Genomic DNA, 108,946 nt, shown 5'->3' on the forward strand with positions numbered 1-108,946 from the left:
GGGCTCTCGTGGACATTTTTCATCACGTTGAAAAATCTTCACGAGTCGTCCCGTGTTTACCTGCCGTTAGCGAGTCTTCCCGGGTACCTGCCGTTAGCGCCAAGAGAGACGTCCTCGAGCTCCGACGTACCCGCTACGTTAATTCTCCGTTCTTACCGCGAGTTTGATTTTTTAAAAACTCAGGAGAGCTCTTGGAATGAACTCGTACCGTGGGACAGGGCTATTAGGACTTCAGCCTGAAAACTTGTCGGATAGCAGAGGGGGGAGGGGAGGTGCTGAATGTTTCTCCTGTGTTGTGTACAATTCCATCAGCACCGATGAGAGTGACATGTCCCTTTTTCCACCCACAGTGGGAAGAGTTTGTGCTCTTTGCCTGCCTCCTGGTTGCGGTCTGCATCATATTCTCCATCATGGCTTACCACTACACGTACGTGGACTCCGGAGAGTTGGCCAAGCCGGCCAAGGATGCAGAGGAGGAGATCGCTCCGTCACCACCGTACGCAGACGAACCCCTCGACGCAGTTTACAAGCAGACCAGCATGTAGACCGGGGGGGTTGACACCGACAATCACCCTGTCCCCAGTGCCATTCACGAGTCCGTCCCATTGTTCATCCGCTCTTGAGATCAGGTCTTCTCCAATGATTGGGTTCAGCATGATGCCAGGACGATTCTTATTTTAAAATGAAGTGGCTGAGGTTAGGGTTGGTGGGACGGTGTGGGGGGGTGGGGGGTTTGGGTGGGAGATGGTAGTGGCGAGGGTACATTGATAATGGGGTGGGGAATTTTAACAGAATAAGTTTAAACCACTCAGAGCTTAGTCATCACAGGACAGGAAGCACGTGATTCCACAGGAAGGGAGTTCATTGCCAGGACAACAGATTTTTACCATGGATTTTATTGGAGCCAAGGAGGATGAGGGGACGTGTAATGGTGGCACACATGACAGAGACTTGCTTGGATGGATTACCATGGCCTTATTTTCCTTCGCAGAGAGTTAATTCACCGTACAGGAGAGATTTAGTTTTACTGTCAATCAGGGAAGCAAAATGAAAGAGTTAGATAGAGTTCTTCAAGATATGGGGAGAAGGCAGGAACGGGGTACTGATTGTGGATGATCGGCCATGATCACAGTGAATGGCGGTGCTGGCTCAAAGGGCCGAATGTCCTCCTCCTACACCTATTGTCTATTGTCTATTGAAAGACCTTTTCCCCCAGAATATGATGGGATCGTGGAACGCTCTGTGTGAAACGCTGCAGAGAGGAAGATTTTCTAATGCTTGCACTTGAAGGGTTGTATGCTCTGACACTGGTTTTAAGATAAAAGGGTGGCAGATGGAGAGAAGAGGAGTGAAGTGTGAAGCCAGAGGCGTGGGTGACAAAATGGCGCAGCAGCAGAACTGCTTCAGAGACCCAGGTTCGATCCTGACTACGGGTGCTGTCTGTACGGAGTTTGTACTTTCTCCCAATGACCACGTGGGGTCTTCTCCGGGCGCTCCAGTTTCCACCCACACTCCAAAGACGTGCAAGTTTGCAGGTTAATTGGCATCTGCAAAATTTTCCCCTAGAGGGTATAATGGAACAAGTGTACGGGGTGATTGTTGGTCGGCACGGACTCAGTGGGCCAAAGGGCCTATTTCCACGCTGAAGGCAGGGGTAGTGGGAGAAATAGGTGTACGTCAGGAGTAGGGGGACTTAGGAAAGAGAGTGGAGGAAGGTGGGGGCATTACTTAAAATTGGAGACAATACCATGAATCACTGACAGAGTTGCTGCCTTGCAGCACCGGAGACCCAGGTTTGATTCTAACTACGAGTGCTGTCTGTACAGAGTTTTGTACGTTCTCCCCGTGACCACGTAGGTTTTCTATGAGATCTTCGGTTTTCCAGCCACACTCCAAAGACGTAAAGGTATGTAGGTTAATTGGCTTGGTATTTTTTTTTAAATTGGAATCGTCCATAGAGTGTGTGGGATAGTGTTAGTGTGCAGGGATCGTCAGTCAGCATAGACTCAGTGGGCCAAAGGGCCGGTTTCCTTGCTGTATCTCTAAACTAAACTAAATATTGGCACTCACTCAATCAGATCTCTTGTTAGTCAGGGATAAATAGCGAGCAGATCTCAAAGGCCACCTCATCTTCAAGCAGTAGAATGGGATTTTCCATGTGTACGTGAGAAAGCAGATGGACTTCAGTTTAATACCTCATCTGAGTAATTGACTTATTCATCCGCACAGCACTACCTCCGTGTCTAAGTGAAGTAGGGTTTCGGACTAGTAGTAATATTAACAGAGTCACATCGAAACACCGGAAAGAACGACATAGAAATGAACAGACAACTGGAAATCTCAAAACCGTTGTTTGAAACAAAGCTGATTCCATTAAAGTGTCAAAAATCAATGCCGGCAAAGAGATGAAATAAAAATGCTGTGATGTTTTGTTTCAAAAACCATCATCTGTACTATTTCAACTATCGGAACAAAACGTATTTGACTTGCAGCAGAGGAGAATGGTGGGTAAGGTGGCGAAAGATTGTAGCGCTATGGGCGATCATTTATGTTCAAATTTAATTACGCAGACAGGAAGTGGTCAGGATGAGATTTTTAGTAATATACTAGACCAAGTGGGACCCGTTGGGTTCCCGTCCCCTCAAAGTGCGGGTGGGGGGGGGGGGGGGGGGGGGGGCTGCAGCGTCACACACACACTAACCACCCCCCACACACATTGGCAGGGGAGCGGGGGGGGGGGGGGGTGAGGGGGGGAGGGAGGAGTGAGGGGAAAAGGAGTGGGAGGGAGATGGAGGGGGGGTGAGAGGGGGGGAAAAGTAGGGAGGTGGAGAGAGATGGACGGTGGGGAGGGGGAGGGGGGGCAGGGGGGGGGGGGGAGGGGGGGGGGGGGGGCAGGGAGGGGGGGGGTGGGGGGGGGGGGGGGGAGAGGGGGGGCGAAGAGAGAGGGAGGGGGCAGAGAGAGAGAGGGAGGGGGTAGAGGAAGTGCCCCCTCTCCTATGCTCCGGCTCCTTCTCCCCTCCATCCCCTCCTCCCCCTCGCTCCACCCCCTCTCCCCCCTTCTCCTCTCTTTCTCTGCCCCGGGGAAGGGCTAGACGCAGCACCTACCCAAGTCATAGAGCACAAGTCTCCCCGTCAGGCGCTGGGCACGAGCTAGGCTGCAGCTGTCGTGGACCAGAGGGAAGCCCGGAGCGATTAGAGGATGGTGAAAAACAGCGGAGGGCCGGCCAATCGTGGCTTCCGCGAGGGTAATGCCCCTGTCCCACTTCGGAAACCTGAACGGAAACCTCTGGAGGCTTTGCGCCCCACCCAAGGTTTCCGTCCGGTTCCCTGAGGTTGCAGGTGGTTGCCGGAGGTTGCAGGTAGTGGAAGCAGGTAGGGAGACTGACAAAAACCTCCGGGAACCGCAAGGAAACCTTGGGTGGGGCACAAAGTCTCCAGAGGTTTCCGTTCAGGTTTCCTATGTGGGACAGGGGCATAAGCACACCTACCGCCGTGACAGTCGATCAAGCAGTGGAGACGGAGACGGAGAGGAGGTCGTCCCCTGTGACGGGCGTGACGGCACTTTTCAACAATTGTCCGTGCTGCAATAACGACCGCCGCCGCCATGTTGTTGAACTTCAAGAAGCCCAGCGGCGCGCACTGCACGACTTGATCACGTGTTCAACGGCTTAAATCCAGAGCCTGAGGGGTGGGGGGGGGGGGGGGGGGGGGGCAGCGACTGGGCCATGTAACTCGCAGCTCGTGGCTGCGCATTGAAATTTTGGCACAGCTGGCCGCGAGAAGCAAAGGCATTGTGACGTCATCCAGCTGGCATCAGCACGTTAGATTTTAAAAAAGATGTCAGATTGGTGAACAATTTTAGTAAGAAACTCGGGAAATAATGCATCAATATTCCAGACGAGGGGATTTTTGATATCATGAGATAAATCTCTACTGGAATATGTAAAAATATCACTGTTACTGCGTCGGGTTTTCGAGAAGATGCGAATCAAAGAACAAGTTTGAAAGCAAGATTTCGCACAAGCAAACATCCAAAGTTTTATGTTATAATAATAATAATAATAATAATAATAATAATAATATCTTTTATTGTCATTGCACATAAGCGCAACGAGATTTGGTATGCAGCTTCCATCCGATGTCATAACATAAATAACGAATAAAATTTAGATTTAGATATCCTGAGAACGTGGATTGTAAAAAGGACAGTAAAACAGTCAAAACAGTTCAAACTGACTAAAGTGCAGATGTGTCTGTGCGACGTGACCATCTGAGGGAGACAGTCCAGGCGGGGTGGGGGGCACTCAGCCGGGCCGGTTCAGAGCCGCTATAGCTCTGGGAATGAAGCTGTTTCTGAGTCTGGAGGTTCGGGCGTAGAAGGTCTTGAAACGTCTGCCGGAAGTAGTTCGAACAGTCCATTACAAGGGTGTGATGAGTCTTTATGGATGCTGACGGCCTTCCTGAGGCACCGTGTGTGGTAGATGCCCTCCAAGGCTGGTAGCTGTGTCCCAATGATCCTCTGCGCTCAGTGGACGACGCGCTGAAGAGCTCTCCTCTCCGCCTCCGTGCAGCTGAGATACCACACAGAGATGCCATACGTTAATATGCTCTCTGTGGTGCAGCAGTAGAACGTTGTCAGCAGCTGTTGGGGCAGACCAGTCTTTTCTAATGTCCTCAGGAAGAACAGTCGTTGCTGTGCCTTCTTGACCAGCGCAGCGGTGTTGGTGGACCATGTGAGGTCCTCTGAAATGTCAGTGCCCAGAAACTTAAAGCTGGACACTCTCTCCACACTTTCCCCGTAAATGGCAATTGGGGCGTATTCTCCATTATGTGACTTCCTGAAGTCAATAATCAGCTCCTTGGTCTTGGAGGTGTTTACTGACATCGTGCGCACCAGTCCGCCAGGTTCTGCACCTCCGCTCTGTATTTTGTTTCATCATACTAAGTGGGACCCGTTGGGTCAGGTTTCCAGAGGGCTTGTATGGACATTGTGGGCCAAATGGATTCATGGGGTGGCAGCTCAGTCACTCACGGCTGGTGGGCTGGCAGTTGACTCACAGCTATTCCTTGAAATTCCAATTCAAGCAGGGTGCAAGGCCACCAAATTCAAGTGCAGTTACTTACCACTTCAAGTAGGGTGCAAGGCCACCAAATTCAGGTGCAATTTCCTACCACTTCAAGCAGGGTGCAAGGCCACCGAATTCAGGTGCAGTTTCATACCACTTCAAGCAGGGTATCTGAACAAGGAGGAGGACACAAATGCAGGCTCAGACACAGGGCAGATCAGTCTTCAGAGTTTAATCGGTCCAAGTCGGTACACAGGTAAGCAAAACAGAGGCAACAGTACAATCTAGGAGCAGGCAAAAAACAGAATCGAAAAACAGGCAAAACCATTTCTATGGAACGAGGTGAACCAAGTAGCATACACGACGAAAATGAGAACTAAAACACAGGCTTAAAACAGACAGCAGGGGATAACGAGACACAGATGAAAGTTGAGCCAATATCACAGGGTTCTGATAGTGGACCTGAAACAAGAGGAGTGCGAGACACCAAAATGAATTCACTCTAAGCTAAAAAACAGAAACAGAAAGTCGATCAAACCCGAGACCTGACACAGGGTTCAAGGCCACCAAATTCAAGTGCAGTTTCATACCATTTCATGCAGGTTGCAAGGCCACCTCATTCAAATGCAGTTTCATACCATTTAGTAGCAGGGTGTAACCACCATAAAACCACTATGAAACCACACAAAATAATACAGGAACAGCACACTCACAGTTGAGTAGACATTCAGTGTGTTTAGTTGATTCACCTTGCAGAGACTGAGCCACACCCACACTTGCGGGTTTTATAATCCCTCCCCCCTCCAACCAGAAGAGGCGTGGCGTGTCGTTTTTTCCCCAGATAAATGGACTTCTTATTGTGGGGGGAAGGAGGTGACCTTACTTCTAGGTCCCTACCTGGTCGGTGAGGCAGCTTTTTCTCTGGGCTGCCCGTCGACCCGTCCTCGTGGCCTACCAGCGGGCTTGGAGTGCCGTTTCCTGGTGGGGACCGCCCAGCACCTCGGCTTCGGTGGCGGCACAGCGCTGGAGCACCATCGCGGAGCGGAGCGGGCGATGCCTTGCCTGGGTCGCCGCGCTGGATCGACGCGCTGGAGCTCCGGTGAGCTGGACCGCCGAGAGCAACACCTCCGGGCTGCGGGTCTGCGGAGCGGAGCGGGCGGCGCCGACATTAACATTGGGAGCCTGGGAGCTCCAACCTGGTGCGTCCTTGTCGGCTTCGGAAGTCGACAATCCCCTGCTAGGAAGTGGCCGTTCCAGGTGGCCCAGCCGCTGTGAGGGCTCTCCCGACGCCGGGGCAAGACCACCCGGCCAGAACGGCCAGGAACATCGGGCGTCCATTGGGCCTCCCTGACTTTTGGGAGAACTGGGGTTGGGGACTGGATTTTTGTAACCACTGTGGGGGGATGATTTTTCTGTGTGTAAGGTACTTTGTTAGTCTGTGTCCAAGATGGCTGTCAGAAGAGAGAGTGGATGCTGGCGCGCTTTAGCTGCCGCTGCTCTCTCTTCACATTGTGTTTTTTTATTTTTTTTGATTTTGTGTCTTTGGAGCGATTTCTATCTTTAATTTGTGTATTGATGATGTCCTTAGTATTTATTTTTCTCCGACTATATGGTTTTTTTTCTCTTCTGTTTAATCTTTGTAAGGTGACCTTGAGATTTGAAAGGCGCCCGAAAATAAAATGTATTATTATTATTATTCATGGCGTGATTGACAGGAGAGAAATTCTCAACATTTTTTAAACACTAATAACACTTTTATTTTTTATTGATGGCAAAAATTATCTACACCTGATGAGCAGAGGGCGAGTGAGTAAGATGGCCAAAAATCACAGCCATAAGTGGTAGCGTTTTATCTAAAACCAATATACAGAACACCAGGAACTGGTCAAGATCAGACTTTTAGTAATATAGACTAGACCAAGTGCGACCCATTGGGTCCCGGTCCCTCAACACGTAGTTACGAGGGGGCAGCCTGTGGAGTCACACACACACACACTAACCAACCTCTCACACATACACACTAACCACCCCCATTGATATCTATATTACTAAAAGTAAGATCTTGACCGCTTTTGACTCACTGCGATGTGATTTCCGAGAGAACGCTGCCACTTACGGCTGTCATTTTTGGCCACCTAGCTCAGAGCCCCCCTCTGCCAGACTGGACCAGAGGATTTTTCCCATCAATTAAAAATCTCTCTGCTGCCCCTGCTGGTGGGAGGGGGGAGGGACTATAAAACCCGGAAGTGGTGTGCCTCACTCAGTCTCTGCAAGATGGAGGAAGCGAGAACGTCACGTCTCTCTGAGCTCTGAATAACACTGAACACATGTCTACTCAACTGTGAGTGCACTTGATGTGGTTTGAAAATGAAAATATGGTTGATTTGAAGTAAAAAGGCAACGCAAATGGTTGTTTGGGGGTTTTGGGTTGAAGTAAAAAGGCACTGCAAATGGTTGTTTGGGGGGGGTTTAAGTTGAAGTAAAAAGGCACTGCAAATGGTTGTTTGGGGGGTTTGGGTTGAAGTAAAGAGGCACTACAAATGGTTGTTTGGGAGTTTGGGTTGAAGTAAAAAGACACTGCAAATGGTTGTTTTGGGGGGTTTGGGTTGAAGTCAAAAGGCACTGCAAATGGTTGTTTAGGGGTTTGGGGTTGAAGTAAAAAGGCACTGCAAATGGTTGCTTGTCTAAACTTGACAACTTCCTGCTTGCACTATATCGATTTTAGATAAAACGCAACCAATTATGGTTGTGATTTTTGGCCATCTTACTCAGTCCCCCTCCGCAGAGTATTCTTCCATTATTATTCCAGAGTATTATCAATGAAAAATAAAAGTGTTATTACTGTTTAAAAAAATGTTGAGAATCTCACTCCTGTCAATCACACCATGAAGGCCACACCTTTTCCGGTGGGAGGGGGAGGGAAAAACCCGGAAGTGTGGGTGTGGCTCAGCCTCTGCATGATGGGGGAGGGAAAGATCTCAACTCTGTCTGAGCTGTGAATCAACAGAACACACTGAATGTCTACTGAACTGTGAGTGTGATGTTTTGTGTGGTTTTATGGTGGTTTCACCGCTTGAAATGGTATTAAACTGCATTTGAATGTGGTGGCCTTGTACCCTGCATGAAATGGTATGAAACTGCATTTGAATGTGGTGTCGTTGCACCCTGCTTGAAGTGGTATGAAACTGCACTTGAATTTGGTGGCCTTGCACCCTGCTTGAAGTGGTTGGAAACTGCACCTGAATTCGGTGGCCTTGCAACCTGCTCGAAGTTGTAAGAAACTGCACTTCAATTTGGTGGACTTGCACCCTGCTTGAAATGGTAGGAAAATGGATTTGAATTTGGTGGCCTTGCACTCTGCTTGAAAAGCAATTTCAAGGAATAGCCGTGAGTCAACTGCCAGCCCACCAGCCGTGAGTGAGTGCCAGCACATCAGGCTTGAGGGACTGAGCTGCCACCCCAAGAATCCATTTGGCCCACAATGTCCATACTAGCTCTCTGGAGACTAGTCCCTGCAGCCAACAACACCTATACCAGCGCTCCAGAAGCCCCCCCCCCCCCCCCCCCCCCCCCCCACTGGCCACCAATATTGTAATTGGTGGAAAGGTGGAATATTGCATCAGGGAACCAGCCCTCCCACTCAGTCTAGTTATATTATTATTATTAATTCACTCATTTTACCCCATGCACTGCACTATCCATTCACACATAGCCCCAATTCGCAGGCATGGAGGGGGAGACGGAGGCACAGAGAGGGAGATGGAGGAGTGGATTTTTGAAATCATAAGGTAAATTTCTACCAGAATATGTAAAAATGTCACTGTTATTGTAACATCAGCAGCTGGGCAGTGGTCAAATTTAAAAAAAAGGTCAGATTGGTCAACAATTTTAATTAAAAAGTCAGGGAAATAATTGAACACATTTACAGAGGATTTCTAAAATCACAAGGAAAATTTCAACTGAAATACGTAAAAAATTTCCGTTGCAGCATCTGGTTTTTGAGGAGATGCGTTTCAAACGCGAAATGACACACACACACACACAGAGTTTTAATATATACTAGACCAAGTGCAGACCCGTAGGGTCTGTTCCCCCAAAGCGCCGTTGCGCCGTCACACATACACACACTAAGCAACCCCGCACACACACTAACTACTCCCCCCCTTGATATTATATTAATATTATTAATTTGCACCTTTTACCCCATAACCACCCTATCCACTAACACATAGCCCCCAACTCGCAGGCACATCTAGAAAGGGAGGAGGGTGGGGGGAGGGTAGAGAGTTATGGCAGAGAGAGAAGGGCAGAAACAGAGAGATGGGGGTGGAGGAGAGGGAGGGTGGTTGAGGGGGGGAGAGAGAGAGGGAGAGAGGGGGGCTGAGGGGGGAGGGGAGAGGAGGGGAAGGGGAGGAGTGGAAGTGAGGGGGAGTGGTGGGGGGAGGGAGGGGAAGAGGGGAGAGTGGAGGGGAAGGGGGTAGGAGAGGGGAGGACAAAGCGGTGAGGGGGTGGAGGGGAGGGGAAGGGGGGGTTTAGAGGAGGGAGGTGGTGTGGGGGGGGTGGTGGAGGGGAGGGAGGGTGGTGGAAGTGAGAGAGGAAGGGGAAGGGAGAGAGATGAGGGGGGGAGAGAGAGAGCGGAGAGAGAGAGAGACGGGGGAGAGAGAGAGAGAGAGGGGAGAGGGAGGAGGGGAGAGAGAGAGAGGAGTGGGGCCCGAGTGAGGCCCGGAGCAATCTGAGGACCAAAGATCCTATAGCGAGCTATCGGCTCTTTGCTGAGGACTGCCAGAAGCAGCGGAAGGCCGGCCGATCGTGGCTTCCGCGAGGGGAAGCTCATCCACCAGCGTTACAGACGATCGGGCCGGGGAGACGGAGAGGAGGTCGTCCCCTGTGATGGGTGGAGAGAGAGAGGGGGGGGAGAGAGAGGTAGGCGATGGGGAGGAGGGGGGGGGGGGGGGGGGGGGGGGGGGGGAGCCAGGGGGGGGGGGGGGAGTGAGTGGGCTATGAAAAGCGAGAGAGAGAGAAAAGTGGCCTGACTCTCTGGAAACCCTCAGCTGGAGTGAGTGGGCGGGGGAGGGGCATGGCTTTACCAGCTCTGGCCGCAAGGAGAAACTTCTTCAGCGCGTGAGCGCCGGTGACCTCGGGATCTTTCTCGTTCTTTCTGCGCCTTTTGAAGAACGGGGGGTGGAGGGGTAACGTAACTCGTGGAAAACTGCGCAAGCATGTTGACAGCAGCTGCATTAATCCAGAGCGCCGGGGGGAGGCGGGGCCACGAGCGAGGTGGGCCATGAGCAAAGGCATTGTGAGGTCAGCAGCTGGGCAGCCGTTATATTTTTTTAAATGTCAGTTTGGTGATAGATTTTAGTAAATAACCGGTGAAATAATTAACCAAATTTACAGAAGAGTGAATTTTTGAAATCATAAGGTAAATTTCTAACAGAATATGCAAAAATTTCACCGTTATTGTTACATCAGCAGCTGGTCAGATTTTTTTAAAAAAAGGTCAACAACTTTAATAAAAAAGTTGGGGAAATAATTGACCAAATTTACAGAGGAGTGGATTTCTAAAATCACAAGGAAAATCTCTACTGAAATATGTAAAAAATATCCCCGTTTCGGCACCTGGTTTTTGAGGAGATGCATTTCAAAGGCAAAATGACACACTCACGTACACACACACACACACACAAGCACACACGCACGCACGCACGCACGCATGCACGCACGCACACACACACACACACACACACACACACACACACACACACACACACACACACACACACACACACACACACACACACAGAGTTTTAAATTATATATGATATGATATGATGATAGATGGGCCAAATGCAGGCAGGTGGGACTAGTGTTGCTGGGACATGTTGGCTGGTGTGGGCAACTTGTGCCGAAGGGCCTGTTTCCACGCTGTATGACTATGACTTGACTTATAGGCAATAGGTGCAGGAATAGGCCATTCAGCCCTTTCGAGCTAGCACCGCCATTCAATGTGATCATGGTTGATCATCCACAATCAGTACTATACTGATACTAAACTATACAATGATGAATCGGCGTACAGGATGGAGGTGGAGCTGCTCACAGGTTGGTGCAAATCCCACAACCTCATTCTTAACGTGGGAAAAACTAAGGAGATGGTGGTTGACTTCAGGAGGGCGGGGAAACAACACCATACACCTCTGCACATCGACGGAGCTGATGTGGAAAGGGTCAGCAGCATGAAGTTCCTAGGACTACATCTGTCTGATGACCTGACGTCCACGGCCAACACCACAGCTCTGGTCAAGAGAGCCCAGCAGCGACTTCACCCTCTCCGAAGACTACGTAAAGCAGGTCTCCCCACTACACACCTACGAACTTTTTATAGGGGGACTGTCGAGAGCACACTGACCTACGGCATCACTTCCTGGTTCGGGAGCTGCAAGGCGTACGAACGGCACCAACTGGACAGGATAGTGAAGACCGCAAGCAGGATTATTGGTGCTCCACTCCCCTTCCTGCTGGACATATACAGGAAGAGATGTATCAACAGAGCCATCTCCATCATCAAAGACCCTTACCACCCATCGCATGACATTTTCTCCATCCTCCCATCTGGGAAGAGGTACAGGAGCATTAGCTGCAAAACCAGCAGGATGCTCCTCAGCTTCTTCCCACAGGCTATAAGACTGTTAAATGGACTTTGCCCCCTGCCAAGTATCGCGCACAAACCCCCACACACACTGCAGCAGAGCCACTGTTGTGCCGCTGCCGGTCGGAACGGCTGTTGAATGTTTAGTAGAGTGTTAAATTTGTTCATGATACATGTATTTTTTATTTCTATTTATTTTTTCATGCACACTGAATGGACACTGGTTGAGCAACGTTTTTTTGTTTCCTCTGGGTATGCGAATACTCAGGAAATTACAATAAAGATATACAATACTCTCTGTATAGTCAGCCACTCAGCCCCCAGGTGCTGCTGCCATACCAGTGTCATTTTGCACCTGGGGTCTCTGAAGCTATAATGCAGCACCGCTGCGTCACTTTGTCACCCACGCCTCTGGCTTCACATTTCTCTCCTCTTCTCTCCATATATGACACCCTTTTGTCTTCTTTTCATCTCATGCCTTCGTCTACCCACCTGCTGATCGTCCACCCACCTCAACTGTATCCACATATCACTCGCCAAGCGTTGTCACATGACCACCTCTTTTCAAGCTTTCTCCCCCTCCCCCTTGTGACGGTCAGTCTGAAGAAGGGTCCCGTCCCAAAACATCGCCTGTTCATTTCCCTCCACAGTTGCTGCCCGACCCGCTGAGTTCCTCCAGCACTTTTTGTGTTTTGCTCGAGATTCCGGCACCTGTCTCCCCACTTTACAACATGTTGATTGTACAGGCGTTTTGGACGGACCGTAAAAGCGGGATTGACCCGGAATAAAGGAAGGCTGTGGACTGAAGGTGACATTTGTGACACCGAAGGAGACCATTCGGCCCATTGAGACCATGCTAGCTATTATTGAGCTGAAGTCGCCCTCCAGTTCTTGGTCAACCAGTGTCAGAGCGTACAACCCGTCAAGTGCAAGCAATAGAAAATCTTCCTCTCCGCAGCGTTTCACACAGAGCGTTCCACAATCCCATCATATTCTGTGGGAAAAGGTCTTTCAATAGACAATAGACAATAGGTGCAGGAGGAGGACATTCGGCCCTTCGATCCAGCAACGCCATTCACTGTGATCATGGCCGATCATCTACAATCAGTACCCCGTTTCTGCCTTCTCCCCTGACTCCGCTATCTTCAAGAACTCTATCTAACTCTTTCATTTTGCTTCCCTGATTGACAGTAAAACTAAATCTCTCATGTACGGTGAATTAACTCTCTGTGAAGGAAAATAGGGCCATGGTAATTCATCCAAGCAAGTCTCTGTCATGTGTGCCACCATTACACGTCCCCTCATCCTCCTTGGCTCCAATAAAATCCATGGCAAAAATCTGTTGTCCTGGCAACGAACTCCCTTCCTGTGGAATCACGTGCTTCCTGTCCTGTGATGACTAAGCTCTGAGTGCTTTTCTCCCCCACCCCCCCCCCCCCCCCTCCCTTCCCCCCCACCACACACCGTCCCACCAACCCTAACCTCAGCCACTTCATTTTAATATAAGAATCGTCTTGGCATCATCCAGGAGGCTGGCAAAGAGCACAAACTCTTCCCACTGTGGGTGGGAAAAGGGACATCGTCACTATCATCGGCGCTGATGGAATTGTACACGACGCAGGAGAAACATTCAGCACCTCCCCCCCTCTGTTATCCGACAGGTTTTCAGGCTGAAGTACGAGTTCATTCCAAGAGCTCTCCTGAGTTTTAAATAAATCAAACTTGTTGCAAGCACGGAGAATGAACGTAGCGGGTACGTCGGAGCTCGGGGACATCTCTTAGCGCTAACGGCAGGTACCCGGGAAGACTCGCTAACGGAAGGTAAACACGGGAAGACTCGTGAAGATTTTTCAACGTGAAGAGCCCCGAGTACCGATGGGTGGCCATTACCGTAAATCTCCGAGTTCGAATCAGGGCAAACTCAGGAGAACTCTTGGAATGAACTCGTACCGTGGGACAGGGGTTTAAGACTTCAGAGATACAGTGCGGAAACAGGCCCTTCGGCCCATCAAGTCCGCACCGAGCAACGATCACCCCGACACTATCCTACACACCAGGGACAATTAACAATCTTTCAGAAACCAACCAACCTACAAACCCGCACGTTCTTGGAGAGTGGGATTAAACCGGAGCACCCGGAGAAAACCGCACGCGGTCACAGGGAGAACGCATAAACTCCGTTCTAATAGGAACCTGAGGGGTAATGTTTTTACTCAAAGGGGTGGTGGAACGATCTGCCGGAGGAGGTAGTGGTGTATAAGATCATGAGAGGAATAGATCGGGTAGGTAGGCCAAACGCAGGCAGGCTGGTGGGACTAGTGTAGATGGGGCATGTTGGACGTTGTGGGAAAGTTGGGCCGAATGGTCTGTTTCCACGCTGTATGACTCTATGATGATGATTCCACAAACTTACACACACAAACACACACCGTAGAAAATAGACACAAGAATTCCAGATGCTGGTTTACAAAAAAATGGCATAGAGAGCTGAAGTAACCGTGCATCAGACAGCATCTCTGGAGGCCATGGATAGGCAACATCTATACACACGCATAGACACACAGACACACACATACTCCTACACACACAGACACATACACATGTACACACACATAGACACACACACACACACACATAGACATACACAGAGACATACAAACACTCCTACACACACAGGCACATACACATGTACACACACACACGCAGACACATACACATGTACACACACACACACACACATACACACACTCCTACACACACACACAGACAGATACACATAGACACACAACTCCCTGGTCCACATGCTGGTCTGCTTGTAAACTGCGTTGACAACCTGTCTGGCTGGAGTTTTTACGGACATTTTCAACATCTCACTTCTGAGGTCTGAGGTTCCCACCTGCTTTAAAAGGGGATCAATTATACCAGTGCCCAAGTAGAGCTGGGTGACGTGCCTCAATGACTATCGACCAGTGGCACTAACGCCTGTGGTGATGAAGTGCTTTGAGAGGCTGATCATGGCGCAAATCAACTCCTACCTCGACAAAAACCTGGACCCACTGCAGTTCGCTTACCGCCACAACAGATCAACGGTGGATGGGATCTCACTGGCTCTCCACTCCGCTCTGGACCACTTGGACAACAAAAACTCATATGTCAGGCTGTTATTCATTGACTACAGCTCGGCGTTTAATACCATCATCCCCTCCAAGCTGGTTACCAAGCTCTCAGATCTGGGTCTCTGCGCATCCCTCTGCAATTGGATCCTCGACTTCCTCATTCACAGACCATAGTCTGTCCATATTGGTGGAAATGTGTCATCCACGATAACAATCAGCACAGGAGCACCTCAAGGCTGCGTGTCAGCCCCCTGCTGTACTCACTCTATACTCAGGGCTGCGTAGCCGGACATAGTGCGAACTCCATCATCAAGTTCGCCGAAGACACCACGGTTGTGGGACGAATCGCTGATGGTGACGAGTCAGAGTATAGAAGTGAGATCGATCGATTGACCAAATAGAAACATACAAATTAGGTGCAGCAGTAGGCCATTCGGCCCTTCGAGCCTGCACCGCCATTCAATATGTTCATGGCTGATCATCCAACTCAGTATCCCGTACCTGCCTTCTCTCCATACCCTCTGATCCACTTAACCACAAGGGCCACATCTAACTCCCTCTTAAATATAGCCAATGAACTGGCCTCGACTACCCTCTGTGGCAGAGAGTTCCAGAGATTCACCACTCTCTGTGTGAAAAATGTTCTTTACATCTCGGTTTTAAAGGATTCCCCCCTTATCCTTAAGCTGTGACCCCTTGTCCTGGACTTCCCCAACATCGGGAACAATCTTCCTGCATCTACCTTGTCCAACCCCTTAAGAATTTTGTAAGTTTCTATAAGATCCCCTCTCAATCTCCTAAATTCTAGAGAGTATAAACCAAGTCTATCCAGTCTTTCTTCATAAGACAGTCCTGACATCCCAGGAATCAGTCTGGTGAACCTTCTCTGCACTCCCTCTATGGCAATAATGTCCTTCCTCAGATTTGGAGACCAAAACTGTACACAATATTCCAGGTATGGTCTCACCAAGACCCTGTACAACTGCAGTAGAACCTCCCTGCTCCTATACTCAAATCCTTTTGCTATGAAAGCTAACATACCATTCGCTTTCTTCAGTGCCTGCTGCACCTGCATGCCTCCTTTCAATGACTGGTGTACCATGACACCCAGGTCTCGCTGCATCTCCCCTTTTCCTAATCGGCCACCATTTAGATAATAGTCTGCTTTCCTGTTTTTGCCACCAAAATGGATAACCTCACATTTATCCACATTATACTGCATCTGCCAAACATTTGCCCACTCACCCAGCCTATTCAAGTCACCTTGCAGTCTCCTAGCATCCTCCTCACAGCTAACACTGCCCCCCAGCTTAGTGTCATCCGCAAACTTGGAGATATTGCCTTCAATTCCCTCATCCAGATCATTAATATATATTGTAAAAAGCTGGGGTCCCTGCAGTGAGCCTTGCGGTACCCCACTAGTCACTGCCTGCCATTGTGAAAAGGACATGTTTACTCCTACTCTTTGCTTCCTGTTTACCAGACAGTTCTCTATCCACATCAATACTGAACCCCCAATGCCGTGTGCTTTAAGTTTGTATACTAATCTCTTATGTGGGACCTTGTCGAAAGCCTTCTGGAAGTCCAGATACACCACATCCACTGGTTCTCCCCTATCCACGCTACTAGTTACATCCTCGAAAAATTCTATAAGATTCGTCAGACATGATTTACCTTTCGTAAATCCATGCTGACTTTGTCCAATGATTTCACCACTTTCCAAATGTGCTGCTATCCCATCTTTAATAACTGACTCTAGCAGTTTCCCCACTAACGATGTTAGACTAACTGGTCTGTAATTCCCCGCTTTCTCTCTCCTTAAAAAGTGGGGTTACGTTTGCTACCCGCCAATCCTCAGGAACTACTCCAGAATCTAAAGAGTTTTGAAAGATTAACACTAATGCATCCACTATTTCTGGAGCTACTTCCTTAAGTACTCTGGGATGCAGCCTATCTGGCCCTGGGGATTTATCGGCCTTTAATCCATTCAATTTACCCAACACCACTTCCTGACTAACCTGGATTTCACTCAGTTCCTCCATCTCATTTGACCCCCGGTCCCCTGCTATTTCCGGCAGATCATTTATGTCTTCCTTAGTGAAGACGGAACCAAAGACGTTATTCAATTGGTCCACCATATCCTTGTTCCCCATGATCAACTCACCTGTTTCTGACTGCAAGGGACCTACATTTGTTTTAACTAATCTCTTTCTTTTCACATATCTATAAAAACTTTTGCAGTCAGTTTTTATGTTCCCTGCCAGTTTTCTTTCATAATCTATTTTTCCTTTCCTAATTAAGCCCTTTGTCCTCCTCTGCTGGTCTCTGAATTTCTCCCAGTCCTCCGGTATGCTGCTTATTCTGGCTAGTTTGTACGCATCATCCTTCGCTTTGATACTATCCCTGATTTCCCTTGTTATCCACTGATGCACTACCTTCCCTGATTTATTCTTTTGCCAAACTGGGATGAACAATTTTTGTAGTTCATCCAAGCAGTCTTTAAATGTCTTCCATTGCATATCCACCGTCAACCCCTTTAGAATCAATTGCCAGTCAATCTTGGCCAATTCACGTCTCATACCCTCAAAGTTACCTTTCTTTAAGTTCAGAACCATTGTCTCTGAATTAACAATGTCACTCTCCATCCTAATGAAGAACTCAACCATATTATGGTCACTCTTGCCCAAGGGGGCACGTACAACAAGATTGCTAACTAACCCTTCCTCATTACTCAATACCCAGTCTAAAATAGCCTGCTCTCTCGGTGGTTCCTCTACATGTTGATTTAGATAACTATCCCGCATACATTCCAAGAAATCCTCTTCCTCAGCACCCCTGCCAATTTGATTCACCCAATCTATATGTAGATTGAAGTCACCCATTATAACTGATTTGCCTTTGTTGCACGCATTTCTAATTTCCTGTTTCATACCATCTGCAACTTCACTACTACTGTTAGGTGGCCTGTACACAACACCCACCAGCGTTTTCTGCCCCTTAGTGTTTCGCAGCTCTACCCATACCGATTCCACATCCTCCAAACTAATGTCCTTCCTTTCCATTGCGTTAATCTCCTCTCTAATCAGCAACGCTACCCCACCTCCTTTTCCTTTCTCTCTATCCCTCCTGAATATTGAATATCCCTGGATGTTCAGCTCCCAGCCTTGGTCACCCTGGAGCCATGTCTCTGTGATCCCAACTATATCATAATCATTAATGGCTATCTGCACATTCAACTCATCCACCTTATTACGAACACTCCTTGTATTGAGACACAAAGCCTTCAGGCTTGTTATTACAACTCTCTTACCCCTTATACAATTATGTTGAAAAGTGGCCCTTTTTGATTTTTGCCCTGGTTTTGTCTGCCTGCCACTTTTACTTTTCACCTTGCTACCTATTGCTTCTACCCTCATTTTACACCCCCCTGCCTCTCTGCTCTTGTACCCATCACCCTGCCATGGTGGACTTTGGAAGGGGTAGGATGGGGACCCACAGTCCCGTTTATATCAACGGGTCGATGGTAGAAAGGGACAAGAGCTTCAATTCCTGGGCGTGCACATCTCTGAAGATCTCTCCTGGTCCAAGAACACTGATGCAATTATAAAGAAAGCACATCAGCGCATCTACTTCCTGAGAAGATTACGGAGAGTCGGTTTGTCAAGGAGGACTCTCTCGAACTTCTACAGGTGCACAGTAGAGAGCATGCTGACCGGTTGCATCGTGGCTTGGTTCGGCAACCTGAGCATCCAGGAGCAGAAAAGGCTGCAAAAAGTCGTAACCACTGCCCAGTCCATCATCGGCTCTGACCTCCCTACCATCGAGGGGATCTATCGCAGGTGCTGCCTCAAAAAGGCTGCCAACATCATCAAGGCATCACACCATCCTGGCCACACACTCATCTCTCCGCTGCCATCAGGTGGAAGGTACAGGAGCCTGAAATCTGCAACATCCAGGCTCAGGAACAGCTTCTTCCCCACAGCCATCAGACTATTAAACACAACTTCAAACAAACCATGAACTATGTCAGCCTATTGCAGTTTATCTGTTTATTTATGTGTGTATATATATATTCTTTGGTATATGGACACACTGATCTGATCTGATCTGTATTTATGTCTAAAATATTCCGTCGTGCTGCAGCAAAGCAAAGCAAGAATTTCATTGTCCTATCTGGGACACATGACAAAAAACTCTCTTGACTTGACTTGACTTGAGGGATTTGTTTGGATACAGTGGTGACGGAGCGATCTCCTCCTCTGCATCCTTGGCCGGCTTGGCCAACTCTCCGGAATCCACGTAGGTGTAGTGGTAAGCCATGATGGAGAATATGATGCAGACCACAAGCAGCAGGCAGGCAAAGAGCACAAACTCTTCCCACTGTGGGTGGAAAAAGGGACATGTCAATATCATCGGCACTACACGCGCAGGAGAAACAATCATAGAAACATAGAAAATAGGTGCAGGAGTAGGCCATTCGGCCCTTCGAGCCTGCACCGCCATTCAATATGATCATGGCTGATCGTCCAACTCAGTATCCTGTACCTGCCTTCTCTCCATACCCCCTGATCCCTTTAGCCACAAGGGCCACATCTAACTCCCTCTTAAATATAGCCAATGAACTGGCCTCAACTACCTTCCGTGGCAGAGAATTCCAGAGATTCACTACTCTCTGTGTGAAAAATGTTTTCCTCATCTCGGTCCTAAAAGATTTCCCCCTTATCCTTAAACTGTGTGACCCCTTGTTCTGGACTTCCCCAACATCGGGAACAATCTTCCTGCATCTAGCCTGTCCAACCCTTTAAGAATTTTGTAATTTTCAACACCTCCCCCCCCCCCCCCCCCCCGTTATCCAACGAGTTTTCAGGCTGAAGTCCTAAGACTTTAGGCTTCAGACTTTAGAGATACAGTGCGGAAACAGGCCCTTCGGCCCATCAAGTCCGCGCCGAGCAACGATTACCCCTGACACTATCCGACACACCAGGGACAATTAATAATCTTTCAGAAACCAATTAACCTACAAACCCGCACGTCCTTGGGGTGTGGGAGTAAACCGGAGCACCCGGAGAAAACCCCACGCGGTCACAGGGAGAACGCACAAACTGCGTCCTAATAGGAACCCGAGAGGTAACGTTTTTACACAAAGGGGTGGTGGAACGAGCTGCCGGAGGAGGTAGCGGTGTATAAGATCATGAGAGGAATAGATCGGGTAGGTGGGCCAAACGCAGGCAGGCTGGTGGGACTAGTGTAGATGGGGCATGTTGGTCGGTGTCGCAAGTTGGGCTGAAGGGTCTGTTTCCACTCTGTATGAATCTATGACGATGATTCCACAAACTTACACACACAAATACACACCGTAAAAAATAGACACAAGGAATTCCAGATGCTGGTTTACAAAAAGTGGCATGGAGCGCTGAAGTAACAGCGCATCAGACAGCATCTCGGGAGGCCACGGATAGGGAACTTCTCATGTAGGGACGTTTCTTCAGACATTGACACACTCACACTCAGACACACACACACATAGACACACTCAGACACATACACACACACATACACAAAGACACACACATACACACAGACACAAACACAAAAACACACACACATACAAACACTCCTACAAACACACACACAGCCAGATACACATAGACACACCTACATACACACTCCTACACACACTCTCCTACACACACACAGGCATACACACACTCCTGCACACACACATACGCATAGTCACATAGAGATACACACACTCCTACACACACAGGCACACGCACACACACACACACAGACACACACACTCCTACACAGACACACACACACACATTCCTACACATTCCTACGCACACAGTCGCACGCACTCACACAGACACACGCACTCACACACACAGACACACACACACACACACACACACACACACTCCTACACAGACGCACAGACTCTCCATTCTCTTCCATTGAAATGGTACACAAAGCAAGGTGTCAATTTAACACAAATCAGTGCCAGCTAATTTCCACAGGCTACCACAGATAAAGGATTGGCAGATGATGCTGTTGCAATCTGGTACCTGCTCCAAGAACGCAGACTTGGCCACGATAACCACAATGATGTTCCCGAAAGCCACAGTCAGGAGCCAGCCAGACTGAAGCACAGCTTTCATGTTTATAGGAGCCTGAAACAACAAAAGTAGAAGCAATTTAATTTAGTTTGAGTTTAGTTTATTGTCATGTGTACCTTTTGTTGCGTGCTACCCAGTCAGTGGAAAGACAACACATGATTACAATCGGGCCGTCCACAGTGTACAGATCCACGATAAAGGGAATAATGTGAATAACATTGAGTGCGAGATGAAGTCGAGTAAAGTCCAATCAAACATTGGGCGCCATGTTATAGAAAAGATGTTGTCAAGCCAGAAAGGGTACAGAGAAGATTTCCAAGGATGTTGCCAGGACTAGAGGGACTGAGCTATCGGGAGAGGTTGAGTAGGCTGGGACTCCGCTCCTTGGAGCGCAGGAATCTTATTGAGGTGTATAAAATCATGAGAGGAATAGATCGGTTAGATGGACAGAGTCTCTTGCCCAGAGTAGGTGAATCGAGGAGCAGAGGACATAGGCTTAAGGTGAAGGGGAAAAGATTTAATCGGAATCTGGGGGGTAACTTTTTCACACAAAGGGAGGTGGGTGTATGGAACAAGCTGCCAGAGGAGGTAGTTGAGGCTGGGACTATCCCAACGTTTAAGAAACAGTTAGACAGGTACATGGACAGGACAGGTTTGGAGGGATATGGGCCAAGCGCGGGCTGGTGGGACTAGTGTCGCTGGGACATTGTTGGCTGGCATGGGCACGTTGGGCTAAAGGGCCTGTTTCCACACTGCATCACTCTATGACCCTAACTCAGCGAGCCGGGCTGTAGAAAAGGAACAGGTGATGTTTCGGATCGAGACCCTTCCTCAGACTTTTCAGATTTCCTCAGTGCTTCTGAATCTGCTTCCACCCTCCACTCCCATCACCGCCCCCCCTCTCCCTCCCCCCCCCCCCCCCCCCCCCCCCACCCCACACACCCTCCCAGTCCTGGGCTCCCGATAACAATTCACTCTTTACCACACAATCCAGTTTCCTTTGCCTATTATGCTCTCTGTTGCATGGAGCCAGAACGTGCAATGAATTGTTCCTGAATCTGTGACATTTGTGACAGGAGTTTTGACTGGATCCCATTCTGACCAGAAGCCACTTAAGATACCTGGTCCACGTTGGATGTAACAGGCACTGGACAGCCAAGGGATTTTGGATGTCTCTCCACAGAAATCTGTCATTCTATCCACACAATTATTAGGGTTGAGTGAAGCAATTCTGGGAAGTTTTTAGCTTGAAGTAAGAAACATAAGGAGCAGGATCGAAGGGTCGAACGACCTACTCCTGCACCTATTTTCTATGTTTCTATGTTTCTTAAAGTTTGCAATAGTACCTGCCTCGGTCTGAATGAAATCCACCATTGCCGATATGAATATTTGTCTACTCAAAGTTCAAGTTGGGTCTCCATGTGGATGGCAGAGGAAGCCCGTACCTGAGAGTAGGAAAACTCCATCCCAGTAAGTGCGAACATCACTTCTCCAGCAGCCATCAGCACGTACTGCGGAATTTGCCACGCGATGTGGATTGTATTCGCTCTGATGTCTTCAGTCTTCCAGATCTTCAACCTGCGTTCTTCGGGCTGAGGATCGAAGAAAATAGCGGGTTAATGTCGTTCCCCAAATTGATGGATCCAAGATGGCGCCCGACCCCGGCGACTATTTGCGTGCTAGCCATAGAAAGTGGCCACGGTGGCGCAGCGGTGGAGTTGCTGCCTTACAGCGTGTGCAGCGCCAGAGACCCGGGTTCGATCCCGACTACGGGTGCTTGTCTGTACGGAGTTTGTACGTTCTCCCCGTGACCCGCGTGGGTTTTCCCCGGGCGCTCCGGTTTCCTCCCACATCCCAAAGACGTACAGGTTTGTAGGTTAATTGGCTTGGTGTAAATGTAAAAATTGTCCCTAGTGTGTGTTGGGTTGTGTTAATGTGCGGGGATCGCTGGTCAGCCCGATCCGGCGGGCCTGTTTCCGCGCTGTATCTCTAAACAAAACTAAACTGATCTACAATCACATATAACAATCGCTCCACACTCTTAAATATCTACTCCTACAGCAACATTCCATTCCCTTATCATGTATCTGTACACTGTAAGCGGCTCGATTGTAATCATTTACAATCTTTCACTGAATGGTTAGCACACAACAAAAGCTTTTTACTGTTCCTCGGTACACGTGGCTATAAACTGAACTGAACTGAACACAGAGATCATGTGCGGAAATGCAGAGGATGCCAATGGTCTTCAGATCCCTTTCAACAAATTGCTGTTTTTTTTTCCTTTTTCCTTCCCCCCACAATATGTAATATGTAAAAGAATATGTGATTCTGTTCCATTCTGTTTGTTGTTTGTGTTGTTTGTCTTTTTGCACAAAGTCCCGCGAGCATTGCCACTTTTCATTTCACTGCACATCTCGTATGTGTATGTGATGAATAAACTTGACTCGACTTGAACATGGGTCCTAGAAGAAGATCTGGAGGTACCTTCTAGTCAGTCACACAGCATGGAAACAGTCTCTTCAGCCCACTTGCCCACGCCGACCAACGTCCCGTCCCATCTATACTATTCCCATCCGCCTGCGCTTGGCCCATAACCCTTTGAACCTATCCAATCCATGTATCTGTCCAAATGTCTCTTAAATATTGTTATATTAGTATCTGCCTCAACTACCTCCTCCCACGGCTCGTTCTGTACACCCAACATGGGGTGGCAGGGTGGCGCTGCGGTATAGTTGATGCTGTCTTACAGTGCCACAGACCCGGGTTCGATCCTGACTACGGGTGCTGTCAGTACGGAGTCTGTACGTTCTCCCCGTGACCTGCGTGGGTTTGCCCCGGGTTCCTTCCACACTCCAAAGACTTGCAGGTTTGTAGGTTAATTGTGCTGGTAAAATTGAAAATTGTCCTTAGTGTGTGTAAGGGAGCACTAGTGTATCGCTGGACGGCGTGGACCCGGTGTGCCGAAGGGCCTGTTTCCACGCTGAGTCTCCAAACTAAACTGACCAGTAGCTGGGCATTTCCCAAGGATGGGATCACAGATCATCAGGATTTTCCTGTATATCCCATGTACCAGTGGGGGGGAGGGGGGAGGCACTTACTACCACGTATGTAATGATGGTGTACACCGCTCCAAAGTCCAACAGTCCCAAATCCACAGGGTACTCGATCGCACCATCTTCACACGTTCCCTGGTAGCTGTAGGAACAGCAACAGATTAGGACGAGGAGCAAGGAATCTGCAGCTGCCTGGGGTATCTTCACTAGATATGTAGGAAGGAACTGCAGATGCAGGTTTAAACCAAAGATAGACACAAAATGCTGGAATAGCTCGGTGGGACAGGCAGCATCCCTGGAGAGAAGAAATGGGTGACATTTCGGGTCGAGACCTTTTCGGGCGGGTCGACACCCTCAGTCTGAACAAGGGTCTTGACCCGGAACGTCACCCATTCCTTCTCTCCAGAGATGCTGCCTGTCCCACTGAGTTACTCCAGCATCTTGTGTCTCTTACATTTTTACTTTAGTTTACTTTAGAGATACAATGTGGAATGTACATGCTCATAAGTTGTTTTCTCTGGAATGTCAGAGGCTGAGGGTGACTTGATCGAAGCGTACGGTCTTACGTTCTACGAGCAGAATTGGCCATTCGGCCCATCAAGGCTACTCCATCCTTCAATCACGGCTGATCTACCTTTCCCTCTCAACCCTATTCTCTTGCCTTCTCCCCATAACCCCTGATACCTGTACTAATCAGGTGAAGCCGCGGTCTGCAGAGCTCCGGCTGGCGCAGTGTCCGCAGCCTGGGATCCCTCGTGGGGGGACCCGGGGAAAGAAGCTCCGAATGCTGACCCGCGGCCAACTTCTACCGCGGGCGCGGCAGGGACTTACCATCACCCCTGGAGAGGAGCTTCGACCGCCGGCCCTGCGGTCTGCGGTGCTTCCGGCCGCGGCGCGGCGGGAACATTAAATCTTCGACCGCCGGCCTGCGGCCTACACCATCCTGAAGCCGCGGTCTCCAGTGGGGAAGAGCCGACTCTGGACTTGCCTGGACTTACCTTGTCTGAACGTCTGGACTCCCGCAGCGACAGCTGTGCTGCGTTGAGGTCCCGACCACGGGGGGAAATGGAGGAGGACTGGCCAAATTTTGTGCCTTCCACCACAGTGATGAATGCTGTGTTGGTTGTTTGTGTTAAATTTTGATTGTGTATTGGGTGTTCTTTATCATTGTACCGCTGCCGGCAAATTAATTTCACTTGCACTTTATGTGCAATGTGACGAATAAAACCGTATTGTATTGTATTGTATTGACTTGACTTGTCATTCTCCGCCTTAAAATTATCCAGTGACTTGGCCTCCACAGCCGTTTGCGGCAATGATTATGTCCACAGATTCACCACTAATGAAATTCACCCTCATCTCCTTCCTAAAGGTACCTCCTTTTATTCTGAGGCTGTGTCCTCTGGCCCTAGACTCTCTCACTAGTGGAAACATACTTTCCACATACACTCTATCCAAGCCTTTCACTATTTGCTAAGTTTCAATGAGGTCCCCGCTCATATTTCTAAACTCCAGCGAGTATAGGCCCAGTGCCTTCAAATGCTCATCAAAGAAAATAGGTGCAGGAGGAGGCCATTTGGCCCTTGGAGCCAGCACTGCCATTCATTGTGATCATCCACAATCAATAACCCGTGCCTGCCTTCTCCCCATATCCCTTGATTCCGCTAGCCCCTAGAGCTCTATCTAACTCTCTTTTAAATTCATCCAGTGAATTGGCCTCTACTGCCTTCTGTGGCAGGGAATTCCATAAATTCACAACTCTCTGGGTGAAAAAGTTTTTTCTCGTCACAGTTTGAAATGTCTTCCCCTGTTTCTTAGTCTTTTTCTTATTCCCCCTTTATCATATTCATCATTCTCGGGATCATTGTTGTAAAAAGGCCCATTAGCCCACCGGGTCCGCGCCGCCCGGCGTGATCGCTGGATGGAGCAGACTCGGTGGGCTAATGGCCCCGTACACAAGTGCTATCCTGCACACTAGGGACAATTTACAGAAGCCAATTAACCTACAAACCTGTACGTCTTTGGAGTGTGGGAGGAAACCGGAGCACCTACGCGGTCACAGGAAGTACATACAAAATCTATATGGACAGTACCCATAGTCAGGATTTACTAGTGCTGGCCTGAAGTGTCGAATGGCCTACTCCTGCACCTATTTTCCATGTTTCTATCTTCCCTCCAGAGATGCTGCCTGTCCCACAGAGTTTCTCTGGCGTTTTGTGTCAATCTCCACTTACTGTCCTCGGGTGACGATTTTGTACGTGGAGCTGCCGTAGTTTGCATCCACCATGCCGATTTCCTCACCGCCAAGCGTGAAGTTCAGGTCTCTGCTGTAGGCATTCACGAACCTGCGGGAAGAAGCCAGGCCTTGCGTCGGACGTGGAACGATGGGTTTGCCGGCTGGTAACAGACGGAGGGGGTTAGCGGGGAACTGTCCTACCTCAGGGTGGCCTTGCCCTTCTGTGGCTTGGACTTCTCGTCTTCCAACTGGGGGTAAAGGCAAGACAGTTACCATAGAAACATAGAAAAATAGGTGCAGGAGTAGGCCATTCGGCCCTTTGAGCTAGCACCGCCATTCAATATGATCATGGCTAATCATCTAAAATCTATACCCCGTTCCTGCTTTTTCCCCATATCCCTTGATTCCGTTAGCCCTAAGAGTGGTAGCTGTGTGGAATGAGCTTCCAGTGAAGGTGGTGGAGGCAGGTTCGTTTTTATCATTTAAAAATAAATTGGATAGTTATATGGATGGGAAGGGAATGGAGGGTTATGGTCTGAGCGCCGCAGGTATATGGGACTAGGGGAGATTATGTGTTCGGCACGGACTAGAAGGGTCGAGATGGCCTGTTTCCGTGCTGTAATTGTTATATGGTTATATGGTTAAGAGCTAAATCTAACTCCCTCTTGAATACATCCAGTGAATTGGCCTCCACTGCCTTCTGTGGCAGAAAATTCCACAGATTCTCAACTCTCTGGGTGAAAAATATTTCCTCATATCAGTCCTAAATGGTCAACCCCTTATTCTTAAACTGTGTGACCCCTGGTTCTGGACTCCCCCAAACTTGGTGAACATTTGTCCTGCATCTAGCCTGTCCAATCCTTTAAGAATTTTATATGTTTCTAGAAGATCTCCTCTCATCCTTCTAAATTCCAATGAATACAAGTCCAGTTGACCCAGGAAGTCAGGAAGACGCCTGCAATGATATTCATGGTGAAAACAGACTCAAAGTGCTGGAGTAACTCAGCAGGTCAGGCAATATGTCTGGAGGGCAGGAATTGGTGACATTTCAGGCCGAGATCCTCCTTCAGACCTCAAACGTCACCTCAAGATTCAAGAGAGTTTATTGTCATGTGTCCCAGATAGGACAATGAAATTCTTGCTTTGCTTCAGCACAACAGAATATAGAAGGCATGAATACAGAACAGATCAGTGTGTCCATATGCCATTATATAAATATATACACACATGAATAAATAAAACAGATAAAGTGCAAATAAACAGATAATGGGCTATTAATGTTCAGAGTTTTGTTTGAGTTAAGTTCAATAGCCTGATGGCTGTGGGGAAGTAGCTATTCCTGAACCTGGTCGTTGCAGTCTTCAGGCTCCTGTACCTTCTACCTGAAGGTAGTGGGGAGATGAGTGTGTGGCCCGGATGGTGTGGGTCCTTGATGATGCTGCCAGCCTTTTTGAGGCAGCGACTGTGATAGATCCCCACGATGGTAGGGAGGTCAGAGCCGATGATGGACTGGGCAGTGTTTACTACTTTCTGTAGTCTTTTCCGCTCCTGGGCGCTCAAGTTGCCGAACCAAGCCACGATGGAACCAGTCAGCATGCTATCTACCTATTCCTATTTCTCCAGACATGCTGCCTGACATGATCTAGTCAACAATTTCCTTGCACTCCGTCCCCTTTGATATTTCGTTTTCACACCTTACCCTTCCATATCTCTGTGTCTCCTTCTCCCCCGATTCTCAGTCTGAAGAAGAGTCTCGACCCAGAACGTCACCCATTCCTTCTCTCCGGAGATGCCGCCTGTCCCGCTGAGCGACTCCAGCATTTTGTGTCTGTCTACGGTGTAAACCAGCATCTGCCGTTCATTCCTCGCACATGGTGTTTATACTAAATGGGTTCCTTTCAAGGTCGCTGAGGCCCCGGCACTCTCTTGCTCACACACTCACACTGACTGTGCCTCGGACTCTCTCACAGAAAGGTGCTCACACTCTGCCTCTCACTCTCACACATATCAACTCTCCCGCCCTCCCCCCTCCCTCTCTCACACACACACACACGCACACGTACACACACACACAGTCACTCTTATACACACACACTCAGATTCTCTCTCAGACACATACCAACTCTCCCACCCTCCCTCACATACACACAGATGCTCTGTCTCTGCATGTGGACACTGACTACCCTCACAGACTATTTTTTCGTCTTTCCACCTCATACACACACTCTGATTCTCTCTCTCTCTCCCTGTCTCTCTTACACACACTGATGCTCTCTTATAGACACACTCTGACTCACTCATGGCTGATCGTCCCCTATCAATAACCCGTGCCTGCCCTCCCCATATCCCTTGATTCCAATAGCCCCTAGAGCTCTATCTAACTCTCTCTTAAATCCATCCAGTGACTTGGCCTCCACTGCCCTCTGTGGCAGGGAATTCCACAAATTCACAACTCTCTGGGTGAAAACGATTTTTCTCACCTCTAAGACTAAATGGCTTCCCCTTTATTCTAAGACTGTGACCCCTGGTTCTGGACTCGCCCAACATTGGGAACATTTTTCCTGCATCTGGCTTGTCCAATCCTTATATAATTTTATATGGTTCTATAAGATCCCCCTCATCCTTCTAAACTCCATTGAATATAAGCCTAGTTCCGAATAAATTTCAAGATCCTCCTTCAAGTCTACAAAGCCCTTAACGGGCTTGCCCCCATCTACATCAAAAGTCTGCTTACCCACCACACCACCTCCAGGACCCTCAGATCGGCCGACTTGGTGTTACTGAACATCCCGCGGTCTAGGCATAAGCTCAGGGGTGACCGCGCCTTTGCGGTTGCAGCTCCTAGACTGTGGAACAGCAACCCTCTTCCCATCAGAACTGCCCCCTCCATCGACTCTTTTAAGTCGAGAATTAAAACTCATCTTTACTCTCAAGCCTTTCTTGACGTCCTCTGAGGGAGGGCTATATGTATGTATTCATGTATGTACTTAATCTATGAGCTACTGTTGTATAACGTTAGTACCTCCACCAATGTAAAGCACTTTGGCCAACGAGAGTTGTTTTTCAAATGTGCTATAGAAATAAAAGTGACTTGACTTGTTTTTTCAATCTTTCCTCATATGACAGTCCCGCCATTGCAGGGATCAATCTCGTGAACTTACGCTGGACTGCCTCAATCACAAGGATGTCCTTCCTCAAATCAGGAGATCAAAACTCTTAGTCCGGAGAAGGGTCTCGACCGGAAACGTCACCTATTCCTTTTATCCAGAGATGCTGCCTGACCCTCTGAGTCAGTCCAGTTTTTTGTGAGTTTAAAGGGCCTGTCCCAATTGGCGATTTTTTTCGTCGACTGCCAGGATAATTGGCTGATGTAACAGGTCACCGAAAAAGTGTCGGCGTGACGACGTATGGACGCGCGGCGTCTCCTCAAGTGTCGCAACATTTTTTTTGTTGCCGCTGGATTTTGAAATGTTCAAAATCTTTCGATGACCCTGATACGTCAGTCAATGATGCCGGCAGTCGCCGAAAAAAATCGCCAAGTGGGACAGGACCTCAAAGGTTCCAGGCGATGGTTAATACCTACCAATCGGCATTGTAGGTTTGTGCTCTCGTTGTAGACCAGAATGCTGTAGGCATTGGCTTCACTGAGAGTTTGATGGCATATTGAGTTCCTGCCTTCATAGGTCAGTTCAAACATGAAGGATTGGTTGTTAGAATCAAGCTGCAACTTGATGTAATGATCTGGATCCTGTGACACAAAATAAATATTTTAGATGTTTTAAAAGCACAATGATATGATAAAATTTATATTTCCATAGAGATGTTAACATGGTAAAATATGGTGAGACAAATTGTAATCGGTCTCGTTGACCTTTCCTGCATTCTTTCTACAGTCACAGTCGCAACACGGAAACAGGCCCTTTGTCACCGAGTCCGCGCCGACCAGCGATCCCCGCACACCAACGCTCTCCTACACACACTACGGACAATTTACCTTTATACCAAGCCAATTAACCTACAAACCTGCATGTCTTTGGAGCGCGGGAGGAAAGCAGATGTTCCGGAGAAAACCCACGCAGGTCATGGGGAGAACGTGCAAACTCCAAACAGACAGCGCCGTAGTCAGGATCGAACCCGGTACGGGTCTTCGGCGCTCTAAGGCAGCAACTCTACCGCTGCACCACCATGCCGCCCATTTAAGAAACATTCGGACAGGTACATAGATAGGACAGGTTTAGAGGGATATGGGCCAAATGCAGGCAAGTGGGGCCGGTGTGGATGGGGCATGTTGGTCAGTGTGGGCAAGTTGGGCCGAAGGGCCTGTTTCCATGCTGTATGCCTCTATGCCTAGTCTTTCTTATTGTCATTCTTACAGCACCATTACAGGAAGGATGTGGAGGCTTTGGAAACAGTGCAGGTTTACCAGAATGCTGCATGGGGTGTCAAATTCATTTAAACTCATTTTAGATCACGGGCAAAATGCAACTTCATGTGCGCTGGATCGCACCGTGAACACAGTCCACTCCGGCACCGTGGACAGCTGCAGCCCGCTGTGGCATCGGGTTGGATCGGACCAATCATGGGCCGCGAGTTTGACACCCCTGGTTTAGAGGGTATTAACTATAAGGAGATGTTCCACAAACTTTGGAGTGTTTTCTCATGAATGACAGAGGTTGAAGGGAGACCTGATAGAAGAAAATGAAATAATGAGAAGCATAGATAGAGTAGACAGTCAGAATCTTTTTCTCCAAGTGTGGAAATCTCAAAGATTAGAGAGCATAGTTTTAAGACGAGACGGATAAAGTTTAAAGGAGATGTGTGAGGCGATTTTTTTCGTAGAGAGCGTTTTATGTCCTTGGAACTCAGCCTGGTGACTGGGGCATTTGAGAGGCTTTTAGATAGGCACATGGATATGCAGGGTATGGAGGGATATGGTTCACATGCAGGCAGAGGAGATTAGTTTAACTTGGCATCATGTTTAGCATGGACATTGTAGGCCAAAGGGTCTATTCTTGCACAGAACTATTCTGTTCTCTACGTTCCAATCTACCTCAAAGTGGCCATTGCGTCTGCACTTTCTCTGTAGCTGCAACTCTATTTTTTCGCACTGTTTATTTTTCTCTTTTGCATTACCTGACCTACTCTTGCCCATCTTGTCCAAACATTATGCCAAGTTAAAATAAACTTCCCTGGAATTTAGATGGATGAGAGGAGATCTTATAGAAACATATAAAATTCTTAAGGGATTAGACAGGCTGGAGGCAGGAAAAATGTTCACGATGTTGTGGGAGTCCAGAACCGGAGGTCACAGTTTACGAATAATGGGTAGGCCATTTAGGACTGAGATGAGGAAAAATGTTTTCATCCAGAGAGTTGTGAATCTGTGGAATTCTCTGCCACAGAAGGCAGTGGAGGATAATTCACTAGATGTTTTCAAGAGAGAGTTAGATATAGCTCTTAGGGCTAACGGAATCGAGGGATATGGGGAGAAAGCAGAAACGGGGTACTGATTCTGGATGATCAGCCATGATCATATTGCATGGAGGTAGACAAAAATGCTGGAGAAAGTTAGCAGGTGAGGCAGCATCTTTGGAGCAAAGAAATAGGTGACGTTTCGGGTCGAGACCCTTCTTCAGACTGATGTCGGGGAGGGAGGGGGGGCGGAAAAAAGAAAGAGGCAGAGACAGTAGGCTTGTGGGAGAGCCGGGGAGGGGTATGGGGAGGGGAAGGAGGGAGGGAGAAAGCAAGGACTAATTGAAATGAGAGCATCTGAAACTATCTGCATGGTGACAACTTGAATTGGTAGTAAGGAAGGCAAATGCAATGGCAGCATTTATTCTGAGGGGATTCGGATATAAAACAAGGGATATAATGCTGAGGCTTGGTCATGCGCTGGGTCAGAACGTATTTGGAGTATTGTGAGCAATTTTGGGCACCATATCTGAGGATGGATGTGCTGGGGTTGGAGAGGGTCCACAGGAGGTTTACAATAATGATTCCAGGAATGAAAGCGTTAACATACGACGAGCGTTTGACTGCACCTGGCCTGCACTCACTGGAGTTTAGAAGAATGAGGGGGGGGGCCTCATTGAAACTTATCCAATAGCGAAAGCCCTGGATGGAGTGAATGTGGAGAGGATGTTTCCACTAGCGGGAGAATCTAGGATTAGAGGCCATAGCCTTAGAATTAAAGGATGTTCCTTTAGGAAGGAGATGAGGAGAAATGTATTTAGTCAGAGGGTGGTGAATCTGTGGAATTCTTTGCCACAGAAGGCTGTGGAGGCCAAGTGGATATTTTTAAGGCAGAGATAGATAGATTCTTGATTAGTACAGGTGTCAGGGTTTATGGGGAGAAGGCAGGAGAATGGGGTTAAGAGGGAGATATAAATCAACCATGAATGAATGGCAGAGTAGACATGATGGGCCGAATGGCCTAATTCTGCTCCGAGAACTTTACCTGAGAGGGTGCCATGGTGGTTGGAAAGCCATCGTGACCTTGGAGCGAGATGCTAATATCTTTATCAGCCAGGTTTAGGAACTGAACGTAACTTTCTTTAACACCGGGTTCTGGCACCAGAGTGCTCTAGGAAACACAAAGATATAACCATATAACCATATAACAATTACAGCACGGAAACAGGCCATCTCCGCCCTACAAGTCCGTGCCGAACAACTTTTTTCCCTTAGTCCCACCTGCCTGCACTCATACCATAACCCTCCATTCTCTTCTCATCCATATGTCTATCCAATTTATTTTTAAATGATACCAACGAACCTGCCGTCACCACTTCCACTGGAAGCTCATTCCACACCGCTACCACTCTCTGAGTAAAGAAGTTCCCCCTCATGTTACCCCTAAACTTCTGTCCCTTAATTCTGAAGTCATGTCCTCTTGTTTGAATCTTCCCTATTCTCAAAGGGAAAAGCTTGTCCACATCAACTCTGTCTATCCCTCTCATCATTTTAAAGACCTCTATCAAGTCCCCCCTTAACCTTCTGCACTCCAGAGAATAAAGACCTAACTTATTCAACCTATGTCTTTAACTTAGTTGTTGAAACCCAGGCAACATTCTAGTAAATCTCCTCTGTACTCTCTCTATTTTGTTGACATCCTTCCTATAATTGGGCGACCAAAATTGTACACCATACTCCAGATTTGGTCTCACCAATGCCTTGTACAATTTTAACATTACATCCCAGCTTCTAAACTCAATGCTCTGATTTATAAAGGCTAGTATACCAAAAGCTTTCTTTACCACCCTATCTATATGACATTTCACCTTCAAGGAACTATGCACGGTTATTCCCAGATCCCTCTGTTCAACTGTATTCTTCAATTCCCTACCATTTACCATGTACGTCCTATTTTGATTTGTCCTGCCAAGGTGTAGCACCTCACATTTATCAGCATTAAACTCCACCTGCCATCTTTCAGCCCATTTTTCCAAATGGCCTAAATCACTCTGTAGACTTTGGAAATCCTCTTCATTATCCACAACATCCCCTATCTAGGTATCATCTGCATACTTACTAATCCAATTTACCACCCTTTCATCCAGATCATTGATGTACATGACAAACAACAAAGGACCCAACACAGATCCCTGAGGCACCCCACTAGTCACCTGCCTCCAACCCGACAAACAGCCATCCACCATTACCCTCTGGCTTCTCCCATTCTGCCACTGTTGAATCCATCTTGCTATTCCTGCATTTATACCCAACAGTTGAAACTTCTTAACCAACCTTCCATGAGGAACCTTGTCAAAGGCCTTACTAAAGTCCATATAAACAACATCCACTGCTTTACCCTCGTCAATTTCCCTAGTAACCTCTTCAAAATATTCAAGAAGATTAGTCAAACATGACCTTCCAGGCACAAATCCATGTTGACTGTTCCTAATCAGACCCTGTTTATCCAGATGCTTATATATATTATCTCTAAGCATCTTTTCCATTAATTTGCCCACCACTGAAGTCAAACTAACAGGTCTATAATTGCTAGGTTTACTCTTAGAACCCTTTTTAAACAATGGAACAACATGCGCAGTACGCCAATCCTCGGGGACTATTCCCGTTTCTAATGACATTTGAAATATTTCTGTCATAGCCCTGGCTATTTCTACATTAACTTCCCTCAATGTCCTAGGGAATATCCTGTCAGGACCTGGAGACTTATCCACTTTAATATTTTTCAAAAATGTCAGTACTTCTTTTACTTTGAAACTCATAGTATCCATAGCTACTCTACTCGTTTCCCTTACCTCACATAATTCAATATCCTTCTCCTTGGTGAATACCGAAGAAAAGAAATTGTTTAATATCTCCCCCATCTCTTTTGGCTCTGCAGATAGCTGCCCACTCTGTCTCTCCAATGGACCAATTTTATCCCTCGTTATCCTTTTGCTATTAATATAGCTGCAGAAACCCTTTGGATTTACTTTCACCTTACTTGCCAAAGCAACCTCATATCTTCTTTTAGCTTTTCTAATTTCTTTCTTAAGATTCTTTTTACATTCCTTATACTCCACAAGCACCTAATTTACTTCATGCTGCCTATAATTATTGTAGATCTCCCTCTTTTTCCGAACAAGATGTCCAATTTCCCTTGAAAACCAGGGCTCTTTCCAATTTTTACTGTTTCCTTTCAACCGAACAGGAACATAAAGATTCTGTACTCTTAAAATTTCCCCTTTAAATGTCCTCCATATCAACATATTTAATGTGTAGGAAGGAACTGCAGCTGCAATGTGAAAGAAGGAACTGCAGATGCTGTTTTAAACCGAAGGGGGACGGGCAGCATCTCTGGAGGGAAGGAATGGGTGACGTTTCGGGTCGAGATCCTTCTTCAGAGAGAGGAACTGCAGATGCTGGTTTAAACCAAAGATAGACACCAAATGCTGGAGTCACTCAGGCAGCATCTCTGGAGAGAGGGAATGCTGCCTGTCCCGCTGAGTTACTCCAGCATTTTGTGTCAGCATATTTAATGGCATTCTAGAGAGCAGCAATATGGACAGAAACTGGGAGAATATAGAATTAGCATGAATGGTTGATCAATGGTCAGCGTGGATAGAGTGCATGTTTTCCCCGGGCGCTCTGGTCTCCTCCCACATTCCAGAGATGTGCAGGTTTGTAGGCTAATTGAGCTTTGTAGAATTTAAATTGTCCCTAGTGTGTGTATGATAGTGTTAATGTGTGGGTCTCTGGCGCTGTTAGGCGATTTTGTCACCCCCCCCCCCCCCCCCAATAAAAGTTAGTTGTAAGTTGTAGAGAAAGTTGAGGGAAGAAAGATTTACAAGAATGATTCCAGGAATGAGTGGGTTATCATACGATGAGCGTTTGAGCTCGGGGCCTGTACTCGCTGGAGTTTAGAAGGTTGAGAGGAGACCTCATTGAATTCTGTGGAATTTTCTGCCTCTAAGGGCGGTGGAGGCTGGTTCTCTGGATACTTTCAAGAGAGAGCTAGATTGGGCTCTTAAAGATAGCGGAGTCAGGAGATATGGGGAGAATGCAGGAACGGAGTACTGATTGTGGATGATCAGCCACGATCACATTGAATGGAGGTGCTGGCTCGAAGGGCCAAATGGGCTACTCCTGCACCTATTGTCTATTGTCTATTGAAACTTACAGAATAATGAAAGGCCTGGATAGAGTGGATGTGGAGAGGATGTTTCCACTGGTGGGAGAGTCTAGGACCAGAGGTCATGGTCTTAGAATTAAAGGGTGCTCTCAGAAAGGAGGTGAGGAGTCAGAGGGTGGTGAATCTGTGGAGCTCATTGCCACAGAGGGCTGTGGAGGCCAAGTCAGTGGATCCTTTTAAGGCAGAAATAGACAAATTCTTGATTAGAACGGGTGTCAAGGGTTATGAGGAGAAGGCAGGAGAATGGGATTAGGAGGCAGAGATCAGCCATGATTAGGGTTGGCAACTTTCTCACTCCCAAATAAGGGACAAAAGGTCAAAATAAGGGACAAATTCCCGACGGCAATTCATTGACCGACTCGGCCGTGGCTGGGTGAATGATGAGTTGGCCCGGGTGCTGGACTGCACACAAAGCCCAGCCGGCGGGCCAGCTGAGGAGTTTTGGCCCGGGCGCGGGACTTTGCGCGCGACATAGCACACAAAGTCAGGCACCCCGTCCAACTCATGAACCGATGATCGGCCATGAGAAGGAGGGGTGGTGGTGGTGTTGGTGTCGGCGGTAAGCGAAGGTCCGAAGATCGGACAGCTAGCCGGGCTGCCGACCGATGGGGCCACGTGCGAGGCGCTGCTGCTGCTGCACTCCATGGGCTGCAGTACCTCAACACGGGTGAGGCGGGGCCGGACGCGGCGCTCCGATCCCGACAATCCCCTCGACCCGAGTAGTAGTAGTCAATTACGGGGCAAGGGCGGTCCCGTACGGGACAAACCAATTTAGCCCAATATACGGGATCTCCCGGCTAATACGGGACAGTTGACAACCCTACCCATGATTGAATCACGGTGTAGACTCGATGGGCTGAATGGCCTAATTCTACTCCTATTACCTATGAACTTGTGGACTCAGTGGGCCAAAGAGTCTGAATCCTTAAACAACACCATAAGAAGAAGATACGTTAAAAAATATATATCAAACGATAGCCTGAACAAAATCCAGAACGGTACATTGGGAATGTGCAGGAAGAATGTGCAAACTACACATTGGAGGAGCAGCTGAGGTCAGGCTTGTACCAGGAAACACTCAACAGCTCAGGCTGCATCTGCAGAAAGAGAAACAGGATTAGCATTTCAGGTCGAAGGCCCTTCGTGAGAGCTGGGAATGAGATGAAAGAAGCTCGAATGGGACGTAAAGAAAGGGAATTCAAGAGGTGCCATGGTGGTGCAGCGGTAGAGTTGCTGCCTTGCAGCGCTTGCAGCACCAGAGACCCGGGTTCGATCCTGTACACGGGTGCTGTCTGTACGGAGTTTGTGCCTTCTCCCCGTGACCGCGTGGGATTTCCCCGAGATCTTCTGTCTCCTCCCACACTCCAACAACGTATAAGTTTGTAGGTTAACTAGCTTGTTTTCAATGTAAAAAATTGTTCCTAGTGTGTGTAGGAAGGTGTAAATGTGCAGGGATCGCTGGTCGGTGCGGACTCGGTGGGCCGAATGGTCTGTTTCCGCGCTGTATCTCTAAAGTTTAAACTAAACTGAAATATTACTGATTGTACGCCTCGTTGTCATCTTCCCCACAGCTAACAATGAACCATTCTGCATTCCCTCGAGCTTCCCCTTTGATCTCTCCTTTTCACACCTTACCCTTCCACATCACTACGCCTCTTTCCCCCCTGACTCTCAGTCTGAAGAAGCGTCTCGACCCGAAACGTCACCCATCCCTTCTCTCCAGAGATGCTGCCTGACCCGCTGGGTTACTCCAGCTTTTTGTGTCTATCTTCGGTGAAGAAGGGGGAGAAGTCCCGAACAGGGTAAATCCCAGGGTGACCATAGCAATAGGCTGTAAACATGGTTCGATCGACACAAAATGCTGGAGTTACTCAGCGCATCCGTTAGGCAGCATCTGTGGAGAGAAGGAATAGGTGACGTTTTGGGTCAGAACACTTCTTCACACTGTAATCAGTCTGCAAACATAGTTATCTGGCTATTGAGTGAATGGGAGAAATTAGTGATGAAAATTTGGGTTAGTTTACTTTAGTTTAGCATAGTTTAGAGATATAGTTTGGAACCGGGCCCATCGGCCAGCGATAGCGACCAACCAGCGATAGCCACGTACACTATCCTACACACTAGGGACAATTTACAATTTTTACCTCAGCCAAATCAACCCTCAAACCTGTACGTCTTTAGAGAGTGGGAGGAAACCAGAGCTCCCGGAGAAAACCCACAGGGGTCACGGACGAGAACGTACAAACTCTGTACAGACGGACACCCATGGTCAGGATCGAACCCAGGTCTCTGGCGCTGTAAGGCAGCAACTCTACCGCTGCACCACCATTCCGGCCCATTAAAGAAGAGTCCAATGTGCCCAGATGAGGTGTTGCTCCTCAACGTTGTGTCGGTAACAAGGCAGGAGGCAAGGGAAGGAACGTGGTGGAGACTTAAAATGGAACATGGTCACCCCTGGCCTTTCATGCCACACGTTGAAGGGAGAGGTGTGGGAAGCGGAGGGGTGGGAGCGCGGGATTCGAACCTACCTGAACCTGGAGCTCCACAACGGCCGCGGCTATAAACGCCACGGAAGTCAGCAGCATGCCGACCGTCATCCTTCTGAGAGGCCTGGGGAACGGTGAGAGAGAGAGTGAGAGAAGAGAGGCGTGAGGCCTGTTTCACCAGGCCTTCAATTGGGGGAGAAAGTTAAAGCATGATCACGGGGGCTTAGACCGACACAAAGGGCTGGAGTAACTCAGCGCGTCAGGCAGCATCTATGGAGAACATGCACAGGTGACCTTTCGGGTTGGGATCCTTCTTCAGACTGATTCTAGTGGGAGGATGCTGGTTGGGGTGGGGGAGGGGGAGGTGGGGGTAAGAAATTGGTAAGCGCGATTGAAAACTCGGATCTGGCAACAGATGTTCTCAGGCAACATGGTTCCCCGCTAGGCCGATTGTCGGCTGGAGATGTGATATTCCCAAACCATAGATAGATAGATTCTTGATTAGTACAGGTGTCTGGCGTTACGGGGAGAAGCCAGGAAAATGGGGTTAGTAGGGAGAGATAAATCAGCCATGATTGAATGATGGCGTTGACATGAAGGGCCGAATGGCCTAATTCTTCTCCTATCGCTTCTGGCATCCCCTCTCTCCCCATCCCTCCCCATCCTAGTCGTTGGCATAGCTTCAAGGTCATCTTGTTGAGTCTCATTGTCTGTAACTTGCTTTCACCTAGCCCACGGCTAACAAAGGCCCGTTTCCTTTAATGACTCGTTGCTTTTTTGCATATCGTTCATTCATTTGGGGCGAAGGAATGGGTGACGTTTCGGGTTGAGACCCTTCTTCAGTCTGAAGAAGGGTCTCGACCCGAAACGTCGCCCATTCCTTCTCTCCAGCGATGCTGCCTGTCCCGCTGAGTGTCTATCTTTGACTTAAACCAACGTCTGCAGGTCCTTCTCTCACATTACACCTTCCCCCGTTTAACAGCCACATATTGTTAAGGTTAAAGCACGGAAATGGCTCTTGAAGGCGCAAATACTTACGTCACCTTAAGTTTACATTTCGCAAAGAGTGGATAAATCCCCATGTCAAAGATTGGAATAAAAGCGACTATCAAAATGGCGTTAATTGTCTGTGAAAAACAAAAAGACACAAAGCAATAATAATAATTAATGGGATTTAGTAACATTGTCTTGCATTCGTAGTCAGCCTAAAGGCCGGTTTTTTTCAGCGACTGCTGGCATCATTGGAACATAGAAACATAGAACATAGGTGCAGGAGGAGGCCATTCGGCCCTTCGAGCCAGCACCGCCATTCATTGTGATCATGGCTGATCGTCCCCAATCAATAACCCGTGCCTGCCTTCTCCCCATATCCCTTGATTCCACTAGCCTCTAGAGCTCGATCTAACTCTCCCTCAAATCCATCCAGTGACTTGGCCTCCACTGCCCTCTGTGGCATGGAATTCCACAAATTCATAACTCTGTGTGAAAAAAAATGTTCGCACCTCAGCCTTAAATGGCCTCCCCTTTATTCTAAGACTGTGGACCCTAGTTCTGGACTCGCCCAACATTGGGAACATTGGGAACATTTCTCCTGCATCTAGCTTGTCCAGGCCTTTTTATAATTTTTACTAGACTAAGTGGGACCCGTTGGATCCCATGTTCACACGGGAGGGCTGGTCCCCCTACGCAATATTCCACCTCTCCACTAATTCCAATATTGGTGGCCAGTGGGGGTGGAGGTTCTGGAGTGCTGGTATGGGTTCTTGGGGTGGCAGCTCAGTGCCTCAAGCCTGATCTGCTGGCAGCTCACTCACGGCTGGTGGGCTGGCAGTTGACTCATGACTATCCCCTGAAATTCCATTTCAAGCAGGGTGCAAGGCCACCAAATTCAAATCCATGTTCCTACCATTTCAAGCGGGGTGCAAGGCCACAAAATTCAAGTGCAGTTTCTTACCACTATGAGCAGGGTGCAAGGCCACTGAATTCAAATGCAGTTTCCAACCACTTCAAGCAGGGTGCAAGACCACCAAATTCAAGTGCAATTTCATACCACTTCAAGCTGGATCCAAGGCCACTGAATTCAAGTGCAGTTTCATACCACTTCAAGCAGGGTGCAAGGCCACCAAATTCAAATGTAGCTTCATACCATTTCATGCAGGGTGAAACCACCATAAAACCACACAAAACACAAAACCCACAGTTCAGTAGACATTCAGTGTGTTCGGTTGATTCACAGCTCAGACAGAGTCATGACCTCTCCCTCCCCCATCACACAGAGACTGAGCCACACCCACACTTCCGGGTTCTATGACCCCTCCCCCTCCCACCGGAAAAGGTGTGGCTTTCAGGACGTGATTCACAGGAGAGAGATTCTCACATTTTAAAAACACTAATAACACTTTTATTTTTCAATGATGGGAAGAATTCTCTGCACCTGCTCAGAGGAGGGGGGACTGAGTATGATGGCCAAAAATCACAGCCGTAAATGGTAGCGTTTTATCTAAAATCAATATACAGTGCAAACAGGAAATAAGTGCATTTGCAGTAGTGCCTTTTAACTTCAAGCGAAAGCACCCAAGCCGCCATTTGCAGGAAGTAGTGCCTTTCAACTTCAAGAAAAAGCACCGCCACCATTTGCAGTAAGTAGTGCCTTTCAACTTCAAGCCAAAGCACCCAAAGCCACCATTTGCAGTAAGTAGTGCCTTTCAATTTCACGCAAAGCACCCAAGCCACAATTTGCAGTTAATAGTGCCTTTCAATCCCAAGCCAAAGTACCCAAGCCAACATTTGCAGTAAGTAGTGCCTTTCAACCTCAAGCAAAAGCACCCAAGCCACCATTTGCAGTTAGTAGTGCCTTTCAAATTTAATCCAAAACTCCCAAGCCACCAGTTGCAGTAAGTAGTGCCTTTCAAATTTTAAACCAAAGCTCCCAAGCCACCAGTCGCAGCAAATAGTGCATTTCAACTTCAAGCCAAAGCACCCAAGCCACCATTTGCAATATGTAGTGCCTTTCAATTTCATGCCCCCATTTGCAGTAAGTAGTGTCTTTCAATTTCAATCAAAGCTCCCAAGCCACCATTTGCAGTAAATAGTGCATTTCAACTTCAAGCCAAAGCACCCAAGCCACCATTTGCAATATGTAGTGCCTTTCAATTTCATGCCACCATTTGCAGAAAGTAGTTCCTTTCAACTTCAAGCCAAAGCACCCGCCACCATTTACAATAAGAAGTGCCTTTCAACTTCAAGACAAAGCATCCAAGCCACCATTTGCAGTAAGAAGTGCCTTTCAACTTCAAGCCAAATCACCCAAGCCATCATTTGCAGTAAGTAGTGCCTTTCAACCTCATGCCAAAGCACCCAAGCCACCATTTGCAGTAAGTAATGCGTTTCAACCTCAAGCCAAATCACCTAAGCCATCATTTGCAGTAAGTAGTGCTTTTCAACTTCAAGCAAAACACCCAAGCCACCATTTCCAGTAAGTAGTGCCTTTCAACTTCAAGCCAAAGCACCCAAACAACCATTTGCAGGCAGTGCCTTTTTACTTCAAACCACATTAAGGGTACTCACATTTGTGTAGACATTTGTTCAGTATTATTCAGAGCTCAGAGAGACGTGACCCTTGGCTTCATCCATCTTTCAGAGAATGAGTGAGGCACACCACTTCCTGGTTTTATAGTCCCTCTCCCTCCCTCCAGCAGGGGCAGCAAAGAGAATGGTGATTAAAAAAAAATATATTAATATCTCTCTGATTTGTCATCGATGGGAAAAATTCTTCGCACCTATAAAGCGGAGGGGGGCTCTGAGCGAGGTGGCCAAAAATGACAGCCGTAGGTGGCGGCGTTCTGTCGGAAATCGCAGCACAGTGGGCCAAAAGCGGTCAAGATCAGAGATTTAGTAATATACTAGACTAAGTGGGACCCGTTGGGTCCCAGCATCACACAGGAGGGCTGGTCATCCAACGCAATATTCCACCTTTCCACCAATTCTAATATTGGTGGCCAGTTGGGGGGGGGGGGGGGGGGGGGGAGGGCTTTCTGGAGCGCTAGTATGGGTGTTGTGGGCTGAGGGGACTGGTTTCCAGAGGGCTAGTAAGAAAATTGTGCGCCAAATGGATTCTTGGGCTGGCGTCTCAGTCAATCAAGCCTGTTGTGCTGGCAACTCACTCGCACACGGCTGGTGGGCTGGTAGTTGACTCACGGCTAATCCTTGAAATTCTATTTCAAGCAGGGTATAAGGCCACCAAATTCAAGTGCAGTTTCTTACCACTTCTAGCAGGGTGCAAGGCCACCAAATTCAAGTGCAGTTTCATACCATTTGAAGTAGGGTGCAAAGCCACTAAAGACAGCGAGTCGTGACCTCTCCCTCCTCCATCTTGCAGAGACTGAGCCACACTCACATTTCCGGGTTTTATAACCCCCCCCCCCCCCCCCCCACCGGAAAAGGTGTGGCTTTCATGGAGTGATTGATAGGAGAGAGATTCTCAACTTTTTTAAAAAAACTAATAACACTTTTATTTTTCATTGATGGGAAGAATTCTCTGCACCTGCTCAGCGGAGGGGGACTGAGTAAGATGGCCAAAAATCACAGCCGTAAGTGGTAGCGTTTTATCTAAAATCAATATACAGTGCAAACAGGAAGTAAGTGCATTTACAGTAGTGCCTTTTAACTTCAAGCCAAAGCACCCAAGCCACCATTTGCAGTAAGTAGTGCATCTCAACGTCATACCACCATTTGCAGTAAGTGGTGCCTTTCAACTTCAAGCCAATGCACCCAAGCCACCATTTCCAGTAAGTAGTGCCTTTCAACTTCATGCCACCCACCATTTGCAGTAAGTGGTGTCTTTCAACTTCAAGCCACACCCAAGCCATCATTTGCAGGAAGTAGTGCCTTTCAACTTCAAAGCTCCCAAGCCACCATTTGCAGTAATAGTGCCTTTCAACTTCAAGCCAAAGCTCCCAAGCCACCATTTGCAGTAAGTAGTGCCTTTCAACTTCAAACCAAAGCTCCCAAGCCACCATTTGCAGTAAATAGTGCCTTTCAACTTCATGCCACCATTAGCAGTAAGTAGTGCCTTTCAACTTCAAGCCACAATTTGCAGTAAGTAGTGCCTTTCAACTTCAAGCCAATACCCAAGCCACCATTTGCAGTAAGTAGTGCCTTTCAACTTCAAGCCAAAGCAACTAAGCCACCATTTGCAGTAAGTAGTGCCTTTCAACTTCATGCCACCATTTGCAGTAAGTAGTGCCTTTCAATTTCAAGACACACCCAAGCCAAGCCAACACAGGGGGGGGGGAGGAGAGGGGGGGGTGAAGGAGGAGGGGTGTTGAGGGGATGGGGGGGAGGAGGGGGGGGGGTGAAGGAGGAGGGGGGTGTTGAGGGGGGGGGGGGGCCATCATTTGCAGTAAGTAGGGGGGGAAGGAGGAGGGGGGAAGGAGGGGGGGGCAGGAGGAGGGGGGGGGGGGGGGGGGCCACCAGGGTGCAGTAAGTAGAGGCTTTCTGCAAGGAGCAAGCATTAGCATGAACCATTTTAGAACCAATAGACTTTTTTTGCAAGCTTTAGAACCAATAGACATTTTTCTTTCAACAAATTTTTTTGTTTTTTTAGTATGTTTTGCAAAGTATGTTTTTCATGTTTGCAGTAAGTGTGTCTTTGTTTGCCAAGCCAAACAGGGGGGGAGGAGGGTGGGGGGGGGGTGGGGGGGGGGAGGGGGGGGGGGGAGGAGGAGGAGGAGGGGGGGTGAAACCGTTTCGGTCGCCTCCTCCATGGAGAGGCGACTTTTTCCAGGTCGCCTCCCCCGTGGCCTAACAACGAGGATCGGGCAGCCTTTCCCGGAGACGTGCCCGGGGCTTCAGCGGCGGGTGCAGCGTGGTCGATCGGCGTGGAGCGGGCGAGCCCTGGCTGGGGCTTGCTGGAGGGGAGCGCTCCGTTTCGCTGGACCGGGGCAGCCGGCAGCCTGAAGCCGCGGTCTGCAGAGCTCCAGCTGGCGCGTCGTCCGCAGCCCGGGATCCCTCGTGGGAGACCCGGGTGAAGAAGGAGCTTCCACCGCCGGCCCGCGGCCAACTTCTACCGCGGACCCGGCGTGGACTTACCATCACCCCTAGAGGGGAGCTTCGACCGCCGGCCCTGCGGTCTGCGGTGCTTCTGGCTGCGGCGGGGACTTTAAATCTTCGATTGCCGGCCTGCGGCCTACACCAACCTAAAGCCGCGGTCTCCGGTGGGGAAGATCCGATCCTGGACTGACTCTGGACTCTGGTCCTAACCACGGGGGGAAATGGAGGAGGACTGGACAAACTTTGTGCCTTCCACCATAGTGATGAATGCTGTGGTGGATGTTTGTGTTACATTTCTATTGTGTTTTGTGTGTTCTTTATCATTGTACCGCTGCTGACAAATTCATTTCACTTGCACTTTATGTGCAATGTGACGAATAAAACTGATTGTTGATTGTTGTTGATTGTTATTGTTGTTGTTGTTGAAGTGGTCTCACTGGAGCTCTATACAACTGCAGAAGAACCTCTTTACTCCTGTACTGAAATCCTCTTGTTATGACCTATCAGGTCACCGAAAGATTTGCCCGGAGATGAGTCGTGATGCTCGGTGTCTCCTCAAGTGTCGCAACATTTTTTTTGTCGCCGCTGGATTTTGAAATGTTCAAAATCGTTAGGCGACACTAATATGACGCCGGCAATCGCCGAAAAAAATCGGCAAGTGGGACAGGCCCTTAATGCTATTAGACACAGCACGACTTGAGTGTGAATGGTTAACGTTTTGCATTTAGCTGATATCGTGAATTGATCAAGATAGACACAAAAAGATGTGCATTCACCATATCTATGCCCCCTCATGATTTTATATATCTTAATAAGATCAGCTCTTAATTTCTAATACTCCAAGGAATAAAATCCTAGCCTGGCTAACCTCTCCCTATAACTCAGTCCCTCCAGTCCTGGCAACTTGTTTTCAATAGCAGGATGATCAAAGCTGTATCACGCTTTCTGTCTAAAGTCGAAAGAAACTGTAAAGAAAACGGTGGCGCAGCGGTAGAGCTACTGCCTTACAGCGCCAGAGAACCGGGTTCCATCCTGACTACGGGCTCCGTCTGTACGGAGTTTGTACGTTCTCCCCGTGACCCGCGTGGGTTTTCTCTGAGAGCTTCGGTTTTCTCCCACACTCCAAACGCGTACAGGTTTGCAGGCTAATTGGCTTGGTGTACATGTAAATTGTGCCTAGTACGTGTGGGGTAGTGTTAGTGCGCGGGGATCGCTGGTCGGCGCGGACTCGGTGGGCGGAAGGGCCTGTTACCGCACTGAACTAAAACAAAGCGGGCAGAATCTTAGTCCTTATCGCATATTTACGGCATAACAAACGGCATAAATCTCACTGACTATCAAAGAGGTTTGAAATGCATCCACGTTACCTGCATCTGATCAGGTTGTATAATGAATCCACCCTGAAATAAGAGTTCACAGCTTGTTAGTTCCACATAGTAACACATGTATGAGTGAGACATCTTCCGTTTTGTACGACAGGATGGATGCTCTATCAGAAGGTGACAATAGACAATAGACAATAGACAATAGGTGCAGGAGAAGGCCATTCGGCCCTTCGAGCCAGCACCGTCATTCAATGTGAACACGGCTGATCATCCCCAATCAGTACCCCGTTCCTGTCTACTCCCCATATCCCGACCGCTATTTTTAAGAGCCCTATCCATCTCCCGCTTGAAAGCATCCAGAGAACCGGCATCCACCGCCCTCTGAGGCAGAGAATTCCACAGACTCACAACTCTCTGTGAGAAAAAGTGTTTCCTCGTCTCCGTTCTAAATGGCTTACTCCTTATTCTTAAACTGTGGCCCCTGCTTCTGGACTCCCCCAACATCGGGAACACGTTTCCTGCCTCTAGCGTGTCCAAACCCTTAACAATCATATGTTTCACTGAGATTCTCTTCCCTGTCCGGGAGACCCGACCTTTTCCCTGTCGGGTCTCCATTGTCGTTGGGGCCTAGCACCATGGAGCGGCCTCCAACCTGAACGACCCGGGGGCTCGGGAGACTGCGGAGCTGCGGACTACTCACCATCGTGGGGCTGGCCGGCCTCGGAGCGTGGGGAGCGGTGGTGACTCGCTGCTGCGACTCGACTCCTGGGGCTCGGAGGCTCCAGCAACGCAGCCGCAGGTCCGGTGGACTGGGACATCGGGAGCTCGCGGGTCCGGGGGGAGAGACCGCTTCCCGGAGCTCCCGCAACGCGACTTCTCCAGCCCGTGTCGCGGGGTTGGAACGACCCGGAGCGGGGACGTACATCGCCCGGCGCGGCTTCATGGCCGTGGGACATTACAGCGCCCGCCGGGGGCTCCAACATTGTGACTTTTAGACCGGGAGCGGGGCCGTAAATCGCCCGGCACGGCCTAAAATGGCCGTGGGACTTATCATCGCTCGCCTGGGGCTTGGACATCGGGAAAGAAATGGAGAACAGGGGAGAGAAAAGACTTTGCCTTCCATCGCAGTGGGTTCACTGTGATGGATGTTTGTGTGAATTAAATTGTGTATATGTCTGTAGGAAATTGTCTTTGTTTGTATGGCTGTGGAAACGGAATTTCGTTTGAGCCTCACTGAGGCTCAAATGACAATAAATTGTATTGTATTGTATTCCCTCTCATCCTTCTAAACTCCAGAGTGTACAAGCCCAGCCGCTCCATTGTCTCAGCGTATGACAGTCCCGCCATCCCGGGAATTAACCTTGTAAACCTATGCTGCACTCCTTCAATCGCAAGAATGTCCTTCCTCAAATTAGGGGACCAAAACTACACACAATACTCCAGGTGTGGTCTCACTAGGGCTCTGTACAACTGCAGAAGGACCTCTTTGTTCCTATATTCAATTCCTCTTGTTATAAAGGCTAACATGCCATTCGCTTTCTTCACTGCCTGTTGTACCTGTATGCTTACTTTCATAGACTGCTGTACAAGAACCTCCAAATCCCGTTGTACCTCCCCTTTTCCCAACTTGACGCCATTTAGATAGTAATCTGCCTTCCTGTTTTTGCTACCAAAGTGGATAACCTCACATTTATCCGTGTTAAACTTCATCTGCCATGCATCTGCCCACTCCCCCAACCTGTCCAAGTCACCCTGCATTCTCATAGTATCCTCCTCACAGTTCACACTGCCAACCAGCTTTGTGTCATCTGCAAATTTGCTAATGTTACTTTGAATCCTTTCATCCAAATCATTGATGTACCTGTATATTGTAAATAGCTGCGGTCCCAGCACCGAGCCTTACGGTGCCCCACTAGTCACCGCCTGCCATTCTGAAAGGGGACCTGTTAATCCTTACATTTTGTTTCCTGTCTGCCAACCACTTCTCTATCCAATTCAGAGCACTCTACCCCCAATACCATGTGCCCTAATTTTGCCCACTAATCTCCTATGTGGGACCTTATCATATGCTTTCTGAAAGTCCAGGTACACTACATCCACTGGCTCTCCCTTGTCCATTTTCCTAGTTACATCTTCAGAAAATTCCAGAAGATTAGTCAAGCATGATTTCCCCTGTAAATCCATGCTGACTCGGACCGATCCTGTTACTCCTATCCAAATGTGCGGCTATCTCATCTTTTATAATTGACTCCAGCATCTTCCCCACCACCGATGTCAGGCTAACTGGTCTATAATTCCCTGTTTTCCCTCTCCAGCCTTTCTTAAAACGTGGGATAACATTAGCTACCCTCCAATCCTCAGGAACTGATCCTGAGTCTATAGAACATTGGAAAATTATCACCAATGCATCCATGATTTCTAGAGCCACTTCCTTAAGTACCCTGGGATGCAAACCAATCAGGTCCTGGGGATTTATCAGCCTTCAGTCCCATCAGTCTATCCAGCACCATTTCCTGCCTAATGTGGATTTCCTTCAGTTCCTCCGTCATCCCAGATCCTCTGGCCACAACTATAGCAGGAAGATTGTTTGTGTCCTCCTTAGTGAAGACAGATCCAAAGTACATGTTCAACTCATCTGCCATTTCCTTGTTCTCCATAATAAATTCACCTTTTTCAGTCTTCAAGGGTCCAACTTTAGTCTTAACTATTTTTTTCCTCTTCACATACCTAAAGAAGCTTTTACTATCCTGCTTTATATTCTTGGCTAGCTTACCTTCGTACCTCATCTTTTCTCCCCGTATTGTCTTTTTCGTTATCTTCTGTTGCTCTTTAACCATTACCCAATCCTCTTGCTTCCCGCTCATCTTTGCTACGTTGTACTTCTTCGCTTTAATTTTTATACTGTCCCTGACGTCCCTTGTCAGCCATGGTCGCCCCTTTCTCCCCTTGGAATCTTTCTTCCTCGTAGGAATGAACTGATCCTGCACCTTCTGTATTATTCCTAGAAATACCTGCCATTTTTGTTCCACTGTCATCCCTGCTAGTGCATCTTTCCAGTCAGCATTGGCCAGCTCCTCCCTCATGGCCCCATAGTCCCCTTTATTCAACTGCAACACTGACACCTCCGATCTTCCCTTCTCCCACTCCAATTGTAGATTAAACCTGACCATGTTATGGTCACTACCTCCTAATGGCTCATTAACCTCGAGGTCCTTTATCAAATCCGGTTCATTACATAACACTAGATCCAGAATTGCCTTCTCCCTGGTAGGCTCCAATACAAGCTGTTCGAAGAATCCATCACAAAGGCACTCTACAAAGTCCCTTTCTTGGGGTCCAGTACCAACCTGATTTTCCCAGTCTACCTGCATGTTGAAATCTCCCAAAAACAACCACAGCATTACCTTTGCTACATGCCAATTTTAACTCCTGATTCAACTTGCACCCTATGTCCAGGCTACTGTTTGGGGGCCTGTAGATTAGTCCCATTAGGGTATTTTTACCCTTACAATTCCTTAGTTCTATCAATACTGACTCCACATCTCCTGTTTCAATGTCACCCCTTGCAAGGGACTGAATTTCATTCCTCACCAACAGGGCAACCCCACCCCCTCTGCCCACCTGTCTGTTTTTTCGATAGGAGGTATACCCTTGAATATTCAGTTCCCAGCCCTGGCCCTCTTGCAGCCATGTCTCAGTAATTCCCACAACATCATACTTACCAGTTTCTAGCCTCAAGCGAGTCCACTTTATTCCTTATACTTCGCGCATTCATATACAGCACTTTGACCTCCGTATTCACTTCCCCCCTCGCACCTCTCTCAATTAGCCCTGACCTTACTTCTCGAGCTTTCCTTCCCATTAATTCGAGATGTAAGATGCTTACTTACAAAGTCACCATTCATTCCAGTGGCTTGTAGAGTCCATCGGGATCCCTGGCAACAACAAGTGCATACATTCATGTCATTGTAGGAGAAGTAGGCCATTCGGCCCATTGAGTCTACTCCGCCATTCAATCATGGCTGACCTATCTTTCTCCCTCAACCCCATTCTACGGACTTCTCCCCTGACACCCGTACTGATGACCAATCTGTCAATCTGCGCCTTAAAAATACTCAATGGTGTGGCCTCCACAGCCGTCCATGGCAATGAATTCCACAGATTCACCACCCTCTGATTGAAGAAATTCCTCATCTCCTTTCTAACACCGTGAGATGTTGGTTGATTGAAAAATACAGCATGGAAACGGGCCCTTCAGCCCATTGAGTCCAGGCTGAGCATCGATCACACGAGTACTAAGTCATCCCAGTTTCTCATCCACCCCCTACACACGAGGGACAATTTACAGAGGCCAATTAACCTACAAAGTCGTATTTGGGAAGTGGGATGCTTTGAGGGATCGTGCAAACTCCACACAGAGAGGAGCAAAGAATTGCCCGCTGGGGTCCCAACATGGGTGGTCCGAATGGTAAACCCAGCTCGCCCACCCCGGACTCCAAACCTCTCTCTTTCTCCTCTTTATTACTCTCTCCATCCCTCTCTCGCTCCCATTCTCCCTCTTTCCCTCCCTCACTCTTTCTCTCTCTCTCTTCCTCCCTCTCCCTCCCTCACCTTCCCTCCCTCTCCCACCCTCTCTCTCTCTCCCTCCCGGTTCCTCCCACCTTCCTTCTCTCCCTCCTCTTTTTCCCCCTCTCTCTCCCCATCTCTCTCTCTCTCTCCCTCTCTTTCATTACTCTTCATTTAACTCTTTCTAAAGTTACCGAACAACCTTTAGTTTTGATCACGACTTCCTGAACAAGTTTCTTACCATCTGGTCAAAAAGTGCCCAATACATTGGAAGAGGGAGATAAAGAAACAGAACTCGAGTGACCATCTTAATCTCCTTGATAACATGTCCCTGTGAGACAAAGAATTCTATCAAAAAAATACTTTATGTTTTATAAATGTTTTAGAAATGAAAAATAACATATCTTATGATTTATTTAAAAAATTCAATTAAATTACTGAAGGAAATTCAATAGAAGAGTTTCACGTAACTGGATATTTTTCCGTTGCCCAGTCAAGCCAATGTTCCCTTTTCGCATAGGTACTCAAACGATGTTTCCAGCGATTTCTGATTGCAAACTACAAGAAAGGACATTTATTTTAACCAATTTCACTGGTTAGAAGTTGATCCTGCATTTCAAGGCTTGAAATGAACCTGCACTTCAGACTGATTAGAAAGGTCCCGACCCAAAACGTTGCCTCTCCATGTTCTCCAAACCTTGTTGAGTTTACTTCAGTTTTATTTTTTGTAGTTTTATGCCCCTGTCCCACTTGGGGAAACTTGAACGGAAACCTTTGGAGACTTTGCGCCCCACCCAAGGTTACCGTGCGGTTCCCGGAGGTCCCCGGAGGTTTTTGTCAGTCTCCCTACCTGCTTCCACTACCTGCAACCTCCGGGAACCACCTGCAACCTCCGGGAACCGCACGGAAACCTTGGGTGGGGCGCAAAGTCTCCAGAGGTTTCCGTTCAGGTTTCCTATGTGGGACAGGGGCTTTAGAGGTAAAGAGCGGAAACAGTCCCTCTTGTCCATTGAATCTGCGCTGACCAGTGATCCCTGCAGATAAACACTGTCCTACACCAGAGAACATTTTTACAATTACACCAAGGCAATTAATCTACAAACCTGTATGACTTTGGAGTGTGGGAGGAAACCGAAGTTCTCGGAGAAAACCCACGCAGGTCACGGGGAGAACCTACAAGCTCTTAAAGATAGCGGAGTCAGGGGATATGGGGAGAAGGCAGGAACGGGGTACTGAATGCGGATGATCAGCCATGATCACAGTGAATGGCGATGCTGGCTCAAAGGGCCGAATGCCTTACTCCTGCACCTATTGTCTAAACTCCGTACAGACAGCACCCGTAGTCGGGAATGAACCCGGGTCTCTGCTGTTGGAATACAGCAACTCTACGCCACTGTGCTGCCCGATTAGATTTTGACCCTGCATTTCAAGACTTGAAATTAACCTGCTTTTCAGACTGATTAGAATGGTCCCAACCCGAAACGTTGCCTGTCCATGTTCTCCAGATGCTGCTGAACCTGCTGAGTTACTCCAACACTTTGTGTCCTTTTTTGTAAACCAGCATCTGTTGTTCCTTGTTTCTATATTAAATCCATGACCCACTGATCTACCAATCTCCAATATCACAACTCCTCCTAAATTTCAATACCTTTCTTTAAACCTCCCTTCCATTGACTCCATCTATACCTCACGCTGACTCAGCAAGACCAGCAGCGTAATCAAGGACGAGTCGCACCCTGGCCACTCCATCTTCTCCCCTCTAACATGAAGCAAAATGTATAGAAGTGTGAAAACGCACACCTCCAGGTTCAGGGACATCTGTCATTTACACTCCTTACCCTTCCATATCTCTGTGTCTCCCACTCCCCTGACTCTCAGTCTGAAGAAGGGTCTCGACCCGAAACATCACCCATTCCTTCTCTCTAGAGATGCTGCCTGTCCCGCTGAGTTATTTCAGCAATTTGTGTCTATCTAGAGTGTAAACCAGCATCTGCAGTTCCTTCCTACACAGGTTCTTCCCAGCTGTTATCAGACAACTGAACCATCCTACCAACAACTAGAGAGCAGTCCTGAGCCATTATCTACCTCATTGGTGACCCTCGGACTATCTTTGATCAGACTTTGCTGGTTTTACCTAGCACTGAACGTTATTCCCTTGTCATGTAGCTATACATTATAAATGGCTCGATTGTAATCATGTATTGTCTTTCCACTGACTGGTTAGCACGCAAGATAATCTTTTCACTGTACCTCAGTACAAGTGACAATAAACTAAACTCAGCTCAACTTCCAGCCTTAAGAAGACAATTACGAGACTGCAACTAAGGAAGTATCCAGAGTCCTGGATAACTGATCTGAAAACATGATTTTGAAGCTGGCTCAGACATTTACTTCATGTATTAACTAAAATCTAGGGAGAATACGGGCAACACAGTGCCGCAGCTGGTAGAGCCGCTGGCTGGCCTCGCCGCACCAGAGATCCTGACCTCAGGTTCTGTCTGTGTGGAGTTTGCACATTCTCACTGTGACCGTGTGGGTTTCCTCCGGGTGCCCCGGTTTGCTCCCACATAGAGTCATAGAGTGATACAGTGTGGAAACGGGCCCTTCGGCCCAACCTGCCCACACCGGCCAACAATGTCCCAGCTACACTAGTCCCACCTGCCTGCGCTTGGTCCATATCCCTTCAAACCTGTCCTATCCATGTACTGTCTAACTGTTTCTTAAATGTTCGGATAGTCCCAGACTCAACGACCTCGTCTGGCAGCTTGTTCCATACACCCACCGCCTTTTGGGTGAAAAAGCTACCCTTCAGATTCCTATTAAATCTTTTCCCCTTCACCTTGAACCTCAGATTCAGATTCCTATTAAATCTTTTCCCATTCACCTTGAACCTATGTCCTGTGGTCCTTAATTCCCCTACTCTGGGCAAGAGACTCTGTATATCTACACGATCTATTCCTCTCATGATTTTGTACATCTCTATGAGATCACCCCTCATCCTCCTGCGCTCCAAGGAATAGAGACCCAGCCTACTCAACCTCTCCCTATAGCTCACACCATCTAGTCCTGGCAACATCCTTGTAAATCTTCTCTGAACCCTTTCAAGCTTGACAATATCTTTCCTATAACATGGTGCCCAGAACTGAACACAATATTCTAACATGACCTCCCAACTTCTACACTCTATACTCTGACTGATGAAGGCCAATGTGCTGAAAGCCTTTTTGTCCACCTTATCTACCTGTGACTCGACCTTCAAGGAACCATGCACCTGTACTCCTAGATCCCTCTGCTCCACAACACTCCCCAGAGGCCTACCATAGATGTCCCAAAATGCAACAATTCACACTTCTCTGTATTAAATTCCATCAACCATTCCTCCGCCCACCTGGCCAATCGATCAAAATCCTGCTGCAATCTGTCACAACTATCTTCACTATTTGCAAAACCACTAACTTTTGTATCATCAGCAAACTTGCTAATCATGCCCTGTATGTTCTCATCCAAATCATTGATGTAGATAACAAACAGTAACGGGCCCAGCACCGAACCCTGAGGCACACCACCAGTCACAGGCCTCCAGTCCGAGAAGCAACGTTCCACCATCACCTTCTGCTTCCATCCATGGAGCCAATTTGCTATCCATTCAGCTATCTCTCCTTGAATCCCACACAATTTAACCTTCCAGAGCAGGTTCCATGCGGAACTTTGTCAAAGACGTGTGTGCTTGTTCATAGGTTGTAGGAGCAGATTTAGGCCATTCGGCCCATCAAGTCTACTCCGCCGTTCAATCATGTCTGATTTATCTCTCCCTCTCAACCCCATTCTAGGACAGTGCGTGTGTGTACGGGGTGACCGCTGGTCAGCACGGACTTGGTGGATTTTCCAGGAAACAGGTTCTTCCGTGTCCAAGTTTGCCCCAACCATTGAACATCCTGTACTCTAACACAACCCTATACACTAGTGACAATTTACAATCTTACCAAAGCCAAATAACTTACAAACCTGCACTGTATCTCTAAGGTCTAAAGTAAAGTCTAGAGAAAATAATAAACATGTCATTGAAAGAGCTAGCACTGACTTAACTGGTCACTGCCTTCCTCTGATGCTGAAGGAAGCTTGATGAGTGGGTCAGTTTCTACACACTTACCCCAATACACCTGGAGACACCGACCAATACGTTTCCTTGCGGTGGAAGGTTTTTGTACAAACCACTCCCAGATAGGAAGACGACTAAAGAAAAGGGCAAAATAATGCAATCAAGGCTCACATTTTCATGGCAATGTTTTGCCTGTTCTTTGTCTCCCTTATGAGACTCACCTTTCTTCTGCTTCCACACGGAAATGTGGAGCATCAGGAATATTTGTTCTACGCGGTGACAATCCTCCCCAAACACAAAGATCGCAGCGGCCAAGATTGGGCGGCACAGTGGCGCAGCGGTAGAGTTGCTGCCTTGCAGTGCCAGAGACACGGGTTCGATCCTGACCACGGGTACTGTCTATGCGGAGTTTGTTCGTTCTCCCCGTCACCTGCGTGGGTTTTTTCCGGGATCTCCGGTTTCCTCCCACACTTCAAAGACGTACAGGCTTGTAGGCTGATTGGCTTTGGGGAAAATTGGAAATTGTGTGTGCAGGATAGTGTTATTGTGCAGGGATCTCTCATAGACAAACTCAGGCCCAGGCCAATTTCAAGCATTGTATCTCTAAAAAGTAAAATAAACTGGACTAAGTGGGACCGGTTGGGTTCCACGTTCATACGGGAGGGCTGGTCCCCCAACGCAATATTCCACCTCTCCGCCAATTCCAATATTGGTGGCCAGTGGTGGGGGGGGGGGCTTTCTGGAGCGCTAGTATGGGTATTGTGGGCTGAAGGGACTGGTTTCCAGAGGGCTAATATGGACATTGTGGGCCAAATGGATTCTTGGGGTGGCAACTCAGTCATTCAAGCCTGGTGTGCTGGCAGATCACTCACAGCCGGTGGGCTAGCAGTTGACTCACGGCTATTCCGTGAAATTCCATTTCAAGCAGGGTGGAAGGCCACCAAATTCAAGTGCAGTTTCATACCACTTCAAGCAAGGTGCAAGGCCACCAAATTCAAGTGCAGTTTCATACCATTTCATGCAGGGTGAAATAACCATAAAACTACTACAAAACCACACAAAACACCACATAAACACCACACACAGTTCAGTAGACATTAAGTGTGTTTCACAGCTCAGACAGAGTCATGGCATCTCCCTCCCCCATCTTACAGAGACTGAGCCACACCTACACTTCCGGGTTTTCGAATCCCTCCCCCCACAACCGGAAGGGGCGTGACCTTCATTGCGTGATTGACAGGAGAGAGATTCTCAACATTTTTTTAAACACTAATAACACTTTTATTTTTCATTGATGGGCAGAATCCTCTGCACCTGATGAGCGGCAGTGGACTGAGTAAGATGGCCAAAAATCACAGCCGTAAGTGGTAGCGTTTTATCTAAAATCAATATACAGTGCAAACAGGAAGTTGTCAAGTTTCCACCAACAACAGCCATTTTTGCAGTGTTGCCTCTCAAAGCAGATACCGCCACCAACTACAGCCATTTCTGCAGCACAGCATTTCAAAGCAGTTACCACCACCAACTACAGCCATTTCTGCAGTGCAGCTTTTCAAAGCAGTAACCACCACCAATTACAGCCATTTTTGCAGTGCAGCATTTTAAAGCAATGTCATTTTCAAACCACATTAAGGGCACTCACAGTTGAGTAGACATGTGTTCAGTGTTATTCACGGCTCAGAGAGACGCGACCCTCTCGCTTCCTCCATCTTGCAGGTAACACAATCCAGGTAACACAATCCATACTGTAACATCAAACTTATGATTGTTAAATCCCACCCATCTTCCATAAAACGTGATGTGGCAAACCAAAAACCTTGCTTTGTGCCAACTATATGTGTTTCACTTATACAGAACAAAATCCTCAAATCTTTTAGGTGTTCTTGTAATTCTATTAGACCAGCGTCTATCTGTCTGTTGGATTTTGCATGTTATCTGAGATATCAGGCTCTGGTTGTTGTGGGATGTTGTGTTGTCACTGTGGATGAAAGGTTCGTCACTCTCTGAAGTTCTTTCAGAATTGACACCTGCGGTTGGAATAGGCAGAACTATCAGTGGCTCCTCGCTTGGTTGAACCATTTCTCTTTGCTGGGAGTCGGTGTGCTCATCACCTTTTGGCAAGTACGCTCTCATTTGATCTACATGACGACACACGACTCTTCCCTCACTCAACTTTATGTTGTACATGACTTTACTGATGACTTCACTGATCCTATCATTCCATAAAGCCAAGTAGGACCTAATGTGAGCTTCTTGACAATGACATGATCATTCACCTCAAAGACTCATTCCTTGCTTCCTCGATCTGCTGCCTGTTTCATTGAAGTTTGCTTCCTTCAGACAGCTTTGCTGAGATCGGGTCGAAGACTGTCAGGTTTAGTGCGGATCTTTTGTCTGAACATCATTTCACTGGGTGACTTTCCAGTCGTTTCTTGAGGTGTGACTCGGTACGTCAACAAGAACTTCTGGAGCGTTGGTTCCAGGTCTGATCCTTTTCCTTTCTTCACACCTGCTTTCACCGTTTGTACACCTCTTTCGGCTAGTCCGTTGCTGGACAGGTGTTTGGGTGATGTTTGAATGAGGCAGATGTTGTTGCAGCTGAGCAACCTGGCAAATTCCTCAGACACAAACTGCGTACCGTTGTCTGTGACCACCGTTTCCGGTAACCCATGAGTTGCAAACAACCGTCTCAGGGCAATCACTGTTGCTGCTGCTGTTGCATGTTTCACCCGAATGGTTTCAATCCATTTGCTGTGAGCATTGACCACAATCAGCAAATTCTCATTGTCAAGAGTTCAAGAGTTCAAGTGAGTTTATGCCATGTGTCCCTGATAGGACAATGAAATTCTAGCTTTGCTTCAGCACAACAGAACATAATAGGCATTGGCTACAAAACACATGAATAAATAAACTGATAAAGTGCAAATAACAAATAATGGGTTTTTAATGTTCAGAGTTTTGTCCGAGCCAGGTTTAATAGCCTGATGGCTGTGGGGAAGTAGCTATTCCTGAACCTGGTTGTTGCAGTCTTCAGGCTCCTGTACCTTCTACCTGAAGGTAGCAGGGAGATGAGTGTGTGGCCAGGATGGTGCGGGTCTTTGATGATATTGCCAGCCTTTTTGAGGCAGCGACTGCGATAAATCCCCTCAATGGAAGGAAGGTCAGAGCCGATGATGCACCTGTAGACGTTAGAGAGAGTCCTCCTTGACAAACCGACTCTCCGTAATCTTCTCAGGAAGTAGAGACGCTGATGAGCTTTCTTGATGATTGCATTAGTGTTCTCAGACCAGGAAAGATCTTCAGAGATGTGCACGCCCAGGAATTTGAAACTCGTGACCCTTTCAACCATCGACCCGTTGATATAAACGGGACTGTGGGTCCCCATCCTACTCCTTCCAAAGTCCACAATCAGTTCCTTGGTTTTGCTGGTGTTGAGGGCCCAGGTTATTGTGCTGGCACCATATGGACAGTCGCTCGATCTCTCTTCTATACTCTGCCTCATCCCCATCAGTGATACGCCCCACAACAGTGGTGTCGTCAGCGAACTTGATGATGGAGTTTGCACTATGACCGGCTATGCAATCATGGGTATAGAGTGAGTACAGCAGGGTGGCATAGTCACAGTGAACCCTACTCCGCGGTCTCTCAGGAAACTCCCATGGATGGATCTGGGCTGCAACAGGACTAGGTTGACTCTGCTGACAGCTTGGACAACTTCTCACTTGTTGTTCCAACTCTTTGTTGATTCCTGGCCACCTGTATAATCTTGCCAATGCCTTCATTTTCACGATGCAGGGTGCGTGCTATGAAGTTCTTCACGGATTCTAGTCCTCATCTCCAGATTATCTGGAATGACCACAGGATTATGTCATCCTCCGCTGACAGCTCTTCTTTCTTGCTGGCAAAGGGCTTCACTTCTTCTGAAAGATTCCTTGCACTTGGCCATCCTTCCATGATATGGCTCTTCACCTTTGAGAGAACTCTGACCTTCTTGCTAGCTCTCTTCACTTCCTGTGCATCAACAGGGCGTATATCCAGATCGGCGAGCAAGTTGATGCCTGCCTCTGGTGCTTCATCAAGCTCCGTGAGCTCAGGGTGACTCCATGAAGAGCCCTCTTCGTGGATCGGCAAGCACGACAACACATCGGCATTCTGGTGTTTCTTGCCTTCCCGATGGACTATCTTGGAACTGTCGGCAGACAAGATCATATGCCATCTTGCTACGCGAGCAGAGGCCATCGGGCTGGCAGGCTTGTGATCTCCAAGAAGTCCCATCAGCGACTCGTGATCAGTTACAATGGTGAAAGACCTCCCATGCAACTGTAAATGTGGAACTTCTTCAGTCCGAAGATTATGGATCAACCCTCCTTTTCATACTGTGCGTAGTTCACTTTATTGGGCTTGAGAGTGCTTGAGTCAAAAGCTATCGGACGTTCTTGTCCATCTGAGTCCACATGGCTTATCACAGCACCTAAGCCATAGGGGCTTGCATCCATTTGGAGCAAGATTGCTTTGGCTGGATCGTAATGCATCAGCACATTATCACTCTGCAGGAGACGCTTGGATCTCTGGAGCGCCTGCTCTTGCTCCTTTCCCCATTTGAACTTGGGATCAGGCTCGCTGCTTCTCCTCCCACTCTTTGAATCTGCTAATCTGTGCTCATCCTTCAGCATTAGAGTCAACGGTGCAATCTGCTGTGACTGTATAAACTTACTATAATACCCAAGTAATCCTAGGTATGTCTGGAGTTGGCTTTGGTTCACAGGCCGCTTGGTTTCCCGCACCGAATCAACTTTGTCTTGAAGAGGACAAAGACCATTCTTGTTCAGTCGATGTCCGAGATAGTCGACTGGCTTTTGCATCAGTGCACAGTTCTCCTTCTTCAGACGTAACCCACTGGTCTCTAGTCTTGACAGAACCGCTTCCAGGTTCCCGAGGTGCTCTTCGTCAGTATTTCCGCTAATGATGATATCATCAAGATACGGCTTCTACATGGGAGTATCTGCTTGCAGGCTCTACATTGTTCTCTGGAACATGGCTGGTGCACTGGATAGCCCAAAGGGTAACCTGGTGTACTCGAAGAGGCCTTTGTGCGTATTGATTGTGGCGAACTTCCGAGCTTCAGGGTCTAACTCTATCTGATGATAGGCATGGGAGAGGTCTAAGTTAGAGAACTTTTCTCCTCATTCTAGTCCCTGCAGGACATCCTCCAACGTTGGAAGTGGATACTGTTTCACTTTCAGCACCTTATTTGCTGTGAGCTTGTAATTTCCACAGACTCTCATGTTCCCATTAGGTTTCGGAACAGCTATGATCGGGCATGCGAAATCTGCTGTCTTCACCAGCTTGATAATGCCATCCTGCAGCAAGTCATCCAATGCGGCATTAATCTGCTTTCTAGCAGCATATGAAACAGGAGCTGCCTTGTAAAACTTTACCCCACTGTTTTCGTCTTGTGGATACACTTTGGCTTGGTATCCCTTCAGTACTCCATGGGTGCTGTTATGAAACAGTTTGGCATGTTTGTTGAGTACTGTGCTCATGGCATCTTCCAAACTGTGTATTCTACTCGGTGGACTTTGGCTAGGACTCTGTGTGCTCTGGCTGTCTAGATTTGACAGCAATCCAGGGTAGGGAGCGGAACTCGCTATCAAAACATGGGGGCCACCATTTTTTGGCGGCCCCGCGCGCATGCGCACACTCACACACACGCGCGAGGCTTCAGCGGCTCAATCCAGCGCTAAAAGGAAGCGGGCTTCACACTTCAGCAGTGTTTTGGAAACACTGACTGGAAGGCGTTTGCAGCCCAGGCCACCCTTGACTCTCACACGGACATTGATTCCTACACATCCTCTGTTCTGGACTTTATAAACTCCACCATCAATAGTGTCACCTCCCTCAAACAGGTGACCATATACCCGAATCAGAAGCCATGGATGAACAGCGAGGTCAGGCTACTGCTGAAAGCACGGGACACCGCTTTCAGGTCAGGCGATGCTCGAGCCTACATTTCATCCAGGGGTAACCTGAAGAGGGGCATCAGGAAGGCCAAGCACTGCCATAAGCTCAGGATTGAGGAGCACTTCAACAACAACTCCGACCCCCGACGCATGTGACAAGGCATCCAGGCCATCACGGACTACAGACCCTCCAACATCACCCCCACATCCAGCAACGCCTCCTTCCTTGAGGAGCTTAATCACTTCTATGGCCGCTTCGACAGGGACAATCTAGAGACAGCCATCAAGGCTGTGCTACCTGCCGATCACCAACCCCTCACACTCACCCCCTACGACGTGTACGTGGCACTGAGTAGGACTAATGCACGTAAGGCTGCTGGCCCTGACGGCATCCCCGGGCGCGTACTCAGGGCCTGTGCTGCGCAGCTGACAGACGTCTGGACTGACATCTTCAACCTGTCACTTGCCCAAGCAGTTGTCCCCACTTGCCTTAAAACCACCTCCATCGTGCCAGTGCCAAAACACTCCACTGCGGCAAGCCTCAACGACTTCCACCCAGTTGCACTTACCCCCATCATCACCAAGTGCTTCGAGAGGCTGGTCGTGGCACACCTCAAAAGTTGCCTACCCCCACACTGGATCCCTATCAGTTTGCCTACCGCAAGAACAGGAGTACGGAGGATGCCATCTCAACGGCACTTCACTCCGCCCTCTCCCACCTCGACAACAGAGACACTTACGTAAGAATGCTGTTCATCGATTACAGCTCAGCATTCAACACCATTATACCATCAAAACTGATCACCAAACTCGGTAACCTGGGCATCGACCCCTCCCTCTGCAACTAGATACTGGACTTTCTAACCGACAGACCCCAGTCTGTGAGGTTAGACAAGCACACCTCTTCAACCCTCACCCTGAACACCGGCGTTCCACAGGGCTGTGTGCTGAGCCCCCTCCTCTACTCCCTCTTCACCTATGACTGCACACCTGTACATGGTACTAACACCATCATCAAGTATGCAGATGATACAACGGTGATTGGCCTCATCAGCAACAACGATGAGTTGGCCTACAGGGAGGAGGTCCAGCACTTAGCAGCATGGTGCGCTGACAACAACCTGGCCCTTAACTCCAAGAAGACCAAGGAGCTCATTGTAGACTTCAGGAAGTCCAGAGGCGGCACGCACACCCCCATCCACATTAACGGGACGGAGGTGGAACGTGTTTCTAGCTTCAGGTTCCTGGGAGTCAACATCTCTGATGACCTCTCTTGGACCCACAATACTTCAACACTGGTCAAGAAGGCTCACCAGCGTCTCTTCTTCCTGAGGAGACTGAAGAAGGTCCATCTGTCTCCTCAGATCCTGGTGAACCTCTACCGCTGCACCATCGAGAGCATCCTTACCAACTGCCACAGTATGGTATGGCAACTGCTCTGTCTCCGACCAGAAGGCATTGCAGAGGGTGGTGAAAATTGCCCAACGCATCACCGGTTCCTCGCTCCCCTCCATTGAGTCTGTCCAAAGCAAGCGTTGTCTGCGGAGGGCGCTCAGCATCGCCAAGGACTGCTCTCACCCCAACCATGGACTGTTTACCCTCCTACTATCCGGGAGGCGCTACAGGTCTCTCCGTTGCCGAACCAGCAGATCCAGGAACAGCTTCTTCCCGGCGGCTGTCACTCTACTCAACAACGTACCTCGGTGACTGCCAATCACCACCCCCCCCCCCCGGACACTTATTATTATTTATTCAAATCATTTGCTATGTCGCTCTTCCAGGGAGATGCTAAATGCATTTTGTTGTCTCTGTACTGTACACTGACAATGACAATCAAAATTGAATCTGAATCTGAATCTAAAAGCGGAGATTTTTAAATCGGGATCACAAAAACTTGGGGGGGGATGTCCCTCCCCCACTTCTCAAAACATTGGGGGGGACGTGTGCCCCCCTCCCCCCCCCCCCCCCCCCCCCCCCGGGTTTTCCGCCCCTGATCCAGGGTACTTCCTCAACCAGTCTCTCCCCATTAGGCTTGCACCTTTCTTTACTACCACTAGGGTCAGCGTTTCTGGCTTCCTGTGAGGTTCGAGCTGTACCTGTACCGTTGCTTGTCTGTAAATGTCTATCTTCTCACCTGTGTAGGATTTCAGCGTGAGGCTACAGGGATCTAGTCTGGGGTCCTGACTGAGTTCTCTGAAGACTTCTTCTGGTACGATAGTCCATGGACTTCCAGTGTCAACTTCTAGTTGTACCTCCCTGCTGTTCACTATCACAATGGCTGTATACGGGTCAGAGTTCGTCAACTTGTTGATCGATTCACCTTCCAAGTGGCTCAGGTTCCCTCTGATGAATTTGAATCAGTCTCCTCCAAGTGGCTTGCTTTTTTCTGGAATCGTCTCCTCCTCTGCTGGTAAGCTCTAACAGCATCAGGCTGGCTTTTGGTGTGACCCATTCCCTAGCACCTGAAGCAATTACCATCTCGAAATTTACACGTCGTTGGCTCATGGCTGCCGCCACGTCCCCAGCACTCCTTGAAGGATTGAACCTTGTCTTTGGATGCCCTTGGTGGACTCCTTGTCTTCTTTGGTCCAGGCTCCTTCCTTTGTAGCTGAGGAACGGAGGTAAAATCATCTCGAGGACTTCCGATCTTCTTGATCTGCTCTACTTACATAGAAAACATAGAAAATAGGTGCAAGAGTAGGCCATTCGGCCCATTGAGCCTGCAGCGCCATTCAATACGATCATGGCTGATCATCCAACTCAGTATCCTGCACCTGCCTTCTCTCCATACCCACTGATCCCTTTAGCCACAAGGGCCACATCTAACTCCCTCTTAAATATAGCCAATGAACTACCTTCTGTGGGAGAGAATTCCAGAGATTCACCACTCTCTGTGTGAAAAATGTTTTCCTCATCGCGGTCCTAAAAGATTTCCCCCCCTTATCCTTAAACTGTGACCCCTTGTTCTGGACTTCCCCAACATCGGGAACAATCTTCCTGCATCTAGCCTGTCCAACCCCTTAAGACTTTTGTAAGTTTCTATAAGATCCCCCCTCAATCTTCTAAATTCTAGCTTCTTTTAGCAACCTCCATCGCTGTAGCAATATTGACTGCGTTCTCAAAGGTTAATTTTGCTGTACCCATCAGTTTTTGCTGGATGTTAATATCTGCACATCCTACCACCAAAGCCTCACGGGATGGCTTTGCTGGCTTCACGGGCTGCACCGCTTACCGATGTGTCCTTACGTTATCACCGGCGCTGGTCTACTCTAGGAGACTCGGCTTCTCGTTGTGGGTGGCGGTTGCCAGGCTTGGCCTTGGGCTGCACGGCACTGGTAAAGTATTTAAAGCAAGCGACCACTGTTGCTGCTCTGCGGGCTAGGCTTTCTGTTCCTGTTAACGGAAACGTCATCCTCGTCGCCAAATTGTTGTGTATTTGCGCTGGAATTGGACTTAAAATAAGACTCGGAACACACCTGTGGCGGTCCCTGGGGGGGTAGGCCACTCCTTGGATCATCCCCCTTGCCAATTGAGGGACAGGGGCGTTGGTCTGCCACGAGGTTTCCAGTCGACTCCCGAGGGGTAGAGATAAGGGTGTCGTGGTGTGTGTGCTCGAACTGTTGGAATTAAAAAGCTTCTTTTGAATCCGCCTGGCGTCCGGTCTTTTCCTGACCTTGACCAGGCCACTACACTGGTGACCCCACGTCGTTCATCACGCATCGTGATGGATAATAACGCTGTTGCGTTGAAGCTCCCAACGCTATGGACCAAAGAACCCGAAACCTGGTTCCAGCAGGCAGAGGCCCAGTTTGCTATCGTACGGCAGTTTCGGGCCTGCAGTTGGAGGACGTTGTCTGTGGTCCTGGGGGTACCACGCTGCTGTGCGATGTCTCCTCTGGAGTTCCCTGACCCATCGTCCCCATGGCCTGGCGGCGCAGGGTGTTTGAGGTGCTCCATGGACTTGCACATCCCTCCATCAGGGCGACAACGGCCCTGGTAGCCTCCCGCTTTATGTGGCACGGGCTGCGGAAGGAGGTTGGTCATTGGGCGCGCACTTGCATCCCGTGCCAGACCGCCAAGGTGCAACGACACGTGCACGCGCCATTGCAGGAGTTCACGTCAGAGCTGTGGTCGGCCATGGCACGCCTCCTGGGTGTTCGTCTGCACCACACGACAGCGTACCACCCGCAGTCGAACGGCCTAGTGGAGCGGTTTCACCGACCGCTTAAGGGTGCCCTAAGGGCGCGGCTCACTGACCCAGACTGGGTAGATGCTCTACCGTGGGTTTTGCTGGGGATACGCACCGCACCCAAGGAGGACTTGGCCTCCTCCTCCGCCAAGTTGGTGTATGGGTCTCCGTTAACGGTGCCTGGGGAGTTCATCCCGCCGGCACGTGGCCAGGTGGAGCAGCCTTCGGACGCTCTGCAACGTCTTCGGCAGACGGTGGGCAAGCTGGCGCCGGTGCCCATTTCTCGTCATGGGTCCTTCCGTCCGCACGTTCCCTCTGTTCTGGAGGACTGCCAGTTTGTTTTTCTGCGCAGGGATGCACATCAGACACCTCTACAGCGGCCCGTACGAAGGTCCCCTCCGGGTCTTGGAACAGGGCTCGTCGACGTTCGTCCTGGACATGGGGGGGTCGGCGTGAGACTGTTTCAGTTGCGCGGTTGAAGCCAGCACATATCGATATTGATCGGCCGGTGCTGGTAGCGCTGCCCCGTAAGCGAGGGCGGCCTCGGTCTAGGGTACCTCCTCCTCTGGCTGCATCGTCCCCTGGATTTGTTGATCGGGCGCCTGTTCCGGGGCCGAGCATTGTGTGCACCCGAGCTGGCCGCCGTGTACGCCCTCATGTCCGTTACGTACCTCGGGTACTTGGGGGGGGGGGGGGGGGGGGTCCTGTGGTGGTCCCTGGGGGATAGGCCACTCCTTGGATCATCCCCCTCGCCAATTGAGGGACAGGGGCGTTGGTCTGCCACGGGGTTTCCAGTCGACTCCCGAGGGGTAGAGATAAGGGTGTCGTGGTGTGTGTGCTCGAACTGTTGGAATTAAAAAGCTTCTTTTGAATCCGCCTGGCGTCCGGTCTTTTCCTGACCTTGACCAGGCCACTACACACCAGTATTTAACATGCTTGTCGTATTATAATCACCATCTTGAGTCTCTCTGCGCATGCGTACAATTGCACAAGTCGTTCAATTATACCATTCATATTCGCATACACAACAACACCTCTCATCCTTCTAAACTCCAGAGTGTACAAGCCCAGCCAGGGCTTGGATGGGCTGGGAACGTCCCCCCCTGTAGTGTAGGAGGCTGAGGGGTAGTTTAGTTTATCTTTGTTTAGACATACAATGTGGAAACAGGCCCTTCAGCCCATCGAGTCCGCGCCGACCCACGATCATCCATAGCAGACTATTATCTAAATGGTGGCCGATTTGGAAAGGGGGAGACGCAGCGAGACCTGGGTGTCATGGTACACCAGTCATTGAAGGTAGGCATGCAGGTGCAGCAGGCAGTAAAGAAAGCGAATGGTATGTTAGCTTTCATTGCAAAAGGATTTGAGTATAGGAGCAGGGAGGTTCTACTGCAGTTGTACAGGGTCTTGGTGAGACCACACCTGGAGTATTGCGTACAGTTTTTGGTCTCCAAATCTGAGGAAGGACATTATTGCCATAGAGGGAGTGCAGAGACGGTTCACCAGACTGATTCCTGGGATGTCAGGACTGTCTTATGAAGAAAGACTGGATACACTTGGTTTATACTCTCTAGAATTTAGGAGATTGAGAGGGGATCTTATAGAGTCTTACAAAATTCTTAAGGGGTTGGACAGGCTAGATGCAGGAAGATTGTTCCCGATGTTAGGGAAGTCCAGGACAAGGGGTCACAGCTTAAGGATAAAGAGGAAATCCTTTAAAACCGAGATGGGGAAAAACATTTTTCACACAGAGAGTGGTGAATCTCTGGAATTCTGCCACAGAGGTAGTTGAGGCCAGTTCATTGGCTATATTTAAGAGGGAGTTAGATGTGGCCCTTGTGGCTAAAGGGATCAGGGGGTATGGAGAGAAGGCAGGTACGGGATACTGAGTTGGATGATCAGCCATGATCATATTGAATGGCGGTGCAGGCTCGAAGGGCCGAATGGCCTACTCCTGCACCTAATTTCTATGTTTCTATGTTTCTATACCCTATCCTACACACTAGGGGGCCAATTAATCTGCAAACCTGCACGTCTTTGGAGTGTGGGAGGAAACCGGAGCACCCGGAGAAAACCTAAGTGGTTACAGGGAGAACATACAAACTCCATACAGACAGCACCTGTAGTCAGGATCGAACCTGGGTCTCTGGAGTTGTAAGGCAGCAACTCTACCGCACAGCGCCATTGTGCCTCCCATCTCATGGGGACATTTTCGTTCTGTTTGTTCTCAGCATTCCCCCCCGATGTCCCCCCCCCCCCCCCCCCCCCCCCCCCCCCCCCCCCCCCCCCCCACTCCTCATAGTTGAGGCAAAGCGCCCTGGTTCCGCGCTGTACAACTTTGTCACCACAAGAAATTGGCTTGTAATGACTTTGTAATGACAGGGAACTGCAGACGCAGGTTTATACCAAAGAAAGACACAAAGGGCTGGAGTAACCCGGCGGAATTTGTAATGATGTAAGCGCCCTTTATGGGGCGGATATTTGCATACTTTGGGTGTACAAGCAAAGAAATTCACCGTGAATTGTCAAATGTGACAATATAGTATTCAATTCATAAGGTCAGAAGAAATAGCAGCAGAATTAGGCCATTCGGCCCATCAAGTCCACTCCATCATTCAATCATGGCTGATCCATCTCTTCCTCCTCACCCCATTCCCCTGCCTTCTCCCCAAAACCCTTGATACTCCTACATCTCACCTCCTCCTCCTCCTCCTCCTCCTCCTAGGACCCTGTCACTTACTGTGACGTCCTGCTATGGTATTGATTCCCCCAAAATGGATTTGAGTATAGGAGCAGGGAGGTGCTACTGCAGTTGTACAGGGTCTTGGTGAGACCACACCTGGAGTATTGCATACAGTTTTGGTCTCCTAATCTGAGGAAAGACATTCTTGCCATAGAGGGAGTACAGCGAAGGTTCACCAGACTGATTCCTGGGATGTCAGGACTTTCATATGAAGAAAGACTGGATAGATTCGGTTTGTACTCGCTAGAATTTAGAAGATTGAGGGGGGATCTTATAGGACCGAGATGAGGAAAACTTTTTTCACACAGCGAGTGGTGAATCTCTGGAATTCTCTGCCGCAGAAGGTAGTTGAGGCCAGTTCATTGGCTATATTTAAGAGGGAGTTAGATGTGGCCTTGTGGCTAAAGGGATCAGGGGGTATCAGAGAAGGCAGGAACAGGATACTGAGTTGGATGATCAGCCATGATCACATTGAATGGCGGTGCAGGTTCGAAGGGCCGAATGGCCTACTCCTGCACCTATTTTCTATGTTTCTATGTTTCTATGTAAAATACAACATTCAATTTAATTTCAACAATCCAGGGTGAGGAGTGGATGCCTCCAGCAGCGGTGAGTACAGAACGTTAGCAAGGGAAACATGCTGAAGTTGATCTATTTTTTGCTTACCTGTTGCCACCACCATCAGAGCTGCAGGAACGCCGAAAGCTAAAGCGTAACACTCGCCGCCAAAGCACTTCACGTCCGCTGAATGAGAACACAAGGCAATGTCAATGCGGACACAAGTGCTGAGTGTAGGTTTATTATCATCACTTCTACGAAGGCACATTGAGAAGCTTCAAGCTCACAAATTCACAGGTTATAGGAATGGATTCTGGACAATCAGCCTTGATCACATTGTATGGCTCGAAGGGCCGAATGGCCTACTCCTGCACCTATTTTCTATGTTTCTATGTTTATGGTCATATGGTTATAAGGAATAGAGGTAGAATTCGGCCATTCGGCCCATCAAGTCTACTCCCCCATTCATTCATGGCTAATCTATCTCTCTCTCCCCTAATCCCATTCTCCTGCCTTCTCCCACAACCTTTGTCACCCGTTCTAATCAAGAATTTGTCTATCCCTGCCTTAAAAGTATCCACTGACTTGTCCTCCACAGCCCTCTGTGTCAATCAGTTCCACAGATTAACTGCCCTCCGACAAAAGAATGTCTTTAAAGGTAATACACAGGAACTGCAGATGCTGGTATTTACCAAAGTAACCCAGCAGTGGCTGACTCGCCAACAGTCTGTCTGTCCATTCTTATTTCTTGTTATTTGTAGTATGTGTTAAAAGTATGTTTTAGTGTTCCTTGGTTTGTTTTATGTGGGTGGGGAAACATTTTTTCAATCTCTTACCTCGACGGAGATGCGATTTTTTTCCGTATCGTATCTCCGTCCCCACAGCGGCCTGACATCGTGGATTTGGCGGCCTTTCCTGGAGACCGACCCGGCGCTCCAAGCCGCGGGAGTCTGTGGGACTTTAACATCGCGGAGATTGTGATCCCTTTGCCGGAGATCGAAGCTCCAACCGCGGGGCCTGTGGACTTTGACGTCGTGAAGCCCGCGGTCTCTGGTAAGAAGAGGCCGACTCGGGAGCTCCACGCCGCGGAGAGAGTTTCAACCGCCCCGACGCGGGAGTTTCGATCACCCCGACGGGGGCTTCGATCGTAGGCTGCGGGGGCTTTGTTCACCCGACTGGGGATGGTTTGACTGCCCCGACCGCGGGAGAACAACGAGGAAGAAGATTGAACTTTATTGCCTTCCATCACAGTGAGGAATGTGGAGTCCACTGTGGTGGAAGTTTATGTTAACATTTATGTGGTTGTGTGTCTTGTTGCTTTTCACTTAGTGTGGCTGTATGGTAACTCATGTTTCACTTTACATTAAATGGTACATGTGACAATAAACTGGCCTTGAAACCTTGGATTAGGCAGCATGTAATGAGAATTAACGGCAGATGCTGGTTTATACCAAATATTAGTCACACAATCCTAGCGTAACTCAGCGTGTTGGGCAGCATCTCTGGAGAAAATGGACAGATAACGTTTCGGGTTGGGTCTGAAGAAAGGTGCCGACCCAAAACGTCACCTATCTACAGATGCTGCCCGACATGCTGAGTTACTCCAGTATTTCTGGTCTAATGGTGAAATGCTTTGTTCTGCATGTAATCCAAACAGGTCAAATATACCATAAATAAATACAATTGTCAAATTCAACAACAATAGATAGAGCAAAGGGGAAGATACAGAGTGTAGAATATTGTTCTCAGCATTGTAGTACATCAGTTCCATAGGTCCATAACTCATAGGAGCAGAAGTAGGCCATTCGGCCCATCAAGTCTACTCCGTCATTCAATGACTGATCTATCTTTCCCTCTCAATCCCATTCTCCTGCCTTCTACCTATAACCTCCGACACCCGTACTAATCAGGGATCTGTCAATAGTTCAGTTTAGTTTATTGTCACGTGTACCGAGGTACAGTGAAAAGCTTTGTTGCATGCTATCTAGTCAGCAGAAAGACAATACATGATTATAATCGAACCATTTACAGTGTATAGGTGCATGATAAGGGAATAACGTTTAGTGCAAGGTAAAGCTAGCAAAGTCCGATCAGGGATAGTCCGAGGGTCCCCGATGAGGTAGATAACAGTTCAGCATCGCTCTCTGGTTGTGGTAGGATGATTCAGTTGCCCGAAAACAGCTGGGAAGAAATGGTTCCTGAATCTGCAGTTTCACACTTCTATGCCTTTTGCCGGATGGGATAGGAGTGAAGAGGGAGTGGCCAGGGTGCGACTCGTCCTTGATTATGCTGCTAACCTTGCTGAGGCAGCGTGAGGTGTAGATTGAGTCAATGGAAGGGAGGTTGGTTTGTGTGATGGTCTGGGCTGCGTCCACAATTTGTTGTAATTTCTTCCAATGGCCTTGGATTGAATCTTCGCTGTGAAAATACCCAACTGAGTCAGTTAGATATCACTCTTAGGGCTAACGGAATCATGGGATATGGGAAAAAAGCGGGTACGGGGTCCTGATAATGTTTAGTTGCAAAGTAAAGGCAGCAAAGTCCAATTAAAGATAGTCCGAGGTGTGGTAGGATGGTTCAGTTGCCTGATAACAGCCGGGAAGAAACTGTCCGTGAATGTGGAGGTGTGCGTTTTCACTCCTCTATTTCTCACTGTCTTGGATGGAGCTGTTCCCAAACCAAGCTGTGATGCACCTTGTCGAATTCTCTGCCGCAGAAGGCAGCGGAGGCTAATTCACTGGATGTGTTCAAGAGAGAGTTAGATATAGATCCTGGGGCTAACGGAATCAAGGGATATGGGGAGAAAGCAGGAACGGGGTACTGATTTTGGAAGATCAGCCATGATCGTATTGAATGGCGGTGCTGGCTCGAAGGGCAGAATGGGTTACTCTTGTACCTAATTTCTACGTTTCTATGATGCACTAGAATGCTGAGACCTCTATTCTGCGCTCTGTATCTTACCCTTTGCTCCACCGACTGTACTTGAGGTACCACTGATCCAATGCAATCACAGCAGAGAATTGTGAATCTGCACTAACCTCGTAGGATGGGAGTGATGATGGTGGACAACAAGCTTCCTACATTGATGCACAGATAGAAGAAAGAGAAGAACCTCCTTCTCTCTACGTTCTGAAACATAACAGCGAGACGTTACAACTGAGGAAATCGATCGACCAACGCAAGTCAGTGTTTTGTAAAACTATTTGCAATCAAGATCATTTTAGTTTGGTTTGGAGATACGGCGTGAAAACAGGCCCTTCGGCCCACCGAGTCCACGCCGACCAGCGATCTCCCGCACACTAGTCCTATCCTACACTCTTGGGACAATTCACAGAAGCCAATGAATCTACAACCAACTAGCGATCCCCGCACTATCCTACCCACACTAGGTACAATTCTTCCATTTATACCAAGCCAACCATCTACAAACCTGTACGTCTTTGGAGCGTGAGCGGAAACCGAATATCTCGGAGAAAACCCACGCAGATCACGTGGAGAACGTACAAACTCCGTACAGGCAGCACCTGTAGTAGCAATGTTACAAAATATTGAGATTTAAAAAATCAAGTCTGCAATTTATCCCATCAGATAAATCATAAGAATAAGTTTAATTTGACACCTAATTCTCTTTCATATCTTCAGTATTAAAAAATGTTATGGCCATTTTCATACTCGGAAATTAGCATCTTGTTCCCTATTGCTTTTCCATTGACTTAAACACAAAAGCTGCGACCAAGCAGTGTCAAAACCCCATTACTTTCTTAAAAATTAAGAGAGCTGAATAAAATTTTCAGTTATGATAGATTGAAGCATTCTGAAACAAATAATCAACAATCTTACTTGGATGACCTGAAATTAAAGCATAGAATTAGTTAGTTACCCAATTGTAGCTAATTACAAAATTAAATTACTAGATCTAAACATCTATCCATTTCTTAAGAAAAGGTTAACATTCCTTAAGAAAAGGTTAACATTCATAGCAAAAGGATTTGAGTATAGGAGCAGGGAGGTTCTACTGCAGTTGTACAGGGTCTTGGTGAGACCACACCTGGAGTATTGCGTACAGTTTTGGTCTCCTAATCTGAGGAAAGACATTCGTGCCATAGAGGGAGCACAGAGAAGGTTCACCAGGCTGATTCCTGGGATGTCGGGACTTTCCTATGAAGAAAGACTAGATAGACTCGGCTTGTACTCGCTAGAATGTAGAAGATTGAGGGGGGATCTTATAGAAACGTACAAAATTCTTAAGGGGTTGGACAGGTTAGATGCAGGAAGATTGTTCCTGATGTTGGGGAAGTCCAGAACAAGGGGTTACTGTTTAAGGATAAGGGGGAAATTTTTTAGGACCGAGATGAGAAAAACATTTCTCACACAGAGAGTGGTGAATCTCTGGAATTCTCTGCCACAGAAGGTAGTTGAGGGCAGTTCATTGGCTATATTTAAGAGGGAGTTAGATGTGGCCCTTGTGGCTAAAGGGATCAGGGAGTATGGAGTGAAGGCAGGTACAGGATACTGAGTTGGATGATCAGCCATAATCATATTGAATGGCGGTGCAAGCTCGAAGGGCCGAATGGCCTACTCCTGCACCTATTTTCTATGTTTCTATCTTTCTATGTTTAAAAAGCCTAAGTGTCCAAATAACATTCACACAAGAATTCACAGTATAACATGATTTTTAAATCTCATTGTCATAAATTTATAGGCCAAATGGAAGGAATGTAGTGTTTAATTCCTGTAAATTAATGGGCATTTAAATCACCTTGTGAGTGGAATTTTGTGGAACGCGCCGGTTTGGAACATTGTGGTTGCAGTGAATTTAAACCCCATATCAGCGGGAAAAATACTGCCGGTTCATATATTTACATAATGCCATTTTCGCTACTTGAAATTTTGATTACATGCATCCTAAGAAGCAAGTTTATATGAAAAATTAAATGGCATACCTTGCCTTGTCCCCTACGTGAGATCCGTCCCATTGTCGGCGTTGACGGCATTTGAAGATGATTTTAATTTTACTCCAACAATTAAATGATCCAACGCTAATTTTAATAAACTTAATAAAACGGCAGTCGAAGCAATTATTCTTTAGCAACTAAACAGCCTGACAGAGATCGATTTGAATAGGCTGCAGAAAAATCGGATTTTAAACCCGCCCCCCTCTCAAAGGCGCCAAAGTCGCGTACACGGGCAGCGACAGAACTGCAGCGCCGCTGAAGGTACGTTTTGTAACATACCTACCTGTAGTCGAGATCGAACCCGGGTATCCGGCGCTGCGTTCGCTGTAAGGCAGCGACTCTATCGCTGCGCCACCGTGACCGCCCTTCACCGTGACCGCAAATGAGTTTCTTCAGATGGATTGTGGTGGGGTGTGTTGGGGAGGGAGGAGAGAAAGCTGGAATAGAGGAGGCAGGACAACGCCTGGAGAGTGATGGGTGGATACAGATGAGGGGTGTTTTTCATCGGCAGATGGTTGGAGAAGGGGTGGAGATGAAAGGACAGTCGGTGTGAGATAGGGACTGAGCAATGGAACCCTGAATACTTGCAGTCTTCTCCACAACCGCAGGCTTGCAGGACACCGTGGATAAAATACCTATGGTGTGATGTCTCATCTCAGTCCCCGAACCTGCCAAGGACATCTCCACCTCCCTCGGGAGGCATTACTGTGAATTCCTGATTTATGATGAATTTAATCAACCTTAAAGGGCCAGTCCCACTAAGGCGACTCTTTAGGCAACTGCCAGGGACTAGTTTTAATGGAATTCACCTACGACACCTGGCGACAACCTACGACAGCAAAAATTGTCGCCACTGTCACCGAAAACCTTTCAACATGTTGAACATTTTGCGGCACAGTCGCCTGTAGTCGCCCAAAAAATCGGCCATAAGTGGGACAGGCCCATTAGTTTTGTTAAGTCTTGAGATACAGAGTGGAAACAGGCCCTTCGGCCCACCGAGTCCACGCCGACCAGCGATCACCCCGCACACTAGTCCTATCCTACACTTGCGACAATATACAGAAGCCATTTAACCTACAAACCTGCACGTCTTTGGAGTGTGGGAGGAAACCAGAGCACACGGAGACAGGGAGAATATACCAACTCCGTACAAACAGCGCCCGTAGTCAGGATCAAACCCAGATCTCCGGCGCTGTAAGGCAGCAACTCTACCGCTGCGCCACTGTGTCCTTTTTTTTTCCAGATTAGGTCATAAGGACATACGTAATAGGTGCAAAATTGGGCCATTCGGCCCATCGTGTCTACTCCTCCAGTCAATCATGGCTGATCTATCTCTCCCTCCTAACCCTATCCACCTGTCTTCTCCCCATAACCCCTGACACCAGTACTAATCAAGAATCTATCTCTCTATGCTTTAAAAATATCCACTGACTAGGCCTCCACAGCCGTCTGTGGCAATGAATTCCACAGATTCACCACCCTCTGACTAAAGAAATTCCTCCTCATCTCCTTCCGAAAGGTATGTCCTTCAATTCTGAGGTTATGGCCTCTGGTCCTAGACTCTCCCACTAATGGAAACATCCTCTCCACATCCACTCTATCTAAGCCTTTCACTATTCTGTACATTTCAATGAGGTCCCCCCCCATTCTTCTAAACTCACTCCTGGGATCCACAGTTTTCTATCTGCCTGTAACTTTGGTGTCACGATCATTAAAACCATTCCCCCCCCCCCACCCCATCCCCCCCACTCTGGATGATCACATACCTGGCCCTCGTCAAACTGGTCACCACCAATAGCTGCCACACAGGGCTTAATGCAGCCTGCGCCCAAGGCAATTAGGAAGATACCAAACATGGATAAGACCCTGGGAATGAAAGAAGCTTTGTCTCGATTAAAAGGCAACATGATTTGCTGGCAAGACTGAGGTGAGTTTGAAACATATAAGATTATCAAGGGATTGGACACGCAAGAGGCAGGAAACATGCTCCCGATGTTGGGGGAGTCCAGAACCAGGGGACACAGTTTAAGAATAAGGGGTAAGCCATTTAGAACAGAGATGAGGAAACACTTTTTCACCCAGAGAGTTGTGAATCAGTGGAATGCTCTGCCTCAGAAGGCGGTGGAGGCCGGTTCTCTGGATGCTTTCAAGAAAGAGTTAGATAGAGCTCTCTGGATGCTTAAAGATAACGGAGTCCGGGGATATGGGGAGAAGGCAGGAACGGGGTACTGATTGTGGATGATCAGGCATGATCACAGTGAATGGTGGTGCTGGCTCAAAGGGCCGAATGGCCTACTCCTGCACCATTAACTATTGAGTTCAGTTCAGTTTATTGTCACGTGTACCGAGGTACAGTGAAAAGCTTTTGTTGTGAGCTAAGCAGTCAGCAGAAAGACAATACCTGATTACAATCAAGCTGTCTACAGTGTGTAGATACATGACAAAGGAATAACGTATAGTGCAAAGTAAAGCCAGCAAAGTCCGATCAAGGGTAGTCTGAGGGTCACCAATGTGATAGATGGTAGTTCAAGACTGACTCTCTGGTTGTGGTGGGATGGTTCAGTTGCCTGATAACAGCTGGGAAGAAACTGCCCCTGAATCTGGAGGTGAGCGTTTTCACACTTCTATACATTTTGCCTAATGGGAGAGGGGAGAAAAGGGAGTGGCCAGGGTGCGACTCGTCCTTGATTACGCTGCTAGCCTTGTCGAGGCAGCGTGAGGTATAAATGGAGTCAATGGAAGGGAGGTTGGTTTGTGTGATGGTCTGGGCTGCGTCCACGATTTGCTGCAATTTCCCGCGGTCTTGGATGGAGCTGTTCCCAAACCAAGCTGTGATGCACCTTGTGGAATTCTCTGCCTCATAAGGCAGTGGAGGCCAATTCACTGGATGTCTTCAAGAGAGAGTTAAATATAGATCTTAGCGCTAGTAATCAAGAGATATGGGGAGAAAGCAGGAACAGGGTACTGATTCTGGATGGCTAGCCATGATCATTTTAAATAGCCTATTCCAGCACCTATTTTCTATGTATCTATGTTTAAGGTCATAAGGTTATAAGGGATAGTAGAATTAGGCCATTCAGCCCATCGTCTACTCCGCCATTCAATCATGGCTGATCTATCTCTCCCTCCTAACCCCATTCTCCTGCCTTCTCCCCCGTAAACCCTGACACCTATCCTAATCAGAAATCTGTCGATCTTGGCCTTAAAAATATCCACTGATGGCCTCCACAGCCTTCTGTGGCAAATAATTCCACAGATTCACCACCCTCTGACAAACATAGACTCATCATAGGTTAACCCACTCATTCCTGGGTTCATTCTTGTAAACCTCCTCTGGACCCTCCCCAGAGCCAGCGCAACTTTCCTCGGATAGAGTCATAGAGTGATACAGCGTGGAAACAGGCTCTTCGGCCCAACTTGCCCACACCAGCCAACATGTCCCAGCTACACTAGTCCCACCTGTCTGCACTTGGTCCATATCCCTCCAAACTTGTCCTATCCATGTAACTGTCTAACTGTTTCTTAAACGTTGGGATAGTCCCAGCCTCAACTACCTCCTCCAGCGGGAGCTAGACCCATACACCCACTAACATTTGTGTGAAAAAGTCACCCCTCAGATGGAGCGGTGGTGGCCGGTTCTCTGGCTACTTTCAAGAGAGAGCTAGATAGAGCTCTTAAAGATAGCAGAGTCAGGGGATATGGGGAAAAGGCAGGAACGGGGTACTGATTGGGTATGATCACATTGAATGGCGGTGCTGGTTCGAAGGGCCAAATGGCCAACTCCTGCACCTATTGTCTATTCCTATTGAATCCTTTCCCCTTCACCTTGAATCCTTGTCATCTGGTCCTCGATTCCCCTACTTGGGCAAGGGACTCTGTGCGTCTATGATGATATGGTGCCCAAAGTATTTTGAAGAACATCTTTCCTTTTACTCACACATATACCGTATGGTTGCCCACCGGTGGAATGGCACCGATTGATGTCACCACGAGGCCGATGATGTACACAATAGAAAGGATGACGATGGTCCTGTTTGTGATCAAAGAAGGCAAACATCAAATCAGTATTTACGAAGATGCGATGAGCCGCTAAGATTAATATTTTTATCCTTCATTTTAAAACGAGGCACGAAACTGGCAAGGCGGAGACAATGTTTACGAAGGGTGGCACGGTGGCGCAGCGGTAGAGTTGCTGCCTCACAGCGCCAGAGACCCGGGTTCGATCCTGGCTGCGGGGGCTGTCCGTACGGAGTTTGTGCCTTCTCCGCGTGACTGTGGGGGTTTTCTCCGGGTGCTCCGGTTTCCTCCCACATTCCAAAGAAGGACAGGTTTGTGGGTGAAAGTCAACGTCAAATTTATTCTTCACTTGCTCCAACTAAGGTGCAGTGAAATGAATTTGCCAGCAGCGATACAGTTGAAAAAAAACACACACACAATATACGATAGAAAGGTTGATTGGCTTCCGTCACGAAATTTGTTCCTCGTGTGCGGGATAGTACAAGTGTACAGGGTCGGCGCGGACTCAGTGGGCCGAAGGGCATGTTTCCACCCTGTATTTCAGAATTAAACTGAAGGATGTTCCTGCAATTGGAGGGCTTGAGTTACAGTGGGAAAGCCCACTAGTGGGTAAACCCACCGGGAGAACGTGCAAACTCCGTACAGGCAGCGCCCATGGGAGATATACATGCGACGCCACACGTGAACTCACTTGAACTTTCCCAGCCAGGAGTCAGCAATGAGGGCTCCCAAGACTGGCGTGAAGTAGGCGAGTCCCATGAAGGCATGGTAAATGGCCGTGGACTGATCATCGTCCCAATGAAGGAAGTTTGCAAAGTAGAGGGTGAGAACAGCTGGAATACAAGGAATAACAGCAGGTCAGTCAGCGAAAGATGCATCCACCTCATAACCTCAAAGGGACTATAACCATATAACCATTTGCTCCGGTTTGCTTCCAGTTCCCCGTGCTGGCGAGAGCATGAACAGGGAGATACGGGACCTGAACGTGTGGCTGAGGAACTGGTGCACGGGGCAGGGATTTAGATTCTTAGATCACTGGGATCTGTTTTCGGGTAAGGGGGAACTGTACAAAAGGGACAGATTGCATCTTAACAGGTGTGGGACCAGCATTCTTGCAGGCAGGTTTGCCACTGCTACACGGGTGGCTTTAAACTGAATAAGGGGGGTGGGGTGTTGAATGGGACAGTGGAGGATGGAGTTAAAGGGAAAGGGTTTCTTAAATGTGTGAGCGTAGAGACCAAAGGGTGTAAAATGAGGGTAGAAGAAATAGGTAGCAAGGTGAAAAGTAAAAGTGGCAGGCAGACAAAACCAGGGCAAAAATCAAAAAGGGCCACTTTTCAACAAAATTATGTAAGGGGTAAGAGTGTTGTAAAAACAAGCCTGAAGGCTTTGTGTCTCAATGCAAGGAGCATTCGTAATAAGGTGGATGAGTTGAATGTGCAGATAGCTATTAATGACTATGATATAGTTGGGATCACGGAGACCTGGCTCCAGGGTGACCAAGGCTGGGAGCTGAACATCCAGGGATATTCAATATTCAGGAGGGATAGACAGAAAGGAAAAGGAGGTGGGGTAGCGTTACTGATTAGAGAGGGGATTAATGCAATGGAAAGGAAGGACATTAGTTTGGAGGATGTGGAATCGGTATGGGTAGAGCTGCAAAACACTAAGGGGCAGAAAACGCTGGTGGGTGTTGTGTACAGGCCACCTAACAGTAGTAGTGAAGTTGGAGATGGTATCAAACAGGAAATTAGAAATGCGTGCGACAAAGGCAAAACGGTTATAATGGGTGACTTCAATCTACATATAGATTGGGTGAATCAAATTGGCAGGGGTGCTGAGGAAGAGGATTTCTTGGAATGTATGCGGGATAGTTATCTAAATCAACATGTAGAGGAACCAACGAGAGAGCAGGCTATTTTAGACTGGGTATTGAGTAATGAGGAAGGGTTAGTTAGCAATCTTGTTGTACGTGCCCCCTTGGGCAAGAGTGACCATAATATGGTTGAGTTCTTCATTAGGATGGAGAGTGACATTGTTAATTCAGAAACAATGGTTCTGAACTTAAAGAAAGGTAACTTTGAGGGTATGAGACGTGAATTGGCCAAGATTGACTGGCAATTAATTCTAAAAGGGTTGACGGTGGATATGCAATGGAAGACATTTAAAGACTGCATGGATGAACTACAAAAATTGTTCATCCCAGTTTGGCATAAGAATAAATCAGGGAAGGTAGTACATCCATGGATAACAAGGGAAATCAGGGATAGTATCAAAGCGAGGGATGATGCGTACAAATTTGCCAGAAAAAGCAGCATACCGGAGGACTGGGAGAAATTCAAAGACCAGCAGAGGAGGACAAAGGGCTTAATTAGGAAAGGAAAAATAGATTATGAAAGAAAACTGGCAGGGAACATAAAAACTGACTGCAAAAGTTTTTATAGATATGTGAAAAGAAAGAGATTAGTTAAAACAAATGTAGGTCCCTTGCAGTCAGAAACAGGGGAGTTGATCATGGGGAACAAGGATATGGCGGACCAATTGAATAACTACTTTGGTTCCGTCTTCACGAAGGAAGACATAAATAAGTTGTCGGAAATAGCAGGGGACCGCGGGTCAAAGGAGTTGGAGGAATTGAGTGAAATCCAGGTTAGCCGGGAAGTGGTGTTGGGTAAATTGAATGGATTAAAGGCCGATAAATCCCCAGGGCCAGATAGGCTGCATCCCAGAGTACTTAAGGAAGTAGCTCCAGAAATAGTGGATGCATTAGTAATAATCTTTCAAAACTCTTTAGATTCTGGAGTAGTTCCTGAAGATTGGCGGGTAGCAAACGTAACCCCACTTTTTAAGAAGGGAGGGAGAGAGAAAATGGGGGAATTACAGACCAGTTAGTCTAACATCGGTAGTGGGGAAACTGCTAGAGTCAGTTATTAAAGATGGGATAGCAGCACATTTGGAAAGTGGTGAAATCATTGGACAAAGTCAGCATGGATTTACGAAAGGTAAATCATGTCTGACGAATCTTATAGAATTTTTCGAGGATGTAACTAGTAGCGTGGATAGGGGAGAAACCAGTGGATGTGGTGTATCTGGACTTCCAGAAGGCTTTCGACAAGGTCCCACATAAGAAATTAGTATACAAACTTAAAGCACAAGGCATTGGGGGTTCAGTATTGATGTGGATAGAGAACTGGCTGGCAAACAGGAAGCAAAGAGTAGGAGTAAACGGGTCCTTTTCACAATGGCAGGCAGTGACTAGTGGGGTACCCCAAGGCTCAGTACTGGGACCCCAGCTATTTACAATATATATTAATGATCTGGATGAGGGAATTGAAGGCAATATCTCCAAGTTTGCGGAGGACACTAAGCTAGGGGGCAGTGTTAGCTGTGAGGAGGATGCTAGGAGACTGCAGGGTGACTTGGATAGGCTGGGTGAGTGGGCAAATGTTTGGCAGATGCAGTATAATGTGGATAAATGTGAGGTTATCCATTTTGGTGGCAAAAACAGGAAAGCAGACTATTATCTAAATGGTGGCCGATTGGGAAAGGGGGAGATGCAGCGAGACCTGGGTGTCATGGTACACCAGTCATTGAAGGTAGGCATGCAGGTGCAGCAGGCAGTAAAGAAAGCGAATGGTATGTTAGCTTTCATTGCAAAAGGATTTGAGTATAGGAGCAGAGAGGTTCTACTGCAGTTGTACAGGGTCTTGGTGAGACCACACCTGGAGTATTGCGTACAGTTTTGGTCTCCAAATCTGAGGAAGGACATTATTGCCATAGAGGGAGTGCAGAGACGGTTCGCCAGACTGATTCCTGGGATGTCAGGACTGTCTTATGAAGAAAGACTGGATAGACTTGGTTTATACTCTCTAGAATTTAGAAGATTGAGAGGGGATCTTATAGAAACTTACAAAATTCTTAAGGGGTTGGACAGGCTAGATGCAGGAAGATTGTTCCCGATGTTAGGGAAGTCCAGGACAAGGGGTCACAGCTTAAGGATAAAGGGGAAATCCTTTAAAACCGAGATGAGAAGAACTTTTTTCACGCAGAGAGTGGTGAATCTCTGGAACTCTCTGCCACAGAGGGTAGTTGAGGCCAGTTCATTGGCTATATTTAAGAGGGAGTTAGATGTGGCCCTTGTGGCTAAGGGGATCAGGGGGTATGGAGAGAAGGCAGGTACGGGATACTGAGTTGGATGATCAGCCATGATCATATTGAATGGCGGTGCAGGCTCGAAGGGCCGAATGGCCTACTCCTGCACCTAATTTCTATGTTTCTATGTTTCTATATAACAATTACAGCACGGAAACAGGCCATCTCGGCCCTACAAGTCAGTGCCGAACAAATTTTTTTTCCCCTTAGTCCCACCTGCCTGCACTCATACCATAACCCTCCATTCCCTTCTCATCCATATGCCTATCCTAAAGATGAAAATTAGCTATTGGCTATAATCGTGCATATATTAACATGTAAATGTTTATTAATATGCACTGTCCCTCTTTAAAAAAAATAAACAATTAAAAAAAACAATTTAAAAAAAATGTTCATACGTTCTAGGAGCTGAGTTAGGTCATTCGACCCATCAAGTCCACTCCGCCACTCAATCATGGCTGATCTATCTCTTCCTCCTAACACCATTCTCCTGCCTTCTCCCCATCATCCTTGACACCCGTACATAGAAACATAGAAAATAGGTGCAGGAGTAGGCCATTCGGCCCTTCAAGCCTGCACCGCCATTCAATATGATCATGGCTGATCATCCAACTCAGTATCCCGTACCTGCCTTCTCTCCATACCCCCTGATCCCTTTAGCCACAGGGGCCACATCTAACTCCCTCTTATATATAACCAATGAACTGGCCTCAACTACCTTCTGTGGCAGAGAATTCCAGATCATGAATCTGTCTGTCTCTGCTTTAAAAATATCCACTGACTTGGCCTCCTCCACATCGTTCCGTGGCAATGAATTCCACAGATTCACCACCCTCCGGCTAAGGATATTCCTCCTCATCTCCTTCGTAAAGGAACGCCCTTTTATTCTGAGGCTGTGACCTCTAGTCCTGGACTCTCCCACTAGTGGAAACATCCTCTCCTCATCCACACTATCTCGGCCTATCCAGGGTGTATGGAACGAGCTGCCAGAGGAGGTAGTTGAGGCAGATACTATTGCAACGTTTGAGAGACATTTAGACAGAGGGCTAATTTGACACACCAATCTATCAATCTCCTCCTTATATATATCCATTGACTTGGCCTCCTCCACAGCCTCCTGTGGCAATGATTTCCACAGATTCACCACCCTCTGACTAAAGAAATTCCTCCTCATCTCCTTTCTAAAGGTACGTCCCTTTATTCTGAGGCTGTGGCCTCTGGTCCTGGATTCTATGACTAGTAATCTGTATTATTTGATTACGGAGTAGTTGGTGCTAAAGGGGATTCCACTCCAAGGGTTCCCGAGTGTGGTAGCATGATGGTGAAGTCGCCATTCTGATGCACGCCTTCATTCGCCCAGGCAAACTAACAGCATTTCTTCTCATTTAGACAGGTCCATGGATAGGGCAGGTTTACAGGGATATGGGCCAAATGTAAGCAGGTGGGACTGGTGCAGGTGGGACATGTTGGTCTGTGTGAGCCGTTGATCCATATGGTCTGCTTCCACACTGTACATCCCAATTTACATTTATACCAAGCCAATTTATCTACAAACCTGTGCGTCTTTGGAGAGTGGGATGAAACCGAAGATCTCTGAGAAAACCACGCGGTCACGGGGGGATCGTACAAACTCCGTACAGACAGCATTTGTAGTCGGGATCGAATCCAGGTCACCGATGTTGCAAACGCTGTCAGGCAGCAACTCTACTGCTGCGCCACCGTGCCGCCCTTATAACGGCATTGAAAGGCGACACAATAGGTATAGACTACAATAGGAGGGAGATCTTGCAATAACTTTATAAATCATCGGTTAATATTGTGTGCAGTTAGAAAGCAATGGTCGGGTGCAAAGAAAATTCTCCAGAATGTTGAAACTGTAGATGCTGGTTAATACACAAAAAGACACAAAGTGCTGGAGTAACTTAGGTCAGGCAGCATCTCTGGAGGACATGGAAGGGCAGCATTTCAGGTCAGGACCCTTCTTCAGCCTGAAGAAGGGTTTCGGCCCGAAACGTTGCCTATTTCCTTCGCTCCATAGATGCTGCTGCACCCGCTGAGTTTCTCCAGCTTTTTTGTGTACCCTTCTTCAGCCTGATTGTGTGGGGGAGGGGAGAAGAAATCTGGAAGAGGGGAGAGGCCAGACACAGGTGGACACAGGCAATAGGTGGACACAGGCAAGAGGGAGGTTTCGATCAGCATATTGTTGGAACAAAGGTCAGAGATAAGAATAACAGGTGTGAGACTGGTATAAAGAGTTGTGAATTGTGAAGTCATGGAGTCATACCGTGTGGGAACAGGCCCAACCTACCCACAACCGACCAGCATGTCCCATCTACACTGGTCTCACCTGCCTGCGTTTGGCCCGTATCCCTCTAAACCGGTCACATCCATGTACCTGTCTAAATGTTTTTCTTAAACGTTGCTGCAAATGGCAAATTTCCGACTTTTCCAGTGTCCTCTTTTCCAGTTGCCATTGTTCTCCAGGTACAGGAGGAGTGATCTCACGCAGACCCAGTAGAACAGATCTTCCAGTCGTTACTTCCTGTTTAGTTGGTTGTTTATTGAAGCAGTTGTACAAATAAAATGATGGACGAACCAGGTTTTCCTTATGCTGCATGCAAGTTGTAGCTGGCTGCTCTGTCCCTGGGCTGGCGAGGACTCTATGCTCTCCCTCCCTGTACCTGCCTCTTCCTGTCCCCTATGCCCTTATATATACACAACCCTGTGCATCTAATGATCGCCCCCAAGTGTCCAAAATAATACTACAAGATATATCTAGACAAAATAATATAATATGCCAACAGTCGCTAGGCAAAACATAAATTACTCCTTCGGTTGCGATAGTCTCTGCCTCAACTACTTCCTCCGACAGCTCGTTCCATACACCCACCGCCCATTATGCGAAAAGGTTACATAGAAACATAGAAACATAGAAATTAGGTGCAGGAGTAGGCCATTCGGCCCTTCGAGCCTGCACCGCCATTCAATATGATCATGGCTGAGGGTATGGAGAGAAGGCAGGTACAGGATACTGAGTTGAATGATCAGCCATGATCATATTGAATGGCGGTGCAGGTTCGAAGGGCCGAATGGCCTACTCCTGCACCTATTTTCTATGTTTCTATCTCAGGTAACAATTTGGATGACGATGTTGTTAAAATGGTTTGTATATTTGCAGGGGGTCATGGGTAATGAGGAGGAGGCAGGAGAATGGGGTTGAGAGGGAAAGATAGATCAGCCATGATTGAATGGGGGAGTAGGCTTGATGGACCGAATGGCCTAATTCTTCTCCTATCACTTATGAATGTCCAAACGTATGACACCAGAACTGGCGGTGTAGTGGACAGTGAATCAATATACAGTGGCTTGCAAAAGTTTTCATACCCCTTGAACTTTTCCACATTTTGTCACGTTACAACCACAAACGTAAATGTATTTTATTGGGATCTTATGTGATAGACCAACACAAAGTGGTGCATAATTGTGAAGTGGAAGGAAAATGATACATGGTTTTCAAATTTGTTTACAAATAAAAAACTGAAAAGTGTGGCGTCAAAAGTATTCAGCCCCCATGAATCAATACTTTGTAGAACCACCTTTTAGGAATGTTGCAAAACGTACCTGAAGCGTCGCTGAAAATCTGTCCCAGCCCGTGTGCGCGATTTTGGCGCCGTTTAGAGGGGGGCGGGTTTAAAACGCGATTTTCCCTAGGCTGTTCAAATCGAGGTTTTTCAGCCTAGTTAATTATTAACGAAAAATCGCTGGAAGATTCCCTCGCTTGAGATATTATTAGTTTTAAGGGCTTTCCTTAATTGTTATAGTAGGTTAAAAATTAACCTCTAAACCCCCGACCGCCGACAACGGGCCGGATCTCATACAGGGGACAACAGAAGGTGAAAAGGGCTTCTTAAGATCCCTTTATACAAAGTTTAATGTTGCGAGTAGCTAATTTTGGGCCCATTATATCCCGCAGTATTTTTCTGGGCATTTGAGGGCACAAATCCACCGCAATGTGAACGTTCTAAACCAGCGCGTTCACAGGAACCCACTAGAAAGCTGATTTAAATGGACATTAATTTACAGCAATTAAACACTAAATTCCTTCCATTTGGCCTATAAATTAATGTCAATGAGATTTAAAAATCATGTTTTATTGTGAATTGTTTGTGAATATTATTTGGACATAGGCTATTTAAAAATGTTAATCATTTATTAAGAAATGGATAGATGTTTAGATCTAGTAATTGAAGTTTGGAATTAGCTACAATTAGGTAACTCACTAATTATATGCTTTAATTTCCGGTCATCCAAGTAAAATTATTTTATATTTGTTTCAGAATGCTTCAATCTATGATAACTGAAAATTTCATTCAGTTCTCTTAATTATTAAGAAAGTTATGGGCTTTTGACTGTTCAATGATCACAGCTTTTTTGTTATGTCCATAGAAAATCAATAGGGAACAAGATGCTAATTTCCGAGTATGAAAATGGCCATAACTTTTTTAATACTTGAGATATGAAAGTGAATTAGGTGTCAAATTAAACTTATTTTTATGCTTTATCTGATGGGATAAATTGCAGACTTGATTTTTAAAATCCCAAAATGTTGTAACATTGCTACACCTTTCGCTGCAATTACAGCTGTAAGTCTTTTGGGGCATGTCTTACCAGCTTTGCACATCTAGAGACTGAAATCTTTGCCCATTCTTCTTTGCAAAATAGCTCATGCTCAGTCAGATTGGATGGAGAGCGTCTGTGAACAGCAATTTTCAAGTCTTGCCAGAGATTCTCAATTGGATTTAGGTCTGGACTTTGACTGGGCCATTCTAACACATGGATATGCTTTGATCTAAACCATTCCATTGTAGCTCTGGCTGTATGTTTATGGTCGTTGTCCTGCTGGAAGGTGAACCTCCGCCCCAGTCTCAAGTCTTTTGCAGACTCTAACAGGTTTTCTTCCAAGATTGCCCTGTATTTGGCTCCATCAATCTTCCCATCAACTCTGACCAGCTTCCCTGTCCCTGCTGAAGAAAAGCATCCCCACAGCATGATGCTGCCACCACCATGTTTCACAGTGGGGATGGTGTGTTCAGGGTGATGTGCAGTGTTAGTTTTCTGCCACACATAGCATTTTGCATTTAGGCCAATAACTTCAATTTTGGTCTCATCTGACCAGAGCACCTTCCTCCACATGTTTGCTGTGTCCCCCACATGGCTTGTGGCAAACTGCAAACGGGACTTCTTATGGCTTTTTTTCAACAATGGCTTTCTTCTTGCCACTCTTCCATAAAGGCCCGATTTGTGGAGTGCACGACTAATAGTTGTCCTGTGGACAGATTCTCCCACATGAGCTGTGGATCCCTGCAGCTCCTCCAGAGTTACCATGGGACTCTTGGCTGCTTCTCTGATCTACACTCTCCTTGCCCGGCCTGTCAGTTTAGGTGGACAGCCATGTCTTGGTAGGTTTGCAGTTGTGCCATACTCTTTCCATTTTCGGATGATGGATTGAACAGTGCTCTGTGAGATGTTCAAAGCTTGGAATATTTTTTTATAACCTAACCCTGCTTTAAACTTCTCCACAACTTTATCCCTGACCTGTCTGGTGTGTTCCTTGGGCTTCATGATGCTGTTTGTTCACTAATGTTCTCTAACAAACCTCTGAGGCCTTCACAGAACAGCTGTATTTATACTGAGATTAGATTACACATAAGTGGACTCTATTTACTAATTAGGTGACTTCTGAAGGCAATTGGTTGCACTGGATTTTATTTAGGGGTATCAGAGTAAAGGGGGCTGAATATTTTTGCACGCCACACTTTTCAGTTTTTTATTTGTAAACAAATTTGAAAACCATGTATCATTTTCCTTCCACTTCACAATTATGCGCCACTTTGTGTTGGTCTATCATATAAAATCCCTATAAAATACATTTACGTTTGTGGTTGTAACGTGACAAAATGTGGAAAGGTTACAACCACGGGGTATGAATACTTTTGCAAGCAAATGTATCAGAGATTACAACAAGGTTTGGATGATCTCCGACCGGAAGGCATTGCAGAGGGTGTTGAAAATTGCCCAACGCATCACCAGTTCCTCGCTCCCCTCCATTGAGTCTGTCCAAAGCAAGCGTTGTCTGCGGAGGGCGCTCAGCATCGCCAAGGACTGCTCTCACCCCAACCATGGACTGTTTACCCTCCTACCACCTGGGAGGCGCTACAGGTCTCTCCGTTGCCGGACCAGCAGGTCCAGGAACAGCTTCTTCCCGGCGGCTGTCACTCTACTCAACAACGTACCTCGGTGACTGCCAATCACCTTCCCCCCGGACACTTATTATTATTTATTCAAATCATTTGCTATGTCGCTCTTCCAGGGAGATGCTAAATGCATTTCGTTGTCTCAGTACTGTACACTGACAATGACAATTAAAATTGAATCTGAATCTGAATCTGAATCTGATCAGATAAGTGGGTCAAGAAATGGTAGATTTAACCAGGAAAAGGAAGTTAAAAATTGTTAGCAACTGGGAGATGCAGATGGCCTTTCCAAAGTTCCCACCCTTGATCCTCCTGCCCACAGCAAAAATTATGATCCTGACCCAAAATATCAACTATCCCTTCTCTCCAGAGAAGCTGCCTGTCTCACCGAGTTACTCCAGCATTTTGTGTCTATCTTCTCTGAAAATCAGCATGTGCGGTTTCTTCCTACAACGGCACGGTGGCGCATCGGTGGAGTTGCTGCCTAAAGGGCCTGTCTCACTTCCACGACCTAATTCACGACCTTTTTTACTCGTGGACATTTTACATCAGGCTAGAAAAAACGCCCCGACCTACTTGATGCCATGAGTACCTACGACCAGCATCACGACCTACTGACGACCTCCTACGACCTCGTGACGACCATGCTGCGAGTATGAGTCAAGGGCAAACTCATTAGAGGTCGTGAATTAGGTCGTGAAAGTGGGACAGGCCATTTACAGCGCCTGAAACCCGGGTTCGATCCTGACCACGGGTGCTTGTCAGTAGAGAGTTTGTATGTTCTCCCTGTGGCCTGCGTGGGTTTTCTCCGAGACCTTCCCATTCCCCCCACACTACAAAGAAGTGCAGGTTTGCAGATTAATTGGCTTGGTATAATTGTAAACTGCAAAATTATCCCTAGTGTGTGTGTGTGTGTGTGTGTGTGTGTGTGTGTGTGTGTGTGTGTGTGTGTGTGTGTGTGTGTGTGTGTGTGTGTGTGTGTGTGTGTGTGTGTGTGTGTGTGTGTGTGTGTGTGTGTAGGGTAGTGCAAGCGGGTGGGGATCGGTAGTCGGTACGGACTCGATGGGCCGAAGGGCCTGATTCTGCTCTGTATCTCTAAACTAAACAATTGCAAACTACAACCGCACTGAGCGGGAACACACCTTTCATGCCATAGAAGGAGAAGCGTTCACAGAATTCGTTCACCACCACGAATGTAATGCTGAGGGGGTAGGTGGTTCCACACAGTCGCTGCAGGAGGCAGAAGAAAACTGTTATTAAAAGGCAATGACGTAGAAACACAGAAACAAAGACAATAGGTGCAGGAAATTGGAGGAACAGCACCTCATACTCCGCCTGGGCAGCTTGCATCCTGATGGCATGAATGTTGAATTCTCCCAATTTTGCTAGCCCTTGCTGTCTCCTCCCCTCCCTTAACCCTCGAGCTGTCTCCTCCCATCCCCCCGCCCTCGGGCTCCTCCTCCTCCCCTTTTCCCTTCCTTCTCCCCTCCCACCCCCCATCAGTCTGAAGAAGGGTTTCGGCCCGAAACGTCGCCTATTTTCTTCGCTCCATAGATGCTGCTGCACCCACTGAGTTTCTCCAGCAATTTTGTGTACCTTCGATCTTCCAGCATCTGCAGTTCCTTCTTGAACACAATAGGTGCAGGAGTTGGCCATTTGGCCCTTCCGAGCCAGCACCGCCATTCAACATGATCATGGCTGATCATCCACAATCAGTACCCCGTTCCTGCTGTCTCCACATATCCCTTGATTCCGTTAGCCCCAAGAGCTATATCTAACTTTCTCTTGAAAACATCCAGTGAATTGGCCTCCACTGCCTCCGGTGGCAGAGAACGCCACAGATTCACGACTCTCTGGGGAGTTTTTCCTCATCTGCACTGCATTACGTTACGACTGCCACTGTTTCCAAGATGGCGGCCAACCCAGGCGACTGTTTGCGTGCTTGACCACGGAAGTCGAACTATAATCACATATTACAATCGCTCCCCACACACTTACGTAAATCTCTACTCCTGCAGCAACATTTCTGACTTTTAACTATCATCTTCTCAAACTCCTCTTAGACTCCGCATTAGGGTGGCACAGTGGCGCAGAGGTAGTTGCTACCTTACAGCGCCAGAGGCCTGGGTTCGATCCTGAACATGGGTGCTGTCTGTACGGAGTTTGTACGTTCTCCCCGTGACCTGCGTGGGTTTTCCTCGCGATCTTCGGTTTCCTCCCACACTCCAAAGACGTACAGGTTTGTAGGTTAATTGGCTTGGCGTAAATGTAAATTGTCCCTAGTGTGTGTAGGATCGTGTTAGTGTGTGGACTCGGTAGGCCGAAGAGCCAGTTTCCGTGTTGTATCTCTAAACTAAACTAAAGATTTGTCCATTCCCTGACTCCCCGCACCTGAAGACCACCCGCATCAACTCTTTGAGCGGTGGTGACACGAGCAGCGAGGCCTAGTGTGACCGATGAGACCTGTGGCCTCCTGGCTGTTGTCAGGCAACTGAATCATCATACCACAACCAGAGAGCAGTCCTGAACTACTATCAACCTAATCGGTGATCTTTGGAATCTCTAACTTCAAGTAACCCTTGCTCTCCCTCTCTTTCTCTCCGTCCCTGCCCCACCCTAGTTCTCCGACTAGTTCCACCAAAGATCCTATAGCGGAGCAAGATAGACCGCTCCTGCTAAATGCAATGGGCTGACGTGTAGTACGCAACGGAGGGCCTTTTCTTCATCCATTTCAGTAACCGGACCGGACTTTGGTTATCCCTCTCGCAGTGTAATCAACGTTGTGGGGGAACAGGTTGTGTTAATAAATGATAATTCTGAAAATGAGGAGAAGATTTTTACCAAATAACTTTTATTTTTACGAGGATGTTTCCGTAACCGGCTGCCGTCTCCGCACTAGTATCCTTGCTCCGCGACGGGATCTTTGGTGCGGAGACGGAAGCCGGTTACGGAAATGGAGCCGAAAATTACCCATGAATCTGCCCATGACCGTACTACGTCTTTTTTGTCGAGTGATCTATCTTGCTCGCTGTAGGACCTTTGGTTCCACTGTCCTCCTGATTAATTTTCCTGACCGCATGGATCGTTGTCACCTTCCCCTCAGCTAACAATGAGCCATTCTATATTTCCTCGACCATCGCCTGCTTTGATCTGTTGTTTTCACACCTGAGCCTTCCATATCTCCAGTCTCCCTTTCTCCTGACACTCAGTCTGAAGAAAGGTCTTGACCCAAAACGTCACCCGTTCCATCTCTCCAGAGATGCTGCCTGTCCCGCTGAGTTAATCCAGCACTTTGTGTCTATCTTCGGTGTAAACCAGCCTCTGCAGTTCCTTCCCACACACCAGGCTCAATTTATTGAAGCAAATGAACCTAAAACTCTGCATGTCTCTGGAATGTGGGAGAAACCGAAGACCTCGGAGAAAGTCCACGCAGGTCACGGGGAGAACGTACAAACTCCGTACAGACAGCACCCGTAGTCGGGATCGAACCCGGGTCTCTGGCGCTGTAAGGCAGCAACTCTACCGCTGCACCACCGTGCCACACTAGTAAAACATTGTACATTTATTTATTGTATATTCTTTTATTGTGTTGATGTGATGATGTGCCCGTAAAGCTGCAACATGTAAGAATTCTACTGTGGGTTAGGCTGCATCTCTGGTGCAACTAAAATAGGTACAGACAAAATGCTGGAGTAACTCAGCGGGACAGGCAGCATCTCAGGAGGGAAGGAATGGGTGACGTTTCGGGTCGAGGCCCTTCTTCAGGCAGGTCAGTTTCCATCCCAAATTGCTGGAGTCACTCAGTGGGTCCGGCAGCATCTCCGGAGAATAAAAGATAGTTCAAGGTCTCCAATGGGGTAGATGTCAGAGGTACAGGTGTCAGGGGTTATGGGGAGAAGGCAGGAGAATGGGGCTAGGAGGGAGAGATAGTTCAGCCATGATTGAATGGTGGAGTAGACTCGATGGGCCGAATGGCCTGTTTCTACACCTATCACATGAACTTATGAGATGGCAGCTCAGGACTGCTCTCTGGTTGGTGAGAGGACGGTTCAGGTGCCTGATAACAGCTGGGAAGAAACTGGCCCTGAATCTGGAGGTGTGCGTTTACACACTTCTGTACCTCTTGGCAGGAAAGGTTTGGAGGGATGTGGACCAAATGCAGGCATCTATAATAAATCTCTAGCTTCCCTCCCTCAACTCCCCCATCCTGGTTCTCTGACTAGTTCCACTGGTCCTCCTCGTTCATTTTTACAATTGTATGCCTCGTTGTCACCTTCCCCTCAGCTAACAATGAGCCATTCGACATTCCCTTTGATCACTATGCTTTGCACACACACGCGCACACACACACACACGCACACCTCATAGCCTCAGATTTAAAGGATGTTCCTTTAGGAAGGAGATGAGGAGGAATTTCTTCAGTCAGAGGGTGGTGAATCAATGGGAGTCATTGCCACAGAAGGCTGTAGAGGCCAAGTCAGTGGATAATTTTAAGGCAGAGATAGATAGGTTCTTGATTAATATGGGTGTGGGGAGGGGAATGGGGTTAGGAGGTAGAGAGGTCGAGGGTCGCCAACTTTCTCACTCCCAAATAAGGGGCAAAAGGTCAAAATACGGGACAAATTCCCGACGGCAATTCGTTGACTGACTCGGCCGTGGCTGGGTGAACGATGAGTTGGCCCGGGTGCTGGACTGCACACAAAGCCCAGCCAGCGGGCCAGCTGCGGAGTTTCGGCCCACGCGACGTTGTGCGTAAAGTCCGGCGCCCCGTCCGAATCATGAACCGATGAGGAGGAGGGGTGGTGGTGATGTCGGCGGTAAGCGAAGGTTTGAATGTCAGACAGCTGGCCCGGCTGCCGACCGACGGGGCCACTGGCGAGGCGCTGCTGCTGCTGCTGCTGCACTCCACGGGCTGCACTACGTCGGGACGGGTGAGGCGGGGCCGGACGCGGCGCTCAGACCCGACAGTCCCCTTGACCCGAGTAGTAGCGGTCAAATACGGGACAAGGGCGGTCCCGTACGGGACAAACCAATTTATAGCCCAATATACGGGATGTCCCGGCTATTACGGGACAGTTGGCAACCCTAGATAGATCAGCCATGATTAATGGCGGAGTTGGCTTGATGGGCCGAACGGCCTAATTCTGCTCCTATCACTTATGAACCTATGAACACAAACACACAAACACACACACAAACACACACACACAAACACATCGATAGTTTACGATAAATACATGTAAATTATCGGTGTGTTTACCCAACAAAAAAACCAGTCATTGTGAACCTGTGGCCCGCGGCTGCTCCATTCCACTGTAGACAACGTCAGCTGTGGACATGTCTGAGAAACACCAGCAAAGCAACACATTGCGCTTCCAACTGGGAATCCAGCAGTTGCCTTCTCTCCCACAACCCACGGTTCATCACCGTTACTTGTAAATACACCTCATGCATACTAACCGGAGACTGCTTCTTGGGGGAGCACGGGTCATTCTCAGTCTCATCTTTTTTGGCGGGGAGGGGGAGGAGGAGAGAGGGGGAGAGGGGGGGGGGGGGGGGGGGGGGGGGGGAGGGGGGGGGGAGAGAGAAGTAGGGGGAGAGAGAAGTGGGGGGAGAGAGATGTGGGGGAGAGAGATGTGGGGGAGAGAGAGAGGGGGAGAGAAGGAGAGAGGGGGGGAACGAACGAGAGGGGGAAGAGAGGTGGGGGGGGGGGAGAGAGGTGGGGCAGATAGAGATGGGGGAGTGAGAGAAGGGGGGAGAGAGAGAGAGGTGGGGGAGAGAGAGAAATGGGGGGAGAGAGGGGGGTAGAGAGAGAGAGGGGGTAGAGAGAGAGGTGAGGGAGAGAGAGAGAGAGGTGGGGGAGAGAGAGAGATGGGAGGAGAGAGAGGGAGAGGGGAGAGGGGGGGGGAGAGAGGGGAGAGAAAGGAGGGGAGAGAGAGGTGGGTGGAGAGAGGAGGTGGGGGGAGGAGAGGAGGGGGAGAGAGGAGGAGGAGAGGAGGAGGGGGGAGAGGAGGAGGGGGAGAGGAGGAGGGGGACAGAAGAGGGGGGACAGAAGAGGGGGGACAGGAGAGGGGGGGGGGAGAGGAGGAGGGGGGGAGAGGAGGAGGGGGGAGAGAGAGGAGGGGGAGGAGGAGGGAGGAGAGATAGAGAAGGGGGAGGGAGGAGGAGAGAGAGAAAGAGAGATGTTTACAACGGTAACATGAACCACAGACCCCCTTTATAAATAACCCCCGGCGAGACGTATCAACATTAAGCCATGGTAAAAATATAAATAAGAGAAACAAAGTTGGCGTTGGCAAATGAAATGAGACCAAAGCAACATACCTGTTTTTTTCTTTGCCATTTCGGAACAGAGTTTGGAAATGTTTTCAAAAAAGTTCCAGCACACACACACTCTCTTTCTCTCTGCCTGTTCCCAAATCACACAGTTTTGGTCGACGTTTTTTGTTAATATTTCATTTTTTGCCTTTCACGTTGAAGGTGGGAGAGTGAAGTGCACTGCCGTCCGGGAACCTGGCATGTTTGAGTGATTATTGTGTGTGTGTGTGTACCTTTGACCACACGCAGACACATGTACACACCCCTTTCCAATGACAGTGAGTGAGAGAGAGAGACTAGCGGTAAAGGCGGTGTGTGTGTGTGTGTGTGTGTGTGTGTGTGTGTGTGTGTGTGTGTGTGTGTGTGTGTGTGTGTGTGTGTGTGTGTGGTGTTAACTCTGCCTGTACTCTCCCAGCCTACTGCAACGCTGGCCCCAGAGACCTCTCTCAGACCCACGTTCACACACACACACCATGACAATTCAGCCCAGACCCGCTGCATATTGTGTAGGAAGGAACTGCAGATGCCACTGGTTCAAACCGAAGATAGACACCAAATCTCAACCCCATTCTCCTCCACATTCCCAATCCTTTCTACTCGTCACTTTAATTTCATATTACATGTATTTTGTGTTTTTATGGCTGTTGGCAAATCAATTTCCCTCCTGAGATAAATAAAGATCTATCATATCGTATGGTATATCTGCTGCATATATGTCTTGTTCTATCAATGGGGGGAGGAGAGAGGGGGAAGCACATTCCACTTTCAGACCACACTTGGCTAGTTTTCATAAGTTCTAGCAGCAGAATTAGGCCATTCGGCCCATCTAGTCGTCTACTCCGCCATTCAATCGAGGCTGGACTACCTTTCCCTCTCAGCTCCATTCTCCTGCCTTCTCCCCATAACCCCTGACACCCGTACCTGATTGGCACGGTGGCGCAGCGGTAGAGCTGCTGCCCTACGGCACAAGGGGCCCGGGTTCGATCCTGACTACGGGCGCTGTCTGTGCGGAGTTTGTACGTTCTCCCCGTGACCCTTGTGGGTTTTCCCCGGGTGCTCTGGTTTCCCCCCACATTCCAGAGGCATGCAGGTTTGTTGACTATTTTGCAGCATTGTAAATTGTCCCTAGTGTGTGTAGGAGTGTTATGCCCCTGTCCCACTTAGGAAACCTGAACGGAAACCTCTGGTGACCTCACCCGCGACCCAAGGTTTCCATGAGTCGCCAGAGGTTTTGGTCACTCGCCTGGAAAGCCTTGACCGAAACGTGAGCTGTATTTACCGACCAAAGATCCGACAGGATGTTTGCTGCTGACCACACACACACACACACACGCACACGCACACGCACACGCACACATACACACACACGCACACGCACACATGCACACGCACACGCACACGCACACACACGCACACGCACACGCACACGCACACACGCACACACACACACGCACACGCACACGCACACACGCACGCACACACACACACGCACACACACACACACGCACACACACACACACACACATACGCACACACACACGCACACACACGCACACGCACACGCACACGCACACACACACGCACACCCACACACGCCACACACGCACACACACACACACACGCACACGCACACGCACACGCACACGCACTCGCACTCGCACGCACATGCACACGCACACGCACATGCACACACACACGCACACACACACACACATCACGAAGGTGGGGGCCAGGGTCAGCGGAGGGAGCGCTGTCTGCACGATGAAGAGGAAGGGAAACGGCTGCGACAGAGAACGGTAAGTCCTTTAGAGAGGATGGGAGGGAGGGAGGGAGAGAGAGGAGGGGGGAGAGAAGGGGAGAAGGAGAGAGAAGGGAGAGAGAAGGGGAAGAGAAGGGGAGAGAGAAGGGGAAGAGAAGGGGGAGAGAAGGGGGGGGGAAGAAGGGGGGGGGAGAATGGGGGGAGATGGGGGGGGGAAAGGGGGAGGAAAGGGGGGGGAAGAAGGAGTGGAGACATTTTTAAGAAGTTTAATAAAGTTAGTGGGTATTTTACCTTCCGGCGGATCTTCTAAGTCTGGAAAACTCCAATGAGCCAACCAAAATGGCCGATCAGCGGTCACCGGCCGTCGACTGCCTGTAAGTAAATAGCGACCCCACTCCACTGGCTTCAACCAAACGGCAACCTATGTTTAGTCGAGGCCGGTTTTGATTTTGTTGAAATAATCGAAGGAACATAGAAGAACCCTCGACCAGGCAGAAACCACTTTCTACCGTTAAGGAGAATGACCAAAACCACCGGGAACCTCACGGAAACCTTGGGTCGGGAGCAAGGTCACCAGAGGGTTCTGTTCAGGTTGCCTAAGTGGGACAGGGGTTGTAAGTTGTAGCGAAGGTTGGAGGGAAGAATGATTGACAAAAATGATTCCAGGAATGAGTGGGTTAGCATATGATGAGCGTTTGACAGCACTGGGCCTCTACTCGCTGGAGTTTAGAAGGTCGAGGGGATGGACCTCATTGAAACTTACAGAATAATGACAGGCATAGATAGAGTGGATGTGGAAAGGATGTTTCCACTGGTGGAAGAGTCTTGGACCTGAGGTCATAGCAGCAGAATTAAAGGGCCCCCTTTTAGAAAGGAGGTGAGGAAGAACTTCTTTAGTCAGAGGGTGGTGAATCTGTGGAACTCATTGCCACAGAGGGCTGTGGAGGCCAAGTCAGTGGATAGTTTTAAGGCAGAGATAAACAAATTCTAGATTAGAAAGGGTGTCAAGGGTTATGGGGGAGAAGGCAGGAAAATGGGATCAGGAGGCAGAGATCAGCCCTGATTGAATGGCGGAGTAGGCTCGATGGGCCGAATGGCCTAATATGCCTGTCCCACTGGCGATTTCTCAACGGAATTAAAACCGGAAACTGGAACATCGACTGTCAGAGTGGAACACACACACACACACACACACACACACACACACACACACACACACACACACACACACACACACACACACACACACACACACACACACACACACACACACACACACACACACACACACACACACATCGGTTCATTCACCAGCCTGTGTGAATTTTTTAGATAGCACTCCCCCTGCTTGCCCTGTCTAAAAAAATCCCTCTGTGCAAAGCCAAGGTGCTACAGACACACACCGTGATGAACAGGAAGGTTGGTGCTGTGAAAAGCCAGCTAAAGCACAGTGTATCGTAAGTCCTTTAAAAGAGGGGGAGAGGGGGAGAGGGGGAGAAGGGGGAAGAAGGAGTGGAGACAACTTTTAAGAAGCCAGAGATACACGGCTGTGAAGCTCGGCGGACATTTAACATTACCGGCCGGTTATCCTCGGTTCTGAAAACTATTGCTTATCCTTTATTGTCCCCATTGAGCCAATGAAGTTCACCGGTCAGCACCGGCTACAACCTACGAGAACCTTCGGCCTCCTGGCGACCCACCTACGGCTCGAGAATTCTCGTTACTGTCCGTGGCGGCTTCATTCTAGTCGCCGCTAATTTGTCAACATGTTGAAAATTTCACGGCGACCAGAATGCGGGAACTCCTCACGACCATGAAGGCGACTCCCCGGCAACCACCCGCGACCATGTGGCGACCGCATAGTCTCCTGCAGTCGCCTAAAAAGTCGCCCAAGTGGGACAGGCCCATAATTCTACTCCTTGTGAATTTGTGGGAGAGGGGTGGATAGGACTAAGGGAATGAACGTGATAGTGTGAGGTCAGGTTTGGCAGGTTTACCGTGGTGATAAACAGTACTTCGTGTGGTAATGATGGCCGTTAATTAGGGTTGCCAACTGTCCCGTATTAGCCGGGACATCCCGTATATTGGGATAAGTTGGTTTGTCCCATAGTGGATCGCCCTTGTCCCGTATTTGGCTGCTACTACTCGGGTCGAGGAGACTGTTGGGTCGGAGCGCCATGTGCAGCCCATGGAGTGCAGCAGCAGCAGCAGCAGCAGCAGCAGCGCCTCGCCCGTGGCCCCGCCCCGTTGGTCGGCAGCCCGGCCAGCTGTCCGCCCTTCGGACCTTCGCTGTCCGCCGACACCACCACCCCTCCTTCTCATGGCCAGTCATCGATTCATGAGTTGGTTCGGGTGCTGGACTGCGCACAAGACCCAGCCGGTGGGCCAGCTGAGGAGATTTGGCCCGGGCGCCGGACTTTGCGCGCAATGTCACGCGGCCCAGGCCAAAACCGCCGGCTGGGCTTTGTGCGCAGTCCAGCACCCGGGCCAACTCATCATTCACCCTGCCACTGAAAAAGGTTAACTTATAATAGGTATGTTACAAAACCTACCTGAATCTTGTCTGAGAATCTGCCCCACCCTGTGTGCGTGATTTTGGCGCTGTTTAGAGGGGGCGGGTTTAAAACGCGATTTTTACTAGGCTGTTGCAATCGAAAATGTTCAGCCTAGTAAATCATTAACGGAAAATCGCTGAACGACCCCGTCGCAAAAGGTATTATTAGTTTTTATGGCCTTGTATAATAGTTATAATAGTTTAAAAATCACTCTCTAAACCCGCGACCTCTCGCAGCCCCAGAGTTTTATAAAGCAAACAATTAAAGGTATGTACCTTATTTTTACATTAAAAGGGGCTTCTTAAGAACCCTGTTTATAAAGTTTTCTATAGCGAGTAGCTAATTTTGGGCTCTTTATATCCCGCAGTATTTTTCTGGGCATTTGAGGGCACTAATCCAGCGCAATGTGAACGTTCTAAACCAGCGCGTTCACAGGAACCCACTGGAAAGCCGATTTAAAATTGACTAATTTACAGCAATTGAACACTAAATTCCTTCCATTTGGCCTATAAATTAATGTAAATGAGATTTTAAAATCATGTTTTATTGTGAATTATTTATGAATATTATTTGGACACTTGGGCTATTTAAAAACGTTAATCATTTATTAAGAAATGGATAGATGTTTAGATCTAGTGATTGAAGTTTGAAATTTGCTACACTTGGATAACTAACTAATTATATGCTTTAATTTCAGGTCATCCAAGTTAGATTATTTTATGTTTGTTTCAGAATGGTTCAATCTAAGATAACTGAAAATTTCATTCAGTTCTCTTAATTTTTAAGAAGGTTATGGGCTTTTGACTGTCCATGATCACAGCTTTTTTGTTATGTCCATAGAAAATCAATAGGGAACAAGATGTTAATTTCCGAGTATGAAAATGGCCATAACTTTTTTATTACTTGAGATATGAAAGTGAATTAGGTGTCAAATTAAACTTATTGTCATGCTTTATCTGATGGGATAAATTACAGACTTGATTTTATAAATCTCAAAATTTTGTAACATTGCTACTTATAATTAAGTTAATTTCTTCCCACTCTTTTTCTTTTCTTTTTATTTTTAACTTGTCGCTTTATTTTGCGACCCAATACTTTGCTCTGTTCTCTGTCTCTTTTCCCTCTGCCCACTGACAGCAACACTTTCCAACCACTTTAACTCTATTTCTCCCTTTTCAACAGATTCTTCCTTCGATTTTCTTTCCTTTGCCTCCATGTGCCCCCTGCTGGGCAGTTTCCATATCCCAAACCTTTGGTTAGCTGATAACTTACTATTTTATATTCGCAGGATTCAAATTACACGTGTTTGTATGAGCGTTGCCTCGTCACTTATCCAGATTATTTTCCATAGCCTCGAGTCTCTCCTCTGCCCGACTACTTTGTGAACGACAAACTTTTTTAGTTTACAAAGCCAATCACCGACTACTTCAAGTAGCAAAATGTACGACAAACCATTTCTAGTTCGCTCTGTCCAATTTTTACAACAGCCCCGCATATCTCAACCTGACCGACATCTTACCCCATCCCAAGTGTCTTAACACAGCTGACTTCTTAACCAGTCCCAAGTGTCTCAACCCAGCAGACTCTGTAATCGAGACCCGTGTATCTCAAAAGCTCTAGATGTCAGCAGATCTATATCGGTGAGACCAAGCGGAGGTTGGGCGATCGTTTCGCCGAACACCTCCGCTCGGTCCGCAATAACCAAGCTGACCTCCCGGTGGCTCAGCACTTCAACCCCCTCCCACTCCATCTCCGACCTCTCTGTCCTGGGTCTCCTCCATGGCCACAGCGAGCAGCACCGGAAGTTGGAGGAACAGCACGTCATATTCCACTTGGGGAGTCTGCATCCTGGGGGCATGAACATCGAATTCTCCCAATTTTGTTAGTCCTTGCTATCTCCTCCCCTTCCTCATTCCCCCTGCTGTCTCCTCCCATCCCCCAGCCTTCGGGCTCCTCCTCCTTTATCCTTTCTTGGCCCCCGCCCCCCGCCCGCCTCCCCCCAGCCCCGATCAGTCAGAAGAAGGGTTTCGGCCCGAAACGTTGCCTATTTCCTTTGCTCCATATATGCTGCTGCACCCGCTGAGTTTCTCCAGCTTTTTTGTGTACCTTCGATTTTCCAGCATCTGCAGTTCCTTCCTAAACACCCCGTGTATCTCAACCTGGCAGACTCTCTAATAAAAAAATTAAAAAGCACAAATGGTCTTACCATTGTCTGTATCTAAGAACCTCGGCGGGGAACCAGATCAACGTCTGACGAGGGGCTACAGATGTACCCGGGAGTTTCTACAGGAGTCGGTCTTAGGATGGGGCTGATAGAGCTCAGTTGTCTCCCTTCCAATCCCGGTAACATCTGCAACCTCTTGCACATTCAGCTGTTGACGGTTTCCATAGAGTTCTGCCGACAAAATGGCAATGAAAAGGGTTAACTTATAATTAAACAAACAGGTTCACTTCTTAATAAACAGAAAACTCGCAAAGCGGTTTGGTGGACCAGTTCAAAACATTACTAATTATCGGCCAATGTAAGTGGCAAGGAAACCCCAGCCAAGGAAGCAACACAGACCCTTGGCTGTTCTCTCTCCACTTCCATGAACACAGAATTACATGGTGTTATGTGCTGTTTTTTTGTCACCTAAGCACATTCCAAATACATTATGGTCAGAGATACAGAGAATACACATTACTACAGGATGCGTCTGAGTTTGTTTCGTCAATGATCAGTCACATCAAAGGCATCGGATATTGTTACAGTAACCCTTACTGGGATTAATCTGGGCTTCCTCTATCGTCAAATGGTAGACGCATTGCAAAGTCGTTGGTCATTATCTCAATTCACAGCTACCTGGGGGGAATCTGGAAAGCAACCACATTTTTTATTTTCAAACCACATTAAGGGCATTCAAGGTCAGTAAAGCCACACTCACAGTTTAGTAGACATGCGTTCAGTGTTATTCTCAGCTCAGACTGAGAGACGTGACCCTCTTGCTCCCCAACTTGCAGAGACTGACTGAGGCACTCAATACTTCCGGTTTTATAGTCCCTCCGGAAGGGGCATGGCCTTCAGGAGAGAGAAACTTGTAGCTAATTACAAAATTCAATTACTAGATCGAAACATCTATCCATTTCTTAAGAATAGATTAACATTTTTAAATAGCCTAAGTGTCCAAATAACATTCACACAAGAATTCACAATATAACATAATTTTTAAATCTCATTGTCATGGTTTTACAGGCCAAATGGAAGGAATTTAATGTTTTATACCTGTAAATTAATGGCCATTTAAATCAGCTTGCGAGTGGGTTTTTCTGGAACGCGATCAATTGGAACGTTGCGGTTGCAGTGATTTAATCCCCCATATCGGTAGCAAAAACACTGCTGGTTCGCTCGGGGGAAAAAAATCACCGTTTCGCAACTTAAAATGTGAATTAAATGCATCTTAAGAACCATTTTTATACATAAAAATAAACAACTTTCTTTTACCTGTCCCCTACGTACAATCTGGCCCCGTTGTTGGCGTTGACGGCTTCAGAAGCTGATTTTAAAATCACTCCAGCGATTAACTTATCGGGCAAATTTTTTTTAAAAACACACAGAACGGCCGTCAGAACGATTATTCTGCAAAAACTTGCACTCCAACAAAATATAATCCAGGACCAGAAAACCGTGTTTTAACCCCGCCCCCCCCTCCCCCCTCAAACGCGCCAAAATCGCGCACATGGCCAGTGGCAGAATTGCAGTGCCGCGGAAGGTAAGTATTGTAACATACCTAATCAATGTTGTATGATCTTGCTGATGCAGTCTCCTCCTTCAGTTTCTCAGTTACATCAAGTTCAAAGTATTTACTATACTGCCTCTCCAACACAGTGATGACAGCTTGAAACATAGAAAACATAGAAACATAGAAATTAGGTGCAGGAGTAGGCCATTCGGCCCTTCGAGCCTGCACCGCCATTCAATATGATCATGGCTGATCATCCAACTCAGTATCCCGTACCTGCCTTCTCTCCATACCCTCTGATCCCCTTGGCCACAAGGGCCACATCTAAACTCCCTCTTAAATATAGCCAATGAACTGGCCTCAACTACCCTCTGTGGCAGAGAGTTCCAGAGATTCACCACTCTCTGTGTGAAAAAAGTTCTCCTCCTCTCGGTTCTAAAGGATTTCCCCCTTATCCTTAAGCTGTGACCCCTTGTCCTGGACTTCCCCAACATCGGGAACAATCTTCCTGCATCTAGCCTGTCCAACCCCTTAAGAATTTTGTAAGTTTCTATAAGATCCCCTCTCAATCTCCTAAATTCTAGAGAGTATAAACCAAGTCTATCCAGTCTTTCTTCATAAGACAGTCCTGACATCCCAGGAATCAGTCTGGTGAACCTTCTCTGCACTCCCTCTATGGCAATAATGTGTCCTTCCTCAGATTTGGAGACCAAAACTGCACGCAATACTCCAGGTGTGGTCTCACCAAGACCCTGTACAACTGCAGTAGAACCTCCCTGCTCCTATACTCAAATCCTCTTGCTATGAAAGCCAACATACCATTCGCTTTCTTTACTGCCTGCTGCACCTGCATGCCTACCTTCAATGACTGGTGTACCATGACACCCAGGTCTCGCTGTATCTCCCCCTTTCCCAATCGGCCACCATTTAGATAATAATCTGCTTTCCCGTTTTTGCCACCAAAATGGATAACCTCACATTGAAGACAGCTCCTCATCTTTGAACTGAACTGTGGATGTACTGGTAGCTCCCGAGGTTTTTTCAATGTACCTCCTCACCGTAGAAATCTTCCCTTTCCAATATCAAGTTGTCTGGATTTTCTGTGGCTTCCTTTAGTGCAGCAATCACCCCTTTAACCACTTTGATGCCATCAACAGTGTAGAAGCGCTTCATCCAAGGCCCAGTCAGATATTTGCTAAGTCAGCCCAATATCTGAAGTTCTACTTTTGCTTCAGCCTGGGTGAAGTCATGGAGGATGGCGCTTTTCAACCCCCCACAGGATGTTCCGCTATTCAGCAGGGCAACGAAGTCATCACAATGTTCTATGAGCTTGCCACTAATATGAAACAGTATGTGCAATGTGTTGCCACGGTACTGTGGGAGGACACCTCTAGGGGATATTCCTGTCATCTAAAAATCCGACAAATCCTTTTGGGTTCTCTTTTCCGTTTTTATACCAAAGCTTGCTCATCTGCAGAATGGCATTTACTGCTAGACAGTCTTTCCCAAACAAGAATTGTCCTCCGCATTGTTTCTCTTTAAGGCTTGATTAACTACAACGTTTGGGAGTTTTCAACCGCGCCCTAAGTTCACTGATCTTTGTGTGACACTTTGTTGAAAGAGCAGCCCTGGATTCGGACACAAACTTTAGTCTTTTCTTCAATTTCTGTTTCCCTGGTGGAAGACTGAGAAATTCTCTGCTGCATCTTGTTGAAACACTAGATGTCGATGTCATTGGTTCAGGTGAGGCAGTGGCTGTCGTTGGCGTTGCTAGATTCAGTGGAGGATGCAGACTGAGACTGTCATTGCCCATGTCCTCAGTGTCTTGAAATATGGGCACTTGGCTTTCGGCAGAGGTCAAAGGTTCAGGATCTTCAGATTCAGATTCAGATTCAAACTTTATTGTCATTGTGCAGTGTACAGTACAGGGATAACGAAAAGCAGTTAGCATCTCCCTAGAAAAGCGACAAAGAATATGAGCAATAAATAAATATATTTACGTGCATTCAGTCATAGTAGTGCAATTATTTTTTCCTGGTGGGTGGAGTGTACGGGGGGTTGATGAACCCACTCGCAAGCTGATTTAAATGGCCATTAATTTACAGGTATAAACAGTCTGTGGTTGGGGTGAGAGCAGTCCTTGACGATGCTGAGCGCCCTCCGCAGACATCACTTGCTTTGGACAGACTCAATGGAGGGGAGTGAGGAACCGATGATGCGTTCACCAGGCTTGGGCATGACAGAGAACTTCACTTCAAGTTGAACTCTAGCTATGCCTGGCTGGGCTTTTGGATTGACAACTTTGCATTTCTTCTTTGGAGACATCTGTTTACAATGTGAATTTTTAAAAAAAACACTGAACAGCATTAACAGAAACAAGTTATTATTTGCAGTTTTAGAAAAAAAGATAGAAATGATAAAGTTAAACGCTAAAACAAATAGTAAATACTCAACAAGAAAATCATCAGTTTCATCTAAATTCAATTACTAGATCTAAACATCTATCCATTTCTTAAGGAAAGATTAACATTTTTAAATAGCCGATGTGTCCAAACAACATTCACACAAGAATTCACAATAAAACATGATTTTAAAATCTCATTGTCATTAATTTATAGGCCAAATTGACGGAATTTAGTGTTTAATAGTAAGATTAAACGAGAACTTACCAGTTTGAAGTTTGATCTTGATTTTATGAGGAGTTACGATGAGCGATTACGTGAAGAAGGGCCGTCCGTCTGCGTGCGCGTCAATCTTCAAAGCAGCGGTGTTAAATCACAGATAAAAAGAGGACCTGAGAATAGTAAGATTGTGAAGAAACTAGAACTACCATATGACCTTGATAGTATGAGGGTGGGAGCGGTGGCCACGTAATCGCTCATCGTAACTCCTCATAAAATCAAGATCAAACTTCAAACTGGTAAGTTCTCGTTTAATCTTCCTATTTTACTTCAGAGTCCCGTGAGTGACTACGAGAAGATTTCAAAGCTCTGTGATTTCACTCTGGTTACGAATCCAGGCGTCACACACGGAATGGATTGACCGTGGATGAGTATAGTTCTTAAAGCATTCAGACATAACGTAGTTAAGTAAAGGCACTGATGCTTTAAAAGAAAATATTTTTTTTTAATAGTTACCCCTCCCAACCTGGGGGGGAAAACTAGGAAACAGAACTTAAACCGGTATGTGTAAACACCCCCGGTCCGGTTATAGGTTTGTTGTAAAACCGGTGGAACATCCGTTCATTCGCCCATCCTGCAGCCGCTAGGATGGTCAAGGGGCATGTCCATTGCTCTTGCTGCCGACGTAGATGCAGCCCTGGTGGAGTGAGATTTTAAAATGTTAATGTTCACTCCCGCTACCGCCATTACCTCCTTTAACCATCTGGAGATGGTTTGAGTTGATACCTTCTGATGTGGTTTTTTATGGCTGATGAGGACCGATTGTTCTGAGCCTCTGAGGTTCTCCGTAACTCTTAGACAGTGGTGTAAGTATGTTACTACACACAACCATTGGTCCTCTGGATATGCCAAGAACTGAATCTTCATCCCTGGCATTCCTGGCCTGCTCTGTTTTATCAGGTCCCGGATAATGAACGTTATTTTGTTGATATTGGTGGTCATGTAATCCAATCGCAACGTTTGCAGAGTCTGGACTCTTTGGGCTGTTACTAGTGCCATCAGCATGACCACCTTCAGGGTTAGTTTTATAAATGGTTAGGCCATTGGCGGTCCACACTGTCGAAGTAGGGTTAGTACCATGCCCACATCCCAGGTGTCCGTGTACCTTGGCCTTGGAGGTATTAAATTGTAAATACCCTTCATAAATCTAGTTATGAGGGGGTGCGTTCCTATCGACCCGTGCCCTGCCTCCAGCATTAGATAGGTGGATAGTGCGCTTCTGTAATCTGAGGAAGGACATTATTGCCATAGAGGGAGTGCAGAGACGGTTCACCAGACTGATTCCTGGGATGTCAGGACTGTCTTATGAAGAAAGACTGGGTAGACTTGGTTTATACTCTCTATAATTTAGAAGATTGAGAGGGGATCTTATAGAAACTTACAAAATTCTTAAGGGGGTGGACAGGCTAGATGCAGGAAGATTGTTCCCGATGTTAGGGAAGTCCAGGACAAGGGGTCACAGCTTAAGGATAAGGGGAAATCATTTAAAACCGAGATGAAGAACTTTTTTCACACAGAGAGTGGTGAATCTCTGGAACTCTCTGCCACAGAGGGTAGTTGAGGCCAGTTCATTGGCTATATTTAAGAGGGAGTTAGATGTTGCCCTTGTGGCTAAGGGGATCAGGGGGTATGGAGGGAAGGCAGGTACGGGATACTGAGTTGGATGATCAGCCATGATCATATTGAATGGCGGTGCAGGCTCGAAGGGCCGAATGGCCTACTCCTGCACCTAATTTGTATGTTTCTATGTTTCTGGCACTATTGATTGCACTATAACTTAGTTTATAGTCATAGTACAGAGTTGATAGGAACTCCAAGACATCCGTAGTCCGAACTGTGTTGTATGAAATATTGTTGGCATTGCAGAACATTTCCCACTTCTTTATATGTGTGGTGTACTGTTTTTTAGTACTGTCCCTCCATGCCGTAGTGATGACATCCACCGTTCGTTCGGACAGTCCAATACCTTGATATGGCCTCCTCAGAATCTGCAAACCAATAAATTAATTTGGTCATGAAGTGGATGATTGCTCCCTGTAACTGGGTTAACTAGGAGGTCCCTGCTCTTGGGTACAGCCATTAATGGCTGGACTATAATTCCCCCAAATGTTTGGGAATCAGACTTGTGTAGGCCAATCTGGCACTACCAAAATGCCTGTGGCTTTGTCTTGCTTAATTTTGGTCAAGCATCGGTTGATGAGAGAAAATGGAGGAAAAGCATACATAAACATTCCTCCCCAATTGAGGGAGAAAGTATCCACTACCTCTGCTCCTGGATCCGGCTCCCAGGACACATATCTGGGTAACTGATGGTTTAATCTAGATGCAAACAGATCAATATCTGGAATGCCAAATCGTGTAGTTATTTCATTAAATACTGCACGATTCAACATCCATTCTGTGTTATCATGAAATATTTGTGACCTGGCATCTGCCACCGTGGTAGATAGACCACCGTGACCCAAATATCCCTCTCGATACACCAGTGCCAAATGAGGTTTGACAATCTGTCGCAAGATACAGATTTTACACCACCCATGTGATTGATATATGCTCCCGCTGTAGTGTTATCTATCTGAATCTGAACATGTACATGTTGCAGGTACACAAAATTGCTGGAGAAACTCAGCGGGTGCAGCAGCATCTATGGAGCGAAGGAAATAGGCGACGTTTCGGGCCGAAACCCTTCTTCAGACTGGGCAGTTTGAAGAAGGGTTTCGACAATGACAATGACAAATAAATTGAATCTTGAATCTTGAATCTTGACCCGAAACGTCACCCAGTCTGAAGAAGGGTTTCGGCCCGAAACGTCGCCGCAGTTTGAAGAAGGGTTTCGGCCCGAAACGTCGCCTATTTCCTTCGCTCCATAGATGCTGCTGCACCCGCTGAGTTTCTCCAGCAATTTTGTGTACCTTCGATCTTCCAGCATCTGCAGTTCCTTCTTGAACACATGTACATGTTGCATGTTGCTACAGAAAGCCTTGAGCCCATATTGTGCCGCCTACAATTCCAGGTAATTGATTCCATGTTGTTGGAGAATCACAGACTCCTGCTCATTCCATCGGCCCCCACAGCTCTTGACTGTGTCAGTAGCTCTCCATCCTAAACCGCTTGCAACGGCTTGAAGAACCATCGATGGACTTTCAAGCAAGATTTCTCTTGAGCTATGACTCAAGTTCTTCATCTACCATTGTAATTCAACAATGGCCTCTGCTGGCAATCACATAGGTTTGCCAAATTGGCCTGCATGGAATCTGAGTGCTCGTTCCTTTGCTCGTTGTAAATTCTGGTAATGCAACGGCCCGTAATGTACTGCTGGAAATGCAGCTACTAATTTGCCAATTACACTCGCTGTTTGCCTGATAGATGTCTTGTATTTGACTATCAGGTCATTGCAGGCTTTAGTCAATCTTGTTGTTTGCCCCTAGGCAAAGTCACCAACATTTTTACCGTGTTGATTGTAGGTGTCAATTTTGATTTAATTGGATGGATGAGGAAACCAAGTCTTTCAAACAGGGTTTTGGTTGCTTTGGCTGATGCTTCTGCCAATTCTTTGGTGACTCCAAAAATAAAAATGTCATCCAAATATGCCATGTGGTTCTGAGACCTTAGTAGACCCAGAATTGGTTTCAGTAGTTTAGTAAATAGTCTGGGGGCTGATATCCGAAAAAGAACGCTGATAAGTATTTCAACAAGTTTTACTTGCCGCTTTTTAAATCCCAACGGCTGGGAGGACGCAGTGCCTCTGCCATTCCGTTGTGTGCATTGCTTTCACACATAGTGACGCGCACGCAGACGGACGGCCCTTCTTCTCACGTAGTCACTCACGTGAATCCGAAGTAAAATTGCTGTAAATTAGTGGCCATTTAAATCATCTTGCGAGTGGGTTTTTCTGGAACGCGATGGTTTGGAATGTTGCGGTTGCAGTGGATTTGAAGCCCATGTCGGCAAGAAAAATACTGCCGGTTCGGATGGGCTCCAAGTCACCTTCTCGCAACTTAAAATTTTGATTAAAGGGATCTTAAGAAGCACTTTTTAATATAAAAATAAACAGCCCACCTTGCCTTGTCCCCTACGTGAGATCCGTCCCGTTGTCGGCGTTCGCGGCTTTAGAAGATGATTTTTAATTTACTATAACAATTAAATGATCCAACTTAATTTGAAATTAACTGCAGAGAACGAATGTCGCAGCGATTTTTCGTCAGCAACTAAGCAGGCTGAGCAACATCGATTTCAATAACCTGGAGAAAACGGCGTTTCAAACCCGCCCCCCTCAGGCACCAAAGTCTCGCACACGGGCAGTGACAGAACTGCAGTTTTGCAACATACCTAATGAATGGCCTATGGTTTACACACACTGAACTTTTATCTCCTGTTCTGTATTATGTTTACATATTCTGTTGTGCTGCAGCAAGCAAGAATTTCATTGACCTATCTGGGACACATGACTCTTGACTTCATAGAAACATAGAAACATAGAAAATAGGTGCAGGATAGGCCATTCGGCCCTTCGAGCCAGCACCGCCATTCAATATGATCATGGATGATCATCCCAACTCAGTATCCTGTACCTGCCTTCTCTCCATACCCCCTGATCCCTTTAGCCACAAGGGCCACATCTAACTCCCTCTTAAATATAGACTCACCACTCTCTGGGTCAAAAATTTTTTTCTCATC

At 47.7% G+C, this 108,946-nt stretch overlaps 1 protein-coding gene across 1 annotated transcript; it reads right to left on the minus strand.

The window, feature by feature from the left end:
• Window positions 1-18,875: 18,875 nt before the first annotated feature.
• On the minus strand, window positions 18,876-93,865 carry LOC129699115 (solute carrier family 15 member 2-like). The gene is made up of 23 exons (XM_055638782.1): window positions 93,562-93,865; window positions 92,698-92,741; window positions 88,380-88,467; window positions 77,523-77,664; window positions 76,752-76,844; window positions 74,581-74,680; window positions 70,898-70,988; window positions 67,968-68,045; window positions 54,461-54,543; window positions 50,782-50,868; window positions 50,552-50,641; window positions 49,635-49,679; window positions 45,787-45,819; window positions 39,407-39,495; window positions 38,411-38,492; window positions 32,700-32,825; window positions 29,826-29,990; window positions 26,444-26,490; window positions 26,241-26,351; window positions 24,052-24,148; window positions 22,396-22,542; window positions 20,900-21,004; window positions 18,876-19,211 (listed from the first exon to the last, which is right to left on the minus strand). The coding sequence occupies exons 1-23, from the start codon at window positions 93,578-93,580 to the stop codon at window positions 18,993-18,995; spliced, it is 2,181 nt and encodes a 726-aa protein (XP_055494757.1). The 5' UTR covers window positions 93,581-93,865; the 3' UTR covers window positions 18,876-18,992.
• Window positions 93,866-108,946: the final 15,081 nt, after the last annotated feature.

The sequence above is a fragment of the Leucoraja erinacea genome, chromosome 7 (genome assembly GCF_028641065.1).
Source record: "Leucoraja erinacea ecotype New England chromosome 7, Leri_hhj_1, whole genome shotgun sequence".
Taxonomy (NCBI): domain Eukaryota; kingdom Metazoa; phylum Chordata; class Chondrichthyes; order Rajiformes; family Rajidae; genus Leucoraja; species Leucoraja erinaceus.

What these genes read in the sequence shown, in the direction of transcription:
- LOC129699115 (XM_055638782.1), bottom strand. An exon ending in CATCACTCCCATCCTACGAG is followed by an intron (nt 68,046 to 70,897) that starts GTTAGTGCAGAT and finishes GTTCTCATTCAG; the next exon opens with CGGACGTGAAGTGCTTTGGC. An exon ending in CTGGAATGAATGGTGACTTT is followed by an intron (nt 45,820 to 49,634) that starts GTAAGTAAGCAT and finishes CTCTTATTTCAG; the next exon opens with GGTGGATTCATTATACAACC.